Raw genomic sequence first — 144,179 nt, 5'->3', positions numbered from 1 at the left:
TTGAAGGAAGATGGAAGAGTTATATGGAAATACTGTTGAATGCAGAGAATGAATTGGATGGCAACATCGAGAGTAACCTAGTTTTAGGACCGGCAGAGAAGATAACCGAGAAGGAAGTTGAGGAAGCGATAAAAGCAATGAAGAGTAGTAAAGCGGGAGGGCCGACGGGAGTTGTGGGAGATATGTTGAAGGCAGCGGGAAAGTGGGGTATGAAGAGAATGACAGAGATCTGCAATCTGGTGGTGAAAGAAGACCGCATTCCAGTGGATTGGGAACTGAGTACTGTTTCGTCACTTCCGTCTTTGTGGTTTTCATCCACTGGAAGCATTTTTAGTTCCATGTACTATTATTGTTATAGTTTGAGTGAAATGGAGATAACTGTCTTCAAAAGGAAAAATTAGTGTTTTAAAAGAAAAACGAAATGGATCGGGAGAAACCGGAAGAAGAAGAGGAGGAGGCAAAAAGCGGAGCAAGTGAGGTCGGGAGAGAAAGGCCGATCAGCTTTGAGGTATCGAGCAGACGCTGGCGAACGTTGGTCACGAGCGAATCGTGGTTTCCCCGGGAAAGGGATTCCTGTGACAGAGTCGATATCCCTGTGGCAGATAAACCTGCGTGACGGGTTTTGCGGTTGATTCCGAAGTGAACCGTTGTTGGAGAGCAGGTACGCCTCCATTACGGGCCCGTCCGCCATTTCGCCTCGCTCCAGCCATTTCAGCTCGCTCCAGCCATTTACACCACGCCCCAGCCGTTAGCCTGGTTCGCGTGTGTGTCTTGGATTTCGATTGGGAATTTGTGGTTTTCCGCTCGGGAGCCGCTGCTCGTTCATATCAGCATCCTTGTCTGGTGAACTGAAGGTGTGAATTCCCAGTCGCCTTTTGGGTGAACTGTTGCCTGACCGACGTCGGCCCGATGCCCACCCAGCATGGCTCTTCGGCAGCGTTGACTGTCAGCCGTCCTGGATTCTGGTCTCGATACGACCTTTTTCTTGTGATCACCGGAGCGTGGAGCAACTTTGGCCTGGTGCCGGGACAGTGACTTTGGGGGTGGTACATTTCTCTCACGTGGAGCACCGTGAGTTATCGAGTTAAGAAACTGGTGGTACCATTATAGGAATTATATGGTATTTTTGTTGTGCAATTGAAGTGTATTGTACTTGTGCTGTTATTATTGTATGATACTAATACAATACTTGGTTTTTGGTAACAACTGATTGGTGTTGTTTCACCATTGGTCATTGGCACACATAATAGCACATCTTTCTGCCGTGACTCCTTTCGGGGCTCGGAGGTACACTGTGACCGGGGTTTGGGGAGGAGCACGTAACAGTACCCTCATACCTCTATACAAGGGGAAAGGTGACCCTCTGGACTGTGGCTCATATCGAGCGATAAAGTTATTGGAGCATGGAATGAAGGTATTGGAAAGGGTGTTGGAGAGGAGGATGAGGAAGAAAGTGAAGATTGATGAAATGCAGTTTGGATTTATACCAGGAAGAGGAACGACAGATGCGCTTTTTATTGTGAGGCAGTTGCAGGAGAAGTACATGGAGAAGAGGAATAAGTTGTTTCTTGGGTTTGTTGATCTGGAGAAAGCATTCGATAGGGTTCCACGTGAAGTAGTGACATGGGCATTGAGGAAGTGAGGACTGGAGGAATGGTGGAGCAGAGTAGTGATGGCAATGTACAAAAGAGCGCGCACAGCTGTAAGGACAAAGGACAGGAACAGTGGTGAGTTTGAGGTGAAGGTGGGAGTGCATCAGGGGTCGGTACTAAGTCCACTTCTATTTGTAGCTGTGATGGAGGTGCTGGCTCGGAACGTAAAGGAGGATTTACCGTGGGAGTTGTTGGGTGCAGATGATCTGGTGTTGATTGCAGAAAGTATGGATGGACTGATGGAGAAGATGAACAAGTGGAAGGAATGTATGGAGACAAAAGGTCTGAAGGTGAATATCGGAAAGATGAAGGTGATGGCAAGTGGTAAAGCATGTGGTGAGGTGGAAAGAACTGGGAAGTGGCCGTGTGCTGTGTGCAGGAACGGTGTCGGAGTGAACTCCATTCAATGTACAATGTGCGCTGAGTGGGTTCATCAAAAATGTAGTGGTTTGAGAGGGTCATTAACCAGTGTGGCAGCTACATTCAAGTTTAAGGTGTGCACAGAGGGAGCTGCAGATGGAGGAAATGTTGACTTGGATCTTGGAGAAGGCGTGAAAACATTTTGTTACCTAGGAGACATGCTGAATGGAGAAGGTGGATCAAACTCGGCAACGGTTGCTGGAGTGAGATGTGCATGGAAGAAGTTTCCGGAACTGAGTGGTGGGCTGACGAGGAGGGGAGTGTCATTGAAGCTGAAGGGAAAGGTGTGTGCTGCATGTGTGAGAAGTGTTATGATTTATGGGAGCGAGACATGGTTAATGAACGTAGAGTAGCAACGAAGGCTGGAAAGGGTGGAAATGCGAATGGTTCGGTGGATGTGTGGAGTTTCGTTGAGAGAGAGGAAGACAAATGATGAAATGTGAAAGATGATGGGAATAGAGCCTTTGATGGATGCTGTGAAGAGAAACAGTTTGAGATGGTTTGGTCACGTTGTGAGGAAGGATGAAAGTGACTGGTTGAGAAGAGTGTTGGAAATGAATGTAGAAGGAAGTAGAGGACGGTGAAGACCGAGAAAGACTTGGCTAAAGATGGTCGAAGAAGAAATGCGGGCAAGGGGGTTAACAAGGGGATATGCAGAAAATAGGGCAAAATGGACAAGATTGTCATGTGGACCGCAAGGCTTACCCCCGCTCTTGCAGGGAAAATGGCCTTAAAATGCCTGTTGTTGTTGTTTTATTCATATTGAAGTTTTGTAGTTTCCTTTTTTTTTTGAGAACAAAAATGAGGTAAAAACATGGAATTCGTGGCAACTTTCCAACCCCCTGTAGTTGATCACAACCACTTTCTGCTCTCATTTTTACCCCCTCTCCTCTGTCCCTCTGGCGGATGCAGTGATGCGACTGCATTCGTGACTGCGTCAGGTGATGGGACGTCGAAAACCTTCTGCCTGCGCCAGGTTTAACTTCCTTGGGCCACAATCTCACACATAGAACTTAAACTGATTTGTACAGAATCCCTGGATGATTACTATTTCTCAAGAAGTGAAAGCTGCAGTTATTCTCATTGTTTATATTAATATTACTTGTGATATTCAAACCTCTTGTTTGAATACTTTGAACTTTGGTGGAGATAAAACGCTTTCTTTGTCTGCAAATAAATATTTTCTCCTTTCTGTTTTAAAAATTTGGTTACTTTTATTATGATTTGAACAAACGATTGTGGAAAAAGTCATAATTAATTATTTTATTGTCTTTAATTATGGCTGTTGTAATTATCTCGGTGCCTTTTGATGCACCACCGTTATTCCATCGCCGAGGGCCATCTGTTACAAATTTGTAGTATGTTGTGATTTCCACACCCCATTACTTATGAAAGGTTGATTTGGAATACTAGTACACCCACTCACTATGGGAGGGGCAGGAAGTGTCATTCCTCTTTGGGGAAATAGATTACAGTCAATCTATGGTCGGGTCTCAAGAACATTGGGTGTGTGCTCATTTACCAAGTTTCTTTTGGAGAGATCACCAAGTGGTTTAAGCATTGGAGCAAGTGCTCCATTCAAAATCGTTAAGGAATGGCTGACTTGGCAAGTGCTAGCTAGCTGCTTGGTAAATGAACACAACCCAGGCTTCCTCCCTTTCAGTTTTGTGTTAAACATCAGGAGCGAGTTTCAAAAGTTCGCTATGAAAAACGTCACGGTATCGGCAGAAAGGGTCATGTTATTAACCCAACCATTGTGGGGTATATAGAGTACAGTAGATCTTCGCTCAGTTCTGTAAGTAAAACCTACCTCACTGATGTTGGGATTCCTCCAAATTTCTTTATTTAGTGTTGTAAATAGCATTAGCGACATACGTGTTTGTGGTTTATAATATTTTTACCACTGGAAGAGGCCGTTGCTCCCATGGAAACGCCATGATAAGCTATTTATAAACGTTGACTCGATGTTTGTTCAAGGAGGAAAAACCCATTGGGGAGGTGGGATAATAATGGAATTAATATTGTTTTGTAATAACATTACTATTATGCTATTATCGTTAGTTTTGTTATTCGAAGCAGCCTTGGAAAAACGCCACGATAAAGCTAACTTTACATGGATATACACCTCAACATGCAACCCCATTGACAGCAATGGCAGGGAAAACCCGCTCGGGGGAGAAAACCTCCTTGGGGAGCGGGCAAATGAATGCGCTACAACCTTAATTATGTCACCCGTAGTCGTCCTGTCAAGTTTGGTTGAGAGTGGATAAGTAACGACAGAATGTATTGGGGGCAAAAATTCATCAGACAGACAGACAGACAGACACCAAATGGCATATTTTAGTATGATGATTCTTGACTTTACAGCCTATGTATTTCTAAAGTGTAAGAAGCAAATTTGTGGATTAATTATTTCATCTTGCTGGTTGGCTTGCATGAGAGCTGTTGCACAGCACAGATCATCCAAGAGACATTTTAGGATTTTTTTGGTAAAAGCAGAATCTACAAGCATGATCTCTTCTAACCCAAATTACACCATTCCCAAGTACTCCCCATTTCCAAGTTATTCTCCCATCTACTTTCTCAACAATCCTCTCCAAGAAGTTCTGTCACTCAAGCTTTTGGGTATCACTATCTGCCATGATCGTTCCTGGGAAAACCACATTTCCAAGCTGGCCTCCAAAGCCAGTCGCCGACTGGCCATCCTTCATCGTGCAAAGTCCTTCCTTGGCACACCTGAGCTCCTCACCACATTCAAGGCTTTCATCCGCAGCTCAATGGAATACTGTTCTCCCCTCTCGGCTGGTGCTCCTGCCTCACACCTAGCTCGGCTTCACGCTGTTGAAACCAAAGCTTTCAGAATCATTGGAATCTCCCGTGATGAAGCTAACTCCGAGGGCCTTTCATTCACTCACCGCAGGCAGGTTGGTGGTCTTTCTGTCTTCTACCGACTCCTCTCTATGACCTAGCCCACTCTCCCCCACCCCCCCCCCCCCAGCCCTGTCTGTGCTCTGTCCCCCAAATACTCCTACAGGTCGCACAATATCTGCCAGCAACCACCTTATGGTGAAACTGCCAAAATCAAGACTCTCTGCTCACCTTCACTCTTTCATTCCTCTTTTCTCCCGTCTCTGGAACAAACTCCCTCACTCTCTTCAATCCCACTCCTCCCTCCAGGTCTTCAAAACAGCTGTTCACCACCATCTCTTATCTTCCCCCATCCAAAACCTTGATCTTTTCTACCCGTGTTAATTCACCCAAGATCCACTTTTTTGAAATACCGACTTCTTTCCTGGAAGTCCTAGCAGTGTCCATGTGTTTTATACCTCTCCCACCCCCCATTCCCATGCCTCTTCCCCCCCCCCCACCCCACCCCTTTCCCTCCCACAGATCTCCCGATGTCCCTGTTCTCGACTGTTGTACTTGTGTGCTTCCCTCTCTCTCCCCATTATTATGTTTTTTTTTATTTGTCCGTTTGTTTTTTTGTGATTAATGTTTGACATGAGCCTCGATATTGTATACAAAAGAAAAAAATTGTGATTTTGTCCCCCTCTCCCTCACTTTTTTTTTTTTTTTGTGTTTAGCTTACCCGGAATGTAGTTTTTGCGAGCTTATGGGATGGCGCGTCGTCCGTCCATCAGTCTGTCAGTCCGTAAACACTTGCAATTTCTTCTCCCAAACGGCTGATGGGATTGTCACCACACTTGTTTGTTCACAGCATTAAGAAAATCGGGGTCTTGCGGGGTCTACAGGAGGTCAACGTGGGTCCAGGTTTGACCCCCCCCCCCCCCCCAAAAAAAAATAGGTATTTGGCTTTTCTCAGAAACTACACACGCAATTCCGATGAAACTGGACCACAACCTTCATCATCCGTGATGTAACAACGTTTGTTCACGACACTATAAAAAATTGGGGTCTAAGAGGGTCTACCAATGGAGGGAGGGGAGGGATAGTTGCCCCCTAAAATAGGTATTGTTTTGTTTGTTTAAAGTCATATGATTATGTTAGTATGATTGTACATGCTGCTCTGACTTCAAGCAACCATTGAAATTGGTTTAAAATACCGTGATACTGTTTAAAATACCTTTAGTCAGTGTAGTCTACTGCTTTATTCTACCAGGTGAGCACCTAGGTGTATTGCCCCATTTTTGTTTTTCGGTTAGTTTATTCCTTTTCTGTTTCATCCCCGTTATTTCCCTTATATTCTTGCTGTGTTTCATTCTGCTTGTGTGCAGCTTGGTCACTCTCCAAGTGTTCTTCTCTTCCTCCCCTTGATCTCACTCTTCAACTCTGCTATTGGTGTTTCCCCCTTTACATTTTGTTCCATTCCATTTTGCTCTAGCTCTTCCACGAGCCTTGATCATGTATACAGAAAACAAGCACAATAGGCAGTTCCCAGGCTGCTCAATCAGGGGGGGTTACATGGGGCTTTCAAAACGTTCTACACATTGAGATACTCACAACCGAGAAGATCATTAAGGTCACTTTTGGTAAGAAAGTCATCAGGGCTTCAAGCAGACAGTGCACCATAATCCCTCCCCCCCCCCCCCCCTCCTTTGTCTCCAGTGAGGTGCCAAATTGCCTTTACTTGCCATATTGTAGAGTCACTGAATAGGAGAATGCTGGAGCACTCGCTTGGTGCCATCACATAAACACAGTAGAAATACTCCAAAAATATGACTTGTACAAAGTCCAAAGAATGTGATACAGTAAAACCATATGTTCTAGTGGGCAACCACTTTATCATGAAAAGGTGGCTAAATAACACACATATCGAAAAGTAATAAATGCAGACTTGAAGATCGGGGTTGGGAACTGTGAATTGAATGCTCTTTGTTTCTGTTAGATACATCAATTTGAAACATCTCCATAAACCTTGCCGTTAGCTCAGGTTAAAATGATTGGTCTCCTGGAAAATATCAAAAGTACATTGACTCATTGACATTTTGACACAGCATTGGTCTCTTGGGTTACAGTCATTAGTTATTGCATGCAGTTACCTATGTATAACATTCCACTGATTGTGATCCCTGCTCCCTCCACCCCTCCACCCCCTCTCTCTCCCACTCCCCTCTTCCCACTAGCTCTTGTCTTTTAAAAAATGTCTACACTGTCTAACGCTTATTGAGTAGCTAAATGTACATGTTTCACATGCTGGATAAAGACGCATCAGTGTTCCATAAGTTTTCATTTAAAGACATGAGCAGACAAATGTCAAAGCAAAACATTATATGGGATCTGAATTTGGAATGCCAGAATATTCAGCTCTTTTCTCATATTTGAGCGTCTGTCACACCCATCAAAAGTCTCTTTCTGCTCATATTATCACAATGTGAACCTTCATCTGCCATAAAGATGGAGTTTTCATCAATTTTTAATGGAATTGTCATTCTCTCAGCTTAATTGTTGTGAAGACTTTCTGAAATTGTTCATGACACACGATAATCCTTTTTATCCAATCAACTTTAATTGGCAACTCTGTGCTTTGACCTTTACGCTCCACATATTTCTGGCAGACTTGGATGTCCAGCGGTGCAAAAGAAAATGGAACACAGGAAATGGTAGTGAAAGCTGCATCCCAGTGCTCCCACATTATGCAGGTCATGTGTCATGAAAATGAAATAATAAATTCCAGGCAGGAATGTCACTCCCTCACCCTCACCAACCATCAACATTCATCTGGATTTGTGAAGGTCTGAGAGTCAGGTCAAGTCTGCTCTATCCCTCCTTTTCTTTTTCTTCAGTTTTGTGAAAGGCAAATCGGCAAAGTTTGTGTCGGTTAGAATGGGCAATAAACTGCACATATTTATTAAATACCATTGCTTGATTTTATGAATGATCGTTTTAAGGCCATTTTCCCCGCTAGAGCAGGGGTTAGCCTTGCGGGCCCCATGACAATCATGGTTCCCTTTTTAAGGAAATGTTTTTATGGCCGGATGCCCTTCCTGACGCCAACCCTTCGTCGCCTCTTACGATGCGCAGGGAAACGGTGTACCTATTCTAAACCGGGGTACACACCGGGATCATTCATCCCAGCAAGCTGGTACTCAATTTGCCGACCTCATTCATCCCAGCAAGCTGGTACTCAATTTGCCGACCTCGGAAGGATGACAGGCTGAGTCAACCCCCCTGGCGTTAATTCAGCAATCGACCGGGATTCCAACCCAGGATCCCAAGCTGGCACCCTAACCGCTAAGCCAACACCAGCCATTTTATACACCACAATAAACGGTGTAATCAAAAACTTCCAACCTCACAAAGCAGCTCCGTTTTTCTGAACCACTGTCCAACCACATGCATCGTATCAACCAGTTACCAGCCAGCATATTACATAATGCCATTCATGGTGGGTCATCCCAAAGTTCTTCAATGTCAATGATATCCTCAGATGACTGGCAACAGGCAGATGTATGAAGTCATGTTGTGCTCTTCAAACAGGTCTTGAACAACACAAACCCAGTGGATGGTGGAGATGGAGTCCTAAGTTATGCCATTGAAATAAGGATACAGCAGCATCATAAAAATGCAAACCTGGTAAATAATGCTTTGATGTCGTGAGGTATTGTGATTGGAGGATAGGTCTTAAAGCCAACAAGCTGTTCAGGTGTGAAAAACCCTCTCGTCCTCTTCTGCATAAGACTCCACATTGTATTCTACAGTAAGCCAATCCCACTGACAGGCAACCAACAGCTATGTCACTCTCTGCTGATCTTGAATTGATGAGATGCTGGTCTGAGAAACTGGAACATGTTTTTCAATCCTGGCAAATATCAGTGCCTCACCCTGTTGCTCCTGAAGGATCGTCAAATTAACCCAGGTATTTTCTTTGTCACCCACTGGAAGCGGTTTAGTTTGTTGAACATCGAGGCCAAACCAGCAGCCACAACCTTTCCTGTGTTAACCATATTGCCTAGCTGACCTACAAATCCAGCTGCGGACTGGGCATCCTCCATCATTCCAAGTCATTCCTTGCGAAATCAGAGCTAATCACAGCTTACAAGGCCTTTTTCTGGAGCTCAATAGAGTATTGCTCTCCCTTATGGACTCGCACCCTGGTATCACATGTTTCTCCTGGATTCTCTGGAATCTAAAGCTCTCATTATTATTATTGGCATCTACCACAATTACATCGAACCACAAGGTTTATTGCTCTTACATCGCAGACAGGTCAGTGGTCTCGAGTTTTTATCAACTGTCCTCTGATCTAGTTCCTTCTGCTCTGTGGTCTGACCCTCTTCGGATACTCCAGGACACACATTCTTCCAGTAACTCCTGAGTGGAACTGTCTTTTGTAATATTAAGGCAGGTGTAACAACTTTCCGAAAGTGGTTCAGTCGCACTCCAATCTCGGGTTGAAGGCGGATGTTGCTCCACTGACCACCATCTCAAGTCACCCACCCCTATCTCTATCTACAATCTTTTTTTTACCCCCTTACCCAACCCTCCTGTTTACAGGTTACTGTGTTTCCTCTTTCCTCTTTACTTGGTCATTATTTATTTTGCTTGTTTTGTCCATGGTGACCCCAGTGTCAGTATGTTACCTGCTTTCATCCTCCATCACCTCACTCTGCCATGAGCATAGAACCTGCATAGAATAAAGATGAATCTTCCCCAAAACTATTGCTCCACCTCCAGTTGTAGTGGAATTGATGTGTTTGGGGTGCAATGATTCATGAGGTTTCTGCAATGCACAAATCATTCTCAATGTTTACAGTTCTTGTTTGAAATGTTTACAGTCTTAATGGATGCATTCTTCAGCTTTGTCTCTTTTCTTTGAGATAGCAAAAATTTTAATCCACCAATTTGATGCATCTTCATGAGTTGTTTGGGCTGAACATCCTAGCATGACGACCAGCAAATGTTAAAGCTTTTCGCCATTTTTGGTTTTAATAATCTGACCACTCAACTCCATTCACCATCCTGGAAACAATCTTGGATGAGGACATACAAAAAACAAGAAACATGCTTCTTGAGAAGGAAGGAGAAGAAGAACCTCCTGTGAGCAGATATTGAAAAGAAGAATCCCCCGGTGATCAATGAATGTGTGACAATTGTGCATCATAGTCATAGCTTCAATACAGGATGATTAAATTTCTTCTAAAAATTCTGGGTTTCCCAGAATTTCTGATCCCTACCTACAGGAAGTCGGTAGGGATCAGACCTCCATTGTGAGTTGTGACTCTTCCCGATAGAAATGTATTTATTAAAACGTGCATGAATGGGGATGGGTGGAATCCACCCTTATGTATTTGTGATTATGTAAACACTGTCTGATCGCTCAGTTGCACCTTGGGGAGAGATCACATGGTGTGATTGGTCTTTTAAAGCTCAGACACGTTAAATACCCATCAGCATCCTCTTTTACCACGAGATGTCCATCACCCAGAATCCTTTGTCATTTTTTGCGCATGGATACTTTTTTTTTTTTCATTTCAACTTGTTAGTAGTTTTGTTCGTATGTCAATATTTGTGTTAATTCCTGAAACCACCAAGTTGAGCCAAGCAGTAAAGCTCCTGAAAGCTCAAAGCCAAACGCCAAAGTAGCATAAGTTTTTAATGGTCCCTCAGAGTTTCTTAGACCCCTAGCAGTACTAAAGCATCATTTAGGGGTTTTCTGCCAATTTCTGAGCTGTATCTCGGAGCTGGCTGGGACTTTTGAAATGATTTTTTTTAGCAATAATGTGAATAGAAAATATGCAAGTTTGACGATTTTTTGACCTTGACCTAATTAAGGTCATGACCTAATTGTGGACATTTTAACATTTTTCACCATAACTCGACTGAGGTTTGTCTGGTAGAACGAAATTGCCCTCTCTAGATAGCAGAGAGTAAGGCACATTTACGCTTATCATACATCATACAACTCCAAGTTAAAAATCAAGGTCAATTGGCAGTCTGAAAAAAAAAAAAGACCACTATTTGACCTTTTGTCATCACTCAATTTTGCCGATGAGGAATTTCAAACATCGCTTGGCCTTCCAATATGTTCTTGCAACATAATAGTGCACTTGCACTGAAGTTGTGCCACTGATATTTGATTCATGTCCTTGACCTACTTTTTCAGATTGTGACCTATTTAACAAAAAACACATTTTTGATCAGAACGAATAATTTCTCTCTGATTTTCAGGATGTTGAGTTTTATGGATAGACTGCACAGTTATACTTAGATTAAGGGGAGTTTTCTACATAGAATGGAGTTACAAAAGGGCTGCAGTTATATTTAAAGCTGATGTTACATATATGTATATATATATTGTTGCGGATATGGGATTTGGCCTCCATCCATATCCGCTTCTAAATATTCCCCTATTTCCCCAATACTCCCCAACTATCCCCAATCCCCCATTCCCTAGTCCCATTATCTGTAAACAACACTCTGTAGCCCCGACCTTCCCCTTTTTCCCCCATTAAATGTCGCACCCAGGTTCACCGCATCTCACGTAGACAACGATAGGACATCTTGTTAGTTATTCTTAGTCTATGTCAGTTAAGGACTCGTTTCCATTAATTCTGACTCTTCGTTGCACCAGAATGTGATTGTATGGCACCGTTAGCAAGTTTAGGACCTCCCAATACCTCCCCGCATCTCTTCCTCATGGAACAACAACACCAACAACAACAACAGCGGCGGCGGCGCGGGGAGTGTGCGTCCTCACTCCGGCTTGGTTAGCCGCCATTGAACATGTGCTCCGACGGGGTTACCACGCAGGGGCTCACTGTCAGCTCCTCGTCAAGGGCGGAGCCCGGTAACCCCCCGCACCCAATAAGAAGCGGCGGACCGATTCCATCTGGGGCGGAGCTAACGAGCCGAGGGCGTGTCACTCCCCGCTGGACATGCGCAGGAAGACGGAGGTGACGTCAGATGCGCCTCAGCTTGGAGAAGAAAGGACGCCACCTCCTAGCGCTGAGAAATACCTCCCCGCCTCTCTGGACCGGACCGGGTCGATTCTGCCCCTGAGCCAAGGTGCACCTTGAGCTATCGACTGCCTGCCCTTCCTTGCCATCAATCCCTGTGTGAGTCAGTCTTGTCCCGTTTGTCTGTGGTCTGTCGGGAATAAGACAAGACTGTGTCTAAGTGCCCATCTTGCTGTGCTTTACCTCTTGCCGTGTAATCTAACCGTTCTGCATAACCAATATTATATCCTCCTCCGGAGGTCTTGAGAACTGTACCCCTTGTGTCGTTGCCTTAATCCCAGCCGTTGTGTCCTTTCCTTCATTGATTTAGCATAGCGCGATTCGGCCAACGTTCGAGTGTAATCGGGTAACTTGTGCGAACACGGCGGCCATTCCGCTCGGTCAAGCAACATCTAAGTCGTGTCCGTAACAATTGGTGTCGGGAAGTGGGATTGGACCCGGAGCGCGCTTCACGCGCTCGAAATTATTAACGGCGAAATTTGATTTTGTTTTACAAAAATAAAAACCCGAATTTTGAAAGTCGCGCTATGGCAGATCAAGACGGCTGGGTTCCGGTAGAGGAGAGTGAGGCAGGGTCGATCCAGGACCAAATTGAGGGACATGAGGAGAGCGAAGCAGTGAGGGTAGCAGGGTCGCAAAATGGCGTCCTCGCGCACGAGGTTGCGGGCGCGCAAAATGGCGCCTCGCACATAGCTACGGCGGCCGCACCCGCTGCACAAGTGGGAGGGATGGCCCAAATGCAGGCCCTCATGGAGCAATTTATGGCGCAAATGCAGGCGTCCCTCAAACTGCAGAGTGAGCAATTGGGGGTAATGGGAAACCAAATGGGGGTAATGGGGAACCGGATGGATGCTCAGGGTGAGCGATTGGAGGGCCAAATGGGGGTAATGAGGGACGAAGCGAGGGGTACCGGTGAGGGATTAGACAAGAAATTAGAGGGGTTAGACAATGGGATAGAAGGGGTGAAACATGGGTTAATGGGGGTGGAAAATAGAATGGCTGCCCAGGAGAATCAGATAGAGGGAGTGAAAAATGGGTTAGAGGGGTTAGAAAACAGTATGGAAGGCAAATTGAGGGACATGAGGGACCAAGCGGAAAGGGAAGTTAAACAAATGGGGCAGCAGATAGTGGGGGTCAGAATGGGGGTAGAAACTAAACTGGATGCTCACACGGAGGAAATGGAGCAGATGAGGGTGGCATCTGGGCAGGAGATGCAAGTGATGGTAGAAGAGATCAGAAGAGGGGTGAGTGAGGAGGTCGGGGGAGTGCGCGAGGAGGTGAGGCACTGTAAGGAGCGCATGGAGAAGGAGGTGAGAAAGGGGACTGTAAAATTGCAAGGTGGTATAGAGGAGTTGACGCTGGGAGTAGAACAACTGACAGTGGGACAAAAGGAGTTGGGGGAACAGGTAAAGAAGAACACAGCGGTAATAGAGGGTTTAAAATCGACACAGAAGGAGATGAAAAAGGACGTAGGGGTAATTAAAAAAGAGTGTCAGACGGTACATGAGGACCTGACGAGGAAAATGGACAAGGTGGTAGAGGTGATGGAGGTTAAAGAGCGGGAGGTGCGGGAGCACATAGAAAAAAATAAAGTGGAGTTAGAGGAAGAACTTAAAGGGGCGCACGAGGAGATGAAGGAGGTGAAGCAGAAATTAGAAGAAGTGGAAGAAGGGGTGAGCGAAATTAAGAAGCGACGGAGAGAGGATAAGAAAGAGATAAAGGAGGAAGTAAAAGAATTGGTCCAAAGTCTGTGTTCGGATCGTGATGATGTGCTCATTAACCGGATGAGGGATTCGCAGGTGATGGAGGAGAAGCGAAGAGAAAGAGGACCCGGTGTAAGTGGTGACCAATATGGTCGTGCGTATGATGCGCCAGGTGATTTAATAAGCTTGGGGGTCGAGATAGACCCGGATGTTCGTGAGAGGCCAAGAGTGAGGTGTATGGCTGGTCCGGAGGGTATGGAACGAGAGGTGCGAGGTGTGGGTGAGCAAGGTTGTGGTGGTATGGAATGGGTAGCGGGTTGCGGAAGTGTGACCCATGCATCGACACCAACAGGGGTAGTTGTTAGAGGGACAGGGGAGGCACGAGAGCCCCTTGGGGGTAATGTACTGTGGGGGCCCGGCCGGTTCGGCCCCGCGCTGACCCCGCAAGGGGCGACGCACGGGGTCCGGCAGGCAGGCAACGACTCGCATACGAGGTGGTCCCACAAGGTCCCACTCGCGCCGTATGACGGCAAGAGTGATCTACGCGCGTACCTGGCGCAGTTTGACTGTGTGTGTAAGGGCAACGGTTGGGGTGAGGACGAAGGTGGAGTACACCTGGTGGCCGCATTGCGCGGCGCGGCGGCGGAGGTGCTGACGGCATTACCAGCGGGTGCTCTCACCCTGCCAGCCCTCCGTGACGCCCTAATTAATCGATTCGCCATTGAACAGCAGAGCGAGCTTGTTAAAGCTCAGCTCGCGCTGCGAAAACGCAAGCCCCAGGAAGCCATCGGGGAACTTGCCCACGACATTCGCCGCGCAGTGGGGATCGCACATGCTAGCATGGCAGCGGATTCCCGGGAAAGCCTGGCGCTGGACCATTTTATCCAGGCCCTCCCGGATATTGAGCTCCGGCAACAGCTCGCCATGTGGCGCCCGCAGACTCTGAGCCAGGCGGCTGACGCTGCGGCCCGTTGGGAAGCAGCGAGGCCCCTGGCCCGGGGGGGCGAGCGTCACGCAATGGCGGTCCGCCAGGTGGGACCCCCGATGGAGGGCGGACCCCTTAGGGGGCCCGCCCCCGACGTGAGTCCTGACCTGGCGGGCATGGTCCGGAGGCTGGTGGACCAGCGCCTGGCGGGACCTGGACCATGGCAGGCGGCCCCGGAGGTGGCCCGCGGTGGACCACGAGTGGGTAATCCAATTCGGACCTACAGGGGGGGAAATTTGGAATTCCGGAGACAAGCACCTTATCAGGTGAGGTGCTATACTTGCAACCGTCTGGGTCACCTGGCGCGGCACTGTCGAGCCACGCGCCGGGATGATCCCCGGCGGTTGAGGTCCTCAACTCCGCCCAGGGGGGAGCGGGTTAGCCGACCCCAGACACCCCCCCGCCAGACCCCGGGAAACTAGAAGGTGTCGGGCACGTAGGGCGGTGTTCGGCAGAAGAGGATGAAGGAGAGCCCTCATTGACGCGACAGGTCATTTATTGTGGCCAAATTGGAACCGGTAGCCTGACAATCAGATGCAAAATTGCCGGCGTGGGGGTAGACGCCGTAGTGGACACAGGAGCTAGCGCCACGATCATCAGCCCTGTGGTCCTTGATTCGAGCGCAGGTGGCTGGGATAAGATCCAGCGCCTGCAAAATTATAGTTTGCAACTCGCTACCGGGGTAACGGCCCCGATCATAGGGCGTGGTTCTGTGACCCTCAAGTTAGGGTCGGTAAGGAGGGAGATAGATGTTTGGGTGGCGGAGGTGTGCGACCCATGTTTAATAGGGTTGGATTTGTTGACTGCCAGCGGTTGTAAAATCGACTTGTGCCGGGGGATCCTGCAGGTGGGAGTCGAAGAGCTGCCGTTAGGGGGAGTGAGCACGGCCGAGAGAGCGGAGCTGGAGGCTTCCGAGGCCGTGACCATCCCCCCAAGGGCCGAGGCGATAGTGCCGGCCCGGTGGGCAGCTCGCCCAACATGGCAGGAGTCCTGCGGCCTGGTCGAACCGGTGGCAGCGCAGTCCATACCGGGTTTAATCGTGGGCCGCACCCTTGTAGAAACGGACGGACCGGTAGTGGCCGTTCGAGTAATAAATATAAGTACAGAACCACGCACTATAGTAAGGGGCACGAGGGTAGCTGGCTGCACCCCAGTTGAGGAAGTCGCGACAGTGAGGGGCGAGAACGTCCAGCCGAGCCGGCCCCGGGGGGAGCCTTCAATAAGAAGTAGGAATTGGCCCGATCCCATTTGCGAGATGGTAAATCGTAGTAGCGTAGAGTTGGGAGGTACCCAGAGGGAGGCCTTACACAAACTGGTTGGGTCCCATTTGGACCTCTTCTCCCTGTCCACCGAGGATATTGGACGTACGGGCCTGGTGAAACATCAGATCCACACCGGTGAGGCCCGGCCTATTCGTCAGGCCGCCCGACGGCTCCCTTGGAGCAAGAGTGCGGAAGCTGACGAGCAGGTTGAAAAAATGCTCAACGCAGGCGTGATCGAGCCCTCGGGAAGTCCTTGGATGTCACCTGTTGTGCTGGTCAAAAAGAAGGATGGGACCACGCGGTTCTGCGTGGACTATCGCCAGCTAAACAACGTGACACTCAAGGACTCATATCCCCTGCCAAGGATTGATGACACCCTCGATGCCGTTGCGGGCTCAAATTGGTTCTCAACTTTGGACCTCAAGAGTGGGTAATGGCAGGTGGAGATGGATAGGGCAGGGAAGGAGAAAACGGCATTTTCCACAGGTAAGGGACTGTATCAGTTTACTGTGGTGCCGTTTGGTTTGTGTAACGCCCCCGCCACCTTTGAAAGATTGATGGAGCATGTACTAGGCGGCATGCCATGGCAATCATGCCTGGTGTACCTGGATGACGTCCTAGTACATGCCAAAACGTTCCCCCAGGCAGTAGCTAATTTGGACCAGGTGTTCGGGTGCCTCAGACAGGCAGGGTTGAAGCTGAACCCGAGTAAGTGCACCTTGTTTGCCAAGGAGGTGGCCTATTTAGGCCACGTCATCGGTTGCGAGGGGGTAAAAACGGACCCAGACAAAATTAAAGCGGTAGAGGAGTGGCCCGCACCACGTACCATCAAAGAGGTGCGGGGATTTTTGGGACTCTGCTCCTACTACCGGCGCTTTGTGGCGAAATTTGCGGAGTTGGCCCGTCCCCTCCACCGGCTTACGGAGAAGGGGACGCGATTTAATTGGACACGGGAGTGCCACGAGGCCTTCCAAAAATTGAAGGGGTGTCTAACATCCGCACCCCTTCTAGCTTACCCCACTAGCAACGGGGCATTTACCCTGGACACGGATGCGAGCCAGGAAGGATTGGGCGCAGTTTTGTCTCAGACACAGGAGGGCGTGGAGAGAGTGATTGGTTATTATAGTCGGGCCTTAAGTAGGCCCGAGCGAAATTATTGCGTCACTCGCAAAGAGTTATTGGCTATGCTGGCTGCCATGAACCATTTCCACCCGTACTTGTACGGGCGGAAATTTTTGGTTAGAACTGACCATTCCTCCTTGCAATGGCTCCTTCGGTTCAAGGAACCAGAGGGCCAAATTGCAAGGTGGTTGGAAAAGTTGCAGCAGTACGATTTTGATGTGGCCCATAGGGCCGGGAAGGCCCATGGTAATGCGGACGCACTCTCTCGGCGTCCTTGTCTGGGGGAAAACTGCAAATTTTGTGCGAGACACGAGGAGAGGGAACAATTGGGCGATTCGGACCCGACCCTCGTTGTCCGGGCAACCCGGGTGAGAGGGCCAATTTTGCCACTAACCGCAGATGAGGAATTCGGAACTTTGGCATGGAGCACGGCCCAGCAGGAGGATCCTGTCCTGGGGCCAGTGTTCAATTGGGTCAAATTGGGGCAAAGACCAAAGGGGGAAGAGGTCACCCCCCTCGGGGCACAGACCAAGGCGTATTGGGCTCAGTGGCAGACCCTGGAATTGAAGGATAACATCTTGTATCGCAAGTGGGTGGAGGTTCCCTCTGATAAAACTTCCTGGCTGGTGGTAGTCCCAAATAAATTTAAGACCGATATATTGCAACAGGTGCATGGTACCCGCCCCGGCGGCCATTTGGGCAGGACAAAGACGACATCGCAGGTACGCCGGAGGTTTTATTGGGTGAATATGGGGCGCGACATACAGGACTGATGTCGGAGATGCGACGCCTGTACTGCCAAAAAGGGACCAGCACGGAGGATGAGGGCCCCCCTTCAATTACACCAGGTGGGGGCCCCCCTAGAGCGGGTGGCCATGGATATCCTAGGCCCACTACCCCGCACCCGCCTAGGTAATAAGTACATCCTCGTTGTGATGGACTACTTCACCAAGTGGCCGGAGGCCTACGCCCTCCCCAACCAAGAAGCAGGGGTGGTAGCGCAGGCCTTCGTGGAAGGATTTGTGTGCCGGCATGGGATTCCACAGGAGTTGCACACCGACCAGGGACGAAATTTTGAGAGCAAATTGCTAAAAGATGTGTGCAGTCTCCTGTCAATTCGGAAAACCAGAACAACGCCTTTAAGACCTCAATCTGACGGGATGGTGGAAAGATTCAACCGAACTTTAATCCAACAACTGGCACTGTTCACCGCCACCCGTCAGGATGACTGGGACGAACATCTCCCTTATTTGCTCATGGCCTACCGAACCAGCCAGCACGGGGCCACCGCATGCAGTCCAGCGTTGCTTATGTATGGGCGGGAGTTACGGGCTCCCGCCGACTTGCTATGCGGTCCCGTGCCAGACACAGTGGTTAACCCGCCGAGGGAGGGGTACGCACGTCACCTAGAGGAAGGCATGGAGCTAGTCCATGCCTTCGCCCGCCGCCAACTCCATCTGGCGGGGGAGAAGATGAAGCGCAGGTACGACCACCGGAGCCAGGGGAGTCAGTACACTCCGGGGATGAAGATTTGGTTCTTCAATCCCCGGAGGAGGAAGGGTAGGTGCCCGAAACTCACCTCTCCCTGGCAAGGCCCGGGGGTCGTCCTGTCGCAAGTCTGTGACGTGGTAGTAAAAATCAAAATGGGGCCACGAGCCCTCCCTGGGATCGTCCACGCCGACCGGATAAGGCCTTACACCGGCGAGCAGGCGCCCCCGTGGATTGCCTCGGCTTTATATGCCGAGGCGGGACCCAGTACCTCTGAATAAGGGGGGCTTATTAGTGCCAGAGGACTGGGGGATTGATGAGCGATGGGCCCGGTGGGTAAGGGTGGCATCCCTGCCACCCTTCCCAGGTGGGGCAAAGGAGCAATAGTTTATGGGGTGTATGGCAGTGAAAACTAGCCCGGGTGGGTTAGGATATTGATAGGGACCTAGAAGATGACATTAGGTAACGTTAAGGTTAGTTAGTGACTGATACCTGTAGTGGGGACGCAGGTAGATTAGTGTGGATTATAATGACGAGGGAGCGCAATAGTTTAAAGGGACGACTGGGAAGCGCGAGTTTCAGAGGGGAGTAGTTAGATGAGATGATGCCGTGTGGTTGAGAATTGAACAGGTGTGATTGCACAGGTGTGCAACTGGACAGGTGTGTGGAGCAGTGTATGAGTAGTGAGTGTTGTGGATCAGCGCGAATGCGCTTGGGGAGAGAAGGGTGCAGGTGGCACCAGGTGTGAGAGCACAGGTGTGCGAGTACAGGTGTGTGGAATATATGGAGTAAGTGGTACGGAGTGGTGTGCATGGTGCGAAGGTGTGGATGGGGGAAGAGTGGACCCCTTTCACGAGTACCCGGGGCGGGTAGTGTAAGTGTTAGGTAGAGGGTATAGGTAAATTGTGGTTGGATATTGGCATTTGTGGTGCGGTTGCAGAATGGTATTGTGGATGGGTGCATTAGTGTTGTGGAAATGGCTGGGCGTGTAGCCTGTTAGTGTGTGTAGTTGGTTTGGGCACTCCACCACTGTGAGGATGTCGGCCAGGTGAGGCCGCAGGTGGGTTCTGGGAGCCGTTAGTGTCAGTGGGTGCCTGAGGATCCCGGGTGTGGATCGGGCAGCCCGTGCCAGAGAGGGCACTGAGGGGGTGAGAGTGCGAGAGGGCCTTCCCCAGTTAGTTAGGTTAGGGTGAGGAGCAGGTAAGCTCGGGTGGCAACTACGGTGGTGGAGGTGTGCAGGTGGGTAGACCTGCTGGGAGAGCTACACGTCACAGCCCAGAAATTGTGCGAGGGCACCGGGAGATGAATCGGGGGAGTGAGACCCCAAATTGAGAGGCACCACAGATTGGGCAATGGGAATTGGTTTTTAGAACCCATAGTGTAAGTGGGCCAATGGTTTGGCAGGAGAAAGACCCCGGGTAATGTAAAGTTGTTAAAGTCATTTAGGAAATAGTTAGGATTGATGAACCTGTCGCACCATACGCAGCCACTTACCTGAGGTGATGATGATGACTCCACACCTGTGTTTTCTTTGTTCTGTGTGCAGGAAATGAGAATTGCTGTGTGGATTTGTGAGACGCATCACGACGTGGATGAGACATTGGGGTGATTCCATCTCTCCCTCCTTAGGAGGGACTGATGATGAATTGGTGATGGCAAATTTTGATGTTGAGTTGGAGATGGCAAATTTTGATGAGAGTTGGAAATGGCAAATTTGATTGGTTAGGAGGGAGAGAAGACGAATTTGGTTTATGGGAGGAACGTGGAAGACAGTAGGGACGTTGTTGATTTGTAAAGTAGATGTTTATGGGTAGTGTTGTGTTTTGTGGATACAGTAAGGGGTAAGGGAGGGGCAATGTAGGTTACCTGGTGGGGGGGGGGGGGGCGTACGGTAGGAACGTACCTGTCTCACCTGGTTCCCATGTGCCCCCAGTGTGCATCACCTTGTATTGCGTGCACTTTTGCGCCCTTACCAACTTACTCACTTGTCTTCTTCTTTTGTCTCCCACCTCCGAGGATCTGGCTTTGGGGCAGAGAGAGAGGAGAGAGAGGTGCTGGCTCTGCAGTTGTGGGCCTGCACTTTCGCTGCTTGCTGCCTGGATCGATACACCATATGGACCGCAATTTTTGTGGCCGCCCACAATGGACCGCAGTTCTTTTGCGGGCAAGCACCACCCGTTGATGGACCTATGGGTCAACGTGGCACCTATGCCATACAGGTGAACCACTTTTAGTTGGCCCCCTGACGGCCACAATTCAGAAATGGACGCGGTTGGCGCCTTTCTTTATTTTTTAAGGAAGCCAGAAGGCCAAGTGCACTTCAGGAAGGCAAGACCAGCGGCAGAACATCGGCCGGCTGCGACACCACCCACCGGTGACGTTGAACACTTTATTGGTGCACCGGATGGTGCTGACTGTATGAATAAGGGTGGTGCTTTTGGTGCTTGGATGGGGTGCTCTGCACATTATTAAAGGCCGTAGGGCCACAGAGCACTCGTGGGTTGGTGTATCGATGCTGGCATGCGTGCTCTCTCTCTATGCATAACATCTGCATGTGTTCCTCCAAAAACAGGTCCTGGATCGTAGTGTAAATATCAGTGTAGTCTTGTGTAAATAATGCTCCCTACCGGCTGTATGTTTAGTTTGAGGATTCTTTCCGCGATTCGGTTATCCTGTGGGTGTGTTTCTGTGAGGAGAAGGGTGCAACGTCGCAGGGGGACATATTTACTCATTTGTGAACATCTGTAAAACTGTCGCACTCAGGGTTGAGTTAATAGTAGAGGGAACTACATCTGAGTGCCACACTAACGTAGGTAAAAATTTATCGGGCCGGGAGGCCCCGAGGTAGAGAAGGGTGCAATGTTGCGGATATGGGATTTGGCCTCCATCCATATCCGCTTGTAAATATTCCCCTATTTCCCCAATACTCCCCAACTATCCCCAATCCCCCATTCCCTAGTCCCATTATCTGTAAACAACACTCTGTAGCCCCGACCTTCCCCTTTTTCCCCCATTAAATGTCGCACCCAGGTTCACCGCATCTCACGTAGACAACTATAGGACATCTTGTTAGTTATTCTTAGTCTATGTCAGTTAAGGACTCGTTTCCATTAATTCTGACTCTTCGTTGCACCAGAATGTGATTGTATGGCACCGTTAGCAAGTTTAGGACCTCCCAAAACCTCCCCGCATCTCTTCCTCATGGAACAACAACACCAACAACAACAACAGCGGCGGCGGCGCGGCGGCGGCGCGGGGAGTGTGCGTCCTCACTCCGGCTTGGTTAGCCGCCATTGAACATGTGCTCCGACGGGGTTACCACGCAGGGGCTCACTGTCAGCTCCTCGTCAAGGGCGGAGCCCGGTAACCCCCCACACCCAATAAGAAGCGGTGGACCGATTTCATCTGGGGCGGAGCTAACGAGCCGAGGGCGTGTCACTCCCCGCTGGACATGCGCAGGAAGACGGAGGTGACGTCAGATGCGCCTCAGCTTGGAGAAGAAAGGACGCCACCTCCTAGCGCTGAGAAATACCTCCCCGCCTCTCTGGACCGGACCGGGTCGATTCTGCCCCTGAGCCAAGGTGCACCTTGAGCTATCGACTGCCTGCCCTTCCTTGCCATCAATCCCTGTGTGAGTCAGTCTTGTCCCGTTTGTCTGTGGTCTGTCGGGAATAAGATAAGACTGTGTCTAAGTGCCCATCTTGCTGTGCTTTACCTCTTGCCGTGTAATCTAACCGTTCTGCATAACCAATATTATATCCTCCTCCGGAGGTCTTGAGAACTGTACCCCTTGTGTCGTTGCCTTAATCCCAGCCGTTGTGTCCTTTCCTTCATTGATTTAGCATAGCGCGATTCGGCCAACGTTCGAGTGTAATCGGGTAACTTGTGCGAACACGGCGGCCATTCCGCTCGGTCAAGCAACATCTAAGTCGTGTCCGTAACAATATATATATATATATATATATATATATATATATATATATATATATATATAATGGTATCTGTAATCTGGTTCTCCAACCTAATGAGCGGACAACATGACGTCATCGCCATGCACGTCCGCCTTGCCTGCAAAGTTCCAGAGGAACCATCTAGCAGTGCGTCATTACGGATTATAAATACAGATACTGTCACAAGTGCATGCAAAACTCACAGTTACCGACCTGGTTTCGCCCTTGTTGGGGCTTCATCAGGGCAACGCAGTGAGGCTTGCACTTGTGACTTCTCCACTGATGATATGAAGGTCGCATAGTGACTGATAGTGATAGTGACTGATATATATATATATCAGTCACTATGCGACCTTCATATCATCAGTGGAGAACTTGTCACAAGTGCAAGCCTCACTGCGTTGCCCTGATGAAGCCCCAACAAGGGCGAAACCAGGTCGGTAACTGTGAGTTTTGCATGCACTTGTGACAGTATCTGTATTTATAATCCGTAATGACGCACTGCTAGATGGTTCCTCTGGAACTTTGCAGGCAAGGCGGACGTGCATGGCGATGACGTCATGTTGTCCGCTCATTAGGTTGGAGAACCAGATTATATATATATATATATATATATATACATATATGTAACATCAGCTTTAAATATAACTGCAGCCCTTTTGTAACTCCATTCTATGTAGAAAACTCCCCTTAATCTAAGTATAACTGTGCAGTCTATCCATAAAACTCAACATCCTGAAAATCAGAGAGAAATTATTCGTTCTGATCAAAAATGTGTTTTTATATATACACACACACACACACACAGTCATGTGAAAAAGGGACTTTTTCTTTTTCCTGAACATTTTCATTTTCTGAAAATTGTTTCAATTTGTAAATTGACTTTACAAAACCATGTAAAGTTTTGACTTTTTCAACATATTTCAACAGACAGCTATTTGATCTTCATTTCAACAATATTGATAGATAAAGGTGATATAATATAACAAATATCATGAAACATTTACATTTTGTAGTCCATTGCATAATTTAAATAAACATAAATGCAAATTTCGCATGTGGAAAAAGTAAGTACACCTTTGGCTCTATTAGGTGGTATTGCCCCCTTTGGCAGAAACAACCTCAAGTAGGCGTTTCTTATAACTGTCTACCAGTCTCTGACATCGACTGGGAGAAATTTTTGCCCACTCCTCCATGCAGAATTATTTCAGCTGTGTGATGTTTGAGGGGTTTCTTGCATGCACAGCTCGTTTCAAATCCCCCCCACAACATCTCGATGGGATTTAGATCCGGGCTTTGACTTGGCCATTCCAGAACCCTCCATTTCTTTCTTTTCAGCCATTCCTTGGTGGATTTACTGGTATGTTTAGGGTCATTGTCATGTTGCAAGGTCCACCTTCGGTTGAGCTTCAACTTTCCGACAGATGGCCTCACATTATCCTCAAGCACCCTCTGGTACAATGAAGAATTCATAGTGCATACTACGATGGTGATCTGCCCAGGCCCTGATGCAGCAAAGCTGCCCCAAACTATAATATTTCCACCACCATGCCTTACAGTTGGTATCAGGTTCTTGTGGTCAAATGCTGTCTTTGGTTTTCGCCAAACATGTCTTCTGGTACTGTGGCCAAATAGCTCTACCTTTGACTCATCTGTCCAGAGCACATTGTTCCAGAAGTGCTGGTCTTTGCCAAGGTGTTCATTGGCAAACTTTAGTCTTGCCCTGATGTTCTTTCTGGACAGCAAAGGTTTCCTCCTGGCACACCTCCCATGTAGATCAAATTTGTGCAGCCTCTTTCTAATGGTAGACTCGTGCACTTTGACATCAACAGTGGCAAGAGCTACCTGTAGGTCCCATGATGACATTCTTGGGTTCTTTGAGACTTCTTTCAGCATCTTGCGGACCTGCTCTCGCTGGGGCGGCCTGCCCTGAACAAGTTGGCAGTTGTTTGGAATCTTCTCCACTTGCAGATGATCTTCCGGACAGTTGAATGATTGATTTCAAATTGTTTGGAGATCTTTTTAAATCCCTTCCCAGACTCGTAGGCATCTATAACCTTCTTTCTGAAGGCCTCAGAGAGCTATTTTGATCTAGGCATGGTGATGCCACACACTTCAACAACAAAGAGCAAAGCAAACTAAATGTCTGAGGTTTAAATAAGACAGGTTCCTCCAAGATCCTCTCTAACGATGTTCTAATCATTTGCACCTGAGCTGGTGCACCTGATTCTAATTTTAGGTATTTGAAGTAGTGGTAAATGTAGGGGTGGTACTTACTTTTTCCACATGCAAAATTTGCATTTATGTTTATTTAAATTATACAATGGACTACAAAATGTAAATGTTTCATGATATTTGTTATATTATATCACCTTTATCTATCAATATTGTTGAAATGAAGATCAAATAGCTGTATGTTGAAAAAGTCAAAACTTTTCTTGGGGTGTACTTACTTTTTCACGTGACTGTATATGCATGCATGCTATTATCGTCAAAATTGAGTCCAAATAGACATTTGGATAGGTGGCAAGGGTAATTTTGTTAAGCGGTCACCAGATATTATCTTCTTGAAAAAGGGATTAGGAAACAGCTTGGGAGGTCAGGCAGGATACGATTAAAAAGAGAGCCGGATCCATTGTGAGAACAGCAAGTGAGAACGGAAGAGGTGATTCATCAATTCCACATTGGGAATTGAGTGATGACAAAAACACGTTATTTTATTCAGACCGCCATTTGACCTTGACCTTTATGGATGGATCCTGCCTTGACCTTGACCTTTAACCCCGAGGAGTATGATGTAAATGTGCCTTGCTCTGGAGTAGTGGTTCTCAACTGGTGGTCCATGGTGACTTTTTTCGGTGGTGCACAGGAACATTGTCCAAAGTCACACTGCGTGAGAAATAATTTTCAAACCAAAATGTTTGTTGTCCATTCTTGTTGTCATGAATCAAAATGTTGGTGGTCCACGAAAAATTTTTGATTGGCCTGGTGGTCCGTGGACTGAAACGAGTTGAGAACCACTGATCTCGAGTCTGGGGCTCGAGGCTATATAGAGGGAAATTTAGGTCCGTTCGGATAAACCTTAGTGGAGGTTTGGTGAAAATGTTAAAATGTCTAATTGGGTCATTATCTTATAATTAGGTCAAGGTAAAAAAAAGATTTATTCATAAATTTTGACATTGCATACCCGTTGCTTCCTTTAAATTTTATCTTATTTTTCAGATGCTTAAGACCAACAGCTCTTATCAGTTCCTTTTGAATGATTTAATGGGTATGGTGACAGATACATGTGCTATGCAGATCGCATGGTTAATTGGGGGATTTGGGGGGTATTTGCTGAGACTGGCTGCCCTCTCAAAACCACGTGTGCATGAGGAAGGCAGGCGACCCAGCAAAATGGAGAACGTCACACATGTCTTTCATCCATGCTGTTGCCACACACGCAGTAAGGCAGACCGTGGTACAGCAAGTGGTGGTGGTTTAGCGGTGAGGGCACTGGACCCTCATTCCCAGAGGTTGTGGGTTCAAGTTGAGAAGCAGTAGTTATGGTTTGGATTCTAAGCTTTTGGAACCTGAGCTGCTTGCTCTCATGAGAATCACCATATTGCTATTGCATTCTCAAAACAAACCCATAGCTACCTCGCTAATGCTGGCTTAGGCAGTCCATTTTGTAATTTGTGCCCAAATACCAGCAAGGTAGTGTGGGATGGGTGCTAATCAAACCTGCCATAGTTCAAAACCAAACGAAGTACAATTAATGGCACATTTGATAATTGCCACGTAGAAAGCGTCCACATGAATCATATATGATTCGTGAAATCTATATGCATTTATGCTGCAAAGTCCCAAAAGAGTAAATGCAAAAGGAGAATGATTACAAATTTGTTGTTTTTGTTACACCCTAATGCAGTTTCTTGAGGAAGCAATTGAAACGTTCACTGTGCTGAAGCAGTTTTTTGGTGTTAAATCTTTACTCTCGAGGAGATTGCATGGCATGAGTACCCCCAGGGGGTCGTGACCGGTCTGGGGAAAGGGGGGTGCTGTGGAGGGTCGAAGGGGGTTGAAAAGCGTGCAAAGCATGCAGGGAGGCATGCAGGCAGACACGTGCAAGCACTTACAGCAGAGATAAAGTCTGTGCACCAGCCAGACGTATTCCGCATCCCGTAGACTGCCTCTCGTGTTCCTGTCGCAAACCTTCCGGATATAAGGGGCACTTCCACCACAAACAACAGGAGCGTCAGGAAGGATCACTCATGACCTAAAGATGTAGTTTTAACATCCCAGACTGACGGTCTCCTGTCATATGTACCCGCCAAATTGAGCGTTTCCTTTCAAAGTACATCCCTTTATCCCCACAATGCATCACCATTAACGGGCCTTCGGTGACTTGTTTCCCTCTGCCTTTCCTGATCCTTGGCCAATGGAAATAGGTACGGTTAATAACACCGGATTACTTTTCAGGACATCATGCAATTGTTTTAAACTCCAAAAGAGTTATGTAAACAACTGAACATGGCGTATGAAATGTACAAGTACCATTTAATGACTTTTTTTTCTTTTTCTTTTTAAAAGAAATGATTCCAAGCCTTCATGTTGAATCTGTTTATCCCAAGACCTGAGCTGGATGGATCCTACCTTGGCTGATTTCTCATTCGGTGTGTACTCGAACACCCACACAATACTCCTGGGCCATCTGCCTGCTAAAGCTTGCAAGACTTGGCTCTCAGGACAGTCAGACCTAGAGTCCCTGTATAAAGAGAGTTGCGCCATGCGCTGACCCGAGATTTCTGGTCACGTGATTTCGTGGCGCCATTTTGTGTCTAACTTCACCGTGCGTGAACGTCAGCTTGGTACGGGAATGTTGTTTATTGCCAAACAAAATGACTGGTTGTTCTGCTTTTGGTTGTTCAAACCAATCTGGGAAATATAAGATGTATAGATTTCCAAGTGATAAAGTCAGAAGACAAATTTGGGAAGCGAAAGTCAGACGAAAGAGCTGGAAAGCGATCGACTCCTCGAGACTCTGCCAGGTAGGCCCACGCCGCTTGATGATCGATGTTCAAAAGCAATTCTATCTGCTCGGTTTTTTTTTGGTTGTCTGTCCGTTGAAAACCCTTTTAAAGGGAAGTGATTTGTGTTTGTTTATAATTTTCAAGGAGCTGACCAAAAATGCATTTCCGTGGGAAGAACCCTGCTCAATTTTTTTCGGGTAGTCCTAGCGGACCGCATATTGTCATTGATTGATGAAATGTCCCGGTACAGTGACATTGCCTGGTCTGCGGTTGGGTAGTCTGCGGGCAATGTCACTGTACTTTTTCAGAGGGAATTAATTTTGATTTTATAGGGGTGGGAAACCCATGGTCCGTTTTGTTTTCAGTTGTCTGTCCGTCCATTCAAAACTTATTCCGAGGCAAGTTATTTTTTTGGTTTAAAATCTTTAGCCTAATCGGCAATCATAAAAGCAATTTTAGGGGGGGACCTGCTCAATTTTTTTGCGGATTGTGCAGCCATCCATACGTCCAACGGCGAGCCATCCATACTCGCCGTATCGTGAGCAGTCTCTCCGTCTGTAGTCATATTCAAGTCTTCACTTGTCGGAGTAGTGATGAGTTTCACTTGTGAGGAGTGAACGGAGTAGTGATGAGTCTCACTTGTGAGGAGTGAACGGAGTGGTGATGAGTTTCACTTGTGAGGAGTGAACGGAGTAGTGATGAGTCTCACTTGTGAGGAGTGAACGTAGTGGGATGAAGTGTTGGTCTGGTCAGAGTGTTGTATTACGGGCAGAGTTTTCTTACGGTCTGAATGTATGAATCATGTTCTGTACTGAATGTATGAACCAAGTTTTGTACTGAATGTTTACTGTGTTGGCCTCATCGTGTTCCTGGTGAAATTAAACAAGTTATGGTGAATACGACGTCTTATCTGTGCTTTTCCATATCTGTTCGACTCGACGAACCGTGAACACTGCAGGTATTTTAAAAAGTTTTTTCTCTGTTTGGCGCAGTCGAAAATTAAGTGTTAATTAAGTCGCCAGCTATGAAACATATTAATCGATCAGGCAATATCCATCAGAGTTCTGGGCAAGGGTGTAGTAATAAATGAACGTTTCAATCTTACTAGATGCCGATGACGTTTTCCTTATGTCAGAGACAGAAGCTGACTTGCAGCTTGTTAAATCATTACAATGGAAATTGAATATAAATGTCGATAAAACTAAAGTTGTACACTATAGAAATATGGCAATACCACGTACAGAATTTGTTTTAAGTGTGTTAGACTATATGTCGGCTGGAAGTCCTACACCGGAATTGCTCTCGGCACCCTTTAAAAAATATTGGATATGCCCACACTCCTTTCTAAAAGTGATTAAAATTCAGAGAACGACAGTATTGGTTTGTCTTACTTATAATGTTAGCTCTTATATGCAGTGTTGGCTTGTAATATGCATTGCCATACCACTTTTAATATCACCACACAGCTCTTTTTCACGGCAATAGCTGAGTTTTTTACAAAACAAATATCACCTGTATGTAATAATAAGACTAAATATGTGTAGTAAAATTTTTTTTCGCAGGTTTAGAATATATCACCCCATATCGCGAATGTACATGTATATCTAATCCGACACACTTAGACACAAAATGGCGTCCAAATTTGAGTTGACACAACTCTCTATATACAGGGACTCTAGTCAGACCCAATGTGCTATAAATTTGTACAGAAGTGAAACTATTTACCTGGCGGGAGTTTTGAACATGTTTTGACTTTATCGTCCAATCTGGCTTCCTAATTCATGCCTGACGTGCAATGTGCACCCGGTGCAGCGTCTCGCATGAAAAATACCATTTGCTTCTTTGCAGATTTGTGCACATTCACCCAGGTTGACCTGCTACTTTTTTTTTGTACTTTTAAGGTCATACTTTAACTATAATTAATAAGGGTTGAGCTTATCTATTGGAATCTGGTGATTGCAGGTTCTTATCCTCACTCTGCTGAGGATGCAATGGTAAACCTTCCAGTGCATCCCTTACCACAAGACTGCTTTTTTTGACTTCAAAGTGAATAACAAGGGGTGTTATAAAATATCTCTGCAATGCTTTTGGTGGTAAAATTGGATAAAGCAAGGCATTCAAATACAGCTTTTGGATTGTGCGTTGGATTTGCTCTCCATTGTGGGTTGGGACTCCTGCGCAGCACACTTTGCACAGAATGCTACAGGCAGGGCAGTGACATCTTTATTTCCTTTTTTTTTTGTCTTGTAATGTTTCTAAAGGCCTTTAAAGTAACTTGGGGACATGTCATGTACAATTTGTGTATATAATATTGTTGCGGATATGAGGATTGTATTTTTTTGATTGTGTGTATTGTAGTGGTAAATTGTTGTGTAACATTGGTTGGATATGGCCCCTCCTGCCTCCAGAGTTGTGTAAAGGTAAAAAGGGCGTCCCGGTAGTTATTCCATGAAACACCACATTGCAGGACCCGATAAAACCCTTGTTCAGTAGCTTATATCTTATTATGTGTTTTTGAGTAAGGCCTTGTCTTCCATTAGAATAATACTCCATTGCACCGAATCAATTAAGAATAGCTCCCCTTCAATACTTCCATTTCCCAGCCAAACTCTCCATCTGCGGGTAAAGCAGTTCACAAGCGTGGGGTGCACGCCCTCTCATTTCGCTGCTATAGTGAATATGTGCTCCGTGCTCTGTTTGAACAGGAGGGGCGGGGTCGCCTGGGAGAGGCAAGCCCAGGGCGCGCCACAAAGGGCAGGGCTGTTCAGCCCCATGCCCAAATAAGGAAACAAGCCCGTGGCTCGCCACGAGGGGCGTGCCGTCGGCGCCATGCCCAAATAAGGAGACAAGCCCGTGGGATTACCATACAAGGTCACGAAACAGAGCACGGGGGGGAGGGCGGTACCGAAACCAAGGAGGGCGTGTCACACCCGCGCTGAAGGTTTGGAGAGAAGGGTGCGACGATCGCTGGGACAAGCTACACGAGGGATACGGCAGATGAGTCCAGGTGCGTAAGAGGGTTGGCAGTCCACCGGGAGAGAGTTCAGAGTTGCACCGGAGTTGCGTGAGAGATACGAAAAGCCTTTGACAAAGAGCCGCTTCAACCAGCCCCGTTTCAACCAGCCGAGTGACCCTGCCGGCGTGCGCTGTAAAGCCGAATACAAGGAGCTGCCGGCGTGCGCTGTAAAGCCGAATACAAGGAGCTGCCGGCTCCTCACTTCCCGCCCGGAGTGGACCTGCTCGCTGTGCCCTGTGATCCCACCTGCTCATCCCTCCAAACGATTCCTGCCCTTACATCCATTTGCGTACGTGAGTTTGTTTTGTTTGTGCTGTCCATGGGTACTTAATTAAGCTTGTATAAGGAATTCACTGTGTCTCTAAAAAGCTTCTGTATATTATTTTCTTATCTTTCCTTCTCCTTGGTTATTTTGAGCCTGTAAATAGTAATAAATAGTAATCGTATTTCCAAACCTTTCTTTGCCTTCGTCTTCCTTTTCTTCACATTCGTCGTCTTAGTCTTTTCCCTATTGAGTAGCTGTGGCACGATACGGCCAACATCTGGGTGGATCGGGTGAATTGGGGAAACTGTTAGGTCGCGGAGCCTCCGCTCGGCAAACATACCATCCTTAACCGCGGACCGTAACAATATACAGTGTAATATTGTCACATCGCCCTGGCGATTAAGATCGCCTGGGGACGGATAGCCGGAAACCAGCTTTAACTCCGAGGCGACTCCCAAAAATGGTGGTTATTTTTAGCGCGGGGGAGGGGGGGGGTGGGGGGGGGGGGGAAGGAAGAAATGCGAGGCATTTACTGAATGAACACAAGGGTTTATTCCCAAAACCACAAAGAAATAAGAAAAAGAGCAATCAGATTGTAAACCCTCGCCAGGATGTATTTTCAGTGGTTTTTAAGGCTTTTGTGTTAAAACAAATTTGGCGGCCGAACCACGTGACCGATGACGTCATCATTCTTTTTTCTAAACGAATTTATTCCTCGATTATGCTCAAGAAATTTCATCTTGATCAGATGAAGTTTTGTACTTGTCGATTTTATGACGTCATGATGGAGGAACCTATGACATCATCATTGACATTTTATTCCCCATGGAGAGTTCTTTACAATGAGCCATGTCTCAATTTTTTCTATTCAGCACTTACCGAGATATAGAGGTGCAAAGTTTTTCGATTTTTCCAAGATGGCGGCCGAACCACGTGACCTATGACGTCATAATTATAATTTAAAAATTCTACATGTGGAGTTGCTCCTATGGTGAAAATTTCCCGCCAATCGGACCAACGGTTGCAGAGAAAATCATATTTATTCTGTGCGGACAAACAGATAGACAAACAAGAAGACGTCATGCGGAGCACGATACTTGCAAAATCCGCCCCCCCCCCCCCCCAAGAAAGAAAATTCCATTGATACAGCAAATTGTCCATTTCATCAAGATTAAAATTGACGATCTGGATCAAAGCTTGGGTCAATAGGATGAAAAGTGACGATTTTTCAGAAGAAAAATGATTTTAGAAATTTGACCTTGAGTTGACCTTTGACATTTTGACCTCAAAATAGTTGGTTTCCCTATTTAGTGACAATGTGCAAATGCTGTTCTATTTTCAAGTCAATCGGATGAAAATTGATGGTTTTTCAGATGAAAAGTGATTTTGTAAGTTTGACCTTGAGTTGACCTTTGACCTTTTGACCTCAAATATGGTATGTTTCCCAATTTAGTGACTCAATATGCAAATGCTGTTCAATTTTCAAGTCAATCGGTTGAGAATTGATGGCTTTTTAGATGAAAATTGATGATTGTAAAAATTTGACCTTGAGTTGACCTTTGACCTCAAATTGTTAGTTTCCCAATTTAGTGACAATATACAAATGATATTCAATTTTCAAGTCAATGGGATTTAAAATGGCGGTTTTAGAAATTTGACCTCCAGATGACCTTTGACCTCAAAATCAATAGGCTTCTCAATTGGGACGACCTATACAACTTCGTGAAGTTTTGTGACGATCGGTTTAGAATTGTGACCTGTAGGCCGGTGACAAACAGACAGACAGACAGACAGAACCACAAACGCAACTGACCAATATACTTGAAAAATCTTCGATTTTGCAAGTAACAAACTGACTCAAATGCAATACCCTCTCCTCTGGCGATGGTAATAAACACGACAATAAAATGTACACATATGACCCAATCTATCTATAATTCCAGTAATCTCTGTGTGTATGTATGTATGTATGTATGTATGTATGTCTGTGACCGCTGTTTCTCGACAACCACGGGTTCGATATACTTGAAACTTGCCAGGTATATTGCTGGGGACCCGAGGATGTGCCTTTTCAAGGTTTCATATTAATCGGACAAGTAGTTACCGAGCTATGTCCAAAAAACGATTCAACCAATCAGAGAGCAGCGAGCTATCACGTGTGCCGAACGTGCCGAACAGACTCTGCCTCGGACGGCACATTTGAGAGCGTATTCATTTATTTCACGTTGGCAAACTATGTTGCCGCTATGTTGGCGTTAAACTATGTTTTAAAACTAATTAAAACTAATTTGCGATTCTTTAGCTTTGCTGCGCATTTGTGCACGTTATGGCGATTTCTTTACCAAACTCCGCAAGCCGTTCGCTTTGGACCAAACCATTTCATGTAAATAGAGGGGGGGGGTTGTCACCGTACTCGCAAGCCGTTCGCTTTGGACCAAACCATTTCATGTAAATAGAGGGGGGGGGGATTGTCACCGTACTCGCAAGCCGTTCGCTTTGGACCAAACCATTTCATGTAAATAGAGGGGGGGGGATATAATTTTAGATATACTGTATATATAGTACGGGCATGCCCGAGTAAAAATAAATGCGGACGAAATAAATGTTGAAGTAAAACTAAGACTTTCGACTCTGAGGTACTTCACGCATCAACTCGACCACACACACAGGGGAAAATAAAACAAGAACAAGTCAGGAGACGACGATGGTTCACGAGCGAGCGGTATTCAATGACAAAGGACAGACTGTAACCGAAACAGGCCCGGACAGGCCAGGCCCAGAAATGTCAAAACGAAGGTTACTGACCATGAAATGAGATAGAAAATAATGTATAATCAGTTATGAGGTTCGTTAGCTACACAATACCGAAAATTCGGTGAAAAATGAAATGAGAAAAATTTTTTTTTTTTTGAAAAATCGAGCTCCGTGGGGCTAGATACAGTCACGTGAAAAAGTCAGTACACCCCATGTAAAGTTTTGACTTTTTCAACATATTTCAACATACAGCTATTTGATCTTCATTTCAACAATATTGAGAGATAACGGTGATATAATATAACAAATATGAAATATTTACATTTTGTAGTCCATTGTATAATTTAAATAAACATAAATGCAAATTTCTAATGTGGAAAAAGTAAGTACACCCCTACATTTATCACTACTTCAAATACCTAAAATTAGAATCAGGTGCACCAGCTCAGGTGCAAATGATTAGAACATCGTTAGAAAGGATCTTGGAGGAACCTGTCTTATTTAAACCTCAGACATTTAGTTTGGTTTGCTCTTTGTTGTTGAAGTGTGCGGCGTCACCATGCCAAGAACAAAAGAGCTCTCTCAGGCCTTCAGAAAGAAGGTTATAGATGCCTACGAGTCTGGGAAGGGATTTAAAAAGATCTCCAAACAATTTGAAATCAATCATTCGACTGTCTGGAAGATCATCTACAAGTGGAGAAGATTCCAAACAACTGCCAACTTGTTCAGGCCAGGCCGCCCCAGCAAGTTCAGCCCGAGAGCAGACCGCAAGATGCTGAAAGAAGTCTCTAAGAACCCCATAATGTCATCATGGGACCTACAGGTAGCTCTTGCCACTGTTGATGTCAGTGCATGAGTCTACCATTAGAAAGAGGCTGCACAAATTTGATCTACATGGGAGGTGTACCAGGAGGAAACCTTTGCTGTCCAGAAAGAACATTAGGGCAAGACTAAAGTTTGCCAATGAACACCTAGGCAAAGACCAGCACTTCTGGAACAATGTGCTCTGGACAGATGAGTCAAAGGTAGAGCAATTTGGCCACAGTACCAGAAGACATGTTTGGCAAAAACCAAAGACAGCATTTGACCACAAGAACCTGATACCAACTGTAAAGCATGGTGGTGGAAATATTATTGTTTGGGGCAGCTTTGCTGCATCAGGGCCTGGGCAACTCACCATCATATAATCCACTTTGAATTCTTCATTGTACCAGAGGGTGCCTGAGGATAATGTGAGGCCATCTGTCGGAAAGTTGAAGCTCAACCGAAGGTGGACCTTGCAACATGACAATGACCCGAAACATACCAGTAAATCCACCCAGGAATGGCTGAAAAGAAAGAAATGGAGGGTTCTGGAATGGCCAAGTCAAAGCCCGGATCTAAATCCCATCGAGATGTTGTGGGGGGGATTTGAAACGAGCTGTGCATGCAAGAAACCCCTCAAACATCGCACAGCTGAAAGAATTCTGCATGGAGGAGTGGGCAAAAAATTCTCCCAGTCGATGTCAGAGACTGGTAGACAGTTATAAGAAACGCCTACTTGATGTTGTTTCTGCCAAAGGGGGCAATACCACCTATTAGAGCCAGGGGTGTACTTACTTTTTCCACATGCGAAATTTGCATTTATGTTTATTTAAATTATACAATGGACTACAAAATGTAAATGTTTCATGATACAGTGGAACCTTGACTTACGAGTGCCCCAACTTACGAGTTTTTCGAGATACGAGCCGTCGCTCCGGCAGTTTATTGCTTTGAGATGCGAGCCGAGATCCGAGTTACGAGCTTTCGCCACCCGGTCACGTGGTTATCTTGCCGTTCAAGTACGTATCTCTGTCGTATAGCGCTGCATTTTTTTTTTCGCATTTTGGTTATTTCGAGTTCACGCCGCCAGGTGGGTTGTTCTGGTCACGTGGTTATCTTGCCGTTCAAGTACAGTACGTATCTCTGTCGTATAGCGCTGCATTTTTGTTTTCGCATTTTGGTTATTTCGAGTTTACGCCGCCAGGTAGGTTCTGGTCACGTGGTTATCTTGCCGTTCAAGTACAGTACGTATCTCTGTCGTATAGCGCTGCATTTTTGTTTTCGCATTTTGGTTATTTCGGGAAATTTCATGTTCATGTCGAACATTTCATGTTCATGTTCATGTTTTCATGTTCATGCCATGCCAGGCCACAACTTGTTCAGAGTGCCGGCGATAGCTCGCCTTCTCTTTGTGGAAAACACGGTGAGATCCTTAACATCCAACAACTAATGGGACGCAAACGGGGCGCCCAGTTTAGCGGTACACACATTGATGAATCACCCTGCCTGTGATTCACCCATGACAGGTTATAGCTGGGTCGGGATTCAAACCCAGGCTGGACAGTTTAGACTTTAGAGTCAAGTGTGCGTACCTCCAGTCCAGGCCATCCTGCCAACTTGTATGCTGCATACAGGTGAAATATAAAGCGCGAGATATTTTTATATATACTGTATATTTAAAAAAAAATTGGTGTGGTTTTTGGCGGGCTGGAACGGATTAATAGCATTTCAATGCATTTCAATGGGGAAATTTGATTTGAGATACGAGCAATTTGAGTTACGAGCTCGGTCACGGAACGAATTAAACTCGTAAGTCAAGGTTCCACTGTATTTGTTTTATTATGTCACCTTTATCTATGAATGTTGTTGAAATGAAGATCAAATAGCTGTATGTTGAAAAAGTCAAAACTTTACATGGGTTGTACTTACTTTTTCACGTGACTGTATATGACATTCGCCTAACCAAATATCGAAACCCATGTCAGATTCCACCAAACCCCTCGGAGAAGATGTAGCTTGAACTCGATTACCCCCTAAAAAGACATCTTTTTCGGGCGTGGCTCCGCCCACAATGGGCGCAATATGCCCACTCTCGGCAGGACACAACTAGATCACGATATCAACCTCCCACCCAAGTTTCATCAAGATCGGATGATATCATCAGGTAGTTATGCTGCGGAGACAGACACACACACAGACAGATGGACACGCTCACATGACGAATATAGTGGTCACTTGATAACTCGTGAACCAGAAAGAGTAATCGGATATTGCAAACCCTCGCCAGGATGTATTTTCGGTGGTTTTTACAGGTTTTGTGTTAAAACAAATATGGCGGCCGAACCACGTGACCGATGACGTCATCATTTTTTTCTAAGCTAATTTATTCCTAGATTATGCTCAAGAAATTTCATCTTTATCAGATGAAGTTTTGTACTTGTCGAATTATGACGTCATAATGGAGGCACCTATGACATCATCATTAACATATTTTATTCCCCATGGAGAGTTCTTTACAATGAGCCATGTCTCATTTTTTTATTCAGCGCTTTTGGAGATATAGAGGTGCAAAGTTTTTCGGTTTTTCCAAGATGGCGGCCGAACCACGTGACCGATGACGTAATTTTTTTTTTCTCCACCAGTTTATGCCAACATGGCGCTCAATAAATTTCATCTTGATTGGATGAAGTTTTGTACTTGTCGAATTATGACGTCCTGATGGAGGCACCTATGACATCATCATAAAAAAAACAAAAAAAAAACACCTTTAGAGGCCATTTTCCCCGCAAGCAGGGGTTGGCCTTTTTCGGCAACTGTGGTTGTTGTTGTTTTTCGGTCCCATTTTTGAAGCAATGTTTTACGGCCGGATGCCCTTCCTGACGCCAACCCTTTTTGCCGCCTTTAACGACAAGCAGGGAATTACCAGTGAACTGGTACTCAATTTGCCGACCTCGGAAGGATGACAGGCTGAGTCAACCCCCCTGGCGTTAATTCAGCGATTGACCGGGATTCGAACCCAGGATCCTAGGATCCTAAGCCGGCACCCTAGCCGCTAGCCCAACACCAGGGATTACAACATCATCATTAACATATTTTATTCCCCATGGAGAGTTCTTTACAATGAGCCATGTCTCAATTTTTTCTATTCAGTGCTTTCCGAGATATAGAGGTGCAAAGTTTTTCGATTTTCCAAGATGGCGGCCGAACCACGTGACCTATGACGTCATAATTATCATTAAAAATTTGTATAGGTGGAGTTGCACCAAGGGTGAAAATTTCCTGTCAATCGGACCAACGGTTGCAGAGAAAATCATATTTATTCTGTGCGGACAAATAGACAAACAAACAGACAAACAAACGGACTCAAATGCAATACCCTCTCCTCTGGCGAGGGTAATGAAAATCAAATGTTCCCTCCATTACTTAGCTGTCTCCAAAGAGTCTTTTTAGGTGGTTGGTGGTCATTGAAGCTTGATGCCACCACTCAGGAAGCACACAAGATGGCGCTGGCCAACAAAACCCGCGCGTCGAATAGCCCAGAGTCATGGGGAAAGCGGTGAAGACGGCCTCCTTTACCTCACCCGCAGCTTCCTCCGCCTCCGAAAAGCACCACCGCCACAACCTCCCTCAAAATGCTGCTGACGCAACAAAAGCTCCAGAAGCGCGCACAAGATCTCTCAGCCCCTGGACCAAAGATGGTGAAGCCTTCTTGTTCGGGGCGTGGCCTGCCGGCCTTTCCATCCGCCCCCTGATTCTCCGCCTCTTATCGGTGGGGCCTTTTCCTTATGAGGTCCATGGGGCAGGGCTTAGCCCGAACGGCTCGTTCTTTTGTCCATGGTAATTGTAATTTAAAGGTTGTGCAAAAACGTTAGGGAAAAATTACAGAGGGAAGCCACACACTGGGGAAAATTATCCTTTAACCCGACCACTAATTAGCACTGCATCACCTCTCACATGATGCACAATTAAACAACCTTAAGCTACAGTCTCCCTACTTAATACTCAAAATGCTCCTACACTTCACGTGGTCCATGCTACTTCCTGTACAGTTCTACCTCTCCTACAGTATTATTTTACCTACCCCCATAAACATAATAGTCCCCCCTGGAACTGCAGTTCCTTCAAGGTTCAAGGCAGAGGTTACAGTTCCAGCCTTATCATTTACCGACACACACCTAATTAACCTACAAAATAAATTGGGAGGGGCTGTGGGGGGAAGCGAGCCATAGCTAACTTACCTATTCTCCTTTACGTTCTACCCCCTTAGCTGCAACAATTCAAACACGGTATTTACAAATTCCTTTTGGTCCTCCTTTTGGTCCTCGCTCCCATCTCCTGGGCTGGGTAGGAATGGTTCAGAAACACAACAAAACATGCAGGCCTACCTTAACAAACATTTTACTTCGCCAAAAAACTCATCAACGTTTGCACAACGATCATTCTAAAGACCACGTTCCCCGGTGGATGCCACAATTCCTAATGTCACCTGTGGAGCCATCCCAATTTGCCTAATCCCAAAATCTGGCGGGCCCTGTCCTTTTGGCACAGTTCAAGTTGTATGGGTCGGGTGGACTCTCCCCTCACACACTCATACACAACATTCAAAGATGAACAGATTAGATTTTGGCATCAAAGGTCAGAGGTCATGTCAGATAAAAATGTGATACTTGAGAACAGCTGAAGAGATTTAAATCAAACTTGGTACAAGTATATATATATATATAACGCTGTAATAATGTGGGCGGAGGCATATCGGTTGACTTTGCAACGTCAGAGTGCCTTTCTAGTGAAATGATAATTCACCATTGTGAGACGGGGCCAAAAACGACATTAAAAAGCACAATCTACGATATAAGAGAGATGTTGGTCTGTGTGTGTGTGTCTGTGTGTCGCCATTTTTCTCAGAGTTGGCTGAATGGATCGTCGTCAAACTTTCAGAGGTTCATTATTGAGTGCCTGCGGGAGTGTTTTAGGGGAAAAAAAAATTGAAAAAAAAACTTCGTTTTTTTGGAGTTAAAAAAAAAAGAAAGAAAAATCGCCTGATAGTGCCTCAGTCTTTTTAAACTAATGACAGTTATATACAAGTGCACATTCACATAAATAAATACAAAACAATCACCAGACATTTGAATACAGATAAATCGAACAATTCCGGAAGTGTACGAAGTTGGTAGGATGGCTTCTTCTTCTTCCTGATCGTCATCACACTTAACTCAGAAACGTGATGAACGCCACATTCACCCACCAGCATATATATGAACCCCCTTCCTCCCCGCCTCCCTCCCTTCCCCCCCTCCCCTTCCTCCCCTTTCCCGCCCCTTTTCCCCTCCCCCGCCCGGCAACGCCGGGTACTTCTGCTAGCGTTTCATAAAGTTGTGTACAAGTTATGACCAAACTCGTTGGATGAGTTGGTTAGGCAACGAGAACAAGCCAATTTGATTTTGGTTCAGATCTGGGTCCAGATCTGACCTATCGGTGGGATACAAAATGTAAACTGTTTAGCCTGGCGGAGGTATGCTCTGTACCGAGTGCTGTTCTAGTTTTGCCTGTAATTGTCTAATTCCAAAATGGTTGCAGGTGTTTTCTGTTTTCAGATCTCCCCACAGGTGTTCAATGGAATTTAGATCTGGTCTAATTACTGGCCACTTCAGAACAGTCTTGCGTTTTGTCTTTAACCATTTCTGGGTGCTTTTTGAAGTGTGTTTGGGGTCATTGTCTTACTGCAAGACCCATGACCTTCGACGGAGACCCGGCTTTCTGACACTGGGTTGAACATTGCGCTCCAAAATGTCTTGGTAATCTCGTGATTTCATGATGCCATGCACATATTCAAGGCACCCAGTGCCAGAGGCAGCACAGCAACTCCAAAACATAACTTAACCTCCTCCATGCTTGACTGTAGTGAAGGTGTTTTTTTCTTTGAAGGCTTCATTTTGTTTTCTGTAAACAGAGATGATTTGCTTCACCAAAAAGCTTTAATTTGGTCTCATCTGTCCACAGGACATTCTCCCAGAATGATTTTGGCTTGTTCTGGTGTGTTTTGGAAAAACTCCAGTCGGGCTTTCTTATGTCTCTCTCTCTCAGCAGTGGTGGGGTCCTCCTGGCTCTCCTACCATAGAACCCCCTTTCATCGAGTTGGTGATAGATGGTGCGAGTTGAAACTGTCGTACCTTGGGTCTTAAAGTCAGCTTGAATCTGTTTGGCAGTTGATCGAGGTGCTTTCTCCACCATTCGAACAATCCTTCGCTGCAATTTTCGATGAAGGTTTCTCTTGCGGCCACGTCCAGGGAGGTTGGCTTACAGTGTAAGTGACACAACACTGCAGAATGACTCCTTTTCTCCATTCAAAGTAGTTGAATGAGTGATTTTTATATTGCAGGCTACTGCAACTCTCCAAAGAGGAGTTCAATTCCAAGGTAAAGGAGAATCGCCTGCTTGAAATCCAATTATGTCTAACAACTTCTAAAAGGTGCCAATAATATTGTCTAGGCCATTTTAGGATTTCTGTGTGGAATAAGCTCAGATGTAGTAATTTTTTCTGCTTTTTTTGTTTTGTTCCACTGCAAACCAAAGTAATAAATGTGTGGATACCAAAAGGTTTTTTAATTTCAACAATTTTCTGGAAGAAATGGTGCATTATTTGAAAAAAGTGCAAGGGTGCCAACATAATAGTGCACTTGCACTGAAGTTGTGCACCTGATATTTGATTCATGTCCTTGACCTACTTTTTCAGATTGTGACCTATTTAACAAAATACACATTTTTGATCAGAACGAATAATTTCTCTCTGATTTTCAGGATGTTGAGTTTTATGGATAGACTGTACAGTTATATGGATAGACTGCAGAGTTATACTTGGATTAAGGGGAGTTTTCTACATAGAATGGAGTTACAAAAGGGCTGCAGTTATATTTAAAGCTGATGTTACATATATATATATATATATATATATATATATATATATATACAGTCACGTGAAAAAGTAAGTACACCCCATGTAAAGTTTTGACTTTTTCAACATATTTCAACAGACAGCTATTTGATCTTCATTTCAACAATATTGATAGATAAAGGTGATATAATATAACAAATATCATGAAACATTTACATTTTGTAGTCCATTGTATAATTTAAATAAACATAAATGCAAATTTCGCATGTGGAAAAAGTAAGTACACCCTTGGCTCTATTAGGTGGTATTGCCCCCTTTGGCAGAAACAACCTCAAGTAGGCGTTTCTCATAACTGTCGACCAGTCTCTGACATCTACTGGGAGAAATTTTTGCCCACTCCTCCATGCAGAATTCTTTCAGCTGTGCGATGTTTGAGGGGTTTCTTGCATGCACAGCTCGTTTCAAATCCCCCCACAACATCTCGATGGGATTTAGATCCGGGCTTTGACTTGGCCATTCCAGAACCCTCCATTTCTTTCTTTTCAGCCATTCCTTGGTGGATTTACTGGTATGTTTAGGGTCATTGTCATGTTGCAAGGTCCACCTTCGGTTGAGCTTCAACTTTCCGACAGATGGCCTCACATTATCCTCAAGCACCCTCTGGTACAATGAAGAATTCATCGTGGATTCTATGATGGTGAGCTGCCCAGGCCCTGATGCAGCAAAGCTGCCCCAAACCATAATATTTCCACCACCATGCTTTACAGTTGGGATCAGGTTCTTGTGGTCAAATGCTGTCGTTGGTTTTCGCCAAACATGTCTTCTGGTATTGTGGCCAAATAGCTCTACCTTTGACTCATCTGTCCAGAGCACATTGTTCCAGAAGTGCTGGTCTTTGCCTAAGTCTTCATTGGCAAACTTTAGTCCTGCCCTGATGTTCTTTCTGGACAGCAAAGGTTTCCTCCTGGCACACCTCACATGTAGATGAAATTTGTGCAGCCTCTTTCTAATGATAGACTCGTGCACTTTGACATCAACATTGGCACGAGCTACCTGTAGGTCCAGTGATGACATGCTGGGGTTCTTAGAGACTTCTTTCAGCATCTTGCGGTCTGCTCTCAGGCTGAACTTGCTGGGGCGGCCTGGCCTGAACAAGTTGGCAGTTGTTTGGAATCTTCTCCACTTGCAGATGATCTTCCGCACAGTCAAACGATTGATTTCGGAATTGTTTGGAGATCTTTTTAAATCCTTTCCCAGACTCGTAGGCATTCTTTCTGAAGGCCTCAGAGAGCTCTTTTGATCTAGGCATAGTTACGCCGCACACTTCAACAACAAAGAGCAAACCATACTAAATGTCTGAGGTTTAAATAAGACAGGTTTCTCCAAGATCATCTCTAACGATGTTCTAATGATTTGCACCTGAGCTGGTGCACCTGATTCTAATTTTAGGTATTTGAAGTAGTGATAGATGTAGGGGTGTACTTACTTTTTCCACATGCGAAATTTGCATTTATGTTTATTTAAATTATACAATGGACTACAAAATGTAAATGTTTCATGATATTTGTTATATTATATCACCTTTATCTATCAATATTGTTGAAATGAAGATCAAATAGCTGTATGTTGAAATATGTTGAAATATGTTGAAAAAGTCAAAACTTTACATGGGGTGTACTTACTTTTTCACGTGACTGTATGTGGATATCAAAATATTTTTTATTTCAACAGTTTTCTGGAAGAAATGGTGCATTATTTGAAAAAAGTGCAAGGGTGCCAATATTTTTGGCCATGACTGTAGATATGCTTTTGATGATAGAGAAGGCTAAAAGAGGTGGAATATCACAAGTCTGTTCGAAGATATATGCTGAAAGAAACAATAAATATCTTCCTAACTATGATGCTCCAAAAGATAGTTTTTACTTCATGTATTATGATGCTAACAATTTGTATGGATGGGCTATGTCTCAATATTTACCTTATGGAAAACTTAAGGATTTATGAAAACTTTACCTTTACCTTATGGAAATGGGTAAAAGATAAAGATTATGAAAAAAGTTTGAGAAAACGTTATCTCTTCTCAAAAAGAATTAGATAAAGCAGAAGTTGGTTATTATTTTGAGATCGATTTGAAATATTCAGAAGAACACCACAACAAACTTAAAGACCTGTCTGTCCTATGCCCCTGATAAAGAAAGTCCGAAAAAATAATGGCTCAGTGGTCATCAACAATCATTTCTTACTGAAGGCAAACCAACAGAAAAACTACTTACTACATTATATGACAAAGCCAATTATGTTATACATCAAAGGAATTTAAGACAATATTTATCTGCTGGGTTTAGAGTGAAGAAAATTCATAGAATTTTACCGTTTTGACAAATTCATTGGTTGAAGACTTATATTGATTTTAATACGAAAAGGAGAACAGACGCAAAAACAGATTTTGAGGACTTTTCCAAATTAATGAATAACTCTGTATTTGGAAAGACTATGAAAAATGTTTGGAATGGACAAAACATAAGACTTGCTACATATTGGAAACAAGCATCCAAATTAATTCATAAAGCAAGTTTTCAGAGTAGAGGTGTTTTCAGAGAACTTTTGTGCTATTCATATGAATAAAAACAAGAGTATTAAAATGAATAAACCTGTTAATATAGGAACATCAATTCTTGACTTGTCAAAGTTGTTAATGTATGACTACTTGTACAACTTAAAGAAGAAATATGTGGATGGAGTTAATCTTCTTTATATGGATACAGACAGTTTTATTTTGAAAATCAATAAGGAAGATATTTATAAGGATATGTTTGAGGATGCTTATACTTATGATACAAGCAATTATAAATCAGATAACAAACTATTCTCTCCAAGAAATAAAAAGGTTGTTGGAAAGTTTAAAGATTAATTGGGTGAAAAGATAATGAGTGAATTTGGGGGATTGAGAACAATATACTTATGCTTATAAATATATTGATAATAATATTGAAAAGTGATAAAAAGTTAAAGGGGGGTAAAGAAAAATGTAATCAAAGAAACAATAAACTTGGAACATTATTACAACCGTTTAGCCTTTAAGAAAGAAGGGTATCGAAAAATGAATGCAATAAGAAGTTATAAACATAAATTATATAGAGGAGGTAAAGAAGAAAGCATTGGGGGCTTTTGATGGCGAGAGGTTTATTTTAGAAAATGGAAGTGACAGCCTCCCTTATGGATATATATATATTTTAAAAGATAAGTAAAAATATTGACATATACATAAGACTTAATTTAAAAAAGAAGGCTACCGCCACCTTTTTACTGGTATATAAATGATAGAACCAAGCAATAACCAAAAAGAGTGGAGAAAATCACAGTCTTGGTATAAAAATGGAAAACATCACAAATGTGAGGAATATCAAATAAGTCTTATTGAAGAAATAACTAAAACAAAAGTAGATGAAACAAATAAGCAGATACATTTAAATACAAATAAGATACAGGATGTAAAGAAAATAAACATCCTTGAATGGACAGAATCTTTGATGGTTGTCAAGAAATCAATGGAAAAATAATTTACTACAATCTCAAAATGACATATGATTCAGGAGGTGCTCAGACAAGAGATTAAGAGAGGTTTATCATTTCATCTCTGCTCAACAACGATACTTAGACCAAGAACCCAAGTTCTGACATACTATTTATCAATATACTTGACTAGCCGAAACCCGTGGAACATCCACGGAAGGGAGGATGTGGTGTATGGATAGAGTGTACCATTATGGATGGCATAGGGGAGCGCTCATGGGATCTTCTTCTTCCGTTAAGCTCCAATTTTTTCTCTTTAAGTTAAGTCCAATCAGTCCTCTCTGCTCGAAGTGCTCAGGCCATGCCTTCCCGCTCTCATACTTTTATTTCCGTTCGGTGTAGAAAGAGATTGACATATCGTTCGTCTGTTTTCAGCTCGTTATCTTTAAGCTTCCTTACGTCTCGCCACCTGCTACACCTCTCTGAGTTACGAGGATTTATGCAACGCACCCTGAGTATCGCAACGTCACTCCATTTAACTTTATTAAAATGACGATAAAGACGTTTCCTTATATATCCTAATTTAAAATGTTCAAGGGAATAAAAAGACCATTTGGTTCACACCACCCATGTTCACACCACTCGACTGTCCAATCAGCCGACGGCTCGCTTCGCCTTCGCCCAGCAGACGCCAATACGATGGTGTCGTAAGATGGCGTCATATCGGCAGTTAATCGGATGCTTTTGGGCCCCAACGTCGGCTAATTCAGATTTTTCGAGTATGTCTGTATGTGATAAACAAAGAGCGCGGCTCGTAGATCGTAAATCCATTAGTGCCGTGGGCATCGGGTCACTGGGTGTGGCGTAAAAGGGATAACAAAGTCGAGTCCTTACGGTATTATTATATAGATGATGGTGAGAAGTGCCATAAGAAAATTAAGTTATCCGCTAAAATAGAACGCAGTCAGATATTCATTGGCTCTCCATATGACTTTAATGAAAATATGGGAGAAATAGCAGGGATGTGAGTGTTTTAGAATCAACAAAGGGTTTGGGGGATTGAGGGGGAGAGGGGCTGTGGGTCTATTGAGGATGTAACCTTTGTTAATGGCTTGGTTGGGGAAGGGAGAAATAGATGGATTTTTAAGGGTTATGGGGTGTTGGTCAAATCGTTTTCCGTTTTTCCCTATTCACTTACAAAAAAAATTGGGTGTGTTTTAGAACTAACATTCTCCTACTACTATCCTCGCAAGGACATGTTTTAGTGGTTTTTAAGGCTTTTGTGTTAAAACAAATATTGTGGCCAAACCACATGATGGATGACGTCATGATTATTATTTTTTTCTCCACCTGGATGATGCTCAAGAAATTTCATCTTGATTGGATGAAGTTTTGTACTTGTTGAATTATGACATCATAATGGAGGCACCAATGACATCATCATTAACATATTTTATTTCCCATGGAGAGTTCTTTACAATGAGCCATATTTCAATTTTTTCTATGCAGCACTTTCGGAGGTATAGAGGTGCAAAATTATTCAGTTTTTCCAAGATGACGCCTGTACCACGTGACCTATGACGTCATAATTATGATTAAAAATTATACAGTAGGAGGTGCAACTATGGTGAAAAGTTGCTGTCACCAACAGGTGCAGAGAAAATCATATTGATTCTGTGCGGGCAAACAAACAGCCAGACAAATGAAAAATCACTCATAGAGTGACACTTGGCAAAAGAGAACAAAGTAGAATGGCCCTCATTCCTCAATGGCCCTCAGAAAAGTAGAATGGCCCTCAGTAGAGCATCCTTTTGACCTCAAAAATAATTGGTGGTTGAATTTGATGACCTGATATGCAAATCGTCTTCAAATTTTAATTTAATCAAATGAAAATTAACAATTTTAGAAATTTGGCCTATATTGACCTTTTGGCCTTTGTTGACCTCTAAAATAGTTGGTGGTTGAATTAATTCAGCTGATATGTTAATCCGATTCAAATTTCAAGTCAATCGGATGAAAATTGAGGATTTTAGAGATTTTAAAAAGGTTGTTGACCTTTTGGCCTATGTTGATCTGAAAAATAGTTTGTGGTTGAATTCACTTCGGTGATATGAAAATCCTATTCGAATTTCAAGCAATCGGATGAAAATTGAGGATTTTAGAAACTTGATAAAAAGTGATTGACCTTTGCCCTTTGCTGACCTTGTGACCTGTGTTGACCTAAAAATAGTTGTTGGTTGAATTCAGTTTAGTGATATGAAAATCCTATTTCAATTTCAAGTCAATCGGATGAAAATTGAGGATTTTAGACATTTGAAATGGTTGACCTTTTGGCCTATGTTGATCTTTTGGCCTTTGATGATCTCCAAAATAGTTGGTGGTTGAATTCAGTTAGTCGATATGAAAATTCTATTCAAATTTCAAGTCAATGGGATGAAAATTGAGGATTTTAGAAATTCGAACAAAAACATAGTTGACCTTTGGCCTATGTTGACCTTGTGACCGATGTTGATCTCAAAAAGAATTGGTGGTTCAATTCAGTTTGCTGATATGTAAATCCCATTCAAATTTCAAGTGAATTTGATGAAAATTGAGGATTTTATAAATTTGAAATTGTTGTTGACCTTTGGCCTATGTTGATCTCAAAAATAGTTGGTGGTTGAATTCAGTTAGCTGATATGAAAATCCTATTCAAATTTCAAGTTAATTGGATGAAAATTGAGGATTTTAGAAATTCGAAAAAAAATGGTTGACCTTTGGCCTATGTTGATCTCAAAAATAGTTGTTGGTTGAATTCAGTTCGCTGATATGTTAATCCTATTCAAATTTCAAGTCAATCGGATGAAAATTTAGGATTTTAGAAATTGTGAAAAAACGTGGTTGACCTTTGACCTATGTTGACCTCAAAAATATATAGGATTTTGTCGGACCACGAACTCGAACATTTGGTGAAGTTTCATGAAGATCGGTTTAAAATTGTGACCTGTAGGCAAGTATAAGTGACATACTATTTGACAAACACACAAACCAGAGTGATCAACATACTTGTCCAAAAAAATTTTTTTTGCCAAGTAACAAACAGACAAACGGACTGAAATGCAATACCCTCTCTTCTGGTGAGGGTAACAAGGTAGGTCATTCACCTGATGAACGTTCAGTGACCTATCTTGTTATTTAATTGATAAGCAAACCTACCTTTTTTCAACCGTGCTTGGAACTGGTGCGACCTTGTCGCTTCAAATCCTCGTTGACCCTCATCGACAATTTCCATCCATTTTTCGGCAAAATTCCGCACTCGATCCCAACTTTTTTGGTTAAACTCCTTTAGTTTGTCACCCCCCCCCCCCCACCCCCTCCCCCGGGACAGCGATCCGCGATGCTGATTGGCTGAGAGCGCGCAATTATGTGATGTGGTAACCACATCATTCCAATGTAGTTTGTGCTCGGTACATGCGCCAAATTCAAACAGATCCCGAGATCAGGCTTGTGGAAAAGTGGAAGTTGTGTTTTGAGTTGAGAATGACCAGTTTAATAAAAAAACAAAACCACCTTTAGAGGCCATTTTTCCCCGCAAGCGGGGGTTGGCCTTTTTCGGGAACTGTGGTTGTTGTTGTTTTTCGGTCCCCTTTTTGAAGCAATGTTTTACGGCCGGATGCCCTTCCTGACGCCAACCCTTTTTGCCGCCTTTAACGACAAGCAGGGAATTACCAGTGAACTGGTACTCAATTTGCCGACCTCGGAAGGATGACAGGCTGAGTCAACCCCCCTGGCGTTAATTCAGCAATTGACCGGGATTCAGAACCCAGGATCCTAGGATCCTAAGCCGGCACCCTAGCCGCTAGCCCAACACCAGGGATTAATTTTAACACCAGGGACAACACCAGGGACACCAGTTTAATGATACACATTAATGATATTTTAGTTTCAAAAGTGGGTATGTTGCACGTTTTCGGAGGGATAGATAATGGCCTAGATGTCTTAACCCACAAGTTTGCCTCCCAAGTGCACCCAAACCCATCAGTCTCAATCCCCACCTTACCCACTCATACCTTTGACTCCTGGAAATTGTGACTATTTCACTCCATGAGGTGGATAAACTTCTGGCCAATGTTGAAATTGATCCGGCAACAGGAATGGATGGCATAACATCCTGCTCTGGTACTTTCACTTATTCTGTTTTCTCTCTTCAGCGAGTCCTGGACCTTAGGCTGCCTCCATAGCCCAAGCTGCAGACAGGGTATCCCAGTTGTGTCAACTCCATGTTAAATCAGAACTTCGAAAATCCTGCAAGCCTTGCTCTATAAATGAATGGATATCTCTATTCCCTCATATGAGCTGGTGCTCATGCTTCACATGCCACGAATGCTTCACTCCTGGATGCCGCGAATCCAAAGTTATCAATATCACTGGCATTCCCCACGAAGAAGCTGAAGCGCAAGGCCTGCTGCTCTCACATCAGAGACAGACATGTCTATGTTCTATCCATATCCCTCAAGTCTCGCATTCTCTGCTCTTTCATCACTGCAGGCCATACTTGTTATTTTAGAAATTCCCTGCTTTGGAAATTCCCCAAAATTCAGGTTCACTGCTCATCTTCACTCCTTGTTCCTGTTTTCTCCCACTTGTAGAACCCTCTAAACTCAGTCGGTTCAATTCCTCTTCCTTCCAGAGCTTTAAGTTGGCAGCGTACCACCATCTCATCATCATCTTTCTTCCATCCATCCTTACCCATGAGATTATTTCTCATAACCTCCTGTATTTCTTCCAATCTATTGGCAGGTTGCTATGTTTCCTTTTCCTTCTCCATTCTGCTGTTTGCCAATCTTACCTTCTACTCTCTGTCAACTCGGTCTTCCATGAGCCTAGATTTTGTCCGAAATAAAAACAAAACCAAACCGTCCATTCTCTCGCCCGTGCACCAATTTCTCGGATTCAGACTCATAGAAACACAGCGACAAAACCAAACTAGGCCATTGTAGCAAAGCCTTGCTAATTCTTACTCTCCCCAACCATAGTCCCCCTACCACCCCAAGACATTCAGAACTCTGTAACTGTCCCACACCCCCAAATTAATATAATGCATCATGACGCGGCTGGTGGGGGGTTTGGCGTCCAAATTTGGCGTCAGGAAGGGCATCCGGCCGTAAAACATTGCTTCAAAAAGGGGACCGAAAAACAACAACAACCACGGTTCCCGAAAAAGGCCAACCCCCGCTTTGCGGGGAAAAATGGCCTCTAAAGGTGGTTTTTTTTTTAATGACGTTTGTTTAAATGAAGTGTCAGAGGCACTACCTTGCAAAGATTAGCATCGAGTAATCCCAAATTTACAGCAATTTGGTCAAAAGACCAAGGCCCGTCCTTCATGCAACGGGATACGGGGTTTTACAATCGCTTGTGTGTGTTTGTGTGTCTGTCTGTCTGTCTCTCTGTCCAGGCTGTAAAATTTTTACCATTTGAGCTCTTGCCCTCAAATTTCCAACAAAGCTTTATTATGAGAATATGACAAATTAATAATTTTAATTGAGACAAATTAATAATTTAATCAAAAGGTCGTCACATAAAATCTTCAATTTTCATCCAATTGACATCAAATTTTAAGAATTTGCATATTGGGTCACTTAATTGGTTCAATTAAAGGCTATAATTATATAATAAATCACCAATTAAAAGCTATAAGGTGATTGGGTTGTTTTTTTAAGATCAAAAGGTCAAAGGTCAAGGTTGCATAAATCATCAATATGTCAGTCATATCAATATGCCCGTGACCAAATTCAGAGGGTAACGTGTGTTCCGTCAAGGTCAAAGGTTAAGGTCACAAAATCATCAATTTCCATCTAATTGACTTTCAATTTGAGCAGGGTTTGCATATTGGGTCACTGAAGTCTATTTATTTCTTTTGAGGTCAAAAGGCCAAGGTCGCCTAAAACCGTCAATCCTTTTGTATTGTTTTCGTCATATTTAGCAAACGGAAGAAGTCCGAATACATAGCGGACGCGGACGGGATTTGCATTTTCAGATGCTTTATATATATATTTTATTGCAGTTTTTACACAATAACATCTTGACCACTGCAGATGAAATATTTTGATCTTGAAATCTGAGAGCAGCAAATAATTTCTTCAGTCGAACTGTTCAACAAAATCATTTTTAAGGACCATTAAAAGGTAAAAACACGACAGGCTATTCATGAACACAATACACCCTCTGAGTGCAATGCTAAAAGCATATTTGGCGAACTTAGTCATGTTTGGAGCATGAAGTATCCTGGTTCAAGTTATCTTTGTGGTTGACTTTCACTTGCAAATTAAACATACATACATACATTCTTTCTTTCTTTCTTTTTCTTTTTCTCTCTCTCTCTCTCTCTCTCTCTCTCTCTCTCTCTCTCTCTCTCTCTCTCTCTCTCTCTCTCTCTCTCTCTCTTTTTCCTGCATGCTGCAGTGTAACCAACAGAAACTACAGTTTTTATTCCTTCGTTGTATCTTCACAAAGCCAAGGCCGGAGCTATCTTGAGTATCGCCGAATGAAATCCTGTACCTTGCTCCGAAAATCTTCCTGTAAGAAAATAAGCACAGTCATGAACAAGACAGCATTTAACAACGTGGACCCTCAATTGAGCACGTACGTTGTAATTTAAATGCAAAACGTAGAACTCCGTTTCATTGCTGCACAAAGCCCACATGTGTGTGATGTAATTTTAACGCCTTCAAATGAATGATATAGATTACAATAGACCTAGGTGCGAACAAGCACACCCTTACTAACAGGCACGGCTAACTGGAACATAAACCACATTCAAGGTTTAAAATCAATTTGGGGTTAAATTACACGACTTTCGTTAACTGTTCCCAAGGCCACCCAGCTAGTCGAGCTCATAGGCCTCAGAGCACACCTCAAATGACAGGTTTACTTTTGCAGCTGAAAATGTGACAAAGGCCACCCGGGTGCACGAGTCGAGCACATGGACTGAAGTGTGCCGCAAGGCCTGAGAAAAATGATGTTAACGTAATAGTAAATAAACAACTTGCTGTGGCCGCAGATGCTGTAAATAATCTGTGCATTCCTCACTTGTTATGGTTAAATTAGACAGCTGTGCTAATTTCATTATTAACCAGAATAAGAAGCCTAAGGAGTGTTGCCTGGGAACATAGATTCCATTAGATTTGAGAATGAATGGTCTGCAGTAAAGTACAGGTAGTGAACAAAAAAAATGGAAATACCTGGGTAAATGAGGAGCACCAAGTATATTGAAAGCAAAGGCTTCCACACAGGTGGGGCCCATGTGTTAATTAAGTAAATAACATCCCAGCATGTTTATGGTCATGTATACGAATGCTGCACAGGCCTGGTTGCTTATAATTATGGCTAGCATGGCTGCAAGAGGAGACCTCAGAGACTTTGAAAGAGGGGTGATTGTTGGGGCACCTTTGGCAGGAGCTTCAGCGACAACAGCTCAACTTCTTTTTACGGCGTAGCCCATTGGGAAAAGCCGTCTAAAACAATGTTTGGGGTGTATCAACGGGGGTAGAAAAGATCAAGGTTTTGAATGGGGAAAGATAAAGAGATGGTGGTGAACAGCTGTTTTGAAGACCTGAAGGGAGGTGTGGAATTGATGAGAGTCTAGGAGTTTGTTCCAGAGGCAGGAAAAAAAGAGGAATGAAAGAGTGAAGGTGGGCAGTGAGTCTTGATTTTGGCAGCTTCACCAGAAGAGGGTTGCTGATGGATCTTGTGCGTCCTACAGGAAAATGTGGGGGACAGAGCACAGACAGAGTAGGGGTGCAAGGCCGGAGAGGAGTCGGTAGAAGGTAGAAAGACTGCCAACCTGCCTGCGATTTTTTTTTTTTTTTTTGTATACAGAGTCGAGGCTCGTGAAAGAGCTAACATTTATCAAACAAACAAATCAAACAAACAAGCAAACAAAGTATATAAAAAGGGGAGCGGTCGACAAGATGGGGAGAGAAGGGGAGGAAGCACACAAACACAACATTTGAGAGCAGGGACATCGGGAGATGTTTTTGGAGGGAGAGGGCCTGGGGAGAGGCCGGATAGGTATAAAACGCAAGGACACCAAGGACTTCCAGGAAAGAAGTCAAAAGTCACCTCAAAAAGTGGATTTGGGGTGAAATTAGCAGGGGTAGAAAAGATCAAGGTTTTGGATTGGGGAAGATAAGAGATGGTGGTGAACAGCCGTTTTAAAGACCTGGAGGGAGGAGTGGGATTGAAGAGAGTGAGGGAGTTTGTTCCAGAGGTGGGAGAAAAGAGGAATGAAGGAGTGAAGGTGAGCAGGGAGTCTTGATTTTGGCAGTTTAACCATAAGAGGGTTGCAGGCAGATCTTGTGCGACCTGCAGGAATATTTGGGGGACAGACCCTAGAGAGAGCTGGGGGAGCAAGGCCGGAGAGGAGTCGGTAGAAGACGGAAAGACCACCAACCTGCCTGCAGTGATTAAGTGAAAGGCCCTCGGAGATAGCGTCATCACGGGAGATTCCAATGATTCTGAAAAATGAGATAGAGATGCGATGAGATGAGAGAGTAAAAGGCCCTCAGAATCAGCTTCATTGCAGGAGATACCAATGATTCGAAAAGCCTTGGTTTCAACAGCGTGAAGCTGAGCTAGGTGTGAGGCAGGTGCACCAGCCCAGAGGGGAGAGCAGTACTCCATCAACCTGTGGATGAAAGCTTTGTATGTGGTGAGAATCTCAGTATTGCCAAGGAAGGACTTCGCACAACAGAGGATGCCCAGTCGGCAACTGGCTTTGGAGGCCAGCTTGGAAATGTGGTTTTCCCAGGAAAGATCATGGCTGATAGTGAGACCCAAGAGCTTGAGTGACAGAACTTCTTCGAGAGGATTGTTGAGAAAGTAAATGGGAGGGTTGTCCAGACGGTCTTTTTGGAGAGACATAGTGAGAGTGTGAGATTTGTCAAGATTGAAGGACATGTTTCACTTGTTTGACCAGTTTGTGATTTTATCCAAGTCTGCAGAGAGTGTTAATCTGAGGGATGAGAGATGGAGCAGCAGAGGGTGGAGTCAACAGCAAAAAGACAGAGGATTTTCCAGAGTCAGATAGATCATTCATGAAGAGCAATGGATGTTAAGCAACAGACTGATGCTTCATGAGCAATGGAGTCTAAGGTGATGTCGGCATGGACTTCCGAGGGAATGACATCATCAGCAAAGGGCAAGCGTGGGCAGAAGTGCACACTCCAGTATAGTGATATCGGTACCTTAATTTGAAGTGCAAGTCAAAGCAAGCAACTGCAGATCAATTGATCGTAAATTTCAACCTGGGGAGCGAGCAACCCGTTTCATAAAAAATGGTCTGCAGAGAACACCACAGAGCGGGATACCATAGTCGGATTGCAGTGCACAAACCACTCGATACACCTGACAATGTACGTTTGTGAGTCCAACGGTGCAAAGAGCACAGGCAATCAACTATAGATCAGTGGAGAAATGTGATTTGGTCAGGTGAATAATCCGTCACCATATTTCTCGACAAACGGATGAATGCACATGTGGCACAAACCTAAAGAACTCTACAACCTTGAGTGCTTGGGTTCTACAACAGTGACGTGTTCTGGTGATTCTGTAATGTTGTGGGGCGCATCTTCCTGGCATGGTTTGGGTGCAATAATTGCCTTAGAAAGCAAAGTCAATGTCAATCGCTACTTTTTGGTACCGAGTGATCATGTTCACCCCATGTTGCAGCATTTCTTTCCTGGCGGAAGGGGCGTCTTCCAGGATGTCAATGCCCACATCCACGGAGCCTGTGTGTTCGCCCAATGGTATGATGAGCATGACACTGATGTTATCCATGTGTCATGGCCTTCTCAGTTACCAGTTCTGACCACAATTGAGCATTTTTGGGATATTCTGGAACGACACCTAAGACAGCGTTTTCCACCGCCATCAAACAGGTGTGAGTTGATTGACTTTCTCTTGGAAGAATGGTGCCGTATCCCTCCTGCAGAAATCCAGACGCTGATGGACACTATGCAACGGTGCATACAGGCTGTACTCGCCGCACACGGTGGCCCAACACCCTATTCAATGACTTTACATTTGCGTTTCCATTTTTTTGGTCCACTACCTGTTGGTCTACATATGGACTCATTCACAAACTTACTCACTGACATACAGACAGATTACAACAGCCTCTAAACATATCTAAACATGCTCGTTGTCTCCCTTTAAACTAATTTGCACTCCACAAATACTCAATAAAACCGAATCGGTCTGCACAGGAAAGACTACCAAGGACCAACACAGACAGGTTTGGAAACAAATAAATAATCTACGACACATGACAGAATGTAAACAGCAACCCCACACAAAGACAAAGAATAAACACAACAATTTGCCATGTAAAGAAACTAAACCAACCCTATCATCCCCCCAAGGCAAGCGGACACACACGGACACACACACACACACACACACACACACACACACACACACACACACACACACACACACACACACACGACGGTAATAGCAGACAGTTCATCCTGGCTGCTCAGCAGCAGAGCAGGCCCTGAGAGGGAGCAGGAACAAGCAGGCAAAGGGTAGAAAACAGCGTTTCACCCTGTTGATGTAACAGTAGAGAGATGCGAGAAAAACATACTGAGTCCCACGCACAGAACCAACTATGTGCAACCCAACCAACCAATCGTGGATCAAAAGCAGTTTGAAATCTGCTTCCCCGACATTGATGAACAGCTGCAGGGTAGCAGTCTTCTGCCTTCATGGATGAGAGGGAAAATTCCGAATCGCCGTCTCCTTACTCACCCAGCTCGACACATCACAGGACATCCTCAACACTTCCTAGCCACAAACAATTACAACGTCACCTCCCAGTGGCGCACAAGCAAGACAACTTATCCCTATCCACGTGTCCTTAACACAAAGTTTCATAAGTCGTAAAATTATGTTAACACAAATGCCGTTGGGGGGGGGGAGGATGAGGTGTCGGGTCTCTACCTTAATTTTAAAAGCACAACGCCTCCGATGACTTCGTCTGCAGTGGCATAAAAACTGACCTATAAAAAAAATTATGTACATGTACAGGGTGAGCCAGAAATATGGTTATTTTTAACACTCGTGTAAAGGAAATAAAAAGTTGTCTTTCAAAACAAATTCTTACAAGAAAGTGAAGTACAAAACATGCCATTTATTTGTGGAAAAGAACATCCAGGAGATGCGCACCATTTCATCTGACACATTCCTCCAATCTTGGCCGCCAATTATTCATGACGTTCTGCAACATGGCCACGTCAATATCATTGATTTTGCGTCTGATGTTTTCCTTAAGTTCATGAAGAGTTTGTGGACGGTTAACATACCGAATGTCCTTTAGATATGACCACAATAAATAATCACATGCAGTCAAATTGGGTGACCTCGCTGGCCATGGAATATCGCCGTTTCTGGAAATGACATGCTTTGGAAAGATCGCCCTTGCAGTAGTCATGGACACTGGCGGTGTGGGAGGTTGCACCATCTTGCTGAAACCACGTCATTGGGCTTACTTCTGCAAATCTGTTTAATTCTCTGGAGAGGGAGTTAGAAACCATATCGGTATATGGAGCTGCAGTAACAGTGACGGCATTTCTGTTATCGTTCTCAAAGAAGTAAGGCCCTATGATGCCGAACGACGAAAGTGCACACCACACTGTGACTTTGGGACTGTATAATGGTTTCGTGTGCATTTCTCTTGGGTTCTCGGCTGCCCAAAAACGAGTATTTTGCTGGTTGACATCGCCGCACAGATGAAAATGTGCTTCATCAGACATGAACAAATTGTCAGCAATGTTTTGGTTTTAATTTCCTTCCATAATATGAAAGCATTCCCTCACAAAATTTATTGCGGGCAATCTCATCATCTTGGCTTAATTCCTGGACAGTTTGAATTTTATAGGGTTAAAAGTTTAAATCCTTATGCAATATGCGGCGTAGTGACGTGTGAGAAATGATTAAGGCTTATGCATGCTTTCAGCTGGAGCGATGCGGACTTCTCAAAACTGACTCCCTTACACGCTCAATGTTTTGTGCCGTTCTTACTGATTTGGGTGCTCCCGGCGGTTTCTCTTTGAAAGTTGAACCATCCTCTCAAACTTCTGAACCCATAACTTGATAGCACGAACAGACGGCACATTTCCATGACGTTGAACATTGAAATGGAGTTTGAATTGACGTTGTGCAGCAGTTGCACTATCATTATTCTTGTAAAAAGCTTTGATAGCGAAAGCGCGTTCTTCACCAGACCAGTTCCACATGGTCACTCAAGTGTTCTGCCTGCAAAAAATAAAACTAAATCAGTAAAAAATAGAAATAATAAAAATGCATGTTATGTACTTCAATATCATGAATTAATTTATTTTGAAATACAATTTTTTATTTCCTTCACACTAATTTCAAAATTTCCCATAAATGTTTGGCTACATTGTGATTATATTCCTCGGATCATTCCAATTGCACTGGGCCATGGACTGACACCCAGGCCTAAGGGCTGAGGCCTGCCGTCTGTGCTGCTTCACGAAATGGCGACACATGATTTTAATTGTGGGTGGGGGGTCAGGCCAGCTGTCCAGCCAATGGGTGTACGGCAGTCCTTCGATGATGTGAACACTGATTTACTAATACGTACAAACAAACATAGTCATGTGAAAAAGTAAGTACACCCCATGTAAAGTTTTGACTTTTACAACATATTTCAACATACAGCTACTTGATCTTCATTTCAACAATATTGATAAATAAAGGTGATATAATATAACAAATATCATGAAACGTTTACATTTTGTAGTCCTCAAACTACAAACCGCCAAAATTAATATCAGGCGGTCGCGGATGCCGATCACGAAAGCTTTAACTCCGAGGCGGAAACTCAATGGCGGATTCCAAAATCGAAAACACCTAAGCGCGCGGAATGGAGGGAAGCGGCGAAAGTCCCCGCAGCCTTAACTATCAAATCAATCAGGAAACTGCATTCAGGTATTATGTACAAAAAGTAATATAAGGGTTTATTCAATGAAAGCAAGGACAGGAAAAAGCACGCACCGGTAATAAAATTTCCTGCTTCGGGATCCCGCACACCAGATATCAAATACAAAACGAGGGATCAGATATGAAAGAAACACGTCTGTTGTGTATAATGTATACGCGGAGCTCGGGCTTATCTGTCTCGTCGTTGGCTTTGGCTGCTGTCCAACACGTGGCTCCTTTCGTCCCGCGGCACGCCCCGCTCCAGGTTCCAAAGCTCCGAGCACCGAGCACCACGAGGTCGACCCTCGTACACGGTCGACAAGCCAACTCGGATCACCGGGACGACTGCCAGGAATCCAACTGGTCCGCAACTGCTCACTCGTGCGTAACTCACTCAGGATCCAATTCACAAACGAACTCCACCAGCAAGCCAGGCCTCTCTCAACTGGACTGCGAACCAACTGGCGTTCGGCGCTTGCTCATCAACTCTCGAACTGCGCATGAACTCAACTCTGCGCACGAACTCACTACACTCTGCGCAACTCCACACGCCGAGTCTCAACTCACTCGCACCGGGACTCCAACTGAACGACTTTCTCTCTGCTGCCCAAAACGAACTCCCGACTCTCTCGTACACACGAACTCTTGACTCGGATCTGAACTGAACTGCTTGAAAAGGCGTCCGGCCCCCATTAATATCTCCGGCCGATGACGTCAGCTTTAGCGCACTCTCCTGCCAATCAGAGCCTCCACCGACTCGCCGGCTCGTCCAGGGGCACGCCCACTGCGCCACTCTCACTCCCGTCCCCTGCTCCTTGCTGCGTCCTCCACTCCAATTTGTTGCGGATCTCCTGAAGCCCATTCCCATTACAAAGGGGGGAATAAACCCCGTTTTTTCCCCCTGGGTCTTCGGGTCCGCGAGGCCGAATCGCCACTTCTGTGAAAAAGGGTATCGGGACAAATTCGCATGTACCTTTAACCCACGCTGCCACGAAAGCGGGGATCGAACCTCACACAAGCCACGCTTAATCGAGTATGCCCGAGCAGTATGTGTATCACGTGACATGCTGTTACTTTTATTGAACCGATCCGAGCGGTTCTATTCATACCATGCGAAGCCAATTGATGGAAGGGACAGGACGGTCAAATCAGAGGAAAAACACAATTTATTTACACTGTACAATGATTCAGAATGAAGGAAAGGGGGACACAGAGCAGAAGCTTAACAATGTCAACTTATTCCCCAGACAAAGGGCCCACTCACTCACACGGGAAAATGGAGAGAAGAATGTTCGCGCGCCAAGCGCGCTTCGCCGTCGGTCACTCCGGGGCAGCTCGCCCAGCCCGGCTCTCCGATGTTCACGCCACGTGTGCAGGCAAAGGCAGGCAGGAGGAGATGGCGCGTCCGTGGCCCGGCACGGGTCGTCCTCTCGAGCGCGTGATTAATACAGCGCAGGGCACGGGGAAAGTTCGTGTACAATAGGCAATTCAATTCGCTCGTTCTGCAGCTCCACTCGCGTTCTCAAGCTCAACCCAACTCATTCTCACGGGGAACTGTAACTCGTCTCACAGGGAACTGTAACTCGTCTCACAGGGAACTGTAACTCAGCACACGACTCTGACTCATCTCCCGTCTCTCTCTTCAACTGCTCTCGACTCAACTCTTCTGACGTGCGAGGGGGTTCGGAGCAGGGTTTTATCGCCCCGCCCCAGAGTCTCGGGCAATTTCAAGCCCGTACCATGTTACATTTTAGCCTGGTGTTGGCTTAGCGGTTAGGGTGCCGGCTTGGGATCCGAGGATCCTGGGTTCGAATCCCGGCCGGTCGCTGAATTAACCCCAGGGGGTTGACTCAGCCTGTCATCCTTCCGAGGTCGGCAAATTGAGTACCAGCTTGCTGGGATGAATGATCTCGGTGTATACCCCGGTTTAGAATAGGTACACCGTATGCCTGCGCATCGTAAGAGGCGACTAAGGGTTGGCGCCAGGAAGGGCATCCGGCCATAAAAACATTGCCTCAAACAGGGAACCATGATTGTCATGGGGCCCGCAAGGCTAACCCCTGCTCTGGCGGGGAAAATGGCCTTAAAACGATCATTCATTTACATTTTGTAGTCCATTGCATAATTTAAATAAACATAAATGCAAATTTTGCATGTGGAAAAAGTAAGTACACCCTTGGCTCTAATAGGTGGTATTGCCCCCTTTGGCAGAAACAACCTCAAGTAGGCGTTTCTTATAACTGTCTGCCAGTCTCTGACATCGACTGGGAGAAATTTCTGCCCACTCCTTCATGCAGAATTCTTTCAGCTGTGCGATGTTTGAGGGATTTATTGCATGCACAGCTCGTTTCAAATCCCCCCACAACATCTCGAGGGGATTTAGATCCGGGCTTTGAGTTGGCCATTCCAGAACCCTCCATTTCTTTCTTTTCAGCCATTCCTGGGTGGATTTACTGGTATGTTTAGGGTCATTGCCATGTTGCAAGGTCCACCTTCGGTTGAGCTTCAACTTTCCGACAGATGGCCTCACATTATCCTTAAGCACCCTCTGGTACAATGAAGAATTCATAGTGGATTCTATGATGGTGAGCTGCCCAGGCCCTGATGCAGCAAAGCTGCCCCAAACGATAATATTTCCACCACCATGCTTTACAGTTGGTATCAGGTTCTTGTGGTCAAATGCTGTCTTTGGTTTTCGCCAAACATGTCTTCTGGTACTGTGGCAAAATAGCTCTACCTTTGACTCATCTGTCCAGAGCTACCTGTAGGTCCCGTGATGACATTCTGGGGTTCTTCGAGACTTCTTTCAGCATCTTGCGGTCTGCTCTCAGGCTGAACTTGCTGGGGCGTCCTGGCCTGAACAAGTTGGCAGTTGTTTGGAATCTTCTCCACTTGCAGATGATCTTCCGGACAGTCGAATGATTGATTTCAAATTGTTTGGAGATCTTTTTAAATCCATTCCCAGACTCGTAGGCATCTATAACCTTCTTTCTGAAGGCCTCAGGGAGCTCTTTTGTTCTTGGCATGGTGACGCCGCACACTTCAACAACAAAGAGCAAACCAAACTAAATGTCTGAGGTTTAAATAAGACAGGTTCCTCCAAGATCCTCTCTAACGATGTTCTAATCATTTTCACCTGAGCTGGTGCACCTGATTCTAATTTTAGGTATTTGAAGTAGTGATAAATGTCGGGGTGTACTTAGTTTTTCCACATGCAAAATTTGCATTTATGTTTATTTAAATTATACAATGGACTGAAAAATGTAAATGTTTCATGATATTTGTTATATTATATCACCTTTATCTGTCAATATTGTTGAAATGAAGATCAAATAGCTGTATGTTGAAAAAGTCAAAACTCTACATGGGGTGCACTTACTTTTTCACGTGACTGTACTACAAACACAGTTTGGCTATTTAGATATGGATGATAGATTAAGTTAATGGTGTGTGGACAAAGCACACATTCCTTAATTTGTATACAGCACATGGTTGCTGATTTACATCACTGATAGGAGCATGGCTAGATGTGTCGATAAGTTAGCCAGATAAGTTATGTTCGGAGTTTGGAATTTGGCAAGGTGGCCGGTGATACAGTAGGCAGGGGGTGGTGGGTCGTGCCAGTGGTAAAGAGTTGTGCTGGCAGCAAAGTAGTCATGCCGGTGACACGTGGCCCAGATTAACATCCTTCTGAGAGACGGTGCACTCACTAATGCACCACCCTGCCTGAGAAGCACCAATCCAACAGTTTATAGTCGGTTAGCAAATTAAATCCAGACTACACAACACAGAGCTAAGTGCACTACCTCGGTGCCATCCTGTGTGGCAAAGTACAAGTATGATGGGCCAAGTGACCCTTTGGTGTCGAATTTCCTTGTATATTCCATGCTTGGCAATATAATACCTTTAATCTCACAAGTCACAACCCTTCATCATGATTTCCAAAACAACACAGCATTTAAAAATGAAAATAACAAGATTTTAAAAAAAATTGGATACAGAGCCAAGGCTCTTGTAAGAGCTAACACATTAAACACGAAAACATGCACGGACACATAAAGCTTACAATAAAGGGAGCGGAAGACAAGAAGGGGAGAGAGAGGAAAGCATACAAGCACAACAACATATTTCAAAAACAGAAAAAAGGAAAAACACTATCATTTTGTCTCTCCGAAAATACCGTCTGGACAACCCTCCAATCTACTTTCTCAACAATCCTCTCGAAGAAGTTCTGTCACTCAAGCTTTTGGGTCTCACTATCTGCCATGGTCTTTCCTGGGAAAACCACATTAACAAGCTGGCCTCCAAAGCCAGTCGCCATCTGGGAATCCTCCATCGTGCAAAGTCCTTTCTGGGCGCTTCTGAGCTCCTCACCACATAGAAAGCTTTAATCCACAGCTCAATGGAATACTGCCCTCCCCTCTGGGCTGGTGCTCCTGCCTCACACCTAGCTCAGCTTCACACGGTTGAAACCAAAGCATTCAGAATCATTGGTATGTCCCATGATGAAGCCGATTCTGAGGGCTTTTCACTCATTCACCGCAGGCAGGTTGTCGTCTTTCCGTCTTCTACTGACTCTTCTCTGGCCTTGCTCCTGCTCTGTCTGTGCTCTGCCCCCCAAATATTCCTGCAGGATGCACAAGATCTGCCAGCAATCCTGTTCTGGTTAAACTGCCAAAATCAAGACTCTCTGCTCACCTTCACTCTTTCATTCCTCTTTTCTCCCGCCTCTGGAACAATCTCCCACACTCTCTTCAATCCCTCTCCTCCCTCCAGGTCTTCAAAACAGCTGTTCACCACCATCTCTTATCCAAAAGCTTGATCTTTTCCATCCCTGTTAAAACACCCCAAATCCACCTTTTTCAATCCCCAACTTCTTTCCTGAAATTCCTAGAAGTGTTCATTTGCTTTAAAACGTGCACCTTTCCTCCCCCAGCCCTCCCCCTTCCACAGATCTAGCGACGTCCCTGTTCTCTACTGATGTTGTGCTTGTGTGCTTCCCTCTCTCTCCCTCTCTTGTCTCCCACTCCCTTCATTGTATGTTTTATGTGATTGTGCATGTTTTAATGTTCAATGTGTTGGCTCTTACACGAGCCTCGATTCTGTATACAAAAAAACCCCCAAAAAACAGTAGAGAACAGGGAAGTCAGTAGATCTGTGGAAGGGAGAGGACTGGGGGTGGGGGAGAGGGGCTCATTTTGTTCCATCGTTAGCATGAACAATTCATTATTTTGTGAGACCAATGTACCCCCTCCAAAGCTCCAAATTTTAAGGAGGCATACTTTAGAAAATAGTCAACAGATGCACAAAGCCAAAAATGTAACAAAGGTAACTCTCAATGACAAACCTTGTTGCGCAAATGATGTTCTGCCGCCTCGATGTTCAAGGGATCATCAAAGTTCAGCAAATCCTACAAAACATTGCATTAAACAAGCTCAAAAACAAATTTTATTTTCATACAAGCATCGTCAATCCAAACAAAGTTTGTACGACTGGAGGGATGTTTACTTACGGTAAACAATGAATTCAAGCCCCAAATGACATCCTATAAGAAGGACAAAAGGATACATTGACGAATTTGGGAAAACATTTTACAACTAGAAATAATCTCAAAATGCAAAGCCCGTCCACTTTGTACTCAAACTAAACGTGATGAAAAGGACAGTTAAACAAATTGCACATTTTATTCATTTCCCCATTTTCTCATAATAAAGGATTGTTGAAGATTTGATGACAACAGCTCAAATAGTAAAAATGTAATGGCCTACCTAGACAGACACACTGAAAGCTCAATGGTAAATAAAGAAATAAGGAAGCGATAAAAAAAAAAAATACGGGGCATCTTGCATTGACGCTCTGCGGCGGGGCTAATAATGGCTATTTATAGTCACTGACTTTTCCCTTTCACATTTTGACCCAATTGTCAAAAAATTTCTCCATATTCTCATTGTAAAGCTTTGTTGAAAATTTGATGACAAAAGCTCAAATGGCAAAAAAATTTTTTATAGGACACACACACACGCGCGATTACAAAAGCCCGTCTCCCACTGCGAGGTGGCCATGCTAATAAACCTTACTTTCCATGAACTATTGATTAAATAGAAAGTTTAAAATGTGTTTCCTCGAATAAACCAAACTGCCATACAGCCAGTCCCCTAAGAGATAACCCAGCTGAAATAAACTTCTGCTGTAATATTCATTAACCCAAATTAATTATTTTATGGGATTTATTAGCATGGCCAGACTGCAATACCAGAAAATTCTGGGATAAGGGTCGATGCAACAAGGACATGACATGCCAAATATCCTCATCCTGCATCTCAATTTCCTCAATTAAAATGCCTTCAAATACAGAAAACACACCGACCTCTAAACACACTGATAATAACACATATGCTGTCTGATTAAACAGTACAAGCGGCTCATACCACGCAACACTCAAGCTCGGTGCTTCTTTGTACCTTAAGTGTGCGAGTGGGAGCCCACCCAGTGCCATCCATAGAGTGCTGCCGCAGTAAACTGAGTGCACACAGAGAAACACAGAAAAATAATGTCAGGGATACAGAGCAATACATATGGATTCAGAGCAATATATATCATGGATTCAGAGCAATACATATGGATTCAGAGCAATACATATCATGGATTCAGAGCAATACATATCATGGATTCAGAGCAATACACATCACTTATTCAGAGCAATACACATCATGGATTCAGAGCAACACTCATACCATCGATTCAAAGCAAAACTCGCATCATGAAATCAGGACAACACTCGCATCATGAAATGAGGACAACACTCGCATCATGAAATCAGGACAACACTCGCATCATGAAATCAGGACAACACTCGCATCATTAAATCAGGACAACACTCGCATCATGAAATCAGGACAACACTCGCATCATGAAATCAGGACAACACTCGCATCATGAAATCAGGACAACACTCGCATCATGAAATCAGGGCAACACTCGCATCATGAAATCAGGACATCACTCGCATCATGAAATCAGGACAACACTCGCATCATGAAATCAGGACAACACTCGCATCATGAAATCAGGACAACACTCGCATCATGAAATCAGGACAACACTCGCATCATGAAATCAGGACAACACTCGCATCATGAAATCAGGACAACACTCGCATCATGAAATCAGGGCAACACTCGTACCATGGATTCAGAGCAATACATATTGTTACAGACACGACTTTGATGTTAAGGTGGGCCGAGCGGAATGGCCGTCGTGTCCGCACAAATTACCCGATTGTACTCGAACTTTGACGAAGCCGCGCTACGCTGGATCAATAAGAAAAAGAAGACACCCGGCTGGGTTATAAAATGACGACACCAGGGATACGGTTCTCAAGACCTCCGGAGGAGATTATATTCGTGCGGAAGGTCAGATTACAGGGACGAGAGGTACAACATAGAAAGACAAGCACTTAGACACAATCTTATATTATTCCCCAACAGACGACAGGCAAACGGGACAAGGCTGACTCACACGGGGGTTGATGGCAGGAAAGCGGTTGTCGATGGCTCCAGGTCCTCCTGGGCTCAGGGCAGGATCGACCCGGTCCGGTCCAGAGATGCGGAAGGTTGCACAGCGCTCGAAGTGGCGTCTTTTAGTCTCAAGCTGGGGGCGCATCTGACGTCACATCCGGCGCGTGGCCGCGTATATCCGGCGGGGAGTGACACGCCCTCGGCTCGTTAGCTCCGCCTCGTGGAATCGGCACGTTGCTTCTCATTGGGTGCGTGCGGGGGGTTTACCAGGCTCCGCCCTTGACGAGGAGCTGACAAGGAGCCCCTTCGTGGTAACCCCGTGGAGCGCATGGTCTGGAGCGCATCGTCTGGAGCGCATTGTCGATGGCGGCGAACCGAGCCGGTGGGAGGACGCACACTCCCCCCCGCGCAGCGCCGTGCCCCTCTGTTGTTGTAGACGGGGAAGAAGATGGGAGGAGGTATGGGAAAGGTCCTAAACTCACTACTGGTGCCATATAATCACATTCTGGTGCAACGAAGAGTCATAATTAATGGAAACGAGGCCTTAACTGACATAGACTAAGAATAACTAGCAAGATGTCCGAAAGTTGTCTACGTGTGGTGCGGTGGACCTGGGCACGACATTTAATGGGGGAATAAGGGGAAGGTCGGCTCTACTGATTGTTGTTTACAGACAATGGGACTAGGGAATGGGGGATTGGGGATAGTTGGGGAGTATTGGGGAAAATAGGGGAATATTTACAAGCGGATATGGAGGCCAAATTCCATATTCGCAACATTGCACCCTTCTCTACCCTCGGGGCGTCCCGACCCGATAAATTTTTACCTACTTTAGTGTGGCACGCAATGTAGTTCCCTCTACTATTAACTCTACCCTGAGTGCGACAGTTTTACAGATATTCACAAATGAGTAAATATGTCCCCCTGCGACGTTGCACCCTTCTCCTCTCAGAAACACACCCACAGGATAACCGAATCCGGAAAGAATTCTCAAACTAAACATACAGCCGGTAGGGAGCATTATTTACACAAGACTACGCTGATATTTACACTACGATCCAGGACCTGTTTTTTGGAGGAACACATGCAGATGTTATGCATAGAGAGAGAGCACGCTTGCCAGCATCGATACACCAACCCACGAGTGCTCTGTGGCCGACGGCCTTTAATAACGTGCAGAGCACCCCTTCCAAGCATCAAGCACCACCCCATCACACAGTGAGCACCATCCGGTGCACCAATAAAGTGTTTATAAATCATTGTGTGGTGTCGCAGCCGGCCGATGTTCTGCCGCTGGTCTTGCCTTCGTGTGGTGCACTTGGCCTTCTTACTTCTTTTCAAAAATAAAGAAAGGCGCCAACCGCGTCCATTTCTGTATTTTGGCCTTCAGTGGTGTCAACTATAAGTGGTTCACCTGTTTGGCATAGGTGCCACGTTGACCCATAGGTCCTTCCACGGGTGGTGCTTGGCCGCAAAAGAACTGCGGTCCATTGTGGGTGGCCACAAACATTGCGGTCCGTATGGTGTATCGATCCAAGCAGCAAGCAGCGAAAGTGCAGGCCCACAACTGCGTAGCCAGCACTGCTCTCTCCTCTCTCTCTACCCCAAAGCCAGATCCTCGGAGGTGGGAGACAAAAGAAGAAGACAAGTGAGTAAGGTGGTAAGGGCGCAAAAGTGCACGCAATATAAGATGATGCACACTGGGGGCACATGGGAACCAGGTGAGACAGGTACGTTCCTATCGTACACCCCCCCCACCAGGTAACCTACATGGCCCCTCCCTTACCCCTTACTGTATCCACAAAACTCAACACTACCCATAAACATCTATTTTACAAATCAACAAACATCCCTACTGTCTTCCCCGTTCCTCCCATAAACCAAATTCGTCTTCTCTCCCTCCTAACCAATCAAATTTGCCATTTTCAACTCTCATCAAAATTTGCCATCTCCAACTGCACATCAAAATTTGCCATTACCAATTCATCATCAGTCCCTCCTAGGGAGGGAGAGATGGAATCACCCCAATGTCTCATCCACGTCGTGATGCGTCTCACAATCCACACAGCAATTTCATTTTCTGCAACAAAACAAAGAAAACACAGGTGTGGAGTCATCATCATCACCACAGGTAAGTGGCTGCGTATGGTGCGACAGGTTCATCAATCCTAACTATTTCCTAAGGACTTTAACAACTTTACACTACCCGGGGTCTTTCTCCGGCCAAACCATTGGCCCTCTTACACTATGGGTTCTAAAAACCAATTCCCATTGGCCAAACTGTGGTGCTCTTCAATTTGGGGTCTCACTCCCCCGATTCATCTCCCGGTGCCCTCGTACAATTTCTGGGCTGCGACGTGTACCTCTCCCAGTGGGTCTACCCACCTGCACACCTCCACCACTGCAGTTGCCTCCGAGCTTACCTGCTCCTTACCCTAACCTAACTACCAGGGGAAGGCCCTCTGGCTCTCTCCCCACTCGGTGCCCTCTCTGGCACTGGGCTACCCGGGTCCATCCTCCGGATCCTCGGGCCCCATCCACAACTCTACCGGCTCCCAGAGCCCACCTGCGGCCTCACCTGGCCGACATCCTCACAGTGGTGGAGTGCCCAACCAACTACACACACTAACAGGCTACACGCCCCGCCATTTCCACAACACTAATGCACCCATTCACAACACCATTCTGCAACCGCACCACAAATGCCAATATCCAACCACAACTTACCTATACCCTCTACCTAACACTTACACTACCCGCCCCGGGTATTCGTGAAAGGGGTCCACTCTTCCCCCATCCACACCTTCGCACCATGCACACCACTCCGTACCACTTACTCCAACTCTCTCCACACACCTGTACTTGCACACCTGTGCTCTCACACTTGGTGCCACCTGCACCCTTCTCTCCCCAAGCGCATTCGCGCTGATCCACACACTCACTACTCATACACTGCTCCACACACCTGTCCAATTGCACACCTGTGCAATCACACCTGTTCAATTCTCACACACACGGCATCATCTCAGCTAACTACTCCCTTCTGAAACTTGCGCTTCCCAGTCGTCCCTTTAAACTATTGCGCTCCCAGTCGTCATTATCATCCACACTAATCTACCTGCGTCCCCACTACAGGTATCAGTCACTAACTAACCTTAACGTTACCTAAGGTCATCTTCTCTAGATCCCTACACACAATATCCTAACCCACCCGGGCTAGTTTTCACTGCCATACACCCCATAAGCTATTGCTCCTTTGCCCCCACCTGTGAGGGATGGTGGATTTGCCATCCCACCACATCGGGGGTCTCTCACTACCAATTTTGCACATCAAATTTCAACAAATCAAAAATTTGCCAATCACTGCCCATCATCTGCCAATCACTACTGCCAATCCCTTGCCAATCATCAAATTTTGTTTTTCTCCAATTTTGGGTCCAAAACACTAACCTCATCACCCAGTCGACTCACTAATACCTCTCGGTGCGCCAATCCCTGTCCAAAGCCCGGCTTCGTAAAGCCAAGCAATGGATGCTGGTTGTTTTGTGCCAGCGGCTGGATGCGTCCGGCATTCGGGGCAGGGACGGGGGCTTACCCGGGCCGAGATCCCACGCACCACCTCGGCGTGGAGCCATCCAATGTCCCGATCTCGACCTGCCGGCACGTCTCAACAAAACGTGGTCGCCATAACGACCCTTCCTATCGGGCTGCCAGCTCCGCCTAGTGGAGCACGGACGCGGCCGTTCAAAGCGAGGCCCGGCACGCACCGAGGGCCCGCTTCGGCTAAAAGTCGTTCTAAACTCTATCCCGTCTAATGTCGATGCTTCACCTGCATGCTTACACCCCGAAGCCCGTTCCTTGCTCACACATCCAGCCGTGCTCATGCTCCTCGTACCTTTCCTTACACACCCCGGTACCCTCATTCCACTCACAGCCTTGGTCACACACCTGACCACCGAACACTTTGGCACACATTCGTTGGTCGCACACCTCACCAAAACACCTCTTCGCGCCCCCTCCTCGGTCACCTCCTCTGTGACAATCACAGGTGTGCCCTCATTCACACACCCAACCACGTGCCTCACCACCAACTCCAGCGTGCATTCCCACTCACGCTCTACCATTCCAGGTGTGCATCCTTCCATCCCAGGTGTACATCCTCTCTCACCTGTCACAACTAACTCACGCTCCATGTCACTCTCACTACTCTCACCTCCATTCTTGGCAGCGCACTCACCCTTACTCTTGACAGCGCACTCTTTCTTCGTGCACCTGTCCGTCACACACCTTTCTCGCGCACACTCTCCCGTTACACCCTCTGTAACACTCACCACAGGTGGACACTCTTCCTTACTTCTGACAGCGCACTCTTTCCTCATGCACCTGTCCGTCACACACCTTTCTCGCGCACACTCTCCCATTACACCCTCTGTAACACTCACCACAGGTGGACACTCTTCCTTACTTCTGACAGCGCACTCTTTCCTCATGCACCTGTCCGTTACACACCTCTCTCGCGCACACCCTTGCGCACACTCTCCCGTCACACCCTCTGTAACACTTACCACACCGCGCTTCCATGTGCTCCCTCGCACACTCGCTACGACCGACTCACTCTCGCCAGCACCCTCACTCCTTGGCGTGCACTTTTTCCTCACACACCCCAGAGTCGGACTTTCTCGCACACCTCCTTTTTCGCACACCAGACCTGTCGCACACTTCACCAGTGGCCTCTCACGAACACCCGGGTCTATCTCGACCCCCAAGCTTCTTAAATCCCCTGGCGCATCATACGCACGACCATATTGGTCACCACTTACACCGGGTCCTCTTCCTCTTCGCTTCTCCTCCATCACCTGCGAATCCCTCATCCGGTTAATGAGCACATCATCACGATCCAAACACAGACTTTGGACCAATTCTTTTATCTCCTCTTTTATTTCTTTCTTATCCCCTCTCCGTCGCTTCTTAATTTCGCTCATCCCTTCTTCCACTTCTTCTAATTTGTGCTTCACCTCTTTTATTCCCCGGTACGTCTCCTCAAGCTCGTCCTCCAAGGCTACCTTGACCGTTTCCAGGTGCGTCCTCACCTGCCGGTCCTTCGTCTCCATTACCTCTATCACCTCGTCCAACCTCGTTGTCAGTCCCTCACGTACCATCTGACATTCCCTCTTTGTCGCTATCAAGTCGTTTTTTATGTCGTTTTGTGTCGCTTTCAACCCTCCTAATACCGCAGTGTTCCTTTGAACCTGCTCCGTTAGTCCTTTTTGTCCCTCCGTCAGCTGTTCCACCTCCTGCGTCAGGACCTCTATGCCCCCTTGTAACTTTACAGTCGCCTTTCTCACCTCCTTTTCCATGTGCTCCTCACAGTGCCTCACCTCCTCGCGCACTCCTCCGACCTCCTCACTCACTCCTCTTCTGATCTCTTCTCCCATCACTTGCATCTCCTGCCCAGATGCCACCCTCATCTGCTCCATTTCCTCCCTGTGAGCATCCAGTTTGGTTTCTACCCCCATTCTGACCCCCTCTATCTGCTGCCCCATTTGGTTAACTTCCCTTTCCGCTTGGTCCCTCATGTCCCTCAATTTGCCTTCCATACTGTTTTCTAACCCCTCTAACCCTTTTTGCATCCCTTCCATTTGATTCTCTTGAGCGGCCATTCTGTTTTCTACCCCCGTTAACCCATTTCTCACCTCTTTTATCCCGTTGTCTAACCCCTCAAAATTATTGTCTAACTTCCCAAATTTCTTGTCTAACTCCTCAAAATTATTGTCTAACCCCTCACTGGTACCCCTCGCTTCGTCCCTCATTACCCCCAATTGCTCACTCCGAGCCCTCGCTTCGTCCCTCATTACCCCCATTTCGTTTCCCATTACCCCCATTTGGTTATTCATTACCCCCATTTTTGCTTCTAGCCTCTCCATAAGGGCCCCCATTTGCAACATAAAAAGGTTCGGATCCACCAGGGGCGCTGCCACGGTCGCGGGCGTGGTGACCAGCGAGGCGCCATTTTGCGCTCCCGCAATGTCGGGCACAACGACGCTATTTTGTGCGTCTGCTACCCTCGCTGCTTCGCTCTCCTCCTGTCCCTCATGTCCCTCAATTTGGTCCTGGACCGACCCTGCTTCACTCTCCCCTACCGGACCCCAGCCGTCTTGATCCGCCATAGCGCGACTTTCAAAATTCGAGTTTCGTAAAACAAATCCAAATTTTGCTGTTATAATTTCGTCGAGCGCAGTAACCGCGGGACCGCGCTCCGGATCGATTTGGTCGAGCGCCGTACGCGCTCCGGCTCGATTTTCCCTCCCAAAATTTGGGCCTAACTAATTTAGTCCCGGGTCCGAATCTCACTCCTCGACACCAATTGTTACCGTACTAACACAATTGGTGTCCAAAATTTGGGCTAAATAAATTTAGTCCCAGGTTCGAATCCAACTCCTGACAACCAATTGTTACAGACACGACTTTGATGTTAAGGTGGGCCGAGCGGAATGGCCGTCGTGTCCGCACAAATTACCCGATTGTACTCGAACTTTGACGAAGCCGCGCTACGCTGGATCAATAAGAAAAAGAAGACACCCGGCTGGGTTATAAAATGACGACACCAGGGATACGGTTCTCAAGACCTCCGGAGGAGATTATATTCGTGCGGAAGGTCAGATTACAGGGACGAGAGGTACAACATAGAAAGACAAGCACTTAGACACAATCTTATATTATTCCCCAACAGACGACAGGCAAACGGGACAAGGCTGACTCACACGGGGGTTGATGGCAGGAAAGCGGTTGTCGATGGCTCCAGGTCCTCCTGGGCTCAGGGCAGGATCGACCCGGTCCGGTCCAGAGATGCGGAAGGTTGCACAGCGCTCGAAGTGGCGTCTTTTCGTCTCAAGCTGGGGGCGCATCTGACGTCACATCCGGCGCGTGGCCGCGTATATCCGGCGGGGAGTGACACGCCCTCGGCTCGTTAGCTCCGCCTCGTGGAATCGGCACGTTGCTTCTCATTGGGTGCGTGCGGGGGGTTTACCAGGCTCCGCCCTTGACGAGGAGCTGACAAGGAGCCCCTTCGTGGTAACCCCGTGGAGCGCATGGTCTGGAGCGCATCGTCTGGAGCGCATTGTCGATGGCGGCGAACCGAGCCGGTGGGAGGACGCACACTCCCCCCCGCGCAGCGCCGTGCCCCTCTGTTGTTGTAGACGGGGAAGAAGATGGGAGGAGGTATGGGAAAGGTCCTAAACTCACTACTGGTGCCATATAATCACATTCTGGTGCAACGAAGAGTCATAATTAATGGAAACGAGGCCTTAACTGACATAGACTAAGAATAACTAGCAAGATGTCCGAAAGTTGTCTACGTGTGGTGCGGTGGACCTGGGCACGACATTTAATGGGGGAATAAGGGGAAGGTCGGCTCTACTGATTGTTGTTTACAGACAATGGGACTAGGGAATGGGGGATTGGGGATAGTTGGGGAGTATTGGGGAAAATAGGGGAATATTTACAAGCGGATATGGAGGCCAAATTCCATATTCGCAACAATATCATGAAATCAGGACAACACTCGCATCATGAAATCAGGACAACACTCGCATCGTGAAATCAGGACAACACTCGCATCGTGGATTCAGCGCAACACTCGCATCGTGGATTCAGCGCAACACTCGCATCGTGGATTCAGCGCAACACTCGCATCGTGGATTCAGCGCAACACTCGCATCGTGGATTCAGCGCAACACTCGCATCGTGGATTCAGCGCAACACTCGCATCGTGGATTCAGCGCAACACTCGCATCGTGGATTCAGAGCAACACTCGCATCGTGGATTCAGTGCAACACTCGCATCGTGGATTCAGAGCAACACTCGCATCGTGGATTCAGAGCAACACTCGCATCGTGGATTCAGAGCAACACTCGCATCGTGGATTCAGAGCAACACTCGCATCGTGGATTCAGAGCAACACTCGCATCGTGGATTCAGAGCAACACTCGCATCGTGGATTCAGATCAACACTCGCATCGTGGATTCAGAGCAACACTCGCATCGTGGATTCAGAGCAACACTCGCATCGTGGATTCAGAGCAACACTCGCATCGTGGATTCAGAGCAACACTCGCATCGTGGATTCAGAGCAACACTCGCATCGTGGATTCAGAGCAACACTCGCATCGTGGATTCAGAGCAACACTCGCATCGTGGATTCAGAGCAACACTCGCATCGTGGATTCCGAGCAACACTCGCATCGTGGATTCAGGGCAACACTCGCATCGTGGATTCAGGGCAACACTCGCATCGTGGATTCAGGGCAACACTCGCATCGTGGATTCAGGGCAACACTCCCATCGTGGATTCAGGGCAACACTCGCATCGTGGATTCAGGGCAACACTCGCATCGTGCATTCAGGGCAACACTCGCATCGTGGATTCAGGGCAAAACTCGCATCGTGGATTCAGGGCAACACTCACATCGTGGATTCAGGGCAACACTCACATCGTGGATTCAGGGCAACACTCGAATCGTGGATTCAGGGCAACACTCGCATCGTAGATTCAGGGCAACACTCGCATCGTGGATTCAGCGCACAACTCGCATCGTGGATTCAGGGCAACACTCGCATCGTGGATTCAGGGCAACACTCGCATCGTGGATTCAGGGCAACACTCGCATCGTGGATTCAGGGCAACACTCGCATCGTGGATTCAGGGCAACACTCGCATCGTGGATTCAGCGCAACACTCGCATCGTGGATTCAGGGCAACACTCGCATCGTGGATTCAGGGCAACACTCGCATCGTGGATTCAGGGCACACTCGCATCGTGGATTCAGGGCAACACTCGCATCGTGGATTCAGGGCAACACTCGCATCGTGGATTCAGGGCAACACTCGCATCGTGGATTCAGGGCAACACTCGCATCGTGGATTCAGGGCAACACTCGCATCGTGGATTCAGGACAACACTCGCATCGTGGATTCAGGGCAACACTCGCATCGTGGATTCAGGGCAACACTCGCATCGTGGATTCAGGGCAACACTCGCATCGTGGATTCAGGGCAACACTCGCATCGTGGATTCAGGGCACACTCGCATCGTGGATTCAGGGCAACACTCGCATCGTGGATTCAGGGCAACACTCGCATCGTGGATTCAGGGCAACACTCGCATCGTGGATTCAGGGCAACACTCGCATCGTGGATTCAGGGCAACACTCGCATCGTGGATTCAGGGCAACACTCGCATCGTGGATTCAGGGCAACACTCGCATCGTGGATTCAGGGCAACACTCGCATCGTGGATTCAGGGCAACACTCGCATCGTGGATTCAGGGCAACACTCGCATCGTGGATTCAGGGCAACACTCGCATCGTGGATTCAGGGCAACACTCGCATCGTGGATTCAGGGCAACACTCGCATCGTGGATTCAGGGCAACACTCGCATCGTGGATTCAGGGCAACACTCGCATCGTGGATTCAGGGCAACACTCGCATCGTGGATTCAGGGCAACACTCGCATCGTGGATTCAGGGCAACACTCGCATCGTGGATTCAGGGCAACACTCGCATCGTGGATTCAGGGCAACACTCGCATCGTGGATTCAGGGCAACACTCGCATCGTGGATTCAGGGCAACACTCGCATCGTGGATTCAGGGCAACACTCGCATCGTGGATTCAGGGCAACACTCACATCGTGGATTCAGGGCAACACTCGAATCGTGGATTCAGGGCAACACTCGCATCGTAGATTCAGGGCAACACTCGCATCGTGGATTCAGCGCACAACTCGCATCGTAGATTCAGGGCAACACTCGCATCGTGGATTCAGGGCAACACTCGCATCGTGGATTCAGGGCAACACTCGCATCGTGGATTCAGGGCAACACTCGCATCGTGGATTCAGGGCAACACTCGCATCGTGGATTCAGGGCAACACTCGCATCGTGGATTCAGGGCAACACTCGCATCGTGGATTCAGGGCAACACTCGCATCGTGGATTCAGGGCAACACTCGCATCGTGGATTCAGGGCAACACTCACATCGTGGATTCAGGGCAACACTCGCATCGTGGATTCAGGGCAACACTCGCATCGTGGATTCAGGGCAACACTCGCATCGTGGATTCAGGGCAACACTCGCATCGTGGATTCAGGGCAACACTCGCATCGTGGATTCAGGGCACACTCGCATCGTGGATTCAGGGCAACACTCGCATCGTGGATTCAGGGCAACACTCGCATCGTGGATTCAGGGCAACACTCGCATCGTGGATTCAGGGCAACACTCGCATCGTGGATTCAGGGCAACACTCGCATCGTGGATTCAGGGCAACACTCGCATCGTGGATTCAGGGCAACACTCGCATCGTGGATTCAGGGCAACACTCGCATCGTGGATTCAGGGCAACACTCGCATCGTGGATTCAGGGCAACACTCGCATCGTGGATTCAGGGCAACACTCGCATCGTGGATTCAGGGCAACACTCGCATCGTGGATTCAGGGCAACACTCACATCATGGATTCAGAGCGGGGTTAGTACATAGTGACTTTGGCCTAAATAAACATGGAAATTAGAAAAATGACCAATCGCCAAGATCTGAATGAGGTCAAGAGACCCTGGAAGCTAAGGAATGTTGACATTGTCAGTCAGAGTCGGACCAACTGGCGTGATAAGGCAGAACCTCACTGATATTTCTGAAAGCATTATTGAGAAAAATGACAACAAAGGAGCTACAATTGGAGCTGTTCAAGGTTATGACAATTCTTACAAGAGTCCATGGAACAAAGATATGAGAGCAAAACAAAAGTTCTGGTGCCAAATGTGAAAACATCACAAACTGATCCTTGAACTACTAAAACTAGAACAACTAGGCCTGGCTTGCAGTCGTCGTTCCAATTCATCCCAAAGGTGTTCGATCGGGCTGAGGTCAGGGCTCTGTGCAGGCCAGTCAAGTTCTTCCACACCGATCTCAACAAACCATTTCTGTATGGACCTCGTTTTGTGCACGGGGGCATTGTGATGCTGGAACAGGAAAAGGCCTTCCCCAAACTGTTGCCACAAAGTTGGCAGCACAAAATCATCTAGAATGTCATTGTATGCTGTAGCATTAAGATTTCCCTTCACTGGAACTAAGAGGCCTATCCCAAACCATGAAAAACAGTGCCAGACCATTATTCCTCCTCCACCAAACTTTACAGTTGGCACTATGCATTCGGGCAGGTAAGTTCTCCTGGCATCCGCCAAACCCAGATTCGTCTGTCGGACTGCCAGATGGTGAAGCGTGATTCATCACTCCAGAGAACGCGTTTCCACTGCTCCAGAGTCCAATGGTGGCGAGCTTTACACTATCCTTTATAATGTAGTGTACTTGCTATCCTTTATCATTTGCTTTCCTACCCTGAAAACCCCATTCCTTCCATCATGTTTATTTAGATGTTTACCCCATTCTTCAAACTCTTTTCACTGTCTTTCCTTTTTCTCTCTTAGTCTCTTTCTTTGTGTGATTATAGTCTGATCCATTCTCTTGACTCCCATCTTTTTTCCACCACGATGTCTCTCTTTCATGTTGCCGTGTACCCGTACAAAAATATATGCCGATAAATGTTAACAATGTTTTGGTAGTTCTATTATCATTCTTCTTCTTTGTTCGTATGCAGCACAAGGCTGCAGAGTAACATTGGTTGAGGGTGTAGCTGTGCCGTTGATGCAATGCCCTCTGCTGGTTACGGCAGGGATTTGGAATTTGGCCATGGTGCTGGAAATAGCGCGCCTACTCTTCGCGAAGGGCACCATGGGATCTTTAACGTCCACCAACCAATACTGGCAGATGAGACACCCGGTTTAACGTCCACCTGAGGGACGGCACACAGATTGATGAATCACCCTACCTATAAAACAGTTTATAGCTAAGTCAGGATTCAAAACCAGGCTAGACAATTTAGGGGCATGTATACGTGCCTCTAGGCCATCCTGTCAGCCCCCCTTTTTTTATTATTATCATTAGTACGTATACGATAGTTTTATCGTGTGCAATTTTCAAAGATTGATGTACAATAGATTCCTGAAGATCATGCATTAGCAAAGTTTTTCAACAAAATACGCCATTTTCACAGAGGTAGGCAGGTCTGGCATGTCTGAAGTTATTTCAATCTTATCTTAGTGGTTAAGACAATAATGTGTGCTAGCCTTGATCATATTTAAATGCTAAGGTGACAAAATATCTCAGTTAAGCCTAAAAAAATACCAGCAACCAACACCTTTGAGAAAAACTTTAGGTCTCATATCAATCACCTCAGCAATTTTGTTGGACATGGTGGTATAGTTCAGATCAGCTTTTGTTAATGGATTCGATTTTCTTTCGGGGCCATCTACATATTACGTAACAACAAGACATGGGTGTTGCCAGAAGGTTGTAAAACAGTTTTGTTATGCCACAGCTAATGGATGTCAAGACAGTGCACAGCCAGATGATACATCAGGCCAAGGTGAATGGAAGGTTTGACGGACACATATGTAGTGTACAAAGAAAGGTGAGAGCTATATTTCTTCACCTCAGGCAGATCTCACCCGTCTCCGCAATGTTTGGATGCCAAATTCGTGTCAAACACTTCACCTTTGGTGGCTACGGAGAACGCATGCGAGAGATGGACAGGGTGCAGAATGTCATACAGAAGCATACTGATTTGTTTCAAAGCAAGCTGAATGAAGTGTTACTCGTACACACAGTCTCAACAGAATTGGAGCAACTTTCAACATCTTATTCCAGATTACATGCTTCAGATACTGAGCACATACCTCCATATTGTATGACTCTGGAACATGAACTTCAAAGTTAAACTTGCCTCCCAGGTAATAACCCTCCTCTATAAGAAAAAAAAAACAGATATGGCAGTTAGATATACACCTGGACAGCACGTAATCTGAAATGCAATGCAAGGATTTAAGTAAAGTTGTGGTAAAAGGATAGATGAAAAGAACAAACAGTACCGTATTTTTTGGCGTACAAGTCTAATTGGCTAATTTTCCAATTTTTCTTTCCTTTGACATTCATAGATAAGTCGATTTTCAGTCTAGGACGAAGCAAAATCAACTATGGTAAGTTAGCAAAACGGTCAGTCGGTCAGAACAACAGAGGTGTTAGTTCCTCCATGACACCCACAATGCATCGCTGCCTGCTGTACTTCCAGGGTCATGAATATTGTTGTGGTTTTGGAATAAAGGATAATTCCCCCTCGTAGGTAGACGCACCACAACATGAAGCCTTGCGATAGTTCAGTTATTTCTTAGTGAATGTAAGCGTAGTCCTGTCCTGTGTTAGTTTTGCGTTGAGCAGGCCCATGAGTAGGGCGGTCTTTTGGCGATAGCATGCCACGTGGCAGGCCTGAACAAGTCTGGCGAGGCCGAAGGGAGGCGCTGCAGGAGGGAGTGGCCGGTAAGCAACGAGCCACAAATCAGGGCTCGAGGGGAGTGGCTAACCACGACGATGAGAGGTGGGGCTTGGAACATTCGAGTAAGGCCGGGGCAGAGCCATAAAGCCCTGCTCCGAGCCCCCCCACTTCAGATGAGTCCAAGTTCGAGTCAAGAGTTGAGTTCAAGAGAGTTGCGCGTCAGTTCAGTTGAGTCGGAGCCCCTGTGAGAGTGAGTGGAGTTGAGTTGAGCTTGAGAATGCACGAGAACACGCCGCAAAACGAGTGCATTGAATTGCCAGTGATCGAGATTGTACAGGAACTTGCCCCGTGCCCTGCGCTCTGTGCTGTATTAATCGCGCGCTCGAGAGGACGACCCGTGCCGGGCCACAGACGCGCGATTTCCTCCTGCCTGCCTTCTCCTGCATACGTGCCGTGACCGCCAGAGAGCCACGCCGGGCGAGCTGCCCCGGAGCGACCGACGGCAAAGCGTGTTTGGCGCGCGAACTTCTTCTCTTCTTCTCCCCGTGTGCGTGAGTGGGCCCTGTGTCTGGGGATAAGTTAGGATTGATTAAGCTTCTGCTCTGTGTCTCTGCGAATCATTGTAAATAATAATAAATTGTGTTATTCCTTTTATTTGACCGTTCCTGTCCCTTCCATTGATTGGCCTCACATGGTACGACTAGAACCACTCGAATCGGGTTCCATAAAAGTAACGGCATGAGTCACGTGATACACATACCGCTCAGGCGTACTTGATTAAGCGTGGCTTGTGCGAGGTTCGGTCCCCGCTTTCGTGGCAGCGTGGGTTAAAGGTACGTGCGACGTTGACCTGATACCCTTTTTCACGCTTGTTCCGGAAGTGGCGATTCGGCCTCGTGGACACGAAGACCCAGGGGGGAAAAGGGGTTTAAACCCCCCTTTGTAATGGGAACGGGCTTCGGGAGATCCGCAACAATATTAATGAGCACCTGTTTTGTACATATTATTTGATCTACTTTGTGGGATGACCTTTTGGATGAATTAAGAATGTAAATGGTTTTTTAACATGTTTGTTATATAGAGGTACAGTATTTAACAACAAGCCACATTTCCCGCTGGCACTATTTTCCGTGCGCAGCCGTATTTCCACCATTTTCCTCAGCAAACGTAACAACCAACAACTCCAAAGCTGCCGTGCATGACTTGTGTGACTTTACGGGAGGCATTTTGAGATGACACAGTAAGGATGGATGAGTACAATTAGGATTGAGAGGGATGGATCAAACGTAATTAGTGAGTGCATGCTCGTTATTGATTTGATAATTACCTCTGCCACCAAAGGTGTATGGAGGTTATGTTTTCACCCCTGTCTGTTTGTCTGTCTGTCAGTTTGTCCATTTGTTTGTGAACAAGATATCTCAAAAAGTTGTGGACGGATTCGGACGAAATTTGGCAGAAAGGTAGTGTACTACGTATGTGACGAGGACGAAATGATTAGATTTTGGTGAATATACACATTCGGATCTGGCTACTAGAATTTTTTAAGTGATTCTTCACCATTGGGAGAAAGGGCTAAAACCAACATATAGCAGGATATCTCAAAAAGCTCTGGATGGATTTGGACGAAACTTGGTGGAGAGGTTGTGTGTGTGACAAGGAAGAATCGATTCAATATTGGTGAAGATACTGATCCCGATCCAGCTAGAATAATTTTTAAAGTGATTCTTCGCCATTGGGAGATAGGGCCAAAAACGATACAAAGCAGGATATCTCAAAAAGTTGTGGACGGATGATTTGGATTAAATGCGATTCTGTATTGTGATTTTCTGGTCTATTCTGGGTTACAAAACATAAACTGTTCACCTGGCGGAGGTATGCTCTCTGCTGATTGCCGATCTAGTTTTGTATGCATCAGTGAGCAGATCAATGTTTAATTGCTCATCCAATCGGCAAACGTTTCATGCAATGATTTCTGTAGTGTTTTAAATTAACAATCATACAATTTATTTTAGAAAATATCGCACGATCCACTTGTGTAATTCAATGTCTTAAACCATAGATAAGTCGATTCTGAGTACAAGTCGAGGCCCAGACTTCCAGAAAAAAAGGTATCAACTTGTACGACGAAAAATACAGTAGTTTGGGATAGAAAAAGAAAGGTATAAACAAAACATTAATACAAAGAAAGGAGTAATGAAGTGAAATTAAAAACAAGAATGCATCTGAGAATGAACACAAATAAGGTAAGAAGTTACCGGGAGTCACCATGAGGCAAAAAAAGTGCAGCTCGTTTATGTCTGGGAAGTTTATCTTACAAGTGCCTGAAAAACACAATCTTTAGTTTCAATGACAGGCCAACCTTATCCCTTTCCACATCTATAAAAAATACATTTTCCCTACATACAACTGGCCATCTCACTTTCTTCTTAACAGGCCACTCAATGCAATATATTACTACATAGGTAAAAAAAAACAGACACACACACACACAATATATATATATATATATATATATATATATTGCTGCGGATCTGGTCTAGCGGTTAAATGTGGAATAGACTTGAAAAGTTAAGTACTTCATAATGTGTTAGAGCAAGTGCGGCATAATCCCCTTAATGGTAAAACATGCCGAGCACATGTTTAGAAAACTCTTGTGTCCCTGCCCAAGTGTCTGTGTTGATGCTCCGTCTCCCACCCTCCAACCCCCCTACATTCTGGAACCTCCCCCTTTGCACCACCTGTCCATAAATGACAATTTTCCTCAATGTCAGTCAATGAGCATGCTCCACGGCACGATTAAATGGATCTGATGGGTGCCCTATGGGCCATTTAAAAAACACAAATAACTAGATGGTATTCATACAATACTTTCCCTGTGGTCAACTTAGTGCGAGCCAACTCTTCTGTTTTTGAAGGGTTTCTTTAATCCAATATGGCTGCCAGACCACGTGAGCGATGACATACATTTATATTCTCTAATATAATTGTTGTATAGATCATGCTCAAGAAATTTCAAACTGATCAGACTGAGCATTGTCTCTGTCAAATTATGATGTTGAAGGAGCTGGGGCTCCCACGTCGATCGGAAGAATGGACGCGACAAAAAGCTGGAATTCATCCGAGTTGCTTTAATCAAACCAAACACTCAGGCACTCTGAAAAGCCCGTTTATCGGGCAGCAATATATATACATATTATCCCGGAGCGTTTGCCCAGGAAAGGCGAGAGGGGGCGTGGCCCAGCGTCCTGGCTGCGGCCTGGCAAGTTGAGGGCGAGCCTGGCATGCCCGGGCGTCCCGACCGAGGCCTGGCAAGTTGAGCGCGGGCCTGCCCGGGCGTCCTGGACGAGCCCGGCATGGTGATCGCTCCGCGTCCTTGATAGGTGCAAGGCGATTGTGAAAACCCAGCGGTAGCCGCTACACACGTCCCCCCAGAATCGACTTGCAGCGGCAGGGTCAATTTGAGGGGGGTCCTGATGACCCGGCCGAAGCGACCCCTGGCGGGTCGTGGGAGGGGGTCCGGTGTGGTGGTGGGCGGTCGAGTGGGGGGCACCGTGGACGGGGGGCGGCCTCGCCGCGGCGGAAGGGCCACCCGTGGTGGGTGGTCGACGTCCACGTGCGCCGGCTTGAGGCGGTCCACCGCAATCCGGTCCGACCTGCCGCCGATGTCGATGACGAACGACTTGTCGTCCCGTCGCAGCACCCGGAAGGGCCCGTCGTACGGCGGCCGGAGTGGCCCCCGATGTGCGTCGTGACGCACAAAAACATACTCCGCTGTGCGAAGTGCTGGGGGGACGTAGGACTGGGGGTCACCGTGGTGGGATGTTGGCACGGGGGCAAACCGTCAGGCGGCCTCCTGGAGGTCCGAGCGCTGGTGAGCTGCGGACCAGGGACTGGTAGCGTCGGGCACGAATTCGCCCGGGACGCGTAGCGCCTGGCCATAGACAAGCTCGGCGGTGGCTGCCTGGAGGTCCTCCTTGGGGGCCGTGCGGAGGCCCAAAAGGACCCACGGCAGCCGGTCGGCCCAACCGCCGTCTTGAAGGCCGGCCATGAGCGCGGCCTTCATGGAGCGGTGGAATCGCTCGCACAACCCATTTGCTTGGGGGTGGTAGGCCGTAGTACGGTGGAGCTTGACCCCCAGGTTGCGGGCGACCGCGCCCCACAGCTCGGAGGTGAACTGTGGTCCGCGGTCTGACGAGATGTCCGCCGGTGCGCCGAAGCGGGCGACCCAGGTGGCGATGAAAGCCTGCGCCACGTCGGCGATGGTGGTGGCGACGAGGGGAACGGCCTCCGGCCACCTGGTGGTCCTGTCCACCATGGTGAGCAGGTGTGTGAACCCCCATGACGGGGGGAGGGGGCCCACCAGATCCACGTTGACGTGGTCGAAACGTCGTTCGGGCACGGTGAAAGGTGCCAGCGGGGCCTGGGTGTGTCGGTGGACCTTGGCCCGTTGGCAGGCCGTGCAGGTGCTGGTCCAATCGCGGACGTCCCGACAAAGGCCGTGCCAGACGAATCGCGCTGACACCAGCTTCTGGGAAGCTTTCCGGCCCGGGTGGGAAAGGCCGTGGAGGGAGGCGAAGATGCGGCGTTGCCAGGTGACGGGCACGATGGGGCGAGGCTGGCCTTGGGAGACGTCGCAGAGCAGGACAGTGTCCGCGAAGGGGATGTCGGCCAGGCGGAGGCCCGTGTCCGCCGCCCGGAGGGCTTGCACCGTGGTGTCGGTGGTTTGGTCCGCCGCCATAAGCGCAAAGTCCACGCCCAGGTGGACCGCGTTCGCGCTGGCCCGGGAAAGACAGTCGGCCACGGCGTTGTTTTTGCCGGCGACGTGCCGGATGTCCGTGGTAAACTCCGACACGGCGGAGAGGTGGCGCTGTTGGCGGGCCGACCACGGCTCCATGACCTTGGCCATGGCGTAAACCAACGGCTTGTGGTCGACGAACGCCGTGAAAGGTCGGCCCTCCAGGAGGTGGCGGAAATGGCGGACGGCCAGGTGTAGACCGAGGAGCTCCCGGTCAAACGTGCTGTATTTGAGCTCGTTCGGCCGGAGCTGCCGGCTGAAAAAAGCGAGTGGCTGCCAAACCCCGTTCACCCATTGCTCATGTACGGCGCCCACCGCGTAGTCGGAGGCATCCGTGGTGAGGGCGATGGGAGCGTTGAGCACCGGGTGAGCGAGCAGTGTTGCGTCGGTGAGGGCCCGCTTTGAGCTTTGGAAGGCCGCATCCATTGCTGCGGACCAGGCGAGGTCGTGCTTGGCCGGCTTGCCCCGGAGGGCTTCGTAGAGGGGCCGCATGAGTTGAGCAGCGCGGGGCACGAAGCGGTGATAAAAATTCACCATTCCCAGGAATTCCTGCAGGGCCTTTATGGTGCGGGGACGTGGGAACGTGGTGATGGCCTCGACCTTGGTTGGCAGCGGCACGGCCCCGTTCTTGGTGATGTGGTGGCCCAAAAAATCAACGGCCGTCGTGCCGAAGTGGCATTTGGCCGGGTTGACGATGAGGCCGTGCTCGCTGAGGCGCCCGAACAGTGTTCGGAGTTGGAGGAGGTGCTCGGCCCGGGACGTGCTGGCGACGAGGTTGTCGTCCAGGTAAACGAAAAGGAACGGCAGGTCACGCAGCACGCCGTCCATCAAGCGCTGGAACGCCTGAGCCGCGTTCTTGAGACCAAACGGCATCCGCAAGAATTCGAATAAGCCGAACGGCGTGATGACTGCCGTTTTAGGGACGTCGGCCGCCCTGACACGTACCTGGTGATATCCCCGTATGAGATCAATTTTCGAAAAAATGACCCGTCCCGCCAGACGGGCGGAGAAGTCTTGGATATGCGGGATCGGGTACCTGTCGGGGGTGGTAGCGTCATTGAGACGGCGGTAGTCGCCACACGGGCGCCATCCACCCCCCGGCTTTGGCACGATGTGCAGTGGTGAGGCCCACGCGCTATCGGAGCGCCGCACGATGCCGAGGTGCTCCAACGCGTCGAATTCGGCCTTCGCCACGGCGAGCTTGGCTGGGTCGAGGCGGCGGGCCCTGGCGTAGACCGGCGGGCCCGTGGTTGGTATGTGGTGCTCGATCCCATGCCGTACTGCGACGGCCGAAAACGTCGGCCGCGTGAGGGCCGGGAACTCCGTGAGCAGGCGAGCAAACTCGTTCGCCGCCGGGACGGCGCATGCCAGCTCGGTCGGCGCGGAGCTGCTCAATGTGCATACCAGGGAGCTGAAGGTTTCGGCGTTGATTAAACGACGCCGTTGGACGTCCACCAGCAGTCCGTGTGCGCAGAGGAAGTCGGCGCCTAGCAGAGCCATGGGCACGTTTGCGGTTACAAACGTCCAAGCAAAGCGTTGGCCGCCGAAGCAGAGGGTGACGTTGCGCGGGCCGAAGGTGCGGATGGTCGATCCGTTGGCCGCAACCAAGGAGGGGCCGCAAACCGCGGATTGCCTGTCCTGGTCAGAGGCGGGTATGACGCTCAGTTGGGCGCCGGTGTCGCACAGGAAGCGCCGTCCGGACGCTTTATCCGTGATGAACAGTAAGTTGCCCGTGTGGCCGGCGCTCATGGCTGGTAATGAACGCCAGCCCGGCCGTTTCCCGGCCTGCCGAAGGTGCACGGGGGTCGGCATGTCCGGGCCTTCTGTCCGAACCTGGCATGATAGTAACACCACGCTTGGTCAGGTGGAGGCCCCGGTCGTCGTGCTGGAGGTGGTCGGCTCGGTGTAGCGGCCGCCAATTGCGTCGGCAGTTCGGTCGTCGACCGTGCCGGGTGCTCGGGCGCCATGGGTGTTGCGTCGGACGGCGGTGGGTCCCATGTCGCCGCTGCGATGCGCTGTCCTGCGGCGGAGATCTTGTCGGCTTCTCTGGCAAGGGCCCGGGGATCTGTGATCGTCGTGCTTGCCAGGGCGAGGCGTACCGGGTTAGGCAGCTGACGGAGGAACAGCTCCCGGAACAGGAATGCCGGAGAGTGCTCGCCGAGCAGTGAAAGCATGCAGTCCATTCGCTCGGAAGGGCGCGTGTCGCCGAGCTCGGGCAGGTCGAGCAGGCGCCGTGCGCGTTCCGCCGATGGGAGGGCGAAAGCGTCGAGGAGAAGCTTCTTAATCGCGCCGTATTTGTCAGCGGCTGGCGGGCTCTCGAGGAGGCTCAGGGCTGCGCCGCGGCGCCGCGGTGGCCGAACCGAGCGCTGCTACCACATGGTGGAAGCGGGTGTCGTCGGCCGTGATGCCTCGCAGGGCGAACAGGGAATCCGCCTGTGCGAACCAAACCGCCGCGTGAGCCTCCCAGAAGGTAGGCAGTTTAAGGGCGACTGCCGTGTCCATGTCGGTAGGTCACCAATGAAGGAGCTGGGGCTCCCACGTCGATCGGAAGAATGGACGCGACAAAAAGCTGGAATTCATCCGAGTTGCTTTAATCAAACCAAACACTCAGGCACTCTGAAAAGCCCGTTTATCGGGCAGCAATATATATACATATTATCCCGGAGCGTTTGCCCAGGAAAGGCGAGAGGGGGCATGCCCGGGCGTCCCGACCGAGGCCTGGCAAGTTGAGCGCGGGCCTGCCCGGGCGTCCTGGACGAGCCCGGCATGATGATCGCTCCGCGTCCTTGATAGGTGCAAGGCGATTGTGAAAACCCAGCGGTAGCCGCTACAATGTCATAATTATGGCACCAATGCCGTCATCATTAACAACACCTATTCCCCATATGGAGTTCTTTACAATGAGGGACGTTAAATTTTTCCCCATGGAGCGGTTTCGGAGATATAGAGGTGCAACATTTTTCGGTTTTTCCAAGATGGCACCTGTACCAGGTGTTCTATGATGTCATAATTATCATTAAAATATCCTACAGGAGGTGCTCTTATGGTGAAAATTTCGTGTCAATCAGACCAACAGTTGCAGAGAATTTTTTTTTAATATTGATCGGATCAAGCATTGCACTTGTCAATTTACAACGTCATAAGAAAGGCATTGATGACATCATCATTAGCGTATCTTATTACCCATGGGGAGAACTTGACAATGAGGCATGTTTCAATTTTTTCCCATGGAGCGGTTTTGGAAATATAGAGGTGTGAGGTTTTTCCAAGATGGCGCCCATACCACGTGACCGATGACATCATAATTAGGGGAAAAAATAATTATACAAGTGGAGGTGCTCCTATCGTAAAATTTTGTGTCAATCGGACAAACGGTTGCGAAGAAACTGAATTTTTAAAATGCAGACATGCAGGCCACACATACGCACCCGAACCCCTAACCTTGCTTTTCGCTTCGCGAGCGCAGGGTGAATATGTCACAATTGATACACTTATATAATTCATGGTAGGGAGGAGGGAGCGGACCACATCATCTGGTTTCAAGTGCATGTTTGACCTGGAATAATGTATTATCAACCAACCTTGAACTTTGTCTGTAATCACAATAAAGGCTGTGCCAAATCTGGTCACTGTATGACCAAATAGGTCTTTCCTGCTTGGACATACAACCATGAGACATGTTTCCTACATCAACATTACACATACAACACACAACATCAACAGGGGTCACGCTTAATTGTTTTTTTTTTGTGGTCCGCCGGGCCCCCAAACAGATTTTCTTTTGGGTGGCCCGCCAGCATTTTTGGTAGCCCGACCGTATATTATTTGCTGGTGAATCAAACTTCATAAAAATCAGTATTCACGTTTAAATTACCATTTCTCACGACACCTACAGATCAAATTTCAGTGCTTTTCATACCAGCAACCTCGCAACTCGTAATCACAGAACACTCCCGTCAGCTATTCAATCATGTACCTACTAACTTATAGCAAATAATATGAGGACAATTTTAATGTTTGCTGAAGAGAAATCTCTTCACATATTAACACATTTATTGCGTTTTCAAAAACAATTGTTAACTCTGCACAACTTTCAGCTATTTATGAGATAATTGTAGTCATGAAATCTCGAAAATACTACTCTAAAACACATGTCACTGTAAAACATGAGTCTTTTTATTTGATGAACATTCAGTTTCAAAAAATATTGGTTCAAAATTTGATGTAAAGAACAGTTTTTTTAATAGTGTGAATTTGCGTGTCGAGCATGCGGCTAACGATGTGATGAATGCATGATAACCAAGGTTAAACTACAACAACAACAACAACAACAACAGGCATTTTAAGGCCATTTTCCCTGCTAGACCGGGGGTTAGCCTTGCGGTCCCCATGACAATCTTCTCCATTTTGCCCTATTTTCTGCATCTCTCCTTGTTAACCCCCTTGCCCGCATTTCTTCTTCCACCATCTTTAGCCAAGTCTTTCTCGGTCTTCCCCGACCTCTACTTCCTTCTACATTCATTTCCATCACTCTTCTCAACCAGTCACTTTCATCCTTCCTCAACACATGACCAAACCATCTCAACCTGTTCCTCTTCACAGCATCAATCACAGGCTCTATTCCCATCATCTTTCGCAATTCATCATTTGTCTTCCTCTCTCTCAACGATACTCCGCACATCCACCGAACCATTCGCATTTCCACCCTTTCCAGCCTTCGTTGCTGCTCTACGTTCATTACCCATGTCTCGCTCCCATAAATCATAACACTTCTCACACATGCAGCATACACCTTTCCCTTCACCTTCAACGACACTCCCCTCATCATCAGCACGCCACTCAGTTCCCGAAACTTCTTCCATGCACATCTCACTCAAGCAACCGTTGCCGAGTCTGATCCACCTTCTCCATTCAGCATGTCTCCTAGGTAACAAAATGTTTTCACACCTTCGCTTGTTTTCACACCTAACCAAGGTTAAACTACATGTTGCTAATCATCCAGAAACAATTTCCGCTGTGATCAAGTCTTTCTTTTAAGCATGAAGAAATAAAGAAGAAAAAGCAATAAGAAACGCGCATATGGAGTTAAAAACCAACGACATGCACGCGCGCGCACACACACACACACACACACACACACACACACACACACACACACACACACACGGATACTTTTGAGTCCTGGTAGGGCTCCGTTCCACCTTCTGAAACCTGTATATGGAGATATAATAACTGACGAGACACATGTACACACGCACATACACCAACACACACACACACACACACACACACACACACACACACACACACTAACTCAGTATCACTGTGAAACACTTTACTGGTGATTATAACAATATACATTCACATGATAAATGAAATACATGACCATAAATGTAAGCCGAATTGGCGACTCTGATCAGGCAAACACTATAGAGTTGAAACTTCACCACCGAGAGCCAAACAATATAAAATAATAATAACAATAACGTTAAACATTTCAAAATTATATTTAATATAAAATTAATTTTCCTTACTGTGTGAAAAGTGATGCTTTTGGTCGCTTTCAATCACCAAAATGGTGGTAATTCCTGTGATTGCAGCCGAAAGCAAAACATAACACTGAACATGAACATCATATGGTAATCCAAAGTGAAGGTAATGGCGCCACTCGTTTCCGAAATATGATCACAGCGGGGTTCACTCCAGTTATAATTATATACACAATTCAGTCGGTGTGTTCCATTACCAAGCAGCTTGTAGAGCGCTCGCCAAGTGGCTCAAGCACTCAAGCTAGCACTCGGCTCCATGGAAACGGTTACTAAGGGACGGCTGGATTGACAAGCTCATTGATAATGTGACAACACAGGTCTGATAAGGCTGTTTGTGCGAGTTTGTTTCAGCGTGTCAGGTGAGATTAATCATTAGGGGGTTGATTACTGTTATTATAATAACAAAATAATTTAAAATATATTCACAGGAGCGGTCAGGGGGGATCACGCTATTCTTGTTATTCCTGCCAATTATTATGATGTTCTTTCCTTGTACCATTTTGAAGTGGCCAGAGAAAAACGCCATAAGGTAAAACGATGGCTCAAGCTGATATATATACACCTTTCCAAAAACGCCATTAGGTAAAACGATGGCTCAAGCTGATATATATACACCTTTCCAAAAACGCCATAAGGTAAAACGATGGCTCAAGCTGATATATATACACCTTTCCAAAAACGCCATAAGGTAAAACGATGGCTCAAGCTGATATATATACACCTTTCCAAGGCGGGAACAGACGATAAAAACGGGAATTGCTCCGGATTTTTTTTGCAGTCAATTAAAACCTAAAGCAACGTAGGCAAAGTGAAAATGAAAATAACACGGAGTCCTCTTCCTTGTATAACAATTGAGGATTCCGAAGCGTCATTCGTGATACCCTCGTCCACGGGCATCACCGGAAGGCGGAAGAGGCGATCGAGACACGGTAAATGTTTACGAAGATAATTTACATTGAGCGACCTTCGCAACTCCTGGTGAGGAAAGCAAATTAAGTCACCACGACCGTTGCTGTATGACCTGTAGTCCCCTTGGCAAGTGTAGTTGGTTGAGATTGCATAATGACAAGTAACAACCGAATACATCGACGATTTTGATAAGTGATCAAACAGGCCACCTAGCGCCAAATTTTCCTGGCCAAACCGAGTCTTTCGTGGCATTTGGCACCCGGGCCAGCGCTTATTTTGAACTCTGCATACAGATGACCAATTGTATTCACATTTAAAAGCTCAGCAAATTAAAGTCAAGGCATGTGGGAATACTTACTGGGAAGGAGGTTATCACTCAATTCTGAGACTTCTGAAAGATACAAACAAACATCATGAAACTATTTCATAGAATTAATTAATAAACTCAAAACAACAATAACAATAAATAAATATATATATATATATATAAATATATATATATAATTATTATTATTAAATAAAACTCATTTTAACAAGAACAATTAGGCAAACTTTACTTTGTACATCCTGAGGATTGTTAAAGGTACAGTTCCACACGGTTTCCACTCCTCCACACATTTCAATCACATGTTTTTTGTCTTTATTATATATTTTGACAATGGCTCAAACTCAAAATATCCCATTCATTCATTGGTGAAGGAAGAAAAAAATGCTTCCTCCTTAACCTACAGTATTTCAACTTATTTACACTGAGGTAGTGAGGTATACCCTGACCCATTTGACTCTTTCACCCTATTGGCGATACTGCGACATGTTGACAGGCCTGCACACCTATTTCATCATCGTCACAATATCATGGCAAAGGATTTGAATAACTTTGAATGTTGGAGAAAAACAAATTCACAACTAGAAATAAATACATTCAAATCTAAATAAATCAGCTTGAGGTACTGCAACAGCAATGCACTTGTAGTCCAAGAGCATTAGCACCAAATAAGGTGAAACCCGGAACAAATTCAAACAAAGCTGAAAATTTCAGGATATGTTCAGAAAACTGTCCTGAATAACATACTAAAAGTCCCCAGACATCGCCCTTGTGCTTCAGCGGAAATTCAAGATGGCGTCCAAAATGGCGGCAATTTTGGCATTTTATCATATTACCACCTAAAAACATGATAGAAATGCAAACAGGGTGTCAAAATACATGTTTTCAAGCACGAGGATTGTTTTAATGATTACATTATGAGTTTATAGGATTTATATGTGTCATTTTCAAGGTCAAATGATATTTATCAAGGTCATTGTTGGCCAAAAACGGCCGTAACTCTGAAACATATTATCTAGGCTCTTAGGACCCAGGTTTATTCTATTATAGGTTTATACTAGGTTTATTTTATAATATGTCTTATTCCCACTGGGCGACGCGATGGTATTGTGACGTCATAGGCGAATGACGTCATAGGCGAATGATGTCACGCTAGATGACCTGACTTCTCAGTAGTAGTCTCACGTCACTGTGTTGTCACTTTTAGCATCATCATCACAAATCAATGTATTTGATTGTGATAGAGAAATGAACAAACTGTATCTAAAGTACTCAAGAACATACTACTGGTAAGTTTATGATTTTTGGCACATTGTGTCTCCGCTAAGACGTTATGCGCTTGACCTTGCTTGAATTGTGTTGCTTGTGCCAAGGACAATTTAAAAAAGAAATATATGCTCTTTCACTCCCTCTTTCTGTTCTCTTCACCCTCTCTTTTGCTCAAGGTCATCTGCCATCTGCTTGGAAATCAGCCAACATCACCGCTTTGCACAAAAAAGGTGCAAAAACAGATCCCAGCAACTACAGACCAATCAGCCTTCTCCCAATTATCAGCAAAGTCATGGAATCCATCATTGCTTCGGATATGAAATCTTTCCTCTTCTCCAATGGCTTGATCTCTGATCATCAATTTGGTTTCAGACCAGGTCACTCTACTCTGGACATGCTGCTTCTGCTGTCTCAACAATGGATGGAGGTCCTCAATGCCAAACAGGAAATTAGAGCTGTCTCCCTCGACATATCACGTGCCTTCGACACGGTCTGGCACCCCGCTCTGCTCACCAAACTCTCCTCCTTTGGTATCCATGGAAATCTCCACGCATGGCTGGCGGACTTCCTCTCTAGTCGTCGTCAACGTGTGGCCCTGAATGGGTTTCTCTCATCTCCTCTTCCTGTTCAGGCTGGAGTTCCCCAAGGCAGTGTTCTGGGCCCCGTGCTTTTTCTGGTCTTCATCAATGATCTCTCTGACTCTCTCGAAAATCCTCTCTATCTCTTTGCTGATGACTCCACTCTCTGCCGCTCCATTCCTCTTCCCTCAGATCGGCAGTCTGCTGCCTCCTCACTCTCTGAAGACCTGGACAAAATCACAGACTGGTCAAACAAGTGGAACATGTCTTTCAATCCTGACAAATCTCACACTCTTACTATGTCTCTCCGAAAAGATCGACTGGACAACCCTCCCATCTACTTTCTCAACAATCCTCTCCAAGAAGTTCTGTCGCTCAAGATTTTGGGTCTCACTATCTGCCATGATCTTTCTTGGGAAAACCACATTTCCAAGCTGGCCTCCAAAGCCAGTCGCCGACTGGGCATCCTCCGTCGTGCGAAGTCCTTCCTCGGCACACCTGAGCTCCTCACCACATACAAGGCTTTCATCCGCAGCTCAATGGAATACTGTTCTCCCCTATGGGCCGGTGCTCCTGCCTCACACCTAGCTCGGCTTCACGCTGTTGAAACCAAAGCTTTCAGAATTATTGGAATCTCCCGCGATGAAGCTATCTCTGAGGGCCTTTCACTCACTCACCGCAGGCAGGTAGGTGGTCTTTCTGTCTTCTACCGACTCCTCTCCGGCCTTGCACCCCCAGCTCTCTCTGTGCTCTGTCCCCCAAATATTCCTACAGGTCGCACAAGATCTGCCAGCAACCCTCTGATGGTTAAACTGCCGAAATCTCGGCTCTCTGCTCACCTTCACTCTTTCATTCCTCTTTTCTCCCGCCTCTGGAACAAACTCCCTCACTCCCTTCAATCCCACTCCTCCCTCCAGGTCTTTAAAATAGCTGTTCACCACCATCTCTTATCTTCCCCCATCCAAAACCTTGATCTTTTCTACCCCCGCTAATTCACCCCAGATCCACCTTGTTTGAAATTCCAACTTCTTTCCTGGAAGTCCTGGCAGTGTCCATATGTTTTATACCTCTCCCACCGCCCCCTTCCCACGCCCCCCCCCCCCCAAAGCCCTCGCCCTCTCTCAGATCTCTCGATGTCTCGATGTCTCCATGTCTCTCGGTCCCTGCTCTCAAATGTTGTGTTTGTGTCCTTCCCCCTCTCTCCCCATCTTGTCTACCGCTCCCTATGTTATATGTTTTATGTGTCGGTTTGTATTTCTGTGTGATTAATGTTCGCTCTTTCACGAGCCTCGATCTTGTATACAAAAAAAAAATAAAAAAAAAAAAAAAAAAAAATGATATATCCGCTATGATAGAAACTAGTAGCAAAATCGCACTCAAACGAAGGAAACCCTTCAGCAATGTTCAGACCATTGAATATAAGGACAGTGTTTCGAAACGCACAAGAGAAAGATGTGATGAGTGGGGCAACAAAGTTGCCAAGAGAATAGATGCTGTCATAGATTTGGTAGCAGCTGAGGCCAAATACCATAGAGCCTGTGGTGTTGAGTTCTTTACTAATACTGAGAAAACACAATCCGTTGGCAAACCAGCTGACGCTGTAAGAGATTATGCCTTCAATACACTCTGTTCATTTATAGATGAGAATGATGAATGTCAGTTTTCTATTTCGGTGCTCATGGAACATATGGAAACGTTTCTTCAAGGTGAAGAAGGGTATTCCATCAAATACTTCAAACAGAAGCTGAACGAACGTTATGGTGAGGACATCATCATCACAAGTATCCCTGGAAAGACAAGCATTGTCAGTTTTCGTGACTCTGCGCACCGGATCCTTCGTGAAAAGTGGGTGACCGACAGAACAACTGGGAATTATAACGAAAATGATCGAATAATTGAAATGGCTGCATCAATTATTCTTGATGATATTCGCTTATCAATTTATGATCTCACTGAATACCCCACAATGAAAGACACTGAGAATGGTAACACCTTGATTCCTGACTCACTAAAGCGTTTCTTGCAAAAATTGCTAGATCCGAAGGATAAACAGTCTAGAGTTGTAAACAGACGGTGCACGGCCATAGCCCATTCCATCATTTCAACCTGCAGGCCGAGGTCATTTAGCTCACCATTGCTACTTGCCATTGCATTGTACATATATCGCAACTACGCCTCACGTGAGCTGATAGATATCCTGAGCAGTATCACCTTTGCTGACGATTACAAGGAAGTGCAACGCTTTGAGAATAGTCTAATACCCACTTGCGAACCTTCCTATGGCTTGAATGGTTTTACGCAATTTGTGTTTGACAATGCGGACTTCAACGTAGCTACGCTGACCGGTCACAACACATTTCATGCTATGGGTGGAATAGCATGTGTAACTCCTTACGGAACAGTGGATAAGTCGCCCATCAAGCGCACAGCGAAAGCACCATCAACAGAGCTATTAGGTACATTTGCGCAAATCCCCATCAAGACTTACAGCAAACTGCCAGTTCCTGGGCTTCAGTGTGTAACAGTTGAGTCTCTGAACATTTCTGACAGTCAAATTCTTCAAGTGACAGCTTTTGATTTGGTTTGGATGCTTGGGTATGTGTTGAACCTATCATCTCGAGTTCCTTGGAGTGGATTCATGAAAACTGTTGTGAGGAATGTCGAGTTTCATACCTCCAGAATTGAAACTCTCCCCTTCATCAATCTTGATCCTAGTAACCCCAGCACCATCTACTCTGCACTGTGTTTTGCCCAAGAACAAAGTGAAAAACATGATCTGAAAATCTGTCCTGTAACTTTTGATCAGCCTTTGTTCCAGAAGGCTTCAGAAATAGTTGCTGCTTCCAACGACTTGGACAGAGTGATTGTTCGACTTGGTGGATTTCATCTTCTGATGTCATATCTTGGTAGTATAGGCCATATCATGTCAGGGAGTGGGTTAGCAGAACTGTGGGGAAGAGTGTATGCCAATGGGTCTGTGGTACACATGCTGACTGGCCATGCTTACTCTCGAGCAGTGCGGGCTCACATTCTCTCCTTGTTAGCTCTCATAAGTGTCCTGCTGGAGAAGTCTGACTCGTTAAACCAGACTGACAGAGAACACCTGGCCTGTGTGCACGACAACACTATTCACCAAGATGTAGGCACCGCTAATGTAGAAGAGGACGAAATTGTTACGCAGTTCCACCAACTACTGTCACAACAGCTTGACCAAGCAGCTAGCCATAGTAGAACTGGCAAGCTATGGGTGCAATACGTCCATCAGGTTATCCTGATGCTGAACTTTGTCAGAGCTGAGAGGACAGGTGATTGGAAGCTCCACCTTCACAGTGTAACCACATTTCCACGCAGCTGGTCATCTTCCTTATGCCAAATCTGCCAGACTCTACCTCCAGCAGATGGAATCCATCAACAAAGTCATGCCACCTGATGAGTATAGTTTGTTCACTGACAAAGGTTACTTCACAATCCGCCGAGCTAATTAATTCTGGGCTGGGAATTTCTCTGATTAAACAATCGAGCAGTTCTTGATGAGGATGCTGAAAATGAGTGGGGGAATGACCCATGGTCGAGGTATTACCGACAGTACCTTGGCAAAATGGGTTCATGCTTTACCTCAATGTGTCCCTGTCTGTGATGATCTGGAGTTCACTGGTGTACACACAACTAACTCGGAACAACATAAGGATCTCCGTTCATCCACCAAAGAAAAATTCAACACGGATCATGGTGTTGTCGTGCAGTGGTTGCAGGCGCATCCACCATTTGCTGGTTATCAACGAGACCGTCTGGTGTCAATCGCGACTGGAGTTGTAGCTGATGTCTCGGTCAACTGTGATGATGCAGTGAACGTTGGTCTTACTGCGGCCTCTAGGATAGCCGGCAAACGCTTCACAGAGATCACACTGCACCGCAGCGACAAAGTGAAGACGTTGAATGATAAGCATAATAGCATCAACATCAGGGGGCAAAACACAGTCGTGAATCCTGATCTCTTCTTCAACAAGATAAACTGTGTCTTGAAGACTATCTCGGGCCTGGAAGAGTTTCTGGCATACGAACTTGGCCCTCAACCTTCTTCCCTGTTTCACGATGGCGCCATGCGGAAGACAAACAAGAGTGCCCTAGGTACACTCCTGAAGTCGTTTGTCCCTGCACAGCCGGTCATGCCCGACAAGTGTCGCTACATTGTGGATGGGGGTCATCTGTTGCAGTTGGTGTTCTGGCCACAACCATCGAAGTACAGTGATGTGTGTCATTGTTACGTTTCCTATACTTTGAAACATTATGGAGCAGGCAACACTGTTGTATTTGATGGCTATAACACCAGCTCCACAAAGGCAGTTGAACAACAGCGGCGGGCAAAGAAAGCCACATCCAGTAACATCTTGTTTGACCATAACATGCAAACCACCACTTCCCAGGCAATCCCTTGCAGCCAACAGAGTGGGGATGGAGACTGCAGGATAACAATCTCATTCCCGTTGAAACAGACCAGCCCATTGCCCCTGACACTCTGCTAAACATGGTATCATGCTGCTGCAAAGCAGATGGCTGTGGCTCGTCGTGCGGTTGCAGGAAGCTTTGGTTACCTTGCTCCACCTTATGCGTCAAGTGCAATGGCCAGACCTGCAACAATGCTGCACCATTTCCATCACTGCTGGATGAAGATGGAGAAGATGAAGAGACTAGACCAGTTTTTCCTGACAGTGATGAAGACGATGATGATAAAATATAATCTTATAAGTAGTTGAAATTGTTCATAATCGATCGAATGACACATATAAGTCATATAAACTCATAATGTAATCTTTAAAACAATCCTCGTGCTTGAAAACATGTATTTTGACACCCTGTTTGCATTTCTATCATGTTTTTAGGTGGTAATATGATAAAATGCCAAAATTGCCGCCATTTTGGACGCCATCTTGAATTTCCGTTGAAGCACAAGGCGGATGTCTGGGGACTTTTAGTATGTTATTCAGGACAGTTTTCTGAACATATCCTGAAATTTTCAGCTTTGTTTGAATTTGTTCCGGGTTAAATCTATTATTCCTGGACTATTGATACAGTATGCACTCTAACAGCTACTATCTTTTTACTCTGTGCACGTGAAGCAAAAAGCGGGGTCGAGTCATTGGTTCACTTATATCTGCCCATCCGTCTGTCCTCTGTCTACAAAAGTCAGTTTATGATTGAGAAACAACTTCATTTCATTTAAATGTTATATTTTGAACATGGATCAGAAAACAAACATGTAGTTCAGCAGTACTTTGGCTCTGAATTTGTCCTGATCACACATGTTCAGGAAGGAGCGAGATAATTTTTAAGCGTTGAAGCCGCTTCAATATTTGACTATGTCCTTCCTTCCATCCATCAAAAATGAAGAAGAAGAACCTTTCTAACCCATCGCATTTAATGCTAAAAGGTTCTAAAGTGTATTTCTATATGGTTCTAAAGGGTAAATTATAAAGGGTTCTAAAGGGTAATTCTAAAGGGTAATTCTAAAGGGTTTCGTTTGTTTCTAGGCTTTGCCTATTTCATATTAAAATGCCAAAATAAACGGCTTCTGTCAGACACAGGTGCGATTAATTTACTCTCTGCCTGTCTGGCAGTCAAACAAAATTGAAAATCATTCCAAACAAGAAACTTACTGTTTTTAAGGATGTCATAAAGGACTAATGTAACATGTTAAATAAATTGGCGTAAAAGACTGCATCAATGCCGGTAAACTTATGTAATTAATTTTGTTATACGACATTTACAATCTTTATTTTATTTCAATTTAATTATATACTTCAACAGTATATAACATAAATCGCCTTCTTGCCGTTTCCAAAAACCTCCAGTTTTGCAGTACCTGGACATGTTAAACAAGCATTCTGAGTATTGCGCTGCAATACATGTCCCCTACCGGCAGTCTGTCGTCCGGAAAACTGTTGGGGAAATTACCAAGGGTTATTTACCCACAGGTTCTGAATCGTTCCCAATCGCTAATTACCTGAGGACAGGCTCACCTGTGATTCGCACTCGGGACTTCGATTTATACACCTTGCAGACAGGTCAGCAGAAGCACGAGAAAATAAGTTGTTGATAAAGAACCTTTCGAGTCGCTAAATATCAGTAATTTATTATATTTTCCGGTTCACGATCAATGATCGATGTGTATATATATATATATGTTGCTCAGCTTGGCTCCTCCCCTCCCGAAACCGCGCTGTGTCACGCTTTTGACGTTCGCGAGACGAGGCTGAGGGCGCGCGGTGCGGCTTGAGGAGAACTCTAGAAGAAACAAGAGATATCCTTTTTTAATTTTTTTTTTTTTTCGTTTAATTAACGATATCTGCCAAACCACGTGCCCTATCACAAATTCCAAAAGGAAATTTTAGTAGACTGACATGCTGAACAGATCTGTGAAGTTTCCCCTCGATTTAATAAAAAATTACGGAAGAGCTCGGTTTTAAAGGTTCATGCTTAAAAACGTCATAATTCTGAAACCATGTGACGCATGACGTCATGCTCGTTGACTTTTTTGTTCGTCATGGGTATGCGATTCTGCCTGCAAAGTCTGGCCTCGATCTGTTCAGCCGTTCCAGAGAAAAAGGGGGTTTTCGTGTTTTCACGAAAAACGATATGGCGGCTGAACCACGTGACCTGTGACGTCATAATTACCATTAAAATATTCTACAGACCGAGTCCTCCCTACGGTGAAAATTTGATCTCAATTGGTCCTATTATTGCAGAGAAAATCTTTTTTTTAAGGAAATTAAAACTTAAAATGGCACTGAGTTAAGGATCATCAGAATTATCAGAATTCCCAAAGTTCAAAGTGCCATAACTTTGTCAAAAATGATCGAAACGTCGTGAAGTTCGAACTTGACCTGTAACTTATCATAAGGAAACCATGCACCAAGTTTGAAATCATTAGCATTAAGCGTTTAGAAAAAAAGTCCGGAAAACTGTTCTTTGCGTGACGGACTGACAGACTGACAGACTGACGGACTGAGGGACTGAGGGACGGCGTGCAAACCTATAGTCCCCTCCGGTGTACACCGGTAGGGGACTAATAAGGTGGTGTATAAGACACTGCAACAATGGTGGTACACTTCTGGAATTTTTTATTCGACCTTTCAAATCATTATTAGCCCATAGGGCAATGCCATCTAGAACAGTGTTTGTCTGTCCGTATGTCCCCACAAACATACACCAATCAGAGCTGAGGATCTGGTCACATGACAGGTGGACGCATTTTGTAACCATTACAGTTGCAAATTTTTTAAAAGGAAATATAATAACCTTCTGTGGAATGTTTTGGGGGTCCCAGCGAGTGTTGTAAGGTAGATAGGAGGTTTCAGAAATTCCTCAATACAATTATGATTTTGAAATGCGATCGACACGACATTGCTCCCGAATCCGGAAGTGAACAGATAACGGTTCACTGGATTGACAATATCTCAATACAAGCATGATTTATCATTGTATTTTGATATATTAATACCATAGTATGAATTTGTGATTGGAATGATGAATGATGCTGGTTGGAATGAAAATGTTTTGCCTTCTGATTAATCTCTCTACGATGAGCAGACTTTGTATGCAAAACAGAGTAAAAATTCAAACAGCATCCCTGGTACATGTCAAATCTGCCAACACAATGGTCAGTAAAAACCTCTTTCGGCATTGTACGATTACTTGTCAAATAAAAATCGCATCCGTGGCCGAAGGAAGCAGTTCAGTTTGGTATTTTAATATGAAATAGGCAAAGCCTAGAAACTAACGAAACCCATAAGAATTGCCCTTTCAAACCTTTCAAAACCACCATTTAGAATTACCCTTTAGAAACGTCTAGAATTAAATAAGGTGGGTTGGTAAAGTTCATCTTAATTTTTGACGGACAGATGGAAGGAAGGACATAGCCAAATATTGAAGTGGCTTCACCACTTAAAATTATACAAAACCATTAAATACAATTTCCTGTTGAAGGTTCACCATTCATAGAGCTTCAATGGGCCTTTGTTATTGATCAGGAAGGGTTTTAATTATGCAAAGTAGTCAAAGTATCTAACTATAATCAAAAGCACTAATTAATGTTCATGCTCAAAAAAACTTGTGCATAAAAATACCTTTAAGAAGCAGTTTGTCACGTACAGACGCACGACCAGCAGCCTCGGCTGCAGATCCTCGCTTTTTCTTTTCCAGTGTCAGCATGACCAGCAGCCTCCGACACTCGCAAATGGAACCTGCACGGGGAGACTGCCCATAACTTTCCAAACATAATCCACAGCACAAAGTAATCATGGCGGAGAAAACATGTTCGTTGTGGGACTACCAGTAGACTGAGGAAGCCTGACGAGTCAGATTCCGATACTGCAAATCTCTTCCAACTCCCAGTCTTCGGACTAAAACCCCATTGCCTGGCAATGAATGGGCACTCCACGCCCCTCCCCCACAATCCCCGGAAAAAGTTTTTACCCTTTTCTTCTACACAATCTCTGGGGGAATCCGGTGAAATTGGCCAGCTTTCTTGGGACTGTGGGCTCCCCCAGTGAGGACGCCTGGGGCTCCTGATGATAATTGAGATGACGAGCACAATGAAATCAAACAGCATATTGTAATTTGTCACTTTTACAATGATTGGTGCATATCCACTATCCAGGTTAAATGTTTTTATTTGTTTTAATCCCTAAAAAAGATTTGAAATGCTTCATAATTTGTCTTCAGTAGATTCTTAAGCTGATATTCTCTCATAAGGGACAGACTCGGGTTTCTGCACTCATTCACAATGGTATGCACACAGTGCCAGTTAAACTAGAAAAGAGAATGAGTAGCTATCATCATGAGTTACTATCATCATGGAAAAGGCCAAATATCTTCATGTCATCTCTCACCACCAGGTTAAATCAATTTGCAGGTATCTTGTCAATCCTTTATTAATCATCTATCTATAATTCCATTAATCTCTGTGTGTATGTGTGTTTGTATGTGTGTATGTGTGTATGTGTGTATGTGTGTATGTTTGTCTGTGACCGCTGTTTCTCGACAACTACCGGTCCGATATACTTTAAACTTGCCAGGTATATTGCTGGGGACCCGAGGATGTGCCTTTTCAAGGTTTGAAATTAATCGGACAAGTAGTTACCGAGCTATGGCGATTTCTTTACCAAACACTGCAAGCCGTTCGCTTTGGACCAAACCATTGCATGTAAATAGAGGGGGGGGGGGGGGGGGGGTTCTGTGGTCGTTGCGAATGGACCAAACCATTCATGTAAATAGAGGGGGGGGGGGGTTCTGTGGTCGTTACTGCCACGTGGTTTCAAAGTTTTTTTTTGTTGTTGTTGTTTGCACGCATGTTTTTTTGCACCCACGTACGGGCACGTCCTAGCTTATATATAGTACGGGCATGCCCTAGTCTATCTATAATTCCATTAATCTCTGTGTGTTTGTATGTGTGTATGTGTGTATGTTTGTCTGTGACCGCTGTTTCTCGACAACTACCGGTCCGATATACTTTAAACTTGCCAGGTATATTGCTGGGGACCCGAGGATGTGCCTTTTCAAGGTTTCATATTAATCGGAGAAGTAGTTACCGAGCTATGGCGATTTCTTTACCAAACACTGCAAGCCGTTCGCTTTGGACCAAACCATTGCATGTAAATAGAGGGGGGGGGGGGGTTCTGTGGTCGTTGCGAATGGACCAAACCATTCATGTAAATAGAGGGGGGGGGGGGTTCTGTGGTCGTTACTGCCACGTGGTTTCAAAGTTTTTTTTTGTTGTTGTTGTTTGCACGCATGTTTTTTTGCACCCACGTACGGGCACGCCCTAGGATGTTTACACACACACACCCTACACAAATTTTTTTTTTTTTTTTTTTTTTGGCAAGGAACGGGCACCCACGTACGGGCACGTCCTAGCTTATATATAGTACGGGCATGCCCTAGTATCCTAAATACTGGTATCAGATCCCCATGTAATATTATTCCATCTTATGGCAAATAGCAGCCCTGCCTTTCCACATATTTCCTCACAGCCCTGGAACCGTCCGATAGGGTTCTTGCAGAGTGAACTATCCAATGCAGATATATTCTTTCAAGAAAGACTGGTGAGCAAAACTGTACTGTACTACATGTGCAGCCTAATCAGACTATTATACAGTGATAGCATTACTTCCTTTGACATAAACTAAAAAGTGTCAATCAGGTGGTGTACTCGCATCAGTCCTTCCTCAACTCGAACCGCAATTTTTGTTTGGGTGTGTTATAACATCCTTTTTGAAGATGATTAATGAGGTGCTCCTAAGAAAAAAACCTGATGTGGTGGTTTACAAATATGGCGACCCGCCATCTTGGTCAGCCCAATGCACCTCGCTGGGTTCATAAGCCGCCATTTTATTTTGGCGTACTCAAACGTGCCTTGCCTTGGAAACACGATTGATTATCATTGCATAATTGAAGCATATCGTCAAAATCTGGATTCGGATATGAGGATTGGATGCTGTAAACTAAATAATGTCCTATTCTGGAGTGAATTAAATCTGACAAAATTTACCATATCTTGCGATTTTATAACTAAGTGTATTTATTCATTTATTTAAGCAAGGCTGGGATTCTCGTTCTGGTGTTAGTTTTTTTAATTATTTAACTGTCAGGTAAAATGCATCTCGCTATACGAGATCAGTGCCAGTGATAGATATACGCATCTCGCTATACGAGATCGGTGCCGGTGATAGATATACGCATCTCGCTTTTCGAGATCGGTGCCGGTGATAGATATACGCATCTCACTATACCATATACGAGATCGGTGCTGGTGATAGATATACGCATCTCGCTATACCGTATACGAGATCGGTGCCGGTGATAGATATACGCATCTCTCCATACAAGATTGGTGCCGGTGATAGATATACGCATCTCGCTTTTCGAGATCGAAACCGGTGGAACACACCCGGTGTGTATCCCGGTTTAGAATAGGTACACCGTATCCCTGCGTGTCGTAAGAGGCAACTAAAAGGGTTGGCGTCAGGAAGGGCATCCGGCCATAAAAACATTGCCTCAAATAGAACCATGACAATTACGACTACCTATGGGCAGGGTACAGTCCGAAGTACCTTGTGGGGGACCCCACTCCCTCTCGTCAACACTCAAGGTGGGGAACCCGATCGAAGCAAGGGTAGAAATCATTCCATTTATGACGACGAAACGTCTGATGCCCGACGTGGAGATCGGTTTCTGAGATTTGGGACATGGAATGTAGGGACAATGACAGGGAGATCAGGAGAAGTGGTAGAAGTATTGGTCAGAAGAAGAGTGGACAAATGTTGTGTGCAGGAGACGAGATGGAAGGGAAGTGGTGTGAGAATGGTGAAGGGTAGGCAGGGACAGAAATACAAGTTTGTGTGGAAAGGGTGCCCAGAGGGCGTGAATGGTGTTGGTGTCCTGTTTTCTGAGGAGTTTGTAGACAGTGTGGTGAGTGTGACTAGAGTGAGTGAAAGGTTGATGATGGTGGAAATGATGATTGGAAAGTTCTTCGTGAACATCATCTCGGGATATGCTCCGCAGGTTGGTCGGAGCGATGAAGAGAAGGACAAGTTCTGGTGTGCTATAGAAAAGCTGATGGAAAACGTGAAAGATGAGGAAGTTGTTGTGGTAGGAGGAGACCTAAATGGACATGTGGGAAGGAGTATGGACGGTTTTGAGGGAGTTCATGGGGGTTACGGATATGGTGTGAGAAATGGAGAAGGTGAAAGGATTTTGGAGTTTGCTGATGGAGCTGATTTGTTGATTTGTAATACTCAGTTCCAGAAAGAGGATAATAAGCTTGTTACATACACGTCAGGTGGGTCGACGACAACCGTTGACTACCTGCTGGTGCGTAGGCGAGATAGGGGGCACCTCCGGGACACAAAGGTGATCCCGGGGGAGGAGGCTGTTTCACAGCACCACTTGGTTGTCTGCGACATAAGGGTGAAAGGTGCGAGGAGAGCTCGGCGGGTGAAGTACCAAACGAGAATGAAGGTGTGGAGGTTGAAAGAGGTGACAGTGAGGGAGGCATTAAAAGAGAGGCTGAGTATGGTGGAGGATGATGTGGTTGAGCTTGAAAGTGGTTGGATGTCAATGAAAGATAGTCTGTTGGGAGCCGTTGGTGAGGTATGTGGATGGACAAAAGGACCACCGAGGCACTCGGAAACATGGTGGTGGGATGATGAGGTTGGAAAGAAGATTGACGAGAAGAGGAAGAAGTTCAAGGAGTGGCAGAAGGCGAAGGGTATGGGGGCAGAAAAGGCAGAGCATGAAAGTTATAAGGCAGCCAAGAAGGCTGCAAAGAAAGAGGTAGCAAAGGCACAGGAGGCATGCAGGAAAATGTTCGGAGAACACTTGGATTTGGAAGAGGGTCAGAGAGTGGTATTCAGGATTGCAAAGCAGATAGCGAAAGAGAGGTGTGATGTGATGGGGGTGAGTTGCTTGAAGGATGAAGTGGGACAAATCTTTGTGGACCCAGATGGAATTAAAGGAAGATGGAAGAGATATATGGAAATACTGTTGAATGCAGCGAATGAATGGGATGGCAACATAGAGAGTAACCCAGTTTTAGGACCGGCAGAGAAGATAACCGAGAAGGAAGTTGAGGAAGCGATAAAAGCAATGAAGAGTATAAAAGCGGGAGGGCCGACGGGAGTTGTGGGAGATATGTTGAAGGCAGCGGGAAATTGGGGTGTGAAGAGAATGACAGAGATCTGCAATCTGGTGGTGAAAGAAGGCCGCATTCCAGTGGATTGGGAACTGAGTACCCTCGTCCCTCTGTACAAGGGGAAAGGTGACCCTCTGGACTGTGGCTCATATCGAGCGATAAAGTTATTGGAGTATGGAATGAAGGTATTGGAAAGGGTGTTGGAGAGGAGGATAAGGAAGAAAGTGAAGATTGACAAAATGCAGTTTGGATTTATGCCAGGAAGAGGAACGACAGACGTGCTTTTTATTGTGAGCCAGTTGCAGAAGTATATGGAGAAGAGGAAGAAGTTGTTTCTTGGGTTTATTGATCTGGAGAAAGCATTCGATAGGGTTCCATGTGAAGTAGTGACATGGGCATTGAGGAAGTTAGGAGTGGAGGAATTGTTGATCAGAGTAGTGATGGCAATGTATAAAAGAGCACACACAGCTGTAAGGATGAAGGACGGGAACAGTGGTGAATTTGAGGTGAAGGCGGGAGTGCATCAGGGGTCGGTACCAAGTCCACTACTTTTGCAGCTGTGATGGAGGTGCTGGCTCAGAACGTAAAGGAGGGTTTACCGTGGGAGTTGTTGTATGCAGATGATCTGGTGTTGATTGCAGAAAGTATGGATGGACTGAAGGAGAAGATGAACAAGTGGAAGGAATGTATGGAGACAAAAGGTCTGAAGGTGAATATCAGAAAAACGAAGGTGATGGCAAGTGGTAAGGCATGTGGTGAGGTGGAAAGAACTGGGAAGTGGCCGTGTGCTGTGTGCAGGAAGGGTGTCGGAGTGAATTCCATTCAATGTACAATGTGCGCTGAGTGGGTTCATCAAAAATGTAGAGGTTTGAGAGGGTCATTAACCAGTGTGGCAGCTACATTCAAGTGTATGGTGTGCACAGAGGGAGCTGCAGATGGAGGAAATGTTGAGTTGGATCTTGGAGATGGCGTGAAGCTGGAAGGTGTGAAAACATTTTGTTACCTTGGAGACATGCTGAATGGAGAAGGTGGATCAGACTCGGCAACAGTTGCTCGAGTGAGATGTGCATGGAAGAAGTTTCGGGAACTGAGTGGCGTGCTGACGAGGAGGGGAATGTCGTTGAAGCTGAAGGGAAAGGTGTATGCTGCATGTGTGAGAAGTGTTATGATTTATGGGAGTGAGACATGGGTAATGAACGTAGAGCAGCAACGAAGGCTGGAAAGGTTGGAAATGCGAATGGTTCGGTGGATGTGTGGAGTGTCGCTGAGAGAGAGGAAGACAAATGATGAATTGCGAAAGATGATGGGAATAGAGCCTGTGATGGATGCTGTGAAGAGAAACAGGTTGAGATGGCTTGGTCATGTGTTGAGGAAGGATGAAAGTGACTAGTTGAGAAGAGTGATGGAAATGAATGTAGAAGGAGGTAGTGGACAGGGAAGACCGAGAAAGACTTGGCTAAAGATGGTCGAAGAAGAAATGCGGGCAAGGGGGTTAACAAGGGGAGATGCAGAAAATAGGGCAAAATGGAGAACATTGTCATGGGGACCGCAAGGCTAACCCCCACTCTTGCAGGGAAAATGGCCTTAAAATGCCTGTTGTTGTTGTTGCTTTTCGAGATCGGTGCCGGTGATAGATATACGCATCTTGCTATACCGTATACGAGATCGGTGCCAGGGGGTGTGTTACTGTGTGTGTGTGTTGCTATGTGTGTGTTACTATGTGTGTGTGTGTGTGTGTGTGTGTGTGTGTGTGTGTGTGTGTGTGTGTGTGTGTGTGTGTGTGTGTGTGTGTGTGTTACTGTACTTTAAGGCAAAATGCCATCGTGTGCTGCCGATGGGTGCACAAATCGTGGCGAACGAGAACGAACAAAGGCAGGAGTGACTTTCCATCGTTAAAGCTTCTAACACTGTTACTGTGTGTGCTACTGTGTGTGTGTTACTATGTTTGTGTGTGTTACTGTGTATGTGTTACTACGTGTGTGTTACTACGTGTGTGTTACTACGTGTGTGTGTGTGTGTGTGTGTGTGTGTGTGTGTGTGTGTGTGTGTGTGTGTGTGTGTGTGTGTGTGTGTGTGTGTGTGTGTGTGTGTTATTGAAACTGAACGAAACTGTCAGCTGAAGGAGAAAAAGAATGTCATTGTCTTACACGAATACAACATGCATTTTAAAGCCATTTTCCCTGCTAGAGCAGGCATAGTCTGGTACTTCGTAAGCAGTTTGTGAGTGTAAGTTCCATGGGATAGGGTGTCACTCCACTGCATCAGAGTCCACTGTACCTGCGATCTATTTTTTAAATTCCCTCTAGATGGACACCGATTGCGTATATCATATTCCAGTCAGGAAGCGATTCATTGTTACTCGGTAACGCTGGGTACTTTTGCTAGTATGTATGTATGTATGTATGTGTGTATATATATATATATATATATATATATATATATATATATATATATATATATATATATATATATATATATATATATATATATATATATATATATATATACGTATATATATATATATATATATATATATATATATATATATATATATATATATATATATATATATGTATATATATATATGTATATGTATATGTATATGTATATATATATATATATATGTATATGTATATATATATATATATATATATATATATATATATATATATATATATATATATATATATATATATATATATATATATATATATATATATATATAGCCATGCCAGTATATATACATATATATATATATATATATATATATGTATATATGTTTCCGCTTCCGGCCCGGTCTGAAGAGGACGCAGGCGTCACATGCTCGCCGCTTCTTCGACTGGGCCACTGTCTGTGGCTTGCTTTTTTGGTGGTCGTGCGGATTTTTTGGCCATTGAGTCTGCCCTCCGCATAGTCCCGGCTCTGCTCCTTGCTTCGCCTACCCGGCTCCTTCGCCTGCTCGCTGTTTCCTCGGGCACGCTCTCGTGGGTTGTGTCCTTCGCAGCGGTGTGGCGGCGGTTTTCCCACCGTGATCTTGATTTGTAGCGGCGGCGGTTGATTGCCGCTGCATTTCCCGCTTTGCCGTGATCAACCTTGGCCTCGTGATCGTCTCTTTGCTCCTGTCTGCCCTCTGCTTGGTCCCGACTCTGCTCCTGGCTTCACCTACCTGGCTCCTTCGTCTCCTTGGGCCTGCTCCCGTGGGGTTGGGACCATTGTTTCACCTCCTCAACCTTGGCCTCGTGCTCGCCTCTCCGCTCCTGCCTGGCATGGCTCTGCAGTACTCCGCCGCAAGGCTCCTTCTGCTCAATACCCGCTCCACCCCATCATGCATCTCTGCCATCAAATCAAATGGACTCCTCCGACGACCCAGGTACATTCACCGTGGCTCCGGTCGTAAGTTTGTATATGTACAATCAGGTCACTCCATCCCCGTCCTCTGGTCGGCTCAGCGCACTCCCACTCATCGTCCCAGCGCACCTAGTCACGGCAACGCACAAAATCGCACCTCCTGCCTGCGAACCCTGGCTAAATCACCTGAATTCATCCCTGCTGTTCAAAACAACATCAAGCTCACCCTGTTCAACACCCGGTCCCTCAACAACAAATGCCTCATCCTCAACGACTACATCCTGGATAACAAACTGGACTTTCTCTGTCTCACCGAAACCTGGCAACAACCACTGGACTACTACACGCTCAACCTCACCACACCCAATGGATATTCCTACGTCAATAAACCATGCTCGGAGGGCCGAGGTGGTGGAATTGCCGTTATCCACCGTCAAGACATCAGGACCAGCCTCATCCCCATCGCCTCATCCTCATCCTTTGAACACCTGGCTTTTAAACTCTCTGGTCGCACGCAGTCAGTCATGGCTGTCGTCTACCACCCTCCCAAACCGCACCCATTATTCCTGTCTGACTTCTCCTACTTTCTGACCCAGCTATGTTCCCTCTCCCCCTCAATCCTCCTCCTTGGTGATTTCAATATCCACATGGACTCCACTGACTCCACAATAACCACTGACTTCACTGATTTACTCACCTGCTTTAACCTCACTCAACATGTCAACTTTCCTACGCATATCCGTGGTCACATTTTGGACCTTGTCTGCTCCACTGGATTAATTTTGCACCATCTCTCTGGCTCCGACCTCACCCTCTCTGACCACTTAGCCATCACTATGACCATCAACATCCCAACACCAAGACATTATCGCACGATCAACTTCCGTAAGCTAAACGCTCTTTCACCTACCTCATTCTCATCCACCCTCTCTGAAAAAATGTCCACTTCTCCCTTCATTGACCTCCACACCCCTTCTGACCTCACTGACTACTACAACCACACTCTCTCCTCCTGCCTTGACCAGCTTGTGCCTGTAAAAACCAAAACAGTTTCTTTCACCCATTCTGCTCCCTGGTTTACCCCTGAACTCCGCCTGATGAAAACTCGTGCTCACCAACTTGAAAGACTCCGCAATAAAACAGGTCTCACAGTTCACTCCCAAGCCTACAAGGACCACCTACAACACTACAAAGATGCCCTCTCCCATGCCTGCTCCGCCTACTACTCTCAAATTATCCACTCTGGCTCCGGAAACCCAAAAGCACTCTTCTCGACAATAAACAAACTCCTCCGCCCCCTGGACACCACCACCCAGTCATTCACAGTAGACAACTGCATCTCCTTCCTTTCTTTCTTCCAACGCAAAATTGACAACATCTACAACAGCTTGACCACCGCCGCACCCGCTCCCCCTCCAACCACCTGCCCCCCTTATCCTGCCTTCCTCTGTCTCAATTCTCCCCGGTCTCCCCTACTGACCTCTCTGAACTCCTCATAGGATTGAAAACTGCCACCTGCACTCTTGACCCCATCCCCTCCAGCTTTGTCAAGGCCTCCCTCCCTGCTCTCTCTCCACTTTATCATTGCAACAATAAACTCCTCCCTGTCTACAGGCATCGTCCCACCATCCCTCAAAATTGCTGCTGTTACCCCCATTCTAAAAAAACCTGGTCTAAACCCTGACACCCTAAATAACTTCAGACCCATCTCCAACCTACCCTTTCTGTCAAAAGTTTTGGAACGCGCTGTAGCCGCGCAACTCAAACATCACCTCTCTGCCAATAACCTGTATGAAACATTCCAATCCGGATTCCGCTCCAACCACAGTACTGAAACTGCTCTCCTCAAAATCACCAACGACCTTCTCCTCTCCTCTGACGCTGGCAACCTCAACATTCTCGTCCTCCTCGACCTCAGCGCTGCCTTTGACACCATCCTCCTCACCCGACTTGAATCCACCTTTAACGTTACCGGCACTGCCCTCTCTTGGATTAAATCATACCTCTCTGACAGACGCCAGTTCATCTCCATCAATAACTGCAAATCCCCCACTGCTCCCCTCCCCCAAGGTGTCCCCCAAGGTTCAGTTCTTGGCCCCCTCCTCTTAATCCTTTACCTGTCCCCCCTCGGTCACTTAATCCGCCGTCATGGTCTCCAATTCCACTGCTTCGCCGATGACATCCAGCTTTTCATCTCCACCAAGTCCGTCTCCACCGACACCCACTCTATCCTGACAAACTGCATCTCTGAAATAAAATCCTGGCTTCAAATCAACTTCCTCAAACTTAACTGTGATAAATCTGAAATAATCATCATTGGCCCAAAAACGCTCACAAAATCCACCCATAACTTTGCCCTCAACATCGACGGTATCCCAGTATCCACCTCCCCTCTCATCCGGAATCTTGGCGTCATCTTTGACCAAACCCTCTCCTTCGACAAATACACGAAACAGATCACAAAGACAGCCTTCTTTCACCTGAAAAACATCGCCCGTCTCCGCTCATCCCTCTCCTCCACGGCTGCAGAAACCCTCATCCATGCCTTCATCACCTCCCGTCTGGACTACTGCAATAGCCTCCTCTATGGTTCACCCTCAACAATCACCAATAAACTCCAATACATTCAGAACTCCGCTGCCCGTCTACTCACCCATTCCCGGACCCGTGACCACATCACCCCCGTCCTTCACAAGCTTCACTGGCTCCCCATCTCCCAGAGAATCCAGTACAAAATCCTCCTCTTGACCTACAAAGCCCTCCATAACCTGGCCCCATCCTACCTGGCTGACCTCCTCTCCAGACACACTCCCACTCGCAACCTCCGCTCTGCTGGTACCAACCTCCTGATCCCCCCCATCCGGACCAAATTCAGATCCTGGGGGGACAGGGCCTTCTCCATCGCTGCTCCCACCCTCTGGAACTCACTACCTCACACCATCAGAGACTCCTCCTCACTCACCACATTCAAAACATCACTCAAGACCCACCTGTTCAGCACTGCATTCAACATTCAACCCACAGCATTTAACCCCTGACTATCACTTCTCCTTCTCCCTCCTTTTGCTTTAAATATTTCCCTATTGATTCTTGTCTTTTTGCAATTGTTGTTTTCATGTTTTGTTATGCATTATGTTTTGCACTCTGTCAAAGCGCCTTTGGGCTTCATGAAAAGCGCTATACAAAATAAATGAAATATATATATATAAAAAAAGAATGTCATTGTCTTACACGAATACAACGTCTCCGCTCATCACCTATTGCGTATATCACCGATTGCGTATATCATATTCAAAAAATATATATATATATATATATATCAGTCACTTTTCGATTTCATACCATCAGTGGTGAACTGCCATTAAGGTATCCCATCCAGCTATGCTGTACCTTAATGGGAGCGATAAGTACCATCTGCCACATGGCACATTACCTCTGGTATCCACTCATTATATGGAATCCCCTGGATGCAGCCGGGAGCAAACCAATCCAAATATATGTGCAGTTCTCCAGCTTTCAATGAGCGCAAGTAATGACGTCACTGCCATGTACATACGCTCTGCCTGTCAAGCTCTCAAGAGAACCCTCTGATAGAGCAGAATTTTGATCTTAGTTCAGATATATATAGCCATATATATATATATATATAAATTTATATATATATATATATATATATATATATATATATAATATATATATATATATATATATATATATGTATATATATATGTATATATGTATATATATATGTATATATATATATATATATATATATATATATATATATATATATATATATATATATACGTGTATATATATATATATATATATATATACTGTATATATATATATATATATATATATATATATATGTATATATATATATATATATATATATATATATCTATATATATCTATATATATATCTATATATATATATATATATATATGACAAGATTGACATGTTGGTTAAGGTGCTTAGGCTTTCTTATCCCCACGTAACCAAAGGTTTGACAGTATGCAGTACAAGGTACCCATAGGTCGCCATTGGGAAGAAGAAACGCTGTATTAGTATCATTCTTGGTACCAGACTTAAAGGCTGCCGTTCTGGTGGAGTGCAGGCCAATGGCGCTGCATCTCAACACAGCATCCAACGGATGGGGACGAGCCGGTTGTCCATTCTGCATACATTTGTCTTGTGCTGTACACGTCAAGCGTCTCACGATCAGTTTCGAAAAGCGCAGGCCGTTGTGCGACGGTACCCGGGCAAAAGCCTTGCTTGGGCGCAAAGCCGTATTGCTTGGCAGCGCCATAGTACAATATAGATATTAAAGCACGTGCATGCTGAACCAGACAGCTCTTCTTTACTAAAACGTCTCATTCATCGCAACCAGTGCGCCAGGTGTTTATCAACACGAGCTCCAGTGCATGTATGTGTGGTACTGTACGTGATTGATCGAAGTACCTACACAGACAGGCCAGGCTAGCCTGGGATGGGTCCGACTCGCGGAGACACCAGGACGCGTCCACAGCAAATAACGTGTCTCACTGTCCCCACTACCACTACGTGTGCCGTGCCCACATTGCTCATTCTGCCATCTCCACACAATGCCCGATCAGAATTTTAGAACTTTCTCCGAAAATGTGCTGAAATTAAGTTTGAAAATGAATATTCGTATTTTCTATTTAAACACGACAAATACAGTTCGCGACATTTAATATATATTTTTAAAGAGGACCTTGTTCTAGAATTTTGTCTTTCAGTGCAATCAAAGTTATACACCGCCCATCAAGCACCACCACGATAACTGAGAAAATAAAACCGACTGTGAGAAAAAAAAATAAACATAAAGCAGAAAGAAGATTATAATAACCACAGAGTACAAAAACTCTTAAGTATATAATGTAATAAGCATGTAAATCGTACATCTGCCAACAACACCGCCTTTGCCCAAATTTTAATCTCGCGGTGTTTGGCTCAAGTTTTTTTTAAATGATGTGCAAGTGGCCGAAGACAGCTTCGCGTGTAATCTTCATTTTTAAAGTCCAGTACAACAGTTTGGCACTCGAGTGGACGGACATGGATGGAACAGAACGATAGGAATGAAAAAGGCGTTTGAACCACAAAATAGTGATTTTGAGTGACTGATCATGATGATGTTTTGAGGTCTGCAGCAGACGTACCTTTGGAATCGTCTCTATTTCTATGTAAAATCCTGTTAATTGAACAGTAAATAAAGCTTTCTGCAATTAATAAAATAAAATAATAAATGATCGGAAGATTTAACAGGACTATGTTTTACTTCCGTATGTATAATAATGCTGATTTAATCGTGCCGTGTAGGGCGGAGTGATGCCGCTGTGGGAGGGACCGAGCAAGGTCGCTGTGGGCGGGACCGAGCGAGCCGCGAGGTCGCTGTGGGCAGGGCCGGGCGAGGTCGCTGTGGGCGGGACTGAGCGAGGTCGCTGTGGGCGGGACTGAGCGAGTCTCTGTGGGCGGGACTGAGCGAGTCTCTGTGGGCGGGGCCGAGCGAGGCAGCTATGGGCGGGGCCGAGAGAGGTCGCTGTGGGCGGGGCCGAGCGCGTTGCCGTTGCCTGGTATAAAAATATGGTGCTTGATGCTCTCTGCGTGTCCGTATCTTTACAACAGACATTCCAATGATGATGATAATAAATGTAATACCACTCAAGGAAGGCCCACAACTCAAGAGAGTGGAAAAAAACAATAAAATGAACAAAAATACCGGGAAGGAGAAGCAACCACTCAGAAGAATGACAGAAAATCATTCCCCTTAAATTTACCGTGTTCACCAACTAGCACGACCAGATACAGGACACCAAAATAATTTCCCTTCCACATATCGTGTCCACCAAACAGCAAGACCACACCACTTACCTCTGGATCAAACTGTATTTCAAATATTCAAACGGTTTTTACATGCTGCCGTCTCCTAGCAACCAATGAAATTTTTCAAAAATATTGTAGTACATTTATTTTTAATAACGTACTGTGACGGACACGAAAGCACTGACGTGGTGACATCACCCCGCACACCGAGTGGGGGTGGGCCACGCCCGGGAGAGAGGCGTGGCCTCACGATATACACGGGGCGCGCAGCCCTGAGAGAGAGAGTTCAGTGTTACAGTGAGCTCTTGAATAAAGACTCTTACAAATTACCGCGTTGTCCGCTTCCTCCTTGTTTACAAACAGCGCGCGTAACACCGCGCTTTACTGGTGACCCTCGACGTTGGATCTGCCGTAGCGATCCTTCCAAACACGGCGCCATTGCCATGGCCAACAACGCGATGTCGATTAAACTTCCCGAATTTTGGGAGGCCCAGGCCGAAGTTTGGTTCATCCAAGCCGAAGCCCAGTTTCAGCTTCGGCGCCTCACCCACGACGACACGCGCTACTGCCACGTCGTCGCCTCCCTCGGGCCCGGCACGGCCGCTCGAGTTGTGTCCGTCCTTCGCCACCCACCGGACGGCCACAAGTATGAGGCACTCAAGCGGCTGCTCCTAGCCACGTTCGGCCTCACGGAGGACGCACGGGCCGACCGCCTCCTGGATCTCCCCGAGCTCGGCGACATGCGCCCGTCGGTCCGAATGGACCATATGCTGTCACTGTTGGGCGACGAAGCCCCTGATTCTCTATTCCGGGCGCTTTTCCGTCGCCAACTTCCAGCACAGGTACGCCTCGCGTTGTCCGGGACCGTGCTAACGGAACCCCGAGCATTGGCCGCCGCGGTGGACAGGTACTTCGCGGCTTCGGACACGCGGGCGAGAGTCGGTGCGGCCGTCACGGACCTCGAGGCTGATGCTGCTGCTGATGATGCTGATGATGCTGATCCACAGCATCAGCTTACACAGCATACGCAGCATGCTGATACGCACCTTGTGGCCGCCGCCACGCCCCGCCCACCGCCGCGGCGAAAACCGCCACCGCGGGGAACACCACCAACTCCGCCGGCCTGGCGGAGCCAGCCGCACTCCTCCAGCTCCACCACCTGGTGCTGGTTCCACGCCAAGTTCGGCCACGAGGCTCGACAGTATCATCCGCCATGCTCCTTCAACAGGTCGGGAAACGCCCGGGCCGGCGCTCGATAGTGGCAATGAGCGCCGGCCGTTCGAACAGCCTGCTGTTCATCACGGACACCTTATCTGGGCGCCGTTACCTGTGCGACACAAGAGCGCAGGTGAGTATCGTTCCTGCCGGTACGTCGGACAAGCACGCCGCGGGCGGGGGCCCCGCGCTGCTTGCCGCAAACGGGACGCCCATCCGTACGTACGGAAAACGCTGCCTCTCTCTGCGGTTCGGAGGGCAGGTTTTCCGATGGTCGTTCGTCACCGCCGACGTGCCCATGGCATTGCTTGGCGCGGACTTCCTGTGCGCAAATGGGCTCCTGGTCGACGTAAAGCACAGACGTCTTGTCCAGGCCGAGACGTTCAGCTCGCTCGCTTGTGCGCTGCCCAGCTCGTTGAGCAGCCCACTGAGCGGCTCACCGAGCGGCTTGCCAAGCGGCTTGCTGAACGGTTCGGTTCCGGCCACGTTGATCTGTACGCTTCCGGCAGCGGACGAATTCACCCGCCTCCTCGCCGGTTTCCCGGCCCTCACGTGGCCCACCTTCTCGGCGGGGGCCGTCAAGCACGGGGTGGCCCATCACATCCCCACCGTCGGGCCACTGGTCTACGCCCGGGCACGCCGCCTCGAGCCGACGAAGCTGGCGGTAGCAAAAGTGGAGTTCGCTACCCTGGAGCGACTCGGCATCGTTCGGCGCTTGGAGCCTGGCGGGGGATGGCGACAGTGCGGGGACTATCGCCGTCTCAATGACGCCACCACCCCCGACCGCTACCCCGTCCCCCACATTCAGGACTTTTCCGCCCGTTTGGCAGGCATGTCCTTCTTCTCGAAGGTGGACCTCGTACGCGGTTACCATCAGGTCCCCGTCAGGCCGGAGGACGTCCCGAAGACGGCGGTCATCACGCCGTTCGGACTCTTCGAATTCCTGCGGATGCCCTTCGGTCTGAAGAATGCAGCTCAGGCGTTCCAGCGGCTGATGGACAGCGTCTTGCGCGACTTGGATTTTGTATACGTCTACCTGGACGATATCCTCGTCGCCAGCGCGTCCCGCGAAGAGCACCTACACCACCTCCGCACGCTCTTCGAACGCCTGGGCCAGCATGACCTGATTGTGAACCCCGCAAAGTGCCGGTTCGGCATCGCCGATCTCGATTTTCTGGGGCACCGCGTCACCAGGCACGGAGCCGTCCCTCTGCCGGCCAAGGTGGAGGCGATGAAGGGGTTTCCGCGCCCCCGCACGATCAGGGGGCTGCAGGAGTTCCTGGGCATGATGAACTTTTACCATCGGTTCCTGCCCCTTATCGCCCAGCTCCTGCGCCCCCTGCACGAAGCTCTCCGAGGTAAGCCGGGCAAAGGCGACGTCACCTGGACCGAGCAGATGGACGCGGCGTTCACGGGCGCGAGGCTCGCCTTGGCTAACACCACCATGCTCGCGCACCCGGCGCCCGATGCGCCGATCGCCCTCACCACCGACGCCTCGGACCACTCGGTGGGCGTGGTGCACGAGCAATGGGTGCGTGGAGCTTGGCAACCGCTGGCGTTCTTTAACCGGCAGCTTCGCCCGCCCGAACGCCGTTACAGTACCTTCGACCGCGAGTTGCTCGGTCTTCACTTGGCGGTCAGGCACATCCGCCATCTGCTCGAGGGCCGTGCGTTCACGGCCTTCGTCGACCACAAGCCGCTGGTCTTCGCGATGGGCAAGGTCACCGAGCCGTGGTCGGCCCGGCAGCAGCGTCACCTCTCGGCCGTGTCCGAGTACACGACGGACATCCGGCACGTCGCGGGGAAGGACAACCCGGTGGCAGATTGCCTTTCCCGGGCCGTCGCCCACACAGTCCACCTCGGCATCGACTATGCCCGGATGGCAGCGGACCAGGCCGCTGACCCCGACGTCCAGGCCTTGCGGACCGCCGTCACAGGCCTCCGCGTCACCGAGGTGCCGTTCGATGGCGCGGGGCGCGGCCCTCTTGTGCGACGTCTCCCTCGGGCGGCCTCGCCGCATCGTGCCCGCGGGCTGGCAGCGCCAGGTGTTTGACGCCATCCATGGCCTGTCCCACCCGGGCGCGAGGGCCTCCCAAAGGTTGCTTCGCACGGCGGAGTACGTCTTCGTCCGCCACGATGCCCACCGGACACCACTGCGGCCCCCGTACGACGGGCCTTTCCGCGTGCTGGAGACCGGGGTGAAGCACTTCACCCTGGACATCGGCGGTACTCCTGACCGCGTTTCTGTGGACCGCCTCAAGCCGGCCCACCTCGACGTGGACCATCCACCGCCAGTGGCCCGACACCCGCGTCGGGGCCGCCCCCCTGTGGGCGGACCCCCGGCACCACCCAGCCCCGCCGCCATGCCCCCCTCCGGTCTTGCACCCATCCCAGGGGCAGCCGGAGGCATCCCAGATGGCATCCCTGCATCCCGGACGCCGCCAGTCGCCAGGGGGCGCTTCGGCCGGGTCATCCGTTTGTCCCGCAAACTGGCCCTTCAGGTGCGCGGGGATTCTGGGGGGGCGCGTGTGGCGGACACGAAAGCACTGACGTGGTGACATCACCCCGCACACCGAGTGTGGGTGGGCCACGCCCGGGAGAGAGGCGTGGCCTCATGATATACACGGGGCGCGCAGCCCTGAGAGTTCAGTGTTACAGTGAGCTCTTGAATAAAGACTCTTACAAATTACCGCGTTGTCCGCTTCCTCCTTGTTTACAAACAGCGCGCGTAACACCGCGCTTTAGTACTATATTTACGGCAGTATATTTATTTACGCCATGAGTAAGGAAGGAAAATTTCCTTGTTTTTACGTGGACCACAATAAAGAATATGCATATGATTGTATTGGTTGTCGTCGTTTTACTACTTAGGAAGTGATGTCATCTGACGCCGTCCCGCGCATGCTCCGTTGTGCCTTGGTCGCTCTCGTGTTGTCTTCCTTTTCACTCTCTGATTTCCATGGACTCGGTTTGTTTTGCGTGAGCTCTTAATAAACTCGAGCTGTTCACAGAAATGGCGTGCTGTGTGTGATCCGATGGATTGAGAACACCGTAAGGTCTATCTCGGCTAACTTGCGTGGTGGCAGCGATTGCGTCCCTAAGCTCCAGTCTTTCAGCCGACGAAAAGTGCTGCATCCGAGGGCCTCGTGATTTTTGATCTTCATGACGTGTGACAGACCACTTCGGTGCGTGTAACAGACCACTTGGGTGTATACATCCTGAGTGACACAGCCGGCAACCTGGTTTGTGAGAGAAACGTTTTCATCTACATCTACAACAAAGGCAAACTCAAATCGGGCTCCCAAAGGGCCCGTCTTTATTAAAGTCAGAAGAGACCTGTATTTCCACCAATGACACCTACTCCAAAACCAAAATAAAAGCCTTCATAGCACTCCCAAAAATCCTGCCCATGAAGTCACCAAGCGGGGCGTGTGGACCGCCATTTTCTCAGCGAGCTATCTCCCTGACGAAGATCGTAAATATATGGCCAAGGCAAGACCAATATCTAACATCTTAGATACGACGTTTCTGACAATGATGAGGAAGTGGAAGATCCCCCCCACCCTCAGCAACTCTCCAGATGACTATGATAAGTCCTCCATCCCTGCATATGGAATTCAAGTACGCCAGTCACCTTATGTGGACACATGTTACGGTCACCACGCTATCCGTGACATAATTGACAGTGGAGCCACTGGAAACATGATGGGCCTATCGACCACCAAACGACTCAGTCTACCCATGAGAAAGAGTTCTCAGTCAGCACACCAGGCTGATGGCTTCTCCCTACTCACAGTACTCGACGAAGTCAGTTTTAGCCTGACTCGCGGTGATTGACAATTTACCTTCGAAGGCCTTGTTGAAAGCTATGCATATGATTGTATTGGTTGTCTTGTATTGGTATGATTTATGATTTATGATTGATTTATGATTTATTGGTATTATTTGGTATGTATTATATCCTGTCAACCCTCCACTCTGATTCTGGACCTGACGGCATCAGCCCACGGGTCCTAAAATCCTGTTCTTCCGCTCATTCACTCCCGCTCTCTGTTCTCCTCACCCTCTCTTTTGCTCAAGGTCATCTGCCATCTGCTTGGAAATCAGCCAACATCACCGCTTTGCACAGAAAATGTGCAAAAACAGATCCTAGCAACTACAGACCAATCAGCCTTCTCCCAATTATTAGCAAAGTCATGGAATCCATCATTGCTTCGGATATGAAATCTTTCCTCTTCTCCAATGGCTTGATCTCTGATTATTATCAATTTGGTTTCAGACCAGGTCACTCTACTCTGGACATGCTGCTTCTGCTGTCTCAACAATGGATGGAGGTCCTCAATGCCAAACAGGAAATTAGAGCTGTCTCCCTCGACATATCACGTGCCTTCGATACGGTCTGGCACCCTGCTCTGCTCACCAAACTCTCCTCCTTTGGTATCGATGGAAATCTCCACGCATGGCTGGCGCACTTCCTCTCTAGTCGTAGTCAACGTGTGATCCTGAATGGGTTTCTCTCATCTCCTCTTCCTGTTCAGGCTGGAGTTCCCCAAGGCAGTGTTCTGGGCCCTGTGCTTTTTCTGGTCTTCATCAATGATCTCTCCGACTCTCTTGAAAATCCTCTCTATCTCTTTGCTAATGACTCCACTCTCTGCCGCTCCATTCCTCATCCCTCAGATCGGCAGTCTGCAGCCTCCTCACTCTTTGCAGACCTGGACAAAATCACAGACTGGGCAAACAAGTGGAACATGTCTTTCAATCCTGACATCTCACACTCTTACGATGTCTCTCCGAAAAGACCGACTGGACAACCCTCCCATCTACTTTCTGAATAATCCTCTCCAAGAAGTTCTGTCACTCAAGCTTTTGGGTCTCACTATCTGCCATGATCTTTCCTGGGAAAACCACATTTCAAATCTGGCCTCCAAAGCCAGTCGCCGACTGGGCATCCTCCGTCGTGCGAAGTCCTTCCTTGGCACACCTGAGCTCCTCACCACATACAAGGCTTTCATCCGCAGCTCAATGGAATACTGCTCTCCCCTCTGGGCTGGTGCTCCTGCCTGACACCTAGCTCGTCTTGACGCTGTTGAAACCAAAGCGTTCAGAATCATTGGAATCTCCGGTGATGAAGCTACCTCCGAGGGCCTTTCACTTACTCACCGCAGGCAGGTTGGTGGTCTTTCTGTCTTCTACCAACTCCTCTCCGGCCTTGCTCCTCCAGCTCTCTGGGCTCTGTCCCCCAAATATTCCTACAGGTCGCACAAGATCTGCCTGCAACCCTCTTATGGTTAAGCTGCCAAAATCAAGACTCTCTGCTCACCTTCACTCCTTCATTCCTCTTTTCTCCCGCCTCTGGAACAAACTCCCTCACTCTCTTCAATCCCACTCCTCCCTCCAGGTCTTTAAAACGGCTGTTCACCACCATCTCTTATCTTCCCCCATCCAAAACCTTGATCTTTTCTACCCCCGCTAATTTCACCCCAAATACACTTTTTTGAAATACCAACTTCTTTCCTGGAAGTCCTTGGTGTCCTTGTGTTTATACTTCTCCCACCCCCCCCCCCCCCTTCCCATGCCGCCTCCCCCCAAGCCCTCTCCCTCCCACACATTCCCGATGTCCCTGCTCTCAAATGTTGTGTTTATGTTTTACTAGACGACCCATGACCCGTTGGGTCAATGTTATTATATATAATTAAGGGGTTACCATGGTTACAGTGGGGGTCAAAGGTCAACCTATGGCGAAGATATATAATTTTCTCACACTTTCTAATAGAGAGGCAAAATGCCATATAAAACTAAATTTACTGGTTCTAATTGCTTTTATTTATCAATCCTCACAAAGAAGAGCAGTTTTTAGTAATGAGCAGTGAGGAGAAGACCCCTCAGCCAATGATGCCACCCCGCAGCCAATGATGTGACCCCTCAGCCAATGATGCTACCCCTCAGCCAATGATGTGACCCCTCAGCCAATGATGCTACACCTCAGCCAATGATGCCACCCCTCAGCCAATGATGCTACCCCTCAGCCAATGATGTGACCCCTCAGCCAATGATGCTACACCTCAGCCAATGATGCTACCCCTCAGCCAATGATGCTACCCCTCAGCCAATGATGCTACCCCTCAGCCAATGATGCTACCCCTCAGCCAATGATGCTACCCCTCAGCCAATGATGCTACCCCTCAGCCAATGATGCTACCCCTCAGCCAATGATGCTACCCCTCAGCCAATGATGCTACCCCTCAGCCAATGATGCTACCCCTCAGCCAATGATGCTACCCCTCAGCCAATGATGCTACCCCTCAGCCAATGATGCTACACCTCAGCCAATGATGCTACCCCTCAGCCAATGATGCTACCCCTCAGCCAAAGATGCTACCCCTCAGCCAATGATGCTACCCCTCAGCCAATGATGCTACCCCTCAGCCAATGATGCTACACCTCAGCCAATGATGCTACCCCTCAGCCAATGATGCTACCCCTCAGCCAAAGATGCTACCCCTCAGCCAATGATGCTACCCCTCAGCCAAAGATGCTACCCCTCAGCCAATGATGTTACCCCTCAGCCAACGATGCTACCCCTCAGCCAATGATGCTACCCCTCAGCCAATGATGCTACCCCTCAGCCAATGATGCTACCCCTCAGCCAATGATGCTACCCCTCAGCCAATGATGCTACCCCTCAGCCAATGATGCTACACCTCAGCCAATGATGCTACACCTCAGCCAATGATGCTACCCCTCAGGCAATGATGCTACCCCTCAGCCAATGATGTCGCCCCTCAGCCAATGATGCTACCCCTCAGCCAATGATGCTACCCCTCAGCCAATGATGCTACACCTCAGCCAATGATGTCGCCCCTCAGCCAATGATGTCGCCCCTCAGCCAATGATGTCGCCCCTCAGCTAATGATGTCGCCCCTCAGCTAATGATGTCGCCCCTCAGCCAATGATGCCGCCCCTCAGCCAATGATGTCGCCCCTCAGCCAATGATGTCGCCCCTCAGCCAATGATGCCGCCCCTCAGCCAATGATGCCACACCTCAGCCAATGATGCCACCCCTCAGCCAATGATGTCGCCCCTCAGCCAATGATGCTACCCCTCAGCCAATGATGCTACCCCTCAGCCAATGATGCTACACCTCAGCCAATGATGTCGCCCCTCAGCCAATGATGTCACCCCTCAGCCAATGATGCCACCCCTCAGCCAATGATGTCGCCCCTCAGCCAATGATGCCACCCCTCAGCTAATGATGCCGCCCCTCAGCTAATGATGTCGCCCCTCAGCCAATGATGCTACCCCTCAGCCAATGATGCTACCCCTCAGCCAATGATGCTACCCCTCAGCCAATGATGCTACCCCTCAGCCAATGATGTGACCCCTCAGCCAATGATGTCGCCCCTCAGCCAATGATGTCGCCCCTCAGCCAATGATGCTGCCCCTCAGCCAATGATGTCGCCCCTCAGCCAATGATGTCGCCCCTCAGCCAATGATGTCGCCCCTCAGCCAATGATGTCGCCCCTCAGCCAATGATGTCGCCCCTCAGCCAATGATGTCGCCCCTCAGCCAATGATGCCGCCCCTCAGCCAATGATGCCACCCCTCAGCCAATGATGCAACCCCTCAGCCAATGATGCCACCCCTCAGCCAATGATGCCACCCCTCAGCCAATGATGCTACCCCTCAGCCAATGATGCTACCCCTCAGCCAATGATGCTACCCCTCAGCCAATGATGCTACCCCTCAGCCAATGATGCTACCCCTCAGCCAATGATGCTACCCCTCAGCCAATGATGCTACGCCTCAGCCAATGATGCTACCCCTCAGCCAATGATGATGATGATGCTACCCCTAGACGACCCATGACCCATTGGGTCAATGTCAGTTTGAATAGATATGAGAATAGAACTAAAGCGAACGCTGGACATCATCAGGGAGATTATTTGGATCAGCAAGCCATAAGACTCACCTCTCCAGCGTTCTAAATCACTTACCTGTGACACGTGATTTCGGCCCTTATCTCCGATCACGTTGACGGAAATCACCACAGCATATCGTCAAGATCCCTCCAAAAGGCTCGTCTTTGTCACATACATCACGCAACGTGCGATCCACAGCCTCGAAATTCTCTCTCCTGATCATAGGACACTCATCCCACACGATGAGTTTTGTACTTCGAAAGAGGTCTGCGATAGTGGATTTTTTATCGATGTTGCATACGCCATCTTCCCTCGGGGTCAGAGGGATTTGGAACCTTGAGTGCGCTGTTCTTCCACCAGGCATGAGGGTAGCAGCTATGCCAGATGAGGCCACCGCAGGGGGCAACTTCTCCACTCGCTCTCACTTTAGAGAGAATCAGGTTAATAAGAAACGTCTTCCCTGTGCCTCCAGGCGCGTCAATGAAAATCATTGATGACTGATTCGTGCGGATGTTGCTATTCGCGTCCATAGACGTGAGGTGTGATTCGTTGTCCGCGTCCGTAGCGCCGTTGGAGGGTTGATACGACATTCTTCCTGCAAATAGTATTGTGTTTGTGCTATCGTTTTGCCGATCATCAAATGACAAATAAATTACATTGTGAAAATTAAAGCTTTCAAATAAACCTATTTAAAGTGTATGCGCATATAAATAATTTAAAAAATCGAAGAAATATCTCTCGGTAATTTCCTGAAACATATTTTACTTCCGGGTAATAATGTTGAATGAAATGACGAAGATATATACTGTATGCCTGTTATTTTAGGCGGTGTATTTTCCTATATCAACGTGGCGCGATTTTAAAAATATATCTCTGCAATTTCCCGTGTGTGCGTGAATGTTCTCAATTATTTCTTTTACCGAGTCTAAAACCATCGATAAAAATGAAATCAGATGGCGACTTAGATTGAAGATAAAGGCGTGAAACAGACTCAATGGCCTTGAAGATACAAGCCTTTCAGAATTCATTTCGTTCTATAAACGGAAACTTTCATCGGATTTTCTTCCCGTTTTTTTTCAACCGAGTCTAAAACTATGTTAGCGACTGTGAAAAATGAAATGATATATCGAATTTGATTTGAAATAAAACTGAGAGAGAGAGCAAGACACCACGGGCCTACAAAACAGGCCTCAAAGCTATGCGAGTTAATAAAATGGTGGATATTACTACTCTCTCAAAGGGGTAAGCCACGCCCCCAGACCGATCGAATGTTACATACAAACACGCAAGATTTCAATTTTATAATTATATAGAATATAGAATATAGAATAGAATATAGAATAGAATATAGAATATAGAATAGAATAGATAGATAGATTTTATAATTATATAGATAGATAGATGTGCTTCCCCTTCTCTCCCCATCTTGTCTACCGCTCCCCTTTTTATATACTTTGTTTGTTTGTCTGTTTGATTTGTTTGTGTGATAAATGTTAGCTCTTTCACGAGCCTCGATTATGTATACAAAAAAAAACAAAAAAAACCTGGATGTTGATATCCTGGCAGGAACACCTTTTATGGAGCTGAATGATATTTCTGTTACTCTCGGGCTCATCGTCCATGAACTAAAATATATTTCTCTAACCCCAAATCTCATATCGAGCGTATCTGGCAAGATCAGCATTGCCAACTCAACCGATGACCTTCAAATCATCAGATCTAATGAACATTTTTGTCAAATCCATCCCATCTTCATGCCTTCAGACATCACTGGTGAGACTTGCACTCACCTCCACTCACCCAGTTTCAACTCAACCCAAGAAAACAGCCCCAGGCATTTACTCCGCCATTGTCACACTCAACCCGGACAATTACTTTACTTTGGACATTAGACGTGAATTTCTGACCCTTCTCCAAGAGTATGACGATGTCTTCAACCCCAGGCAGAAATGGTATAATGGTGCGTCTGGTCCATTCCAATCGGTATTTAACATGGGTCCTGCCAAGCCCCCTCAATGTAAGGGTCGCCTACCTTTATACTCTCACAGAACGACAATGCAAGTTTGATGAATTAGCAGATATGGGTGTCTCTGTTAAACCGGAAGACGCAGGAGTCAACGTTGAGTACCTCAACACTTCTTTCTTGGTTAAGAATTCCAGTGGCCGGTTTCAACTGGTCACAGCGTTTGCTGATGTTGGTCAATTATAGCAAACCCTAGCCTTCCTTGATACCCAACATTGATTCAACTCTTCGACAAATCGGGAGATGGAAGTACATTATCACTACTGACTTGACTGAATGCATTTACCAAATATCCCTATCTAAAGGGTCAATGTAGTACTGCGGTGTTGCGACTCCTTTCTGTGGTGTTGGTGTCTATGTCCGATCCGCTATGTGTATGCCTGGTTCTGAAATGGCATTTAAAGAACTTACATGTTGGGTACTTGCGTACTTGGAGACCTAGTGGAGGAGGGTGTTGTGGCCAAACTCGCTGATGATCTACAGCCGTGGCCAAAAATATTGGCACCCTTGCACTGATTTCAAATAACTCACAATTTTCTCCAAAAATAATTTGAAATTGACAAAAGTATTTGGTCTCCACAAATCTTTATTTGACTGTTACTTTTACAGAACCTTTGTTTTTGATTCAGAACTTAATATTTCCTTATAAATCAGAAAATAAAAAGAAACGGAAACGGAAAACATTGACAAAATTATTGACACCCTAGACTTAATATTTGGTAGCACAGCCTTTGGACAAAATAACTGCAGTCAAGCGCTTCCTATAGCCATGAATGAGCTTCCTACACCTCTCTACTGGCAGTTTGCCCCACTCTTCTTGTGCAAACTGCTCCAGTTCTCCTAGATTTGAAAGGTGCCTTCTCCCAAATGCTGTTTTCAGATCTTCCCACAGGTGTTTAATGGGATTTAGATCTGGACTCATTGCTGGCCACTTCAGAACAGTCCAGCGTTTTGTGTTGAACCATTCCTGAGTGCTTTTTTGAAGTGTGTTTAGGGACATTGACCTGCTGCAAGCCCCATGACCTTCGACGGAGACCCAGCTTTCTGACACTGGGTTGAACATTGCGCTCCAAAATGCCTTGGTAATCTCCTGATTTCATGATGCCATGCACACATTGAAGGCACCCAGTGCCAGAGGCAGCACAGCAACCCCAAACAACACTGAACCTCCTCCATGTTTGACTGTAGGGAAGGTTTTCCTTTCTTTATAGGCTTCATTTTGTTTTCTGTAAACATATAGATGATGTGCTTTACCAAAAAGCTTTAACTTGGTCTCATCTGTCCGCAGGACATTCTCCCAGAAGGATTTTGGCTTGTTCAGGTGTGTTTTGGCAAACTCCAGTCGGGCATTCTCAGCAGTGGGGTCCTCCTGGTGCTCCTACCATAGAACCCCCTTTCATTGAGTTGGCGACAGATGGTGAGAGTTGAAACTGTTGTGCCTCGTGTCTGAAGGTCAGCTTGAATCTGTTTGGCAGTTGATCGAGGTGCTTTCTCGACCATTCAAAGAATCCTTCGCTGCAAACTTCGATCAAGTTTTCTCTTGTGGCCATGTCCAGGGAGGTTGGCTTTCCGTGCCATGGGCCGTAAACTTCATGATAACATTGCGTATGGTGGACACAGGAACATCAAGGTCTCTGGAGATAGGCCTGTAGCCTTGAGATTGTCCATGCCTGGCTACAATCTTGTGTCTGACCTCCTCAGACAATTCTCTCAATTTCTTTCTCTTCTCCATGCTCATTGCGGTACACACAGTGACATAAAACAGCAGAATTACTCCTTTTCATCATTCAAATTGGTTGAATGAGTGATTTTTATATTGCAGGCACCTGCAACTCACCATAGGTGAGTTCAATTCCAAAGTAAAGGAGAAATACCTGCTTGAAATCTAATTATTTCTAACAACTTCTAAAAGGTGCCAAAAATATTGTTCAGGCCATTTTAGGATTTCTGTGTGGAATGAGCTAAGATTTAGTATTTTTTTCAGCTTATTTTGTTTTGTTCCACTGCAAACCAAAGAAATACATATGTGGATACCAAAATATTTTTTAATTTCAACAATTTTCTGGAAGAAATGATGCATTATTTGAAAAAAGTGTAAGGGTGCCAATATTTTTGGCCACGACTGTATATTGTGGTGGAGCAAGCGCAGATGAAATGTTAGTCAACTGGAAACAGCTGCGAGACGTGCTCCAAGCCAACCGTTTAAATTTGTCAGCATCTAAAACTGTCATTGGTGCATCTTCCATCACTATCCTAGGGTGAGCATGGCATCAAGGTGCTATAACATCCAGCCCATTGCATCTTCACATTATCCATGTGTTAGTTACTTGGGTGGTGTATAGACAACAGACTGCTGCCTTGATCGCTGAGGCCTATCTTCACAAGCCCTGTGATGCCTCAGCTCAAAATCCTTTTAACTATTGCTTTGGTTGTTTGACACTGAAGGGAAAACTTATAGGGAGGGCACAGGGATTGTGAAAATGACAGCTCCGAAGATGTATTTGGCTTTGCTTAGCAGTAAGCACTAACATGGCGGCCATGATTTTCAGGTTGAAATTGTGGGTGGCGTCAAGCGAACTCTCCACAACCAATGGGTGGAACGGAATGTTACACACTGACAAACAGATGGACAAACAAGCGTAGTATTATATAGACTAGAATATAAGACCCATCGCTTCCCTGATGGGAATAACAATATTTGTGTACTTGCAAAAAAAAAAGATTTTTTTAATGGGGAAAAATAAAATTAAGCGGTGGAAACACCGGCCTAGCTATACACTAGCTATACACTCAGGGAGCGAGGCTTCTTTCAAAGTTGCCATTGGCCTCTTGTTGACCTCTCTGATCAGTCTCCTTGCTTGGTCATCCAGTTTGGAGGGACGGCCTGATCTAGACAGGGTCTTGGTGGTACCATACACCTTCCACTTCTTAATGATTGTCTTGACTGTGCTCCAAGGATATTCAAGGCATTTGAAATATTTTTATACCTATTCCCTGATCTGTACCTTTCTACAGATTATGTAGAAAGGTCTTTTGAAAGTTCCTTGATGCTCATGGTTGAGTCTTTGCTGTGAAATGCACTACCCAGCAGAGGAAACCGATAGGAACAGCTGATGTTATTCTGAAATAATCAGAATCACTTCAATTTAACACATGTGGAGGCCAAATAACTTGGTGTGTGATTTGGAAAGTGATGATTACACCTGATCTAATTTACAATTGCTATTATAAGGGGGGTGGACACTTGTCCAACCAATATTTTCTAATTTTGTATATTTTAAATAAATTTTCTGGAATTTGTAGAATTTGTTTTTCACTTGGAAGTCGTGGGTTACGATGTGTAAATACAGGTGGAAAAGTCTTGTTTAATTAATTTTAATTCCAGGTTATAAGGCAACAAAAGGTGAAAAATTTGAAAGGGGGTGTAGACTTTCTATCGGCACTGTAAATATGTGTGGCACTGCCATAGACCAAGGACGAGACCATCTCGCTCTCCTTTGCCCCAGCCAACGCCGACCCCTCGCAGGCATCGAGTGGGGATCAGGTTCTTTCTTTCCTTGTCTTGCAACCTCACCCTGTCTGAATTGTCATCATGTGATTAAATAAGATGACATGTACGTATAGCTCTTTATTGTTCTTCCTGTCCCTCTTTGAATGAATGAATGAATGATTGTTCTCCCTATCCCTCTTTGAATGAATGAATGAATGATCGTTTTAAGGCCATTTTCCCCGCTAGAGCAGGGGTTAGCCTTGCAGGCCCCATGACAATCATGGTTCCCTGTTTGTGGCAATGTTTTTATGGCCGGATGCCCTTCCTGACGCCAACCCTTGGTCACCTCTTACGATGCGCAGGGATACGGTGTACCTATTCTAAACCGGCGTACACACCGGGATCATTCATCCCAGCAAGCTGGTATTCAATTTGCCGACCTCAGAAGGATGACAGGCTGAGTCAACCCCCCTGGCGTTAATTCAGCGATCAACCGGGATTCGAACCCAGGATCCTAGGATCCCAAGCCGGCACCCTAACCGCTAAGCCAACCTCTTTGCTTTTGATTATTTATTAAACCTGGTTCTCACGATTGGTGTGCGGCCTGGTTCAGAATTTTGCAATTATAACCATGGTGCAGGTCAAATTCAAATTTGGTGCCGACCTCACTAACAGGGTTAAACCTGCACTATTTTTTTATCTGGGGCACATTGCTCGGCCCCCAGTCCTTTTGGAAACGGGGAAATGACCGTTGGCGACGGATCTTGTTAGAGCTTCTATGCGTCAGAAACCGAAGAAAAGATCTGTTCGGCTTTCCCAGAAGAAGTCTCTTGAGGACATTCCGTCACTAAATTGATGATCATCTGGGTGGAGGATTTGACCACGTGTCCACCACACAGTCCACCGTTACGATATCTACCCACTGGTGCTTTTTCTGAGTAATCTCTGCATTTCTGGGAAGGGATGGGTGTTTCGAGTTTTTTATTTAAAAAGTTGAGGCTCATGAAAGAGCAAGCTAATGGTTCTTCTTTAATATTTTTCATAAAGTTCTTTTGTTGTTAATGTATGAAAAAAGTAGAGTTTGCAAACAGACATTTTCTTTTATTTCAACCACATATTCAGTACACCTATGGAACATTTCAGACGTAAAAGACAGTGACTTACAAATTAATTGCTGTGGGCGGCCAGTGAGCTCAGTTGAGTATCAGGAAGATTGGAAAAATAAAAAGTTCAAATTCATTTAAAATCCCCGTGAGTTAATTTATGAGAAAAGTCCGATTCTGCTTCTACAAGTTTGTGCACGGGAGTACAGCAACATTTAGGGTTTGCAGCAAAATGGTCCAGTGGTAGCACAGGCTGCAAGGAAGCACCCAGGTTTGAAACCCAAAGACGTTTCAAATTGTAAAACAAGGATTTCAACATCTTTACACAATGATGTGGAACTCTTCAACAAAATACTGCATTATCCAACATTACTCATGCTCGTTGTGCACTGCATGGTCACCAAAGATCATTTTTAGTCACACGTTGAGTGGGGAAGTTATCTCGATGTAGAGCTCAATTGGAGGGAAGTCCTTCCGAATAGAAAAGATAAAATGATCTGCCCTGCATGGAACTGGCAAAGGCCTGGTTCCAACCATCGGATGCACCACATTCCCTCGTGAAGCTATCGCCTGCAATGTCCTCCCTCTTTAACCGATATTTGCTCCCTCAATGTGATTACCCTATCGTGTTCGGATTGCCATGGTAAGGAAGGTAAATGGGCCATCACATTAAAGGGCTTTCATCGGCCGGGTGGGAGTTGCCGCTTTGACCCGAACATCACGGCGTCCACCCGGGCAGAAGGTTCGTTGGCTCGATTGCACTCCGATTATGGATGTGAAGTGTAGCTCGGATTAAACCATATATATATATATATATATATATATATATATATATATATATATATATATATATATATATATATTGTTACAGACGCGGTGGTGGATGTTAGTTTACCGAGCGGTTTGGTATGACCACGTCTGCACAGTTTACCCGATTATGCTCGAACGTTGACTAGTCGCGCTACGCTAGATCAATGAAGGAAAAAGACACAACGGCTGGGATTCAAAGGACACGACACCAGGGATACGGTTCTCAAGACCTCCGGAGGAGGTTATATTCGTTCGGAAGGTTAGATTACAGAGACGAGAGGTACAGCATAGAAAGACAAGCACTTAGACACACTCTTATATTAACCCCAACAGACGACAGATAAACGGGACAAAAGGCTGACTCACACGGGGATTGATGGCAAGGAAAGCGGGTATCGATGGCTCAAGGTGCACTCTTGGCTCAAGGACAGGGTACTGTACGGTCCAGTAGATGCAGGGAGGTCACAGCGCTCGGAGGTCACGACTGGTTCTTCCTCTTCAAGCTCGGGGCGCATCTCACGTCACGTCCGGTACGTGGCCGCGTATATCCGGCGGGGAGTGACACGCCCTCGGCTCGTTAGCTCCGCCCCAGATGGAATCGGCACGTTGCTTCTCATTGGGTGCGTGCGGGGGGGTTACCGGCTCCGCCCTTGATGAGGGGCTGACAAGGAGCCCCTTCGTGGTAACCCCGTCGGAGCGCATCGTCAATGGCGGCTAACCGAGCCGGTGTGAGGACGCACACTCCCCCGCGCAGCGCCGTGCCGCTCTGTTGTTGTAGTTGTTGTTGTTGTTTGGGGAAGAAGATGGGAAGAGGTATGGGAAGGTCCTAAACTCACTACTGGTGCCATATAATCACATTCTGGTGCAACGAAGAGTCAGAATTAATGGAAACGAGTCCTTAACTGACATAGACTAAGAATAACTAGCAAGATGTCCGAAAGTTGTCTACGTGAGATGCGGTGGACCTGGGCACGACATTTAATGGGGGAAAAAGGGGAAGGTCGGTTCTACAGAGTGTTGTTTACAGACAATGGGACTAGGGAATGGGGGATTGGGGATAGTTGGGGAGTATTGGGGAAATAGGGGAATATTTACAAGCGGATATGGAGGCCAAATTCCATATTCGCAACATTGCACCCTTCTCTACCCTCGGGGCGTCCCGACCCGATAAATTTTTACCTACTTTAGTGTGGCACGCAGATGTAGTTCCCTCTACTATTAACTCTACCCTGAGTGCGACAGTTTTACAGATGTTCACAAATGAGTAAATATGTCCCCCTGCGACATTGCACCCTTCTCCTCACAGAAACACACCCACAGGATAACCGAATTGCGGAAAGAATTCGCAAACTAAACATACAGCCGGTAGGGAGCATTATTTACAAGACTACGCTGATATTTACACTACGATCCAGGACCTGTTTTTGGAGGGACACATGCAGATGTTATGCATAGAGAGAGCACGCATGCCAGCATCGATACACCAACCCACGAGTGCTCTGTGGCCTATGGCCTTTAATAATGTGCAGAGCACCCCTTCCAAGCATCAAAAGCACCACCCCATCACACAGTGAGCACCATCCGGTGCACCAATAAAGTGATTATAAATCACCGGTGGTGTCGCAGCCGGCCGATGTTCTGCCGCTGGTCTTGCCTTCGTGTGGTGCACTTGGCCTTCTTACTTCCTTAGAAAAATAAAGAAAGGCGCCAACCGCATCCATTTCTTTATTGTGGCCGTCAGGGGGCCAACTGTTAGTGGTTCACCTTGTATGGCATAGGTGCCACGTTGACCCATAGGTCCATCCATGGGTGGTGCTTGGCCGCAAAAGAACTGCGGTCCATTGTGGGTGGCCACAAACATTGCGGTCCATATGGTGTATCGATCCCGGCAGCAAGCAGCGAAAGTGCAGGCCCACAACTGCGTAGCCAGCACCTCTCTCTCCTCTCTCTCTACCCCAAAGCCAGATCCTCGGAGGTGGGAGACAAAAGAAGCAGACAAGTGAGTAAGGTGGTAAGGGCGCAAAAGTGCACGCAATGCAAGGTAATGCACACTGGGGGCACATGGGAACCAGGTGAGACAGGTACGTTCCTACCGTACGCCCCCCCCCCCCCACCAGGTAACCTACATGGCCCCTCCCTTACCCCTTACTGTATCCACAAAACACAACACTACCCATAAACATCTACTTTACAAATCAACAAACATCCCTACTGTCTTCCCCGTTCCTCCCATAAACCAAATTCGTCTTCTCTCCCTCCTAACCAATCAAATTTGCCATTTTCAACTCTCATCAAAATTTGCCATCTCCAACTCAACATCATAATTTGCTATCACCAATTCATCATCAGTCCCTCCTAGGGAGGGAGAGATGGAATCACCCCAATGTCTCATCCACGTCGTGATGCGTCTCACAAATCCTCACAGCAATTCTCATTTCCTGCACCAAGACAAAGAAAACACAGGTGTGGAGTCATCATCATCACCACAGGTAAGTGGCTGCGTATGGTGCGACAGGTTCATCAATCCTAACTATTTCCTAAATGACTTTAACAACTTTACACTACCCGGGGTCTTTCTCCGGCCAAACCATTGGCCCTCTTACACTATGGGTTCTAAAAACCAATTCCCATTGGCCAATCTGTGGTGCTCTTCAATTTGGGGTCTCACTCCCCCGATTCATCTCCCGGTGCCCTCGCACAATTTCTGGGCTGTGGCGTGTACCTCTCCCAGTGGGTCTACCCACCTGCACACCTCCACCACTGCAGTTGCCTCCGAGCTTACCTGCTCCTTACCCTAACCTAACTACCTGGGGAAGGCCCTCTGGCGCTCTCCCCACTCGGTGCCCTCTCTGGCACTGGGCTACCCGGGTCCATCCTCCGGATCCTCGGGCCCCATCCACAACTCTACCGGCTCCCAGAGCCCACCTGCGGCCTCACCTGGCCGACATCCTCACAGTGGTGGAGTGCCCAACCAACTACACACACTAACAGGCTACACGCCCAGCCATTTCCACAACACTAATGCACCCATTCACAACACCATTCTGCAACCGCACCACAGATGCCAATATCCAACCACCATTTACCTGTATCCTCTACCTAACACTTACACTACCCGCCCCGGGTATTCGTGAAAGGGGTCCACTCTTCCCCCATCCACACCTTCGCACCATGCACACCACTCCGTACCACTTACTCCAACTCTCTCCACACACCTGCACTTGCACACCTGTGCTCTCACACCTGGTGCCACCTGCACCCTTCTCTCCCCAAGCGCATTCGCGCTGATCCACAACACTCACTACTCACACACTGCTCCACACACCTGTCCAGTTGCACACCTGTGCAATCACACCTGTTCAATTCTCACACACACGGCATCATCTCAGCTAACTACTCCCTTCTGAAACTTGCGCTTCCCAGTCGTCCCTTTAAACTATTGCGCTCCCTCGTCATTATCATCCACTCTAAACTACCTGCGTCCCCACTACAGGTATCAGTCACTAACTAACCTTAACGTTACCTAATGTCATCTTCGCTAGATCCCTACACACCATATCCTAACCCACCCGGGCTAGTTTTCACTGCCATACACCCCATAAACTATTGCTCCTTTGCCCCACATGGGAAGGGTGGCAGGGATGCCCCCCTTACCCACCGGGCCCATCGCTCCTCAATCCCCCAGTCCTCTGGCACTAATAAGCCCCCCCTTATTCAGAGGTACTGGGTCCCGCCTTGGCATCTAAAGCCGAGGCAATCCACGGGGGCGCCTGCTCGCCGGTGTAAGGTCTTATCCGGTCGGCGTGGACGATCCGAGGGAGGGCTCGTGGCCCCATTTTGATCTTAATGACCACGTCACAGATTTGCGACAGGACGACTCCTGGGCCTTGCCAGGGGGAGGTGAGTTTTGGGCACCTTCCCTTCCGCCTCCGGGGATTAAAGAACCAAATCTTCATCCCCGGAGCGTATTGACTCCCCTGGCTCCGGTCGTCGTACCTGCGCTTCATCTTTTCCCCCGCCAGATGGAGTTGGCGGCGGGCGAAGGCATGGACTAGCTCCATGCCTTCCTCTAGGTGACGTGCGTACCCCTCCCTCGGCGGGTTAACCACTGTGTCTGGCACGGGACCGCATAGCAAGTCGGCGGGAGCCCGTAACTCCCGCCCATACATAAGCAACGCTGGACTGCATGCGGTGGCCCCGTGCTGGCTGGTTCGGTAGGCCATGAGCAAATAAGGGAGATGTTCGTCCCAGTCATCCTGACGGGTGGCGGTGAACAGTGCCAGTTGTTGGATTAAAGTTCGGTTGAATCTTTCCACCATCCCGTCAGATTGAGGTCTTAAAGGCGTTGTTCTTGTTTTCCGAATTGACAGGAGACTGCACACATCTTTTAGCAATTTGCTCTCAAAATTTCGTCCCTGGTCGGTGTGCAACTCCTGTGGAATCCCATGCCGGCACACAAATCCTTCCACGAAGGCCTGCGCTACCACCCCTGCTTCTTGGTTGGGGAGGGCGTAGGCCTCCGGCCACTTGGTGAAGTAGTCCATTACAACGAGGATATACTTATTACCTTGGCGGGTGCGGGGCAGCGGTCCTAGAATATCCATAGCCACCCGCTCAAGGGGGGCCCCCACCTGATGTAATTGAAGGGGGGCCCTCATCCTCCGTGCTGGTCCCTTTTTGGCAGAACAGGCGTCGCATCTCCGACACCAGTCCTGTATGTCGCGCCCCATATTCACCCAATAGAACCTCCGGCGGACCCGAGATATTGTCTTTGTCCTGCCCAAATGGCCGCCGGAGCGGGTACCATGCACCTGTTGCAATATGACGTTCTTGAATTTGTCAGGGACTATCACCAGCCAGGAAGTTCTATCAGAGGGAACCTCCACCCACTTGCGATACAAGATGTTGCCTTTCAATTCCAGGGTCTGCCATAGCGCGACTTTCAAAATTCGGGTTTTTATTTCCGTATAACAAAATCAAATTTCGCCGTTATAATTTCGTCGAGCGCAGTAAACGCGCTCCGGATCGATTCTACCTCCCAAAGTTTGGGCCTAACAAATTTAGTCCCGGGTCCGAATTTCACTCCTCGACACCAATTGTTACAGACGCGGTGGTGGATGTTAGTTTACCGAGCGGTTTGGTATGACCACGTCTGCACAGTTTACCCGATTATGCTCGAACGTTGACTAGTCGCGCTACGCTAGATCAATGAAGGAAAAAGACACAACGGCTGGGATTCAAAGGACACGACACCAGGGATACGGTTCTCAAGACCTCCGGAGGAGGTTATATTCGTTCGGAAGGTTAGATTACAGAGACGAGAGGTACAGCATAGAAAGACAAGCACTTAGACACACTCTTATATTAACCCCAACAGACGACAGATAAACGGGACAAAAGGCTGACTCACACGGGGATTGATGGCAAGGAAAGCGGGTATCGATGGCTCAAGGTGCACTCTTGGCTCAAGGACAGGGTACTGTACGGTCCAGTAGATGCAGGGAGGTCACAGCGCTCGGAGGTCACGACTGGTTCTTCCTCTTCAAGCTCGGGGCGCATCTCACGTCACGTCCGGTACGTGGCCGCGTATATCCGGCGGGGAGTGACACGCCCTCGGCTCGTTAGCTCCGCCCCAGATGGAATCGGCACGTTGCTTCTCATTGGGTGCGTGCGGGGGGGTTACCGGCTCCGCCCTTGACGAGGGGCTGACAAGGAGCCCCTTCGTGGTAACCCCGTTGGAGCGCATCGTCAATGGCGGCTAACCGAGCCGGTGTGAGGACGCACACTCCCCCGCGCAGCGCCGTGCCCCTCTGTTGTTGTAGTTGTTGTTGTTGTTTGGGGAAGAAGATGGGAAGAGGTATGGGAAGGTCCTAAACTCACTACTGGTGCCATATAATCACATTCTGGTGCAACGAAGAGTCAGAATTAATGGAAACGAGTCCTTAACTGACATAGACTAAGAATAACTAGCAAGATGTCCGAAAGTTGTCTACGTGAGATGCGGTGGACCTGGGCACGACATTTAATGGGGGAAAAAGGGGAAGGTCGGTTCTACAGAGTGTTGTTTACAGACAATGGGACTAGGGAATGGGGGATTGGGGATAGTTGGGGAGTATTGGGGAAATAGGGGAATATTTACAAGCGGATATGGAGGCCAAATTCCATATTCGCAACAATATATATATATATATATATATATATATATATATATATATATATATATATATATATATATATATATATATATTGTTACGGATCTCTCCGTCGGCCTCTTTTCCCCTTATCGAGGGGGGATTAATCCCCTCGTCTATGACTGACCGACGTGGTCCTGAAGTTGCCCAAGCTCCCTCCGGAGAGGCAGGTGCGCAACCTCGTTCGCGACCGCGGACAGATGTTAATTGCCGAGCGGTTTAGCAACCGCGGCACGAACCATTAGCAGGTAACTGACCCGATTCTTAACGTTGGCCAAATCGTGCCACAGGTATCCAATGGGGAAATGACTAAAACGAAACGGATGTGAAGGAAAGAAAGGCAAAGTAGGAAGAACAAATATAATTTATTACTAACTATTATTTACACAATCAAAAGAACCAAGGAGAAGGAAAGATAAGAAAATAAAGACAGAAAGAATGGAAGGACCATAAGACACAGTGCAATTACTAGCTTATACTATGCAGTCTTACTTAACCCCAGGACAAGACACACAAAACAAACTCACGTACACGAATGGATGGATGAGGCCAGGCACGGATGATTGGAAGGGGAGGAAGGTTCGGCTGGACACGGGAGGATGGCCGGGCCGGGAGTGAGCAGCCGCCGCCCTTCCTCAATCGTGTTCGCCCGGCGGCGTTGCTTCGCAAAAGCTCAAAGCTGCGGTGGTCACAACTGCGGTGGACTCAAAGCTGCGATGGTCTCCAAAGCTCATGCGTGCTTCTCTTTCCCTCAATCACCTCCTTCCTCCACTCGTCTGTTCTTCTGGTCTCTACTCGTCTCAGGTGGGGTGCGTCGCGTGCTCTCCAAGGACTCATCTCTGGTGGGGGCGTCCTGCCCCGGGTTATATAGGCCACACCCTCTCAAGCCATACCCCTGAGCCTTGGTTGGTCATTCGGGGCTCCACCCTTCATGATGAAGTGGGGGCCACACCTTTCTTCTCCGAACCGACCGCGTGTTTAATGGAGGGCGAATGCAGTTGGCAATCGAGGCTTTGGGAATGGGGGGCTTTGGGAATGAAAGGGAATCTACCTTATTTGAATTCGGTGCAATGCAGTGTCAATTAATGGAAGACACAGCCTTAAACTAATACACACAATAAGGAAATAACTATTTAGAAGGATATATGATTTGCTACATGCATGTATATGGATTAACTAGGAGGACGACCTTTGACCTTTACACTACGGAGGGTGATATTTACAACAATTCTCAAATCCACAACAATATATATAATCTCTCTCTTTTTGTCTCAGCTTAAAATGCTCAATGCAATATTATCGACAATAACCTTCTGCTTACTGTTGGCGGCAGTAACTCGCAGACTGGTGGCTGTACAGATCTTCATCAGCAAGACTAGTTCTTCATTCTACAAGCTCTTGAATAAACCTGTTTCCATCTCGCTGCTTGCTTCCCTGCGTTGCACCACCTGCCCTCTCTCCTCCACTGCAGCAACACCCCTCTCCTGCTGCCACATCATCGTCCTGCCAAGTTATCTCTGCTCCATGCTCGCCTCCATCTTCTCCTTGTAAGCTCTTTTATAGCAGATGTTGCTCCACTGACCACCATCTCAAGTCACCCACCCCTATCTCTATCTACAATCTTTTTTTACCCCCTTACCCAACCCTCCTGTTTACAGGTTACTGTGTTTCCTCTTTCCTCTTTACCTGGTCATTATTAGTCCCCTACCGGTGTACACCGGAGGGGACTATAGGTTTGCACGCCGTCCCTCCCTCCGTCCATCAGTCCGTCAGTCTGTCAGTCTGTCAGTCCGTCACGCAAAGAACAGTTTTCCGGACTTTTTTTTCTAAACTCTTAATGCTAATGATTTCAATCTTGGCACATGGTTTCCTCATGATAAGTTACAGGTCAAGTTAGAACTTCACGACGTTTCGATCATTTTTGACAAGGTTATGGCACTTTGAACTTTGGGAATTCTGATAATTCTGATGATCCTTAACTCAGTGCCATTTTAAGTTTTAATTTCCTTTAAAAAAGATTTGCTCTGCAATAATAGGACCGATTGAGATAAAATTTTCACCATAGGAGGGACTCGGTCTGTAGAATATTTTAATGGTAATTATGACGTCACAGGTCACGTTGTTCGGGCGCCATATTGTTTTTCGTGAAAACACGAAAACCCCTTTTTCTCTGCAACGGCTGAACAGATCGAGGCAAATCTTTGCAGGCAGAATCGCATACCCATGACGAACAAAAAAGTCAACGGGCATGACGTCATGCGTCACATGGTTTCAGAGTTATGACGTTTTTAAGCATGAACCTTTAAAACCGAGCCCCTCCCTCATTTTTGATCCAATCGAGGGGAAACTTCACAGATCTGTTCCGCCTGTCAGTCTACTAAAATGTCCTTTTGGAATTTGCGATAGCTCACGTGGTTTGGCGGATATCGTTAATTAAACGAAATTATTTTAAAAATGGATATCTCTTGAATCGCTGTATTGATCGACGTGAAACTTCATACTATAGTAGAAGTCATGAAGATTAACAAGTGTGCAAAATTTCAAGATGATTGGATGTACGGTCTGGAAGCTAGAAGTTGTTATTGCATGAAGAAGAAGAGGCGTCAGGTGTGCGGATTTAATTATTTATCACATGTACAGACTGAAAGCATCGTTGGACACGACCTGTCGCGGTCATTTTAACCTCAAATAAAATTCTAATTTAAGATTTGTCAATAGCTGAGGTATATTAACAAACGAATAAAACAGATTTGGTCAAATTCTGACTTTTTAAACTCGATCGCATTTGACAGAGTTGTGACAAGCTGAGGAAGAAGAAACCTCGCATTGGCTTCTCCAATGTGCCATAAAAAAAGGGATATCTCTTGAATCGCTAGTACCTCAGACCGTGAGTTGGTAATAATTTATATAATTCACACAGTGCAATACGTGCAGGCCGCTCCACGGAGCGACCTTGCGGGCTTATCAACGAGGCGAGGCATGACACACGTGTGTCTCAGCATACCTCAGATCAAGTTTGAAAACCAGCATCAACCGTGCATAAATTTGCATATTCGATCATTTTTGACAAAGTTATGGCACTTTGAACTTTGGTAGGGGACATGTATTGCAGCGCAATACTCAGAATGCTTGTTTATTTTGCTTGTTTTGTCCATGGTGACCCCAGTGTCAGTATGTTACCTGCTTTCATCCTCCATCACCTCACTCTGCCATGAGCATAGAACCTGCATAGAATAAAGATGAATCTTCCCCAAAACTATTGCTCCACCTCCAGTTGTAGTGGAATTGATGTGTTTGGGGTGCAATGATTCATGAGGTTTCTGCAATGCACAAATCATTCTCAATGTTTACAGTTCTTGTTTGAAATGTTTACAGTCTTAATGGATGCATTCTTCAGCTTTGTCTCTTTTCTTTGAGATAGCAAAAATTTTAATCCACCAATTTGATGCATCTTCATGAGTTGTTTGGGCTGAACATCCTAGCATGACGACCAGCAAATGTTAAAGCTTTTCGCCATTTTTGGTTTTAATAATCTGACCACTCAACTCCATTCACCATCTTGGAAACAATCTTGGATGAGGACATACAAGAAACAAGAAACATGCTTCTTGAGAAGGAAGGAGAAGAAGAACCTCCTGTGAGCAGATATTGAAAAGAAGGATCCCCAGGTGATCAATGAATGTGTGACAATTGTGCATCATAGTCACAGCTTCAATACAGGATGATTAAATTTCTTCTAAAAATTCTGGGTTTTCCATATGGCTGCAATCTACAACAATGGGATATATTGAAACGGCAAAAACTGATTCTGTGAATCTAGATGAATGGACAGGAAGTCGGTAGGGATCAGACCTCCATTGTGAGTTGTGACTCTTCCCCATAGAAATGTATTTATTAAAACGTGCATGAATGGGGATGGGTGGAATCCACCCTTATGTATTTGTGATTATGTAAACACTGTCTGATCGCTCAGTTGCACCTTGGGGAGAGATCACATGGTGTGATTGGTCTTTTAAAGCTCAGACACGTTAAATACACATCAGCATCCTCTTTTACCACGAGATGTCCATCTCCCACAATCCTTTGTCATTTTTTGCACATTGTTACATATTTATGTGAATGTATGTGAATTACTATGCAGGTGTTTGCTTCCGTGTGTAGTATATTAAGTTGTTGTGTAGTTGTTGTGGTTGGAGGGTCAGAAGCCCTTCTGAAAGAGTGGCAGGAAACGGAAGTGGCCGGAAGCGGAAGTGACGGGAAAGGGAGGAGAAAAGACACGAGGGAAAGGAAGGCTTTTTCTTCCTCGCCCCGCGACGACGAGAAGGTGGAATCGACCTTACGCTGCGCGGAAAACGCGCCGTGCGAAGCGTCTGGCGAGAGGAGTTACCTGGGCGGTAAAAATCTTGGGACACGTCCAGTCACTGTGAGTTCGTGCACGAAACCAAGCGTCCGGGACAGTTTGCCCCGTCTACAAAGACGCGTACGGGTCCGCACGTTGGGCCTCGCTCGCGTCGGAAGCCGCGCTGGGTTTTTGCCCATCTACAAGGACGCGTAAGAGTCGCACTTGGGGCCTCGCGCACGTTGGACGCCGCGCTGGGTTTGCCCCGTGGCTTGGCAAGGAGGTGCGCTGCAGCCGCGGCCCCAGTCCGAGACGGCACGTTTAGAGCACGTCCGCCCGGGGCTCGTTCAACCGCCCGTGTGCGGAGAGGAGAGACATTGACCACGGAGGGAGTCAGGAGTGGGGCTCACGTGAGGAATGTATAAGATTAAGATGGCCATCTTAGAGTTTGTGTAGATGAGTTCACCTGGTTGTAATATTGATTGTGCATTGTTGATGGTTGTTGATTGCTCAGTGAATATATTATTGATTATTCCGGATCCTTGGTGTGGGGTTTCTTCTTGACCGGAATTCCTATTGATTGCGTTACGAAAGCGTATAAACCATATATCTTTCTGGCGGGGTCCCTCCCACGGTCCGGGGGTCACCAAGACTAGGTAGTTACCGGGAGGACCACGTAACAGAATTGGGGGCTCGTCCAAATTACGATTTGCGGTTTCGCAATTGGGTCTACGTCCGGGATCTAAAAGTGTATAAAATAATAAAATAATAATATTTTTGGTAATTAAAATTTATTAATTAATTATTAATTGGTAATATTTTTTTTGAGAAATTGGGGAAAGTCTTGGGGTGAAGGTTAACAGGTGTTAACGATAGGCACCATGGCGTTTGTGGCACAGAACTTTGGGGTAACCCCGAGTGAGGCACAGTTCCGAGCGTTGCTAAAGTCGGATCTCTTGAAATTGGCCAAACATTTTAACTTGGAGGTCCGAACTAATTTGAGGAAGGCAGAGTTGCAGGCCACGGTGATACAATCTATGGTGGGATTAGGAACATGGGACGAGTTAGCCTGGGAGTGGCTACCCGAAGAACCAGAAGACGTGGAGCTCCGGAAACTGGAGTTGCAATTACGGAGCCAGGAACGGATCAAAGAAGAAGAAAGGAAAGCAGAAGAGAGAAGAGAAGAGAAGCAAGCAGAGGAAAGGAGAGTGGAACGAGAACTCCAGGAAAGGTTAAAAGAAGAAGAAAGGAAAGCAGAAGAGAGGAGAGAAGAGAAACAAGCAGAGGAAAGGAGAGGGGAACGAGAACTCCAGGAAAGGTTAAAAGAAGAAGAAAGGAAAGCAGAAGAGAGGAGAGAAGAGAAACAAGCAGAGGAAAGGAGAGGGGAACGAGAACTCCAGGAAAGGTTAGCAGAAGAAGAAAGGAAAGCAGAAAAGGAAAGAGCAGAAGAAGAAAGGAAAGCAGAAAAGGAAAGAGCAGAAGAAGAAAGGAAAGCAGAAAAGGAAAGAGCAGAAGAAGAAAGGAAAGCAGAGGAGAGGAGAGAAGAGAAACAAGCAGAGGAAAGGAGAGTGGAAAGAGAACTCCAGGAAAGAAGAGAAAAGGAACAAGCAGAGGAAAGGAGAGCTGCAAGGGACCTCGAAGCAGAGGAGAGAAAAGCGGAAAGGGAATTAAAGGAACGTGACATGGAGCTTCAGCAAGAAATCAAAGTCAAGGAGCTGGAGTTAATGAGAGAACGGGGAGAGGCACCACCCTTGCTGACGGGGTCGACACCTCACCAGAAAACCTGGGATGTGGGCAGACATGTGAGGCTGGTTCCACCGTTCAGTGAAAAGGAAGTCGCGAAATTCTTCCCACACTTTGAGAAAGTGGCTCGACAATTAAACTGGCCGGAGGAGGCCTGGACCATACTCGTACAAAGTGTGCTGGTGGGGAAAGCTCAGGAAATTTATTCGGCGCTACCAATGGACCAATGTGCAGATTATGAGGTACTGAAGAAGCACATCCTCAAGGCCTATGAGTTGGTTCCGGAAGCTTACAGGCAAAAATTCAGGAATGCCAGGAAGAGGGAGAGTGAGACCCATGTGGAGTTTGCCAGAGTGAAAGAAAACATGTTTGATCGGTGGTGTGAGTCAAAAGGAGTCGGGAAAGACTTCGAGACATTGCGGGACTTGATCCTGGTGGAGGAATTCCAGCAGTGTGTCCACGAGGACATCAAAGTGTACCTGCAGGAAAAGAAGGTACCAAAGTTGTGGGACGCAGCCACCATGGCAGATGATTATGCCTTAACCCACCGAATAGGGGTCCACGAACCTAACTCCTCGCCTAGATCTCCGCAGGGGAGGTGGGGAACAGCAGGTGCGGAGAACGACCATACATGGCGGCGGCCTCGAGATGATTATGGGGACAACTATGATACCCCACCGGTTCGAAATCAGAGGGATGCGGGCCCAAGACAAACTTATAGTTCGGGGGGCCCGAGGCAGACCCCGAGTTTTTCCTCCGGGCCTACTTGCGCGTTTTGCAAAAAACCTGGACACTTGATGTCCAGTTGTTACCTCATGAAAAGGGACAACCCAGAGCGGAGTCCGACTATTACAACTCCGAATGCGATGGCTAGCGTAAGAAATCGCCATCAAGAGGGTTACCAACCATTTGTTTCCGAGGGGTTTGTGTCACTGGATGGAGCCTCGACTAACCGGAGACCGGTTAGGATATTGAGAGACACAGGGGCCCATCAATCTTTAATGCTTGAAGGCATTTTGCCATGGTCCGAGGAGACGGCAACGGGGGATAGTGTTCGTTTACAGGGGATCGGGGGCGGTGTTAGTGCTCCCCTTCAGGTCATCCAGTTGGAGTCCGATTTGGTGTCAGGACCGGTCACCGTCGGTTTACAAGCCACGTTTCCTGTAGAGGGTGTATCTGTGGTTCTCGGGAATGATTTGGCCGGGGGTCAAGTTTATGGTAACCTGAGGGTTGAGAAAGAGCCCAGCAGGGAAAATAACACCACACCAGCTCGGGATGGTGACAAAAGTGCCAAGTTATTTGTAGGGGGACTGAACTTCAAAACAGAGGAAGAAGTTCTGACCTCTGTCTTCAACAGATATGGGCCGCTGGTGGAAGTGCGGTTGGTAAGAGAC

At 46.7% G+C, this 144,179-nt stretch overlaps 2 protein-coding genes across 3 annotated transcripts in view; one reads left to right on the top strand and one right to left on the bottom strand.

Annotated features, from left to right (window-relative positions):
- Positions 1-3,275, top strand: part of AAMP (angio associated migratory cell protein) — a 65,320-nt gene extending 62,045 nt beyond the window's left edge. The window contains exon 11 of one of the 2 annotated variants that reach the window (XM_068122775.2): positions 2,985-3,275. In XM_068122775.2, coding sequence (XP_067978876.1) covers positions 2,985-3,054 — 70 coding nt within the window. In that variant the 3' untranslated portion in view covers positions 3,055-3,275. Of the gene's footprint in view, positions 1-2,225; positions 2,627-2,984 lie in introns of those variants that run through there. The other variant, XM_068122774.2, reaches the window with a different exon arrangement.
- Positions 3,276-50,772: 47,497 nt separating this feature from the next.
- Positions 50,773-112,717, bottom strand: UBE2F (ubiquitin conjugating enzyme E2 F (putative)). The gene is made up of 10 exons (XM_078782029.1): positions 112,571-112,717; positions 100,193-100,309; positions 90,256-90,288; positions 80,900-80,965; positions 78,052-78,119; positions 77,808-77,878; positions 64,201-64,258; positions 63,252-63,284; positions 63,087-63,149; positions 50,773-51,310 (listed from the first exon to the last, which is right to left on the bottom strand). Exons 2-10 carry the CDS (start codon positions 100,275-100,277, stop codon positions 51,260-51,262), a joined length of 528 nt encoding a protein of 175 aa, XP_078638155.1. The 5' UTR covers positions 100,278-100,309; positions 112,571-112,717; the 3' UTR covers positions 50,773-51,259.
- Between the last annotated feature and the right edge of the window lie 31,462 nt (positions 112,718-144,179).

Source organism: Myxine glutinosa, chromosome 7, assembly GCF_964187855.1.
Source record: "Myxine glutinosa chromosome 7, kmMyxGlut1.1, whole genome shotgun sequence".
In the NCBI taxonomy this organism is placed as follows: Eukaryota; Metazoa; Chordata; class Myxini; order Myxiniformes; family Myxinidae; genus Myxine; species Myxine glutinosa.
The sequence above is the reverse complement of the archived record's forward strand: the minus strand, read 5'-3'. Positions and strand labels throughout refer to the sequence as shown.

Bases quoted from the DNA above. Each gene is read 5' to 3' on its own strand.
- UBE2F (XM_078782029.1), bottom strand. From the start codon at position 100,277: ATGCTGACACTGGAAAAGAAAAAGCGAGGATCTGCAGCCGAGGCTGCT. The intron at 78,120-80,899 runs GTAACTTCTTAC...TTTTTCTTATAG, and splicing joins TTGCCTCATGGTGACTCCCG to AGGAGGGTTATTACCTGGGA. The intron at 63,150-63,251 runs GTAAGTAAACAT...AATGTTTTGTAG, and splicing joins GCTTGAATTCATTGTTTACC to GATTTGCTGAACTTTGATGA.